This window comes from Eschrichtius robustus, chromosome 3 (genome assembly GCF_028021215.1).
Source record: "Eschrichtius robustus isolate mEscRob2 chromosome 3, mEscRob2.pri, whole genome shotgun sequence".
Classification (NCBI taxonomy): Eukaryota; Metazoa; Chordata; class Mammalia; order Artiodactyla; family Eschrichtiidae; genus Eschrichtius; species Eschrichtius robustus.
Window position 1 is genome coordinate 74,480,704 of NC_090826.1, and position 144,179 is coordinate 74,624,882.

General features: G+C 40.1%; 1 protein-coding gene and 2 pseudogenes across 11 annotated transcripts; 2 read left to right on the forward strand and 1 right to left on the reverse strand.

Moving 5' to 3' along the window:
* The first annotated feature begins 15,528 nt into the window (after nt 1–15,528).
* LOC137762368 (transmembrane protein 258 pseudogene) lies at nt 15,529–18,160 on the forward strand (annotated as a pseudogene).
* A 30,253-nt stretch (nt 18,161–48,413) lies between these two features.
* Nucleotides 48,414–87,761, reverse strand: SSX2IP (SSX family member 2 interacting protein). 11 transcript variants are annotated; one of them, XM_068540202.1, is made up of 15 exons: nt 87,667–87,761; nt 80,746–80,791; nt 69,930–70,061; nt 69,168–69,337; nt 68,489–68,701; nt 67,474–67,584; nt 65,423–65,558; nt 63,008–63,083; nt 62,749–62,938; nt 59,528–59,678; nt 57,469–57,605; nt 56,944–57,117; nt 53,397–53,511; nt 52,753–52,918; nt 48,414–48,982 (listed from the first exon to the last, which is right to left on the reverse strand). In XM_068540202.1, exons 3-15 carry the CDS (start codon nt 69,970–69,972, stop codon nt 48,805–48,807), a joined length of 1,860 nt encoding a protein of 619 aa, XP_068396303.1. In that variant the 5' UTR covers nt 69,973–70,061; nt 80,746–80,791; nt 87,667–87,761; the 3' UTR covers nt 48,414–48,804. The 11 variants fall into 11 exon arrangements, with proteins under 11 accessions (XP_068396303.1, XP_068396304.1, XP_068396309.1 ...); XM_068540203.1 differs by lacking the exon at nt 80,746–80,791 and having other exon boundaries at nt 69,930–70,058; XM_068540208.1 differs by lacking the exon at nt 80,746–80,791 and having other exon boundaries at nt 62,749–62,926; nt 69,942–70,061.
* A 9,036-nt stretch (nt 87,762–96,797) lies between these two features.
* LOC137761138 (large ribosomal subunit protein uL11-like) lies at nt 96,798–97,369 on the forward strand (annotated as a pseudogene).
* The last annotated feature ends 46,810 nt before the right edge of the window (nt 97,370–144,179 follow it).

Here is a 144,179-nt window from a genome sequence, read left to right on the forward strand (position 1 = left end):
CCTAAATGTTTGATAAAACTCACCTGTGAAGCCACCTGGTCCTAGACTTTTGTTTGTTGGAAGATTTTTAATCACAGTTTCAATTTCATTACGTGTGATTTGTCTGTTCATATTTTCTATTTCTTCCTGGTTCAGTCTTGGAAGGCTATATCTTTCTAAGAATTTGTCCATTTCTTCCAGGTTGTTCATTTTATTGGGATAGAGTTGCTTGTAGTAGTCTCTTATGATGCTTTGTATTTCTGCGGTGTCCGTTTTAACTTCTCCTTTTTCAATTTCTAATTTTATTGATTTGAGTCCTCTCTCTCTTCTTCTTGATGAGTCTGGCTAAAGGTTTATAAAATTTGTTTATCTTCTCAAAGAACGAGCTTGTTAGTTTTATTGATCTTTGCTATTCCTTACTTTGTTTCTATTTCATTTATTTCTGCTCTGACTTTTATGATTTCTTTCCTTCTACTAACTTTGGGCTTTGTTTGTTATTCTTTCTCTAGTTCCTTTAGGTGTAGGGTTAGATTGTTTATTTGAGATTTTTCTTGTTTCTTGAGGTAGGATTGTATTGCTATAAACTTCCCTCTTAGGACAGCTTTTGCTGCATCCCATAGGTTTTGGATTGTCGTGTTTTCATTGTCATTTGTCTCCAGGTATTTTTTTATTTCCTCTTTTACTTCTTCAGTGATGCCCTGGTTATTTAGTTACAGGTTGTTTAGCCTCCATGTGTTTGTGTTTTTTATGTTTTTTTCCCTGCAATTGATTTCTAATCTCATAGTGGAAAAGAGATTTTCTAATCTCATGTTGTCGGAAAAGATGCTTGATATGATTTCAATTTTCTTAAATTTACTGAGGCTTGATTTGTAACCCAAGATGTGATCTATCCTGGAGAATGTTCCATGTGCATTTGAGAAGAAAGTGTATTCTTTTGTTTTTGGATGGAATGTCCTATAAATATCAATTAAATCTACCTGGTCTAATGTGTCATTTAAAGCTTGTGTTTCCTTATTAATTTTCTGTCTGGATGATCTGTCCATTAGTGTAAGTGAGGTGTTAAAGTCCCCCACTATTATTGTGTTACTGTCAATTTCCTCTTTTATAGCTGTTAGCAGTTGCCTTTTGTATTGAGGTGCTCCTATGTTGGGTGCATATATATTTATAATTGTTATATCTTCTTCTTGGTTTGATCCCTTAATCATTATGTAGTGTCCTCCCTGTCTCTTGTAATATTCTTTATTTTCAAATCTATTTTGTCTGATATGAGTGTTGCTACTCCAGCTTTCTTTTGATTTCCATTTGCATGGAATATCTTTTTCATCCCCTCACTTTCAGTCTGTATGTGTCCCAGGTCTGAAGTGGGTCTCTTGTAGACAGCATATATATGGGTCTTGTTTTTGTATCCATTCAGTGAGCCTGTGTCTTTTGGTTGGAGCATTTACTCTATTCACATTTAAAGTAATTATCGATATGTATGTTCCTATTACCATTTTCTTAGTTGTTTTGGGTTTGTTTTTGTAGGTCCTTTTCTTCTCTTGTGTTTCCCACTTAGAGAAGTTCCTTTAGCATTTGTTGTAGAGTTGGTTTGGTGGTGCTGAATTCCCTTAACTTTTGCTTGCCTGTAAAGCTTTTGATTTCTCCATCGAATCTGAATGAGATCCTTACCAGGTAGAGTAATCTTGGTTGTAGGTTCTTCCCTTTCATCACTTTAAGTATATCATGCCACTCCCTTCTGGCTTGTTGAGTTTCTGCTGAGAAATCAGCTGTTAACCTTATGGGAGTTCCCTTGTATATTACTTGTCATTTTTCCCTTGCTGCTTTCAATAATTTTTCTTTGTCTTTAATTTTGCCAATTTGATTACTATGTGTCTCGGCGTGTTTCTCCTTGGGTTTATCCTGTATGGGACTCTCTATGCTTCCTGGTCTTGGGTGGCTATTTCCTTTTCCATGTTAGGGAAGTTTTCGGCTATAATCTCTTCAAATATTTTCTCTGTTCCTTTCTCTCTCTCTTCTCCTTCTGGGGCCTCTATAATGCGAATGTTGTTGCATTTAATGTTGTCCCAGAGGTCTCTTAGGCTGGCTTCATTTCTTTTCATTCTTTTTTATTTATTCTGTTCCGCAGCAGTGAATTCCACCATTCTGTCTTCCAGGTCACTTATCCGTTCTTCTGCCTCAGTTATTCTGCTATTGATTCCTTCTAGTGTAGTTTTCATTTCAGTTATTGTATTGCTCATCTCTGTTTGTTTGTTCTTTAATTTTTCTAGGTCTTTGTTAAACATTTCTTGCATCTTCTCGATCTTTGCCTCCATTCTTTTTTCAAGGTCCTGGATCATCTTCACTTTCATTATTCTGAATTCTTTTTCTGGAAGGTTGCCTATCTCCACTTTATTTAGTTGTTTTTCTGGGGTTTTATGTTGTTCCTTCATCTGGTACATAGTCCTCTGCCTTTTCATCTTGTCTATCTTTCTGTGAATGTGGTTTTCGTTCCAAAGGCTGCAGGGTTGTAGTTCTTCTTGCTTCTGCTGTCTGCCCTCTGGTGGATGAGGCTACCTAAGAGGCTTGTGAAAGTTTCCTGATGGGAGGGAGTGGTAGTGGGTAGAGCTGACTTTTGCTCTTGTGGGCAGAGCTCAGTAAAACTTTAATCTGCTTGACTGCTGATGGGTGGGGCTGGGCTCATGCAACTCAATATCAAAAAAACAAACAACCCAATCCAAAAATGGTCAGAAGACCTAAATAGACATTTCTCCAAAGAATACATACAGATGGCCAAGAAGTACATGAAAAGCTGCTCAACATCACTAATTATTAGAGAAATGCAAATCAAAACTACAATGAGGTATCACCTCACACCAGTTAGAATGGGCATCATCAGAAAATCTACAGACAACAAATGCTGGAGAGGGTGTGGAGAAAAGGGAACCCTCTTGCACTGTTGGTGGGAATGTAAATTGATACAGCCACTATGGAGAACAGTATGGAGGTTCCTTAAAAAGCTAAAAATAGAATTACCATATGATCCAGCAATCCCACTACTGGGCATATACCCAGAGAAAACCATAATTCAAAAAGACACATGCACCGCAATGTTCATTGCAGCACTATTTACAATAGCCAGGACATGGAAGCACCTAAATGCCCATCGACAGATGAATGGATAGAGAAGATGTGGTACATATATACAATGGAATGTTACTCAGCCATAAAACGGAACGAACTTGGGTCATTTGTTGAGACGTGGATGGATCTAGAGACTGTCATACAGAGTGAAGTAAGTCAGAACGAGAAAAACAAATATATTAACGCATATATGTGGAACCTAGAAAAATGGTACAGATGAACCGGTTTGCAGGGCAGAAATTGAGACACAGATGTAGAGAACAAACGTATGGACACTAAGTGGCGGGAGTTGGGGGTGGTGGTGTGATGATTTGGGAGACTGGGATTGACATGTATACACTGATGTGTATAAAATTGATGAGCAATAAAAAAAAAAAGAAATCTGTTTTAAAGGTCATTCATATAGACTATAATGATGGTGACGTTAATGGTGATGGTGACCATGGTGGGGATGGTAATTGTGGTGACAATTTTACTAAGAACAATTGCATTTCAGTACTGTGCATGAAATAGTATAATGGTGGCACCAAAAAACTGTCATGCTTCAACATGCTCCACATGTTTCTTCAATGGAAACATATATTCCCATAAGTCAGGGCCAGATAAACAACACTTTGTTTTGTAAGGAGCTAATGTGTCCTTCTGACTACAATTCTGGTCCTTAGCATATTGAACCTGATCATCACTATGATGCCATTGGTGTCAGTGCTGGCCTTTCAGCACTTTTGATTTTGGACAGCATCAAAAGCCCTGACTTCTACCCCCAGGCCTATGTCTTTACCAGTTATGTAGCCCTAGAGGCTTCACTTATCTTCACTGGTTAGTGGAAGGTGGACAAAGAGAAAGAAAGTGGCATTTTAGATTATTCCTCAGTCATTCCTAGATATGGTTTGCAGGAGTCAATCCCTTTGAAGCTGTTAACTTGGGGTAACTGAGGAAGCCAAGCTGAGGCATCAGCAAGGCCAAGGCCAGGCCTGGGGCAGTAGCCACTCGCCTGCCCACTCTGCCTCTGCCCGAGAAGAAGCAGGACGTCCTTGCTGATACTGACCCCAAGTCTCCAGGGAGATTTTTAAAGATCACAAGACTTGATGCAGCCTACTGCACCCATCTCACCACAAGGATGCTCACTCTCTCTCAGTGTGTGTTTTCTGTAAACTGGTGGTGCCCCTTTTTCAACTGACTTATGCTGGAGACATCCTATCAGCATGTGAGACAAGTTGCATAAGTTCATAGTGATAAACTAGTAAAGGACCCTGTTATATTAGCTAAACTAATGTTACTCAGGAAAGTTAATTTGCTCTTAATATAAAAGTAGATTTGGGGAATATTGGCAACTCAAGGCTGAGGAAAGAGGTACATTTCCCTTCATACCTAAATTACAGGACTACCTGCTAACATTCATGACTGAGCAGAGCTCCCTGAATCTTTAGCTATTGGGCATTTGGAATGTAATTTTTTTTTCAGCCTCAGAGTTTCCACAAACCATGGATTTTTTTCCAGTAATCCAAAAAGAAAGTTGATCTTTGTTTTTAATAAAGGACAACAGGAAAGAATATGATTCTGTATTTTTAATAAGCAATTGTAATAATGATAAGATTTAATCATAATGGTAACGGTAATAGACTTGGCATGTTTTTCCACAATGAAAAAGCTCAATGACATAATCATGGGCTGTTAGTGTGAGACCATTTTTCACAGGCTCAACCAGTACATTAGGCTCTATAATGAAGAAGAAAAATAGTTCAAGTAGAAAATTTGGATTGTAATATTCCCTATTATGTCTTTATTATGTTAAGAAATATTAGATATTAAAAAATGCTTTCAGTGCTTTTGAAATCTGTAGGGCAACTGGGCATCCTGTTAACCTTGACAAACCACCTTTTACTTTTAAAATACATTTGACATGTTACATTTTATAAATTTAATGTGTGATCATGTTATTTTGGTACATATATATTGTAATATGATTGCCATTGAGGCAGTATTTATCACATTACATCATAACAGTACAATATTGTTGTCTATATCCATTATCCTCTCCATTAGATCTCTGTGACTTATTTACTACTTGTTACAAGTTTGTACCCTTATGTTGGTGGGAATGTAAATTTGACAAACCACCTTTCTAACTCTTGGTTTTGTTCGGTGGTCTTGTACTCAAATGCTACCTCCCTACCTTTGTTGGACAAAGCTACAGCCTGAGCTCCCCACAACTTTGCCGCCCCTGAAGAATGGGCTTTCGCTGTTGCTGAGGCTTGGCTGCTACTGTGGCGGCCTCCTGTGTCTGACTGCGGGGTCGGGATGTTGTCGGCATGGCCGCTGCTGCTCGTGTCAGAGCTTGCGGCGTCCCTGTGGCTACTGATGCTTCAGCTCCTGTTGCAACTACTGCTTTTGCCAGTCTCCTTGCTTTCCAGAGCTTTAATTTTTGAATCCTGAAGCAAGCAGAATAAATTTCAAGAAGAAAATAGGACACAAAATCTTTTCATAGAATTTACAGAAATGCCTCTAATGATCTGCAAATATGTCCCTGACACAGTTTATGTGTACATGTGGGGAGGTGGTTGCTTTTAAAGTTTTGAGTGTGTTTTCCCTAATTTTGAATGAAGACACACTCCTTGAAAATAATTGGGCTTTTACCTGGTGTAAGATCCAACCTTAAGAAAACACCTTATAATTTATGGTTGGCCTTTACTAGGTGATAAAAATATTTTATAATGTTATATCATACTGGTTTTGTTTCAAAACCAATTTTAAAGTTATTTTTAGTACTTGAAAATTCGGAATAAAGTAAGTTACCCAGGGAAAGGCTTCAAGAAGGCGGAACAGTAAGACGTGGAGATCACCTTCCTCCCCACAAATACATCAGAAATACATCTACACGTGGAACAACTCCTACAGAACACCTACTGAACGCTGGCAGAAGACCTCAGACCTCCCAAAAGGCAAGCAACTCCCCACGTACCTGGGTAGGGCAAAAGAAAAAAGAAAGAGCAGAGACAAAATAGGGACGGGACCTGCACCAGTGGGAGGGAGCTGTGAAGGAGGAAAGGTTTCCACACACTAGGAAGCCCCTTCACGGGCGGAGACTGCGGGTGTCGGAGGGGGAGCTTCGGAGCCACGGAGGAGAGCGCAGCAACAGGGGTGCGGAGGGCAAAGCGGAGAGATTCCCGCACAGAGGCTCGGCGCCGAGCAGCGCTCACCAGCCCGAGAGGCTTGTCTGCTCACCCTCCGGGGCGGGCGGGGCTGGGAGCGGAGGCTCGGGCTTCGGTCGGATCGCAGGGAGAGGACTGGGGTTGGCGGCGTGAACACAGCCTGAAGGGGTTAGTGCGCCACAGCTGGCCGGGAGGGAGTCCGGGAAAAAGTCTGCAGCTGCCGAAGAGGCAAGAGACTATGTCTTGCCTCTTTGTTTCGCGGTGCGCAAGGAGAGGGGATTCAGAGCGCTGCCTAAACGAACTCCAGAGACGGGCGCGAGCCGCGGCCATCAGCGCGGACCCCAGAGACAGGCATGGAACGCTAAGGCTGCTGCTGCCGCCACCAAGAAGCCTGTGTGCGAGCACAGGTCACTCTCCACACCTCCCCTCCTGGGAGCCTGTGCAGCCCGCCACTGCCAGGGTCTCGTGATCCAGGGACAACTTCCCCGGGAGAACGCACGGTGCGCCTCAGGCTGGTGCAACGTCACGCTGGCCTCTGCCGCCGCAGGCTCGCCCCGCATCCTTACCCCTCCCTCCCCCCTCCCCCCCCCCCCCCCGCCTGAGTGAGCCAGAGCCCCGAATCAGCTGCTCCTTTAACCCCATCCTGTCTGAGCGAAGAACAGACGCCCTCAGGCGACCTACACGCAGAAACTATCAAACTCTTAGAGGAAAATATAGGCAGAACACTCTATGACATACATCACAGCAAGATCCTTTTTGACCCTCCTCCTAGAGAAATGGAAATAAAAACAAAAATAAACAAATGCGACCTAATGAAACTTAAAAGCTTTTTCACAGCAAAGGAAACCATAAACAAGAGGAAAAGACAACCCTCAGAATGGGAGAAAATATTTTCAAATGAAGCAACTGACAAAGAATTAATCTCCAAAATTTACAAGCAGCTCATGCAGCTCAATATCAAAAAAACAAACAACCCAATCCAAAAATGGGCAGAAGACCTAAACAGATATTTCTCCAAAGAAGATATACAGATTGCCAACAAACACATGAAAGAATGCTCAACATCACTAATTATTAGAGCAATGCAAATCAAAACTACAATGAGGTGTCACCTCACACCAGTTAGAATGGGCAGCATCAGAAAATCTACAAACAACAAATGCTGGAGAGGGTGTGGAGAAAAGGGAACACTCTTGCACTGTTGGTGGGAATGTAAATTGATACAGCCACTATGGAGAACAGTATGGAGGTTCCTTAAAAAAGTAAAAATAGAACTACCATATGACCCAGCAATCCCACTACTGGGCATATACCCTGAGAAAACCGTAATTCAAAAAGAGTCCTGTACCACAATGTTCATTGCAGCTGTATTTGCAATAGCCAGGACATGGAAGCAACATAAGTGTCCATCGACAGATGAATGGATAAAGAAGATGTGGCACATATATACAATGGAATATTACTCAGCCATAAAAAGAAATGAAATTGAGTTATTTGTAGTGGGGTGAATGGACCTAGAGTCTGTCATACAGAGTGAAGTAAGTCAGAAAGAGAAAAACAAATACCATATGCTAACACATATATATGGAATCTAAAAAAAAAAAAAAATGGTCATGAAGAACCTAGGGGCAACACGGGAATAAAGATGCAGACCTACTAGAGAATGGACTTGGGGAGGAGGAAGGGTAAGCTGGGACAAAGTGAGAGAGTAGCATGGACATATATACACTACCAAATGTAAAATAGATAGCTAGTGGGAAGCAGCCGCATAGCACAGGGAGATCAGCTGGATGCTTTGTGACCACCTAGAGGGGTAGGATAGGGAGGGTGGGAGGGAGGGAGACGCAAGAGGGAAGAGATATGGAGATATATGTATATGTATAACTGATTCACTTTATTATAAAGCAGAAAGTAACACACCGTTGTAAAGCAATTATACTCCAATAAAGATGTTTTAAAAAAAAGTAATTTATCCAATCCTGGCTTATAGCTGGGTTTTTTTCTCCCTCGTGTTTGTTTCCAGTGCAAGAAAAAAATTACCATAAGTTGTTCTGGCATGAACAAGAACTAGACAGCAATGGCATTAATTTACTTCCCTTAAATCCCATCTCTATTGCCTAGGTGATCCTAGCCAGAGCTTGCTTTCTTCATCAATGAAAGATGTGTTCCTTTCAGAATTAGAATTCACTGGAGGAATAAGACCTGTCTTATATTTGGGGGACAATGTGAATTTAAATTGGTAGGTTTCTGGTAGAATCTTTGAACTAAGGCAAATAAACTAATAAGTATAATATCTTTGGATAAAAGAGAACTCTACACTGCTGTAATTTTAAGTGGGGAAACAGAGCCCAAGACATCACAAATCAAGTAAAATTTAAAAATAGTCTCTAGTTAATAATCAAGTGAAGCTTCATTAAATGCCATCTAACAAAAACTAAAATAGGATGTAAAGGGAAGCAATTAAAATGATCATTTGAAGAATTCTGAAAGCAGGCAGACTCATTTTGGAAAGCATTGGAATGGGGCAAAACAAAGTAATGGGATCATATACAGAATGATTAGCCTCATTTAGCCCAGATTTATTTGATAAAGTTCCATTGGTCATCTTCATAAGGTTTACCTTGCCAAATGGTGATTATTAACAGAATTATAGGGTAGGAAACAGGTCCCATTTAAATTACCTAGAAAGTGAATAATAGCCAAATGACCAAAAGCCTCTTTAGTATGGATTTTTTAAAATGACACTTTTAATTATTAATAATATTATTTGTGATCATTTTGATATTAATGATATAATGATCATTAATAGCAATAATATAAATAATTATTTTTAATTGCATGTTGCTGTTTACAAAACGCTTTAATATAAGTAGATTATATATACTATATTTATAATATATTTGTATATTATCTCATTAAAACATGTCTAGTGAATAATTACAGAATCAGATCATAGTATCTATCTAGTATATTCCAAATAGATTTTGGAAGCCCAGTCCTTAAACCTGGTGGCATGATTACTACCAACTGTAATCCCTTGCCTTTGTGAAGATGCCAGAGAATTCCCTTTTTCTCCTCACTCTCACTGCTGCCAAGGATGCTTTTGCTTAATTGGCTCTGTGCTTAGTGCTGCTGAGGCTGCATTTGCCCCCTTGACTGCATCGCTGCTGTTGCTGCTCTTGCTTCCACTTACTGCTCATTTTGCCCAAAATAATTTCTTTGTTGGGCTTTGCTTTCTTTCTGTTTAATTCCAAGAGTGTTCTTCGTCTTGCTGCCGCCGAGGAGATGCCGAGGCTGCCACGGCTGTGACTTTGCTGCTGAGGGTCTTCTCGTGGGAAAGCTGAACCCTGGTCCTCCCTGGGGCACTGCCTATGCTGCCCCTGTGCTGTGTTTGCTCTTTGTTTGGAGGTCCTTGTCCCAGTTTTTGTCTTGCTCTTTCCAGAAGATGTCACAGAAAATGTTAACATTTTCGATAGAGACTTGGATGGGATTTTCCTCCAGCCTCAATTGAATTTCAGTCATTGTCATGTTTTCCTTTGGAGATGCATGCTTATGTCAGCCAAACTTGGTTTTAGTTTTATGCTGTAAGTAAAATTGAGATTTATGATGATGATGTTGTTGATTAATAAACAGGCCACAGAGCAGAGTAAGAGCTCAAGTTCTGTAATAATAGACAGCTGAGTTCAAGTCTCAGTTCTGCCCAATTCTAATCATTTGACCATGAGATTCTTATTTAACTCTCTGAATTTTTTTTTCTCCTCTGTGAAACAGACAACAATAGCATTATTCTCCTAGGGCGCTATGAGAATCCCATGAAAGAAAGGAAGTGCATGTAAAACACTTTGTATACTACTTGACACATAGTAATATTAATTTCCATTACTGGAGTATTATATTCTACACACAGCTAATAGTGTGTTTTTGTACATACAAATATTACATAAGTTTTGGTTTCATAATTAAATGAATAAATTAATATTATTAATATATGGGCCCTGCAAACCATGCAGTGGGTTGACATCTTGGGACAGCTGCTCCTGGTGGAAGGCATTGTCATCTCTGCTATCTTCCATGCAGGGCCCTCCTCCCTGTTGGTGGTAACAGGTGTCACTTGCTCAACTCTCAGTAACTCTAAGCTAATTATCTCCAATTTCAAAGTGCTACTCTTTTTTAAATTTATTTTATTCAAGTATAGTTGATTTACAATGTTGTGTTAATTTCTGCTGTACAGCAAAGTGACTCAGTTACATATACACACACACACATATGTATTCTTTTTCATATTTTTCTCCATTATGGTTTATCACAGGATACTGAATACAGTTCCCTGTGCTATACAGTAGCACCTTGTTGTTTTATCCATTCTCTATATAATAGCTTGCATCTGCCAATCCCAAACTCCCAATCCATCCATCCTCCCACCCCTTCTTCCCCTTGGCCACCACAAGTCTGTTCTCTATGTCTGTGAGTCTGTTTGTTTCATAGATAAGTTCATTTGTGTCATATTTTAGATTCCACATATAGGTGATATCATATGGTATTTGTCTTTCTCTTTCTGACTTACTTCACTAAGTATGATAATCTCTAGTTGCATCCATGTCACTGCAAATGACATTATTTCATTCTTTTTTTATGGCTGAGTAGTATCATTGTTTATATGTACCTCAAAGTGCTACTCTTAAGCATTATTCCATGTTTTCTCCCCACCCTTCTTCTAAATACAGTTGCTTCTCCTTATTTGTGGTAGTTGTTTTATAAAGTCACCACAAATACTGAATTAGCAAATAGTAAATCATTGCTCTTAGAGGAAATATAGGGTTAAGTTCCTGCAAGCCTCTGGTCACAACATTTTCTTCAATAAATCAATATATAACCTTGTTTTATGTGTTTCTGTTTAAAGACTCCTTTTTTAATATATAGTTGATTTGTTAACATTAAAATCATAGCCAATATCATTATACCTCAGGCCAGAATGAAGTTTATCTACACACATATTTTCTCTGTAAGGCACTTCACAGCCTTCTTGTGTTCAGGAACATTAGATGACACTTCAGCACTATGATTTGGTCCATTTTAAATAGCAAAATCAACAACATAAAGCACAAAAGTGCAAAAAAAGTGGCATGAAATAGCCCATGGAAAGGATACAGTGTGAGAAATGATACAGGATAGGAGAGCATCACCTTGTTTGACCTCAGCTGGGAATGTGCACATCAGGCAACTCAAATTTTTCACACATGTTTGTGAATGACTGTGAAAGCACTGGGCGTGCTGATTTTGGTGTAACAAACACGTTTTAGTGTGTATGTGAATTCACAAATACAGAATTCGCAAGTAGTAAGGATCAACTGACTGTAAATGCTTCTTAACCACTTCAGATTTACAGATTTCTTTAAGAATTTGATAAAAGTTTCTAACTAGAAAAATGCACTGTGCACATATATACACAAATCTTACATGAAATTCACTTGTGAATTCCAAAGAACCCCAGGTTAAAACTCCTGTCCTCGTGCATTTTGTCTGATTCATCTTCATGGAATTTCTTTGAAGTTGGTAGAGATAGAACATAGAGTGATGAGCTCATTTGCCCAGGTTACATCATTGGCAGCAATTACATAATTGCCCAGGATTACATAAATAACATCCCCAGGCAGCCAGAGAGACTGTTACTGAACCAAATTGGTCTGCTTACCCAACACACAGCAAAGCCAATCTACTGACATCAGGTTGTGGTGAAGGAAAATACAGCATTTATTACAGGGCACCAAGCGAGGAATACAGGTAACTAATGCCCAAAAGACCCGAACTCCCTGATGACTTTTAAGAATAGGTTTTTAAAGACAAAATGAGGGGAGTGACATTTGTGGGGAAAGTAATCAGCTCATGCACAATTTTCTGATTAGTGGGTGGTGAGGTAACCAGGTGAGGCCACAGCGGTTAATATTATCAATCTTCAGGCTCCAGCTGGTCTGGGGGGTATATGTGCTCAGGGTCACGACTCTTCATCTGGTTAGGATCTGGTTTCTGCAAAACAACTGAGGAATGTGTATTAGACTTTGCCTTCACCTGAGACAGAACTGGGAGTCCTTGGGGGATGATTTGTTTAAGCTATGGTTATTTCTCTGCCTGACTGTGCTATCTTTGTCTCTGTACTACTTAGCTGCACCAGGAAGGCCTCGACATAGGTCTCCTCTGTTTCAAGACCACTCCTGGAAATTGAAGTGCTATTTTCAGGGAACTTGCCTTTATTATGAGGTGGTCTCTTAAACATCTCTACTTTGGGACTCATCGTCATCATTCTTGTGTTCAGTGGTCTCACCCTTGCAAGTGGACAACTGGATAAGTTTTAAAGTGGCCTGATATCCAACTTTTATGTCAAATTCAGTCTTTTCAATTTTGTAATCTGTAAGAACTGCACACCCAACACAGGCTTTAGCAAATAATCACTCTCTGAACTTTCTTATGTTTCTGCTGATGGAGGGTGGGGTGATGCAGAGGAGACTAACAAAAAAAAAATTTACTCTATTTTTGCAGTCCATTTTAAAAGCTGGTTTCCTTTCCTAATTTTTTCTTGCCCATGTGAATAGTTTGATGGATTTCTATTCCCTGGAAATAAACCATGCCAGTGGAACCAAGTCATCTCATCCTTAAAATAAGGGACTAAGTTTAGAGTTTCCAGTGTCTCTTTTGTTCTAACATCCCATGGTTGTCTGATTCTATCTCAGAAGGGTTCTGGAAGGCAGAAAGAGGCCAACCAACCAAGATTAAACATGTTCTTCAGACTGTTTGCACTTTAGCAATTAAATATGAAAAAATTCTGTTCTCAATCTCTTACCAAGTTTCACAACAACAGTGAGAGAAATGATTTCCAAAAATGTTGTAGAAAAGTAGAGATTTAAGAAATGAAATACTAAGGTTTTATATAATGATGCATATTTCATGCAAAAAATGAAATATTTTGAAACAAAATATCCATGTGAATGACTTTCTAAGAGCAAAGTAAAAAATAACCTCTTTGCCAGAATCAGAACCTTTGGGGGGCATCACTATAGCAGACACACATTGCTGCACTGAATATATTTTGAAGATGACAATGTTATAAGCATCTTGAGAGATAACGTGTGACTTTTTAAAAACAGTAGCAATATAGAGTACAATATACGATCAAGCTTCTTTTCTCTAGAAGTTAATTCTACTGATTAAAAAGGATCATACAGAATATAATTTTGAATGCTGTCAGGAACAATAGGAGTTTTCTCTAAATCCCATTCCTGAAGACAGCATATACTGTACAACTGTGCATTCAGGGAGGAGGGGGAGAATCTCATTCACTCACATAGTACCAGATATATTTGTTAATTCTATGTTCTACGACTCGCTTCTATGTCACTTTGTAGCAGTAAACAAATCATACTTAAGAATGGTAAAATCTTAGCAATGGGATAATGAAGTCATCTGGAGCCTTGGCTGAACAGCTTGCAAGATTTCATTAGAGCTGTTTTAGAGATAACCTCCCTCAACCGGCACCACCCCTCTCCTCCCAGTGTAAGATAAGGATCTTGAAAAAATAGGGAGAAGAGTTCGAGAAGGATAAGTGTTAGCTCTTTGGAAGACCTAAATAGACATTTCTCCAAAGAAGATATACAGATTGCCAACAAACACATGAAAGGATGTGCAACATTACTAATCATTAGAGAAATGCAAATCAAAACTACAATGAGGTATCACCTCACACTGGTCAGAATGGCCATCACCAAAAAATCTACAAACAATAAATGCTGGAGAGGGTGTGGAGAAAAGGGAACCCTCTTGCACTATTGGTGGGAATGTAAATTGATACAGCCACTATGGAGAACAGTATGGAGGTTCCTTAAAAAAGTAAAAATAGAACTACCATATGACCCAGCAATCCCACTACTGGGCATATACACAGAGAAAACCATAATTCAAAAAGAGTCCTGTACCACAATGTTCATTGCAGCTCTATTTACAATAGCCAGGACATGGAAGCAACCCAAGTGTCCATCAACAGATGAATGGATAAAGAAGATGTGGCACATATATACAATGGAATATTACTCAGCCATGAAGAGGAACGAAATTGAGTTATTTGTAGTGGGGTGGATAGACCTAGATTCTGTCATACAGAGTGAAGTAAGTCAGAAAGAGAAAAACAAATACCGTATGCTAACACATATATATGGAATCTAAAAAAAAAGGTTCTGATGAACCTAGGGGCAGGACAGGAATAAAGACTCAGACATAGACAATGGACTTGAGGACATGGGGAGAGGGGGAAGGGTAAGCTGGGACGAACTGAGAGAGTAGCATTGACATACATACACTACCAAATGTAAAACAGCTAGTGGGAAGCAGCTGCATAGCACAGGGAGATCAGCTCAATGCTTTGTGACCACCTAGATGGGTGGGATAGGGAGGGTGGGAGGGAGGCACAAGAGGGAGGGGGATATGGGGATATATGTATATGTATAGCTGATTCACTTTGCTATACAGCAGAAACTAACACACCCTTGTAAAGCAATTATACTCCAATAAAGATGTTAAAAATAATAATAATAAATAAAATAAAATAAAAATTGGGAGAGAGCCCCTGAGATTACAAGTGTTCTTGTAATGCTGGAGAAAGTCACCAGTTGGCACAGTGTAGAAGTCCCCACACCCACATGATAATGGGATTGTCTATGGAAACATCGGAAGACCCTAACTGAAACTTTCTCCACTTTGGTTAGTCCAAACAAAGAACACCCTTTCTGTCAGCACAAATAAGAGTCTAGACATCCTCAGAAAATATAGTTTCTTTAGCTATCACCAAATCTTCCCCTCTACCTGTTTCTTATAACCATTTCTTGACATCCACGTGGACCTTCTTAATTCCTCATTCAAGTTGGTAGTACATAACAGATTCAATGATCTATCAGGTTATTATTTAACAAACACATATTGAGAGTCTTCCACTTTCCAGGCACTCTGCTAGGCAGGGATGTAACAGTAAACAAAGCCAGTCCGTCTATTATGGAGGTTGATCCAACAAGGGCTGGAAAGGGAGCCAGTACAACAGAGTCAGGGAGGTACCACAGGAGAAGCACAGCAGGCTGGGCACACAGAAGAACACCTAATTCAGTCTTAGGTGGTCAGTGAAGGAAAAGAATATTAATAAACATCTCTTAAATAGTGTTCACTGTATGCCAGACATCATTCCAAGTGCTTTATACCACTGTTTAATTCATTTAAGGATTCCAATGATGCTAAGTGAAGAGCCAATTTGTGAAGTGAGGAGAGAGGTCACTGGAGCATTCCAGGCAAAAAGAACAGCAGGTGCAAAGGCCCAGAGGTAAGAGAGCATGAAAGAGAAATAGATATAGTGGTGCCCCGGAAGCAGCTCATGCCAGCTCACCAGATCTAACTGTTAAGTATTCAGGAATTTTGTAAGCTAGTAACTGTTGGTAGCTCAAAAGTGGCCACAACAGAAGTATTTATATTATGAAAGTCGGCAAATATTACAATTCAATCAGCATTGTTTTCGTGTTTTGTTTTATGTATTTTTTGAGAACCATTTATCAGTGCGTCACTGATCCTGAGGTACAGGAAATAATAACTTGAAATTCTTTGTTTGCATGTTTATCTTGGCATCAAATTCTATGGACAAAGTTATTTGCATTTTTTAATGGAGTTCAAGGTCATTTTGTTGACAGACATGATTACAATGGTGTGCCAATGTCATCTTCAAAAGAGAAAAAAGATGGCATGTTAAAATATCATATGAACATCATTTATATTTCACTGGCATTTTGACCCAATTTAAACTGAACAACTAGATCCCTACGTCGTATCTCAAATATACATAATATCTTCTATCTCAGTAGCTTAAGCTACTCTAGCCCTCTCAAATTATAAAACCCCTCTTGTTGTCATGATGCATAGATAATAGCAATTTTTACATCCAGATTAGATGTAGAGTCTATGCATAAAGCACAATGATCTTAAAACTCTTAGGAAATCATTTAGGACAAGGAGGAAAATGCCTCCAATTCTCCTCACCATGAAGTAACATTAAAATGCACATCCAAGGCAGATGCAAGCAGCCCTGAGAGGAAGAAGCTTTCGCTGATCAAGAGCAATGTTTTAAGTTTAACTGAGGGAAAAAAACACTGTCTAAAAATGGCAACATTCAGTAACAAAGAAATGCTGTGTTTCTCGTGAATATCTCTGTTCACCCGTTGCTGAGACCTAGAATATGACAAGGGGGTGTAAGCTTTGCTGCAGGGGAAACCCTGAAACGTAGAAATCATATCGTCGAGCATGAAGAATGGCTGGGTCCAGAGCAAGGAGAAGCTTCTACTGAGAAGGGAGATCACTTTTTTCTGCTTTTCTGTGGCTTCCATGCTTTTCCCTGGGTCTGCAGCAAGATCATACACCAGGTTACTTATGTGTTCATATATTTATCCAGACTTTTAAAAATTGCTGTGCAAATCCTCCGCTCAAAGTTCCCAGAAATATGTTTATGGATTTTAAAAACAACTCACTGAAAGACAACATTTTTTGGCGGTATAGTTGATTTACAACATTATATTAGTTTTAGGTATACAACATAGTAATTCAGCATTTTTATAGATTATACTTCATTTATAATTATTATAAAATATTGGCTGTATTTCCTGTGCTATACATTATCCTTGTAGTTTATTTATTTTATACGTATTAGCTGTACCTCTTAACCCCCTACACCTATCTTGCCCCTTCCCCTTGCCCCTCCCCCTTGCCTCTTCTCACTAGTAACCACTAGTGAGTTACTAGTTATAAGTCTGTCTGACTTATTTCACTTAGCATAATACCCTCCAGGTCCATCCATGTTGTTACAAATGGCAAAATTTCATTCTTTTATATGGCTGAGTAGTATTCCATTTTGTGTGTGTGTGTGTGTGTGTGTGTGTGTGTATACCATAACTTCTTTATCCATTCATCTGTTGATGGACACTTGGATTGCTTTGATATCTTGGCTATCGTAAATAGTGCTGCTGTGAACATTGGGGTGCATATACCTTTTGGAATTAGTGTTTTTGTTTTCTTCAGATATATACCCAAGAGTGGAATTGCTGGATCATATGGTAGGTCTATATTTAGTTTTTTGAGGAACTTCCATACTGTTTTCCATAGTGGCTGTACCAATTTACATTCCCTCCAACAATGTACAAGGGTTCCCTTTTCTTTACCTCCTTGCCGACATTTGTTATTTGTGGTCTTTTTGATGATGGCCATTCTGACAGGTGTGAGGTGATATCATCATTTTGATTTGCATTTCTCTGATGATTAGTGATGTTCAGCATCTTTTCACGTGCCTGTTGGCCATCTGTATGCTGAAAGACAACTTTTGTCTTGTCTACCATCTTTCCCATTCAGAGCTCACTTTTTTTTTTTTTATAGGATCATTCTGGGCAGTCTTCCTGATGCCATCACAACCTCTGCCTGAACCCCAACAGGAAGGTCCAAAGCAGCAGATGCAAACCCAGACGGGGCAAACTGGTGGATTACTCTGTGCCCAGAAAAATGGAGCTCAAGGCCACGAACAGATACACCATCCCAGGGAACCTGGCTGTCTTCCCCTATCTGACCATGGGGCTGTTGGCTATTGTCTGGTTCTTCACTCGCTGGTACTTTGTTTATGAAGCCACCTCCACCAAGCACACTCATGATATGTACAAAAAGCTTCTCATCTCCTTGGTGACCTTGCTATTCATTGACTTTGGAGTTCTCTTCCTGTTGCTCTGGGTTGGCATCTACATATGAGCTCCTAAGGGATCCAACCAGGTGGATTCATTGAATCTTGGTTTTTGTAAATTAATTTTTTTAAACTATTGCTGGAAGTGTCCCACCTGCTGCTCACAGTAAAGGCAGATGTGGAAAGGAAAGAAAAAGAAAGAAAGAAAGAAAGAAAGAAAGAAAGAAAGAAAGAAAGAAAGAAAGAAAGAAAGAAAGAAAGAAAGAAAGAAAGAAAGAAGAAAGGAAGGAAGGAAGGAAGGAAGGAAAGAATGAAGGAAGGAAGGAAGGAAGAAGAAAGGGAGGGAGGGAAAGAAAGAAAGAAAGAAAGAAAGAAAGAAAGAAAGAAAGAAAGAAAGAAAGAAAGAAAGAAAGAAAGAAAGAAAGAGAAAGAAAGAAAGAAAGAAAGAAAGAAAGAGAGAAAGAAAGAAAGAGAGAAAGAAACAAAGAAGGAAGGAAAGAAAGAAAGAAAAGAGGAGGGAGGGAGGGAAGGAGGAAGGAAGGAAGGAAAGAAGGAAGGAAGGAAGAAGGAAGGAAAGAAAGAAATCCTGAATAGGAACTTCAGAATAAGTTTGATGCTGGTAAGCTGCCCAGCATTGCCCCTGACCTTCAGAACTAGGACCATGTCATCCTCATAGCATTTACAGCCACAGCTGCAAAGTCATGGAAACCTGCAAAGCAAGCCCATCATCAGGCAATAAAAATCATAATAGGGGCTTCCCTGGTGGCGCAGTGGTTGAGAGTCTGCTTGCCAATGCAGGGGACAAGGGTTCGAGCCCTGGTCTGGGAAGATCCCACATGTCGCGGAGCAACTAGGCCCGTGAGCCACAACTACTGAGCCTGCGCGTCTGGAGCCTGTGCTCCGCAGCAAGAGAGGCCGCGATAGTGAGAGGCCCGCGCACCGCGATGAAGAGTGGCCCCCACTTGCCGCAACTAGAGAAAGCCCTCGCATAGAAACGAAGACCCAACACAGCCAAAAAAAAAAAAAAGAAAAAATCATAATAGCACTTACTATGTGCCAGGCACTGTTGATTTAGTCATTAAAAAAAAAACAAAAACAAAAGCAAAACTACCTTTTGTGGTAATGCTATTATTATCCCCCATTAGAATTCTCTAAAAAAGCCCCCCAAATACCCATAAGTAATACATGGATCAGAGTTTATCCAAAGTAAATGTCATAAGCTTCCGGCTAGCCCTAATCTGCACTCCATTAAATACGGCTTTGCCTGTGCTGATGACACTAGTTGTTAGTTAATTCTAAGGGAAGGAAACCAAGTCAGTGTTTAGGGTGTGAACTGACAGATGGATTAGCAATTCAAATCTTTCTCAAGTCAGGGGTTTTTATTTTATCTCCACAGCCACAGCCAAGGTACAGCACCCCACCTCTCACTCCCCCATTTCTAGAGCTCTTCTGTGGCTTAATTTTGAATGACTTGTCTTGGATCATCTGTCTTGAGTAGTATTGGTATAGTATCAGCATCTACCAGCAGGTGTCTCTAGGTCTCTGAAGAAGCTTGATTAGATTTTGGAGAAGGAAAGAATAAAAAGGGTATTTGGGACACAACGAGGCATGAAGCAAATACCAAGTGATGCCCTACTCCAGGACCAACCCCAAACCTCCAGGTGACAATTATAAGTGAGTGAGTGAGTGTGTGTGTGTGTGTGTGTACGCACATACATCCACCCTTCTCCTTCAATGCACATATAAGAAAAAAATATAACTTGGAACATTAGGAAACATTTAGAGCAGCCATAGAACAAATTGCAGAAATATGGATAGATGCAATACAAGTCATCTTAAAGCCTTCAAATGCCCTGCTTTTGTTTGATGTCTGTAGAAATTTGCATTTATAAACAAGAGAGTCTTTGAATGAGTATGTTAGGCTAAACCCTGCTTTCTCTGATCTTCTTGGCATGGACAGCTAAAGATAGACTCCAAAATTAGTTAAAAATCAGGGACTGTGCCTTGGCTACGCTGGGTGAGCACTGTACAGATTTGGTAGGACTGAGATCATTCTGTGAGCTTCCAGTTTCTGGAAACTCAGAGTAAAGACCCTAGAGATGAAGCAAGTTCTGGACACTACATCTGGATTTCCAAAGACTCATAACCACTTTTAAAAATCTATGATTGATATCTGAATGATACCAATCACCCAAAGAATAGTGTTAGGACAGGACGAAGTCACCTTACAATGCTTGAACACAGAGGGTCCATATCCTAGAAGAGCCAATGTGTGAAATAGAGTCTTTCCAAATTCGTGGGGTAGTCGTCAATTCCCACCAAAGAGAGAGCGGGGCGGTTGAAAAAAGGGCCTTGAGTGGCTCACTCATGGTCACCCTTAACTAGATAACACAGATAATTTGATTGAAACACTAGCTTTTCCGACCAATACTTAACAATGATGGCTATGAACTGATACTATTTTATTGTTTCATGGTAGTAAGCAATGTACAGTCAGAACCAGAAGGACTCGGGTGAATTGCAGATGGCTCATTTGGTAAAGCACGAGTGACAAGAAGGTGGATCTGAGAAGACAACTGAATGGATGTGTTTCTAAGGAAATTCACTGGTACATCCATCAGGAAGGCTTCACACCGAACTTCAGGTGGAGGGAAAGAAAGCTGGACACGCAGGTACAGTGGTGGAGGTGATATGACAGAGGTCAAGGGCCAAACAATTGACCCAGGTTTCTGAACAGAGGCGGTGTAGTGTAAAGGCTCACCTTATAGGATCCAGCGCCAGATTGCCTGGGTTCAAATATTTGCTTTATTTATTATTGATACCTGTGTGCCTTTGGGCAAGTTTTATATACTATGTGCTTCATACACTACGTGACTCATCTATAAAATGGGGACAATAATAGTACCTAGTTCACAGGGTTAAATATGTTAATAGTGTATTACGCTTTTAGAACAGTACTCGGCTTATATTAAGAACTCAATATGCGCTAAGCTATTGTTAGTAATCTTATGTAAAGGATGACGAACCACTGTTGGTGAGCTTTTAAGAAATCACGGGAGCATAAGCTGTGCCAGAGGCAGCAAATATCACAAATATTTTTAAGTCATAAAAGATAGAGTTTGGGAGATTTAACAGATCAATGAAAAATTAATAACAGTCAATCTAAAACACAAATGGAAAATTTTATTCACATCAACCTGAGGATTATAACCAAGGAGACAATCTTTCAGAAAGCTCTTGAGGACTGTTCCAAAGGCGTAAAGGGGGAGGCCAGTATATATGTGATTTCAGAGAAGGGGTATGTACGATCAAGCACACATCTTGGTAGAAGGTTACTGCTACTCGCAAGGAACAGATATCTTCTTTAAAGGTTTTAGTGCTTTTCTAAGTATGGGAAGATGCAAGAAACTGGATTCATAAGATTTTCTCCTGAATATATCTATGTGAGGGCCAGTTCTTCCATTCTTCCCAGAACACAAATTGCCTCATCCTGATCTTCGCTCTGAATTCTTTCAGGGTGTGCTGTAGGTCAGTGACTACAGTGGCTAATGACTTGATTCTTGTAGAACTGGATGGTGGGCAATAGTCTTTATTTTACAGTTTCTTCCTTTTCGGTCTTTATTTCAATCAAGGTTTGGGAAACATTTTATGACAGGTTTGTCCCACAGTGCTAAGAATGCTCATTCCCAGGTCAGGCAAGGATTTCATTGATAGGTCATTCAATGTGCTCTTACTGGACTAGGCCCTATTAACAGTAACTAAAAGCCCCTGGACAGCCTTTTTTCCTAGCCTGTTTTGGTCTAGGAAATGTTTCCCTCTTGTTGCTTCTTCCCATAACTAGAGGTACACTGTTAAAATCATTGATCTTATAGAACTCTATATTTGGTCAATCATTTCAAGTCCTCTAGTCATTATTTTTTTTATCGGTGGTTCAGTCACAAGCTGATAATGCAAGGAGCAATAATCTTGCAAAATAGGCAGAATACAAGTAATATAGCTAGTGACATCCATAAGGTCATAAGTAAGTATTTAAGCTAAGACCATCCAAAAGATGTGGCCCCGTGTCTCCCCAGGTCATCTCACCCGTCTGTTCTGCACCAATCACTATCTTTAAGGGAAGTGAGATGTTGGCATTGTACATAAAGTTCACCAAAGAGTTTGCACGCACAAGGTGAGTGGTGGGTCATCATGACCCCTTACAGGATTGAGAAAGGAATGTTATCTTCTAAGGAGTTACATGGCTGGCGAAAGGAGAAAATTGATCTTTGTGGCAGAGCAGGTATTTCTGCCATTGGGGAAGTCTGGTTAATGAATAATGCAGATGAACAATGCACACTGTAGGGAAGGGAGGAGGCCCAAATGGGCAGAGAAAAAAATTTTCTGTTTAGATTTCTCTTGTCTTGTTTTAAAATATGAATTTTATTTCATCAAGCACAACATCCATCCCTCACAAAAAATCTGGGGTAGATTTTGAAGCTGATGGTTTCAGAGCATTTCAGAGATAATCACTCAAAACCAGCAAGGGTCCACTGGCTGCAGTTCATAGGCGGTCTGCTCATTTCCACTTCTGATGGGGTTTCTAGGTCAGGAGGATGAAGCAGATAGGGTGCATCTGGCTCTCAGCAAGGCACTTGACAGTCTTTTATATTCACAGGGGCAATTTGGAAAGACGTTAGCACAATTAGGTAAATGTGTCAGAGAAAGGTTGGTCTGAACAGCTCTGTAGCTGTCCCCTCTCCCTAGTTCTTCTTAAAATTTTTCAAACAATAATCTTCTCCCAACATTGCAACCTCAATACCTCCAAAATTCAAAGCACAGCATAACTTATCCTCATACGGATGTAGTGTCCTTTGGAATAGAGCATGATTTTAAAGAGTTAGCTAGAAAACATATTTTGTCCACTTGGCTTTGAACTCTCATTTAAAAACCATTTCAAAACTAAAAGAACTATTGGTTTCCCTGTTAGCCTATACTTTTTTGAAAAGGTGCCTAATGAGGATTTATCCACTGTGGCCACTTGTAGCAGTTGATCCTCAGCCTTGACAAGATTGTAGGTCATGGAGAAGAGCAAACTTGTTTCCATGTTGTTAAGTTCACCACCATGTAGCTTAACTTTCAAAGCTTTGAATGGGTCCCAAATTCCTGCTATTAGCTGTGCACTCAGCTGTCAATGCCTCCACATCTGTAGAATTCTGTTAATTTGTCTCATCATGGTCCATTACAAGAATCCCTGATCAAGTGATATAACCCTAATCTAGTTTTACCTGTATTGAATCTTATCGCCAAATTGCTTCTAAATATTATCTAAGGTCTCCCAGGTAGATCTGTGAGTGAGAAGAACCAATTCTAGGTAATTATGTACAACACCTTTATGAATTCCATGGTGGTTATTCTCATCTAAATGTTGTAAGGTTTCCACCATCTATTTTTTTAAATGAAGAACAGTAATTAAATTTCTTTATTGCTGTGGTATCACATGATAACTTTCCATCATCAAAGTAGTCACTCAAAGATCTTATGTATCCCAAACTTGTACAGTATTTCAGTATATTTGTTAGTTACATTGGCATCTGGCCAAGTTCTGTATGGACAGAAATCTGAAGGGTAGGCCTCCTACCCTCTTTATGGAAATCAGATGTGATTGGTCCATCAATTATTTCCATCAGATTAAGTGATTTCCTGGCAGGAAAAGAGGGTCAAAGAGAATAAGATCTACTGTTTACATGAAGGGGAAGAGAATAAAGTGAATATTTGTTGATCCTACCTATGTGATAAACAATTTACCCATCTTCTTTCATTATATATTCACCATACACTGCAAAAAAATGTGGATTTAGGCTCATTTTACAGTTGACGTCAAGTAACTTGTGCAGGATCACACATCATTCATTTAGTCATTTATCCATTCAGCAACATGCATTGAGTGCTTACTATAAGCTAGGTGTTTGGTAAACAACAGGTGTTGATTTGGGTAAACAACAGCAGAAAGACATGGTTGACTTCAGGTTCTTTTCAGTTTTCCTACAGTGAGTCACAGGAATGGAAACTCAGTCCCAAATGTTTCAATTTGGAAATGAAGTTCAGAGAAGGCAGTGCCTCTTCAATTGAATGAGCATGTGTTAAGTGCCTATAGGAAGCAGAGTCCCATGTTAGAACTATTAGAACCCTAATCTTTGGCCTCGTGAGCTATCACTGTTGTTTGAAGAATGGAGCATTACCTTCCCATAAAAGAGTAGAAACTTAACATACAAAATCAATTAAAAAACAAAAAGTAGGGCTGTTCAATTTAGAAAAGGGAATACTTGAATTGTTGCTCACACACCGTCCCTCACCATGGTTCCTGGGCAGAACATCTCAGATTGTGTAGGACAGAGTTTGAAAACCACTGATCAAATCAGTACAACATTGATTAAAGAGAGTGGGCACTGAGTGTCATGCCCCCTGGGGTGCTGGTCCAGGGAAGGTGCTGGGAAGCTCTCGTCCGGGGACCCCCGGAGTGTAGAATGAGAAGCCATTCATGTTCCAGTCCCACTGGTCTTCACAACCTTCTGTTGGCAAGGGCTGAGGTCCTGTCATCTGATCATCTCCATCTGACAGCTGTGAGGAAGGTCAGCAAGTACAGGGTAGCATTCACACCCACCTCTGCAGTTCATAGACTATCTTCTTGGTGGTCACATGCAGCAGGTAGAGAGCACTGAGAATATTATAGTGTTCGACATATTTTCAGGGGCATAAATATTTCCAACCTTCCCACTGGTGTGCTCAAAGTTAACAGGGGCAGAGAGATGGGATGCCATCATAGCAGTCAGCTTTGATGGTATGAAGGCATATGAAGCTTTGATGGTGTGAAGCTTTGATGGTATGAAGGGGTCTTTGGGCCAGTAACCGTCATGTTCATCAACTTGGGGAGAATGAATCTGGAAACAAGATGGGGGAAATGGCTAAGACATTTTTCAAATCAAAACATTTGAAAGAAAATATAAAGAACATCCCTAGTATTTATGTTTAGTTCATTCTAGCAGTGTGTCTATTCATTCATCCTATAAGTATTTATCCAGTATCTGTCTGGTACCAGGCCCTAATGTGCTAACTTTGGGATAGCTCTCAGAGAACTGGAGAACATTTCCATGTTATACCTGAGGACATTCAGGTCATTTTAGGTCTTCACTTACCATAGTTTCCTCGCCAATTCCCTACCACTGCAGTTCTGAAAAGCTATGAGCTTCAGGAACCACCAGGCCCCGGGCAGCAGCCTAATTGCTCTTTGGGATCATCCCCGTGGCCCCATAGTCACCCTTGCTTTCAGCCAGCCTCCCGACCTGCACTAGGAGGACAGATCTGGTGTGGACATGGGGCAGGGTTTTATCATCTGTAGGCAGAAATCCGACTGGGTTCCTCTCAGATGAGAAAGAGAGAACTAATTTCTCTTGGACCGCATTCACAAGGTCACAAGAGGACAGACCTCGGTGACCATGGGGAGACTGCAGTGAAGGAAGAAGATGGAGTTTAGGATGACGCCGAGGTTTTGGCTCGAGCAGTTTGGTAAATGACAGCGCAGCTGACCAAAGTAAAGAAAGGAGTACAGCAAGTGAGGGAGGGTGCTGCTGGTGGGGAGAATGCAGTCCATTTGATTGGGGATCTGCTGAGTTTAAGACGCCTGTTGGATGGGAGACAAAAAGAGAAGCCAATTTCAAGTTGGCAGGAACCAGTGTTAAGGAGAAAATATTCCAGTGGTTTTTAAATGACCACTAAAGATTTTGCACTTGAGAAAGCAACGAAACCGGTAAGATAAAGGCCGGGATTTCACTGAAATCCTCAAGTGTAAAAATAACACAGCCAATTTTCTCTTTTGGCTTGGGGATGATCGCTGGAGTTGGGGGCACAGAGAGGCCTCCTCCTCTCCTTTTCCTGCCCCTCCCCCAGCTCCATCTCACTGGGCATCTTGGGCTCCTTCAGGATTGTGGCACAGGCTCGGCTCTACCTGCACACTGGGGGTTAGTCTCCGGGGGGTCCAGGGGAAGGGGAGCATGGGAGCTAAGATCACAGGCTTTCTGCTCTGTGCCCCTAATCAAATCAAGTAAATGGACCTGGAACTATGTCTAAAAGAAGAAGTTGTTTGCTTTAAAAAGAGAGAAGCCCTTAACCTCAGAAGATTCTGATAATCATGGAAGAATTGGTGGTGTTCCCACTCATTAGAAAAATAAAGTTAGTTTCGCTCTCAGGGAAGTTGAGAAAGCTATGTATTTTTGCAAAGTCACAGCAGGAATAAAGTGGAGAAAAAACTTTTAAAAAGGAGCAAACTTATTGATAGGAAATGGGCCTCTGTTTGTTTCTAGAATTTCCTAGCTCTTCTGACTAGTGACATTATAAAAGGCATTCTGCCTGAGTTAGAAATTGATTTTGGAGATATTTCAATTCCTTCACTTTTGGAAGGTACCTGTGAAAAGACTATTTGACATCAAGGATTTGCAGCAGGTATATAAATGGTACCATATAAATGGTACAGAAGTGTGAGATCTCTGGCTCTAAGTAACACTCAGAAAACTGCCTGTTCAGGAAGTAAACCAATCCCTGTTGTACATCCAAGGGCTTGAACTGGGTTCAATGGATGTTCCATGTTTGTTTACAACATTTGAATAAAGAACCTTTATGAGTAGGCTTTGCTTATGCTCCCAATACCCAACAGGCCCCATTTTAATCTCAAATCTTTATTATTTTTTCTTTCTTTCTTTTTTTTTGGCCGTGCCCTGGTATGGAACCCGTGCCCCCTGCAGTGGAAGTGCAGAGTCCTAACCACTGGACCTCCAGGGAATTCCCCTATCTCAAGCCTTTAAAAAATTTAAAATGTAGAAACAAGTGATGGATAATTCATGGACACTTCTTACAGTAATTAATACAAAGGTGGATAAATCCTGTTTCTAAGGAACATAGCTCTAGACAGACCAGGAAAGCTTAAGACATACGTCTCTATGGAATTATACTTTACATAAGTCTCAAATTTTTTTTGACTCCATCAGTTTAGACAAATTGGATTATGTTCTTCCTAACAGGAAAATAATAATATATTCTATCACATAGATTTCCTATAAGCTGTCTTGAAATAGAAAGGTTAATAAAGTCTTGGAGGCTTAAAAATTCAGTTCTGTTTTGGCATTTTCAACATTTATTAACTATGTTTACTGGAGCTCTTGATGTAGGGTTCTCTTAAGACTTTTTGGTAGAAGCAAGGCTGATGCAAGTAAAGTAAATCAGAAAAGCAAGGTGCTATCTCATTGCTTAGGCTGGTGCAGAATGAGACTCAGAGGGTAGGAACCGAGTGTGAGGAAATGGGGCAGGTGATGATCATTCACTGAGATGATTTTGGTTTAAATGTATTAATAGTAGCAGCCAAAAGGAGCTGGGTAGTGTGATTCCTGGAGTGCTATATGTTTGAAGGTTTGGCTTAAACTATGCCCAACAGGAAGGGGTGTGCAGAAAAAAAGGCTGAAGATATTTGGAAGAGGATGAGTCCAGAGGAGATGGTGATGGGATGGAAGGCAGGAGCAGAAGCCCTAACCCTGGAGATGAGAGAAGCACCTCTTCCTCTGCTTCCACAGCTCACCTGGATTCTACTCCTCGCGAGTCTTCCCTTCTGAAGTCGTAGGCCCTTAACATCCACTCGGGCCACATAGATCTGATTGTGTACTCTTCTCTTTAAGTATTGTTGTCATTGTTTATAAAATCTAAACGCCTGAGCTAGCTAGTGAAGCCCAGCTCTCCTTTTCACTATTCCCTGCTCCCCACTCCCCCATCATGCTCTGGCCCCCCAGTGCTCTCAGAGTGTGGTCCTGGACCAGCAACATGAATACCACCTGGGAACTTGTTAGACGTGCAAGACCTCAGGCCCAACCCCAGATTTAGTGAAGCAGAAACTCTGGGAGAGGGGCCCAGCAATCTGCATATTATCCAGGCTTCCTGGGGATTCCGATGGAAGCTCAAGTGTGAGAACCACTGGTCTAGTTTTACTGGTAGTCCTCTAAGCCACACTGTGTGTTGGACATCTCCCTGCCTTTACACATGCTCTTCTCTCTGCCCAGAAGTCTCCTCTTCCTCCCGCACCTCTTCTAAAAGCCATCGCAAGAATCACCACCCCCCTCTGTAAATCGTTTCCTGACCAGTCCTCCCCCCACCCCAAGCCCCTATCCACATCGGCGACTGCCTCTCTCCCCTGCGCTTCCATGGAAACTGGTGAAAACTCCTATCATTCAAGTGCCATGCTTTGCTGGGGCTCATGGTTTGCGTCTGCCTCCCTAAAAGCCAGCAAGCTCCCCAAGGCTGTGTTTGTCCTGGCACAGTGCTGCGGCTCAGAAAGTGTTCGTTGTGTCGAAATGTTACTCATAAGCAAAGTACAGAGAGAGGAGAAAAAAAGGGAAAGTGAAGAGCATGCAAGAGAGCGACACACACAGAATGACACCAGCTGATGTCGGAGTTCCATCTGTGCGCTGGGTGCTGTACCACATGCTGCCCAGGCGCCGGCGTTTAATCCTCCCAACAACCCTGCGGGTGTTATTGAACTCATGTCACAGAGAAGGAAACTAACGCACAGAGATGTCACATAGGATGCCCGGGATGCCCCAGCTGGGACCCGGCAGAGCCGAGATTCACACACAGCTGGTTCTACTCTGGAGTCCACTTTTTTTTTTTTTTAACTTATTATTTTATATTGGAGTATAGCTGATTAACAATGTTGTGATAGTTTCAGGTACACAGCAAAGCTACTCAGCCATACATATACATGTTCTGGAATCTACTCTGAACCCTGCAGTCTGAGGGAGGAGGTAGCTTAGTTTGGAGCCATTGTCAGTGTTCACTAGTTCAACAAACATTTCCTCAGTGCCTCTGCCAGACTGGGATAGAAGTAGGAGGCAGAAGAGGGCACAGATGCGACAGTCGCTTATCATTCGGTCCTTGAGAAGCTCACCTTTTAGTGGAGAAGAGGGATCTGTGAGCCAATAATATATTTCACTTAAGGACAGTGAGTGGATTATTCCAAGTGCTGCACAGATCCCACAGCAGGTAGGATGGGTTTGCTCTGCCAGGGGTTGAGAGATAAGCATAAACTCACCGGCAGAGGAGTGAGGGAGGGGGAAAGGCAAGATTCAAGGCAGAAGGAATTGCAGAAATGATGTAAAGAAGGCAAGCACGTCCTGGCAAGTCTGCTGAAGGAGAGCTGCCGTGTGGGGCTGGATTGAGCAGCATGTGCAGAATGAACAGTCTGGACTGATGCACTGCACATGCCTTCCCAGTGTGCTGCCTGTTCTGCAGAACTGCAAATAAAGCCATATTTCCAGAATGCCTTGAAGGTATGGTTCTGGATGTGATTCTGCCAATCAGATGCACTTGCAAAACCTACCAGTGTGCGGTATGCAGCGGCAGAACAGTTACGCAAATTATCATTGTGGTCACCTGGGGAAAAAAGTATCTATGGAAACCAGAATGTTGGAAGGCCAAGTGGCTATGGTAATAAACCTTTATGGTGAGAGTGAAGAATTTAAACACTGGGGGTTGGCTGGCTCCTTGAGTCCCTCTGGAGCATAAAGAAAGAAAAAGATAAGCATGAGGTTATCTGCAGCATCCCCTATCCGGTACCAGATTCTAGGTCCGCTAGGATTAGGTTCAGCAGCAAGGGACAGAGACTCAAAATGACAATGGCTTAACCACGTTAGAAGTTTATTTCTGGCAGAAAATTCCAGAGGTTGGTAGTCAGGGCTCTGGCAGTCCTGCTCCTTGGCACCATCCAGCTTGCTGCTCTTCCTCCCCTGGGGTGTGTCCCTCATCTTCATGGTCCAGGATGGAATCCATCACATCTGAGTTCCAGGCTGTAGGGTGGAGAAGGGAGCAAAAGAAATGGAGCCAAAGATGCTCACCAGCGCCCTCTGAAAAAGTTTTGGAAATTCTCTCATGATACTTTTGCTAACATTCCACTATCCAGAACTTGTCACTCGGCCACATCAAACCTCACAAACCTTTCAAGTCCACATCAAAGGACTTGAAAATATAATTAACAATTATTATTTTAATCAGGAAGGAGGGGAGAATGTAAATCAGAGGATTATCTATAGTCTCTCCCGCAGGATGCCTGGTGGAGAAGGTCCCAGGAGGACACTAGGGTGGATGGGAGTCAGATGGGAAGGACCTGATCTGACATGGCAAGTATTAACCTTTGGACTTTATCCTACTGACAATGAGGAACTATCAGGTAGGTTTAAGCAGGAGAGAGATGGAGACAGAACTGTGTTTTACAGAGATCTTCCTGACATCTATGTAGACAGGTTCTGGTGGGGTGATACTGTGACCCAGAAACCAGTTAGAAAGCAGTTGCCCCGGTCCGGGTGAGAGGGGCTGAGGGCCTAGACAGGGGAATGGAGCAAATAGGATGGAAGAGCGAGGCGCAGTAGGGCAGGAGAGGACCGACCTCGGTGACCATGGGGAGACTGCAGTGAAGGAAGAAGATGGAGCTTAGGATGACGCCGAGGTTTTGGCTTGAGCAGTTTGGTAAATGACAGCGCAGCTGACCAAAGTAAAGAAAGGAGTACAGCAAGTGAGGGAGGGTGCTGCTGGTGGGGAGAATGCGGTCCATTTGATTGGGGATCTGCTGAGTTTAAGACGCCTGTTGGATGGGAGACAAAAATATGTGTCTGGAGCTCTGGAGAGAAGTCAGGGGCTGTAGAGTGTGTGTCTAAGTGACAGCTGCAGACACAGATCTGGGATAACTTGACCAGAAAAGAATCGGGGAACCAAGTCAAGAATGAAGCTTGGGGAAGTGCCAAGGTTGTATGAATTCTCTGCAAAGTCCATTCTGATGGAAGGTTCTTTGGGAATTGCAGCTCAAGAAATTTGAGGCTGCAAATGAATTCCTTTCCCAGACATCCAGGACCTGGGTCAAATCTCTGGGTTTCAAGACAAGGTAAAACCGCTAACGGCTTTTCATTTTCCTGGCTGACATACTTTAACTTTTCAGTTTGAAAAAAAAAAAAGTCATATTCAAGGTTGAGGTTTCCATTACTACTCTGTAATACAGGACAGCCTGTGCCCAGAAAACCTCCTGCCCCCTCATTATCCAGGGAGCTGCCTTGTAGTTATTCCACCAGGCCTGGGGCTGGACAATGTTCAGCAGGTTGAGATATATGTCATAAACACTGACAGATCAGGGAATCTTCTCTGACAAACCGCTTCCAACTTCTGGGTGATTTAATGCCTTTCTGATTGCTTTCAAGAAATAGGAGGTTGATTCTTGGTCCCAGGATCTGCTGCAATTCTAGGACAGTTTAAAAAAATCTGTTTGTATACAGCACCCCTTTCATCTCAATTGATTTTTGTTGTCCTTCCCCTTCTCCTCTGCCTCCATCCCTTTTTTCTTTCCTTGCCCTCCCCATCTCCCTCCCTCCCATCGTCTCCTCCTCCCCCATTTCATTTTAAGGCGTTGGCTAGTATAACCCATCTTTGGAGCATTGGTTTCTTGAAATTCAACAATTATAATTTGGAAAATACTTTAGGCCAAAGAATATGATATCAAAGTGCTCAGTTCTTTGGGTGGTCACTAGCAGAGAGTCTTCAACTGACAAGAATCCAAGTAAAAGGACCTTCAATTATCTAGAAAGTATATAAATCCAAACTCAACACAAACAACAAAAACAATCTAAAATTAAAATAAATGGTGGTATGCTTACCCAAATTGGAAAGTTTGGGTGCAGGATTAGTATAGGACCCTATGATTAGTATAAATTCAGGATTAGTATAAATTCAGGATAACTATAAATTCGGCCAAATAGCTAATATTTCTCACCTCAGTGTACTATATTGTTCACTAATAGTCATCATGATGGCCCTAGAACAGTGTAAGAATAACCCCCATCAAACAAAGGTTAAATTACCGTCCTTGTGCTCTTGGAACTAAGACAGGAAAATGGGCAAAAAATGAAAAGTTAAGGAAAATATGGTAAAATATTTTATTATGCAAAATTAATTTTTAAAAGACACTCCTTTATTCTGAGATCATGTCCTTTTTCTTGTTGTCAAGGGGTCCTTTCTTTTATAAAAAACAGTAGTGCCAGTAGATGACAGATTCTTTTTGAATGACCTTACTTGGCAAAATTAAAAGTTGGCATGCTTCACCATCCCTAAATTTATTTTGGAATTTTATTTGTCTGTGCGATGTAAAAGTCTAGGAATCCCTGGAGTAATGCATTTCCCACAAGCTTGGAAACACACTGGGATTTCTGTCAATTCGCTGAGGGTTGGGTGGGTCTGCTTTCCTATCCTCTCTTTCCCTGCCCAGATCATATTGGCTGGTGGTGAAGCAGGTGCTTATTCAATAATAATTTATTGGAAATGGTTGAGGCACAGGGAATCAAAGGCTCAAACAGGGCTCTTACTTGTTTCCTCCATTTATTACCAAAATGTTAAACATTTTGATTTACTTTTAAAATTGTGATTTTTAATACATGTATTTTTAATAAATCTATTATACATACAGAAGTCAAACTACCCCTGCGTGGCAACATTGCAGGGGACCCTCTCAGGCTTTGTATGTCTGCCCCTCACAAACATCCCAGAAATGGATATTGGGTGCCATGTGTTCAGGTTAGAGCACCAAACCCCTTTCTGCTTTTCAAACACTGGGAAGGAAAGGAGGAGCCTTGTAATGGCTAAGCTACATAACTCCCAAAGACAGTAAAGATTCAGGATTGGTTAGAACAAGCTTTTAAATAAGAACTTGGGTTCTCTGGCCTCCAAAAATCAAAGAAAATTTTCAAAATCACTTTTCAAGAATCACAAAGAAAAACATACCCCTTCGTATAAGTTCTTAATCCACAGATAACACTATCATCGTGATTCTATTGCTATTTCCCAGAAGCCAGCAGCGAACATCTTCCGATTAATCTGCTCTTGAAACTGGTAAAATCGTAGGCAGTAGCCAAGTCCATCATAGTCATTAATCACCGAGACACAAACCTTCAGGTCTGTTACTAGGAGACCAGAGCGCTGCTTGGTGAAGCTGGGAGATGGTGATGATGATGATCTCTCCAGTAAGATGAGGAGACTCAGAGATGCCCCTGAGAGTTAGTTCATTTATTGTAGAGGTGAGGACAACCTTAAGAGAGAAAATGGATTTAAAAATAGTAACAACTCCCCCTGCACCCGTATTTTCATTGTAGAACATTCAGGAAATAAGAATCGTTTTAATTCTACCACCTAAAAATTACCACCGTTAACATTTTGATTAATATTCTTCCAGGGGTGGATGGATGCATGCATTAAAGTATGGATGGATGGACTGATGGTCGGATGGACAAACACACTAATATCCGCAACAGTATACTTATTGTATGTATATGAATGCATTTAAGAACCTATCGCTAGTAGCTCTTTACGGAGAAGGGAGTTGGTAAGACGGTGGTGAAGGGAGACTGATTTTTTAAAATACACACATGGGTTATTTGGATTTTTCACAACTACATATTACTATGTGTGTATTACTTCCCTTTTTGTTAAAGTTTGTTTTTGTTTTTGTTTTAGTGTGAAAAACAATGCAATCACTCTTGGGGGAAGTGGCATCTTGTCATGCTCTCCCCTGGGTGTGCCCTGGTGCGCAGAGGTGACCCAGGGTGGCCTCTGGGCGAGGCTGGAGCGCCCGGGAGGGGAATCGGGCGCAGGAGCCTGGCGGGGACGGGTAGGAGGCAGCCCGGGCCGGGATCTGCCCCGAGGGCCACCCGCAGCTGTGGGCATCGCACCCATGCCGGGCGAGGCTGCCCGCTGCGCTCTCTGCGGGGAGACGGCGGGGCCGTGCACGCGCCGGGCTGGACGGTGCAGAGCCGCGGTGCTCGGCGGGTGAGGCGCGGGTGCGCTGTGCTGCATCCCGATCCCGCGTCACTGTGCCCTGGCGCTTCCTGTTCGCCCGCGGCCCGGGACCTCTCTCTCCTCACCCAGCGGAGAAGCACCCAGGGAAACGCGAAGGGCGAGGACGCGGCGGGCGGGCCCCGGGGCGCCCTCTGGCGGGGCCGAGGGGCGGGGCGCGCGGGCGCGGGGCGAGGCGGCGGAGGGGCCTCAGACTCCCCAAGCGGGGAGCGAGTCAGAGTGGGCCCGCCCTGGTTTTCTGAGACCAGTTTTTGGTTTGGGTTTTGATTTTCATTTCCCACCTTCTTGCCTCTCCATCCATATTTCCCTCCACTTGTGTTGTTTTGTTTTTTGTGTTTTGCAATACCACTTATTTTTTTCTCCTCTCCAAAGTCATGCTTATTCATTGTAAACAATTTTGGAAAACATTTAAATATCGTAAAGATGAAAATAAATAAAACATCTTTAATCCCATCATTTTAGAAATAAGCTCATGATTAAAGTACTTCTTTTCTTCTAGTGTCTTTTTCTATACACGGTATTATGTATAAGATAAGCCAAGAGGCAGCCAGGCCTGGTTTCTAAGGGCTGGAGGCCCTTACTCTGCCGTTTGGCCTTTCTGTCTTCTCTTTCACGAGCCCGTTTCAACATCAAGGCTGACTCCTCAAATAGCATTACCCAGTTTGTTGAAACTACCTGACCTCAGTTTGTTCATCTCCGGTAAGGAAGAGTAATATTTGCTTGGAGGTTAGGCTTCCGTGATTGCTGTGGGACTCAAATGAATCTCCAAGCTGCATCTGCAAATTTTCTAACCTTGGAAACGCTATACCTCCTTATGTTTGATCCCCCTCCATCGGTGTTGAAGCCTCCCCCGCTAGCAGGATGGGGAGCTTGATGGGGGACATGACTCGGCATTGCACTAGTGTGTGGCTGACCAGTTTGTCAGCTCCGTCTCAGGCCCCCAGTCCTACCCCCTCCCTGAGCACTAAACTTTAGCCTAGTCACAAGGATTGTGCCCAAGCCAGATGAGTTCACTATCAACTTTTACCCGCACCTTCATCTCATATGAAAACTGGAAGAATGCCTTTTGCTAACACAGATGGTTAATGGTCATGAGACTCCCGGAGGGAGGAAAGGATATTATTCAATATCTTCGCCTCCCAACAGCTAGACAATCCCTCCACCATGTAGTGGCAGAGGCTTGGAGAGACCGAACAACTGGCGCAAAGGCACACAGCTTGACCGTGACAGGACTGGACTGCAGCCCATAGGCTTCTAACCCACCTGTCCGTGTATCATCTCCAATAGAAGAAGAGAGGGAAGAAGTGTCTCCTTGGAATTGTTCCAGGGCATGCCTCTCCCCATGCAGGAGACACGGAGAAAGGGATAGAGGTTCTCAGACTCTGCTCTAAATGTTCAGGAGTGGGAGGATGAGCTCCTTATTCTTTACGCATTTAGAATCTTTTTCTTTTTAATAATGCTCTTCATGATCCATAACAGAGCTGAACATGCATCCTAAATGGCTTCTAAAGCCCTTTGAAAATTTTATATACTGGAATTTCAAAATAGACAATTTAATAGTTTGCTTTGATGTTAAATGAGTCACTCGAAGTTAACACTCAATTTTTCAGAACTGGTGGGATGATTATCTCTGTCAGGGAGTGTTTGTGGAGATGCTCTGACCTGAACCATCATAAATATTGAATGGCCAGTTTGACGCTAAATACTTTCCAGTCTATAGACTGCAGCTTTCTTGATCAGTTTCAGAGACTAAGCCCTGAGCTGGGTTAGGACATGGAAGCAATCTGTAAGACCTGAATATTTACACTTGATCCCACAGAAGAGATCATCTAATTTTGACCTGCCTGAGCAACCAGTAAGAATTTTTCTATTAAGCCACATAATTTATGCCTTGCCTCATTCTTATTTATGTATATCGTGGCTGTTCCTACAGTACACACTCAAACATACGGGAATCCCATCCCTCCTGTTAGCATGATTGATCGTGTTATCCTAAAGGGCAGTCTGACTGGACCACCAGGACACCTGTAATCTTCCACCTTCCCCCACACCCACGTTTCTCCTGGGGTGCACATGGACCGGGGAAGACAGGCCTTCCAAACTTGAAAACAAGAACCGGAAACGTTTTGAGATGACCGTTGGGGAACAGAATAAGGTGAAAATGCAATGCCCTGGGAGCAAAAATAGACATGAGAGTTCTTTTGTAATCCTGTTGGGGATTTTATTTTTGCCTGTCTATTTCATTAACTCACCTCAAGTGAGAGTTTTCACCTTAGGAGTCATGTCTGTGAAACAGAAACTGTAAGTTCGTTCCCAGGTGCAGGGGAGGATAAACGGCTTTCTTATTCCCCTGTCAAGGGCTCCATTGTGTTCAGGGGTGCATCGTGCAGGCCGTGGCTCCTGTCTGATGACCACAGGTTCAAGGACCAGTTGGGACACCCAGCCACTGGAAATGGAGCTCAAGCCACCCTGCAGGGTCCCTGGGGGCAGCCCTTCTGCTGCTGGCTTCTGGGAGCAGCCCCTCTCCTGAGCTCCTTCCCTAGCTGTGGTCGGTGACAGTTGGGAGGGAGAACTCTGCCCGCACAAAGACATCATGGAGTACACGACCCACCAAACTGAGCCAATACTACTTCCCCCTATTTCCCCAGATATTAAATGGAGCCAATTACATAACACAGTAATTCATCTTCTGAAAATTCACTTAGCTTTGGGGAGGTGGAGACATGATTTCTGCGCAGGAGATTGAGGAGACAGCCCTCCTCTCCCCTCTGCACGTAGGCAGAGCAAAAGGTAGAGTTTGAAGGCAGAAGTGCCAAGGCTGCTTCTGTCACTCTTGGCATCAGTATTATCGCCCCTATTCTTGTCACTTTACTTTGCCACAGTGCATTAGGAAAGGTCTCCCAGGAGGGCGACACGCACAGGCAGCTTCCAGAAAGTAAATCCCAATATATCCTGGCTTTGGGGACCTCATTTCTGACCCCTTTCCAGGGTCAGGCAGCAATGGATCAGGCAGAACATTTTCTGAGGAACTCTAGGAGAAAATGCAGGCAGAAGAAGAGCTTTGGATAACTCCTTCCAAACCTCAGTGGAAAGGATATTTTGTAACCTAGAGGCAGAAGTGATAAACTTCAACCTATCCGCTGAGAACCATCGAGTTCTGGAGCAAACCTGACCAATACCGGCAGCCCATTGGTAGCCTGAGATCAAGGGCTTTTGGGGGTTAGAGTTTCTTGCATCTCCGTCACCACAGTCTCTGCAGCGGTGGGCTCTGGGCTCCCACGGGATGGATTACCGCAGTGGGTCTCCTCTTGAAAGACATCTTGCTGCCCAGCAGGAATGGTGACATCCACATACACAGCACACACCCTTTGTGCTAGCAGTTAGCCTACACCCTTCTATTGCTCTCAAGGAACCTAAGGAAATGCAAGTACATGGGAATGATAGTAAAGATAAGCTTAAATTTGCTCCAAATAACATTTTTAAAAGGAATTCATTTGCAAGCATTTATACTCTATTGTAACTAATTTCTTGCCACATAGCTGTGGATGAGAACCACTGACCTGTCCCTGAGATTGGGTTTCTGCTCAGATGCCTTGGGGACTGGAGTCTGCCCATAGGCCTGGGGTCCTGACCACATCCATAGGCCTTGCCAACTCCTTCTCCCTGCGGGGTGGACCCCTTGCTCTGTATTTCCAACTACAGGTTGGCATCTTGTTCTGTTGGGGCACATTGCTAACACTTTTTCAACGCTTACATGAGTTGCCAAATTGTTTTGCCTAAGTCACTTCCAGTTGGGTTTCCATCATTTATAGACAGGATCAGACATGACTTTGCCATGATGGAACTGCTGGTGACACCCCTTGAGGACCAGTCTAGCAGCTGGGATGGTGACTCCAAACCTGGTCAAGCCCACTACTGTCTCCCCGAAAAGAATATTTTGAGGCATGTAAAAATTAAATGAAATTCAATTTCAGTGACCATAACCTAAGTTTTATACTAACACCACCATTTTTATTCATTTATCCACCATCTATGACTGCTCCCATGCTAACATGGCAGAGTCAAGGAGATGTGATGGGCCGTATGTGATGCCCTCGTCTCTTTGCATGGCTGCTCAGTCATAACTGTGCGCAGCAGACTGCAGTCACACCTTGTCCACATTTCAAGCGGCACAGGTTACACCATACAGTGACATTTAAAAATTCTTTGTATTACCTGTGTACACTCATCATGACAAATTGAGACAAGAGGAGTGAACTTTGAATGTTGTATTCTTAACAGAATTTTGCTATCAAATTAGATATCAAAGCATGGTTTTAGACTCGTAGACATAGAAAACAGACTTGTGGTTGCCAAGGGGGAGGGGGGATGGAGGATGGATGGATTGGGAGCTTGGGATTAGCAGATGCAAACTGTTATATATAGAATGGATAAACAACAAGGTCCTACTGTATAGCACAGGGAACTATATTCAATATGCTGTGATAAACCATCATGGAAAAGAATATAAAAAATAACGCATATATGTGTATTACTGAGTCACTTAGCTGTACAGCAGAAATTAACACAACACTGTAAATCAACTATACTTCAATTTTCAAAAATATTTTTTAAAAAAGCATGGTTTTATTATGCAAGGATATGAGCTGTGCTGAAGGAATACAATGTATGTTAACATTATTAGATAAACGTTCATCACAGGAAAGCAGCGGTCAGAAATTATTTTAAGTTTAAAATGGAATCTCTTATTATAGCAGGATTTCTTCACAAAAATAAAAAATGAAAACGAGTCTGCAAGCAAACTAAGTTTCCAAGGAGTTCATTTGTTATCCAAGCAAGAACTGTTTACCAATGATGAGTTAATCAGATAGTATTTGATTACTGCAGCTGAAGACATGTGTCCAGACAAAATGAATTTGTTTAAGATTATTCGGTTTTGGCAAGAAGTTACTTAAAGAACTGAGGACATTATGAGAAACATCGACAGTAAATTTTAAAAACCAAGGCAAGTGATTTTCCTTGGCTCTTGATGAGTCAACAGATGTTACCAATACTGCCCAGTTGTTATTTGAGGGATCAACAGCAAGTTTGAAGTGATGGAAGAATTAGCCTCTGAATAGTTGGCCTGGAACAATTACCGGTGAGGACATTTTCAAAGACATTGAGAAAACACGAATTCAGTACAATTCGAAGTGGAATCTGCTAAGACAAGTGATGGTAATGTGTGAAGCAGCAGGTACTTTGCAGAAAGATGTAAATCTATTTGAATTTATTACGCAGTGACACAAGAGCTGTTTGTTATAGAACCGGTGGTCCCAGTGGTAAATTTCCTTCATTCACATGGACTTAACCATTGTCAATTCTGTGAATTTTTATCGGCAATAGGAACTGACTATCCCAACTTTCTTGGCCACACAGCAGTTTGGTGGCTTAGCAGGGATAAGTTTCGTTGTGATTATTTGAGCACAGGACCAAGACTGAAACTTTTCAAAGCAGGAGGAACCACCTTCATCCACTGGTATTGAATACTGAATGGCTTTGTAAATTCACTTTTGCTGAAGACCTGATATTTCTCAATGAATTCAACCTCTTTGCCTGAACTTCCTTAAAATTCTCTCCTTCCTAGGGATGGTTGATAACCAAACTCCTGGTTCTTCTGCTTACACACGTGCCTTTTAGATGCCAGTGATATCCAAGTCTCTACCTTCTGCCTTTCATTCTTTCTCCTTTTTGACCTCGTCTGTGACTATATGTTTTCTCAGAACTCAGTATCTAGCCCAGATCTCTTTGTTGATTTCCAAACCCATATTTCCAGTTGCCTACTGGACACATGAACTTGGATGCTTCAGACACCTTAAATTCAGCATGCCCAGAACAATTCATTATCCCTGCGTCAGGGATCCCCAAGACCACTCTTAGGCTTGATGATTCACTAGGACTCACAAGTTGAGAAAAGCTGTTACACTCATGGCTATGATTTATTACAGCAAAAGGGTACAGATTAAAATCAGCAGAGGGAAAAGGCACATGGGCAAAATCCAAAGGCACAGGAGAAATCAAGCACAAGCTTCCAGGTATCCTCTCCCAGTGGAGTCACATTGATGTGTGACAACACCTGTGAAGTGTTGTCGACCAGGGAAGCTCACCCAGGCTTTGGCATCCAGGGGTTTTATTGCGAGTCAGTCACATAGGCATGGAGCACCCATGTGAATGACCTCAGCTACTCAGATGCCAGCCCCATGGGGCAAAAGCAGGCATTCACCATGAGTCACATTGTGAGAATGAACTTATGTGGTCACACCGTACAGCACGGCCCAAGGCTTCAGGCATATAAAAACATTCTTATCGGGCAGATTATTCCAAGGCCTCAGAGGTTATTTCCCAGGAGCCAGCCAAGGGCCAACCCTAAAGACAGAACTTTCTTGGGAGTAATGTACAGGTAGCCCAGGGCTACTGAGTTAACTCTTTCCCACATGACCTCCCAAGGCTGTTCTCCCTTACACTCTATCATCTGCCATTACCTGAGTGGGAAATCAGCCCAGAGTGCTTTGTTTAACTCCAACATCCAATCAGATCTACCTGTAAATCCATCCCCTTTCTCAATCACTTCTCGCTTGGGTTACTGCAAACTGGCTTCATCTCCACTTTGCTTTCCTTCCAGCAATTCTCCATATTGCTTCCATCTGGAAATTAAGATCGTGATAAATTCTATGATGGAGGTATGCACAATCAAGGCATTTGTAATAAATGCTATAATAAAGGAATTCTCATGGCGCTGTGACAAGGAGAGAGGAGGAACAGTCTGCTTGTGTCACGTTCCTGCTTGATTTATTCAATAGCATCACCAAGCCTTTAGGATAAATTCAGAATCCCTTGTATCCAAGACCCTCTTAACCTGGCCCCTGCCTACTCTCCCACTGGTCTCCTATACCCTTTACTCTGTGCAAACAGAACCACTTGTAGTTTCAATAAAGGTTCTGTGGTTTCACACCCTTGACCTTAACTGTTCTGTTTCCTTTACCTGGAATGTCTACTCTTCAATATTTAGCTCAAACAGCCTCTCTGATCTCCTACCTCCCAGTCAAAGACGCTGCCCCCCTTGTCTGATTTTCTGAGCGCTCTGACACCTCTATTTTAGTGCTTGTCCCACTGCCTTCAATAGTTCACTCACTTGTTTCCCCTGGTAGATTGTTAGTTTCTGACAACAATGACCAAGTCACCTTCAATGTTACAGCCCCAGCACCTAGCACTGCAATCCTACTAGGAACTCAATAAACATTTGCTGAGAGAATAAAAGAAAGTTCAACTCTGAAAGCAGAGAGGTGACTGCCTGCTTATAGAATCAGGGAAAAAGCTTTATAGACATAACATTTAAGTTACTATTAAAGGAAAATAGATGTTATCAGATTGAGAGAAAATGCCATAAAATAATTTTAATATGATTCCTATGCTCAACTGTAGCTCCACCATATATTAGCTGTGTGGCATTGGGCAAATTGCTCTCTCCTTGCTTCAGTTTCCTCATCTGTCAAGTGGGTATAATTATAGCTCCTACCTATAAAGTTGTTGGGAGAAATAAAAGAAATTACTTATTATGGCTTTAGTGTGGTGTCTGGAACACAGCAAGAGCTGTTTGAAATGTGGTAAGTGTCTACCCACAAAAAGCAGTTTGATTGTGTCACGGATGTGTAGGTTGAGGGAAGTTGGCATGGAATTTTGAGAGGCTCTCCAGCAGCCTGAGTTATAAATGAGTCGACAGAAGGCTGCTCTTTTCTATCAGCTCTGCTCTCACACAACAAATGCACTCCTAAGACCATCATGTGCAAAATCACACAGTAAATAACACAGGGTGTTTGGAGAAAATAGGACTATGGGCACAACACTCAAAACCTTCATCAGTGACTCAAAAAAAAAAAAATCCTAATACAACCAGCAGCAGAGTTTTATACATGTTAAATGGTTAAGAAACACATAAACACCACAACGAATACGGCACTTGACCTTGGAAAAGACTGGAAGTTTGTTTATGGAAGGAGTGTTGGAAGGTTGTAGCTTGTGAGTTATTGTAAAGTGGCGGCAGGAAGTTGTCTGAAATGGAAGGGGAAGTTGTAATGCCAGATAGCGGTGGGTGTTGCTTGTAACACACGTGGTAAACTGAAGTTGCTGGTGGATATTTGAGGTGTCTATGCGTTTTATGTGTCCCTACCCAGCTCAGTTCAGCTGGGGGTCGTTTTCCGTATCCACCTGGTGTTTCTCACAGACAGAATCACGCATTAGCAAACGCGAATTTTGCACTATGCTTAAACCGTCCCCTAACGTATCAATCACACTGGGACAAATTTGATTTTTTGCGTTGCACTTCTAAACCAAGTGTTTTAGGAGAACTGACTGTACATTAAGATAGACTACAACTTGACTCCATCTTTTATTGATAGAAACCATACCTGAGGCATGAATTAAAGGGAGTAGTTCTGAAGGGATTAGGGTTCAACAGTCGAAACTCAAGTCAGAGCTCTGGTTGCTTGGAGGAGCCTTCAGCCACAAGTAAGGTGACCGTTCATCCCACTTTACACCTCTGGTATGGGCCTCATTACGAACAGCTCCCCTTTCACTACTGAAAACTTCTCAGTTTGGACAATAATTTCTAGATTTTAAATTAAAAGCATGAATTGAATTTGTCATTTCCTCAGATCTTTGCCTTTGATAAAAATGAGCAATCCTGTGTCAGAAATAAAGGATCAAAGCTGAATTTTCTAATTCGAGTTAAAATTTTCCATGGTTTCTTTAAGATCAAAATAGTTTCTTAGAACTAACATAGGACGTGGTTTTGTATGGCATGTTGTTGACAGATTTCTATTTTTCTTTAGGGCGTTAAGCCTAGAAGAAATAACTGGGAAAGTTTGATTTCACATACTCTATAGAGATTTTCACTATTTAATTCCTTTTGCTTAAAAAGGAATGAAACCACCAAAAATAATCTATCAATTAGTTACTTTTCAAGGTAAAAGCAACTGATAAAGAAAAAGGCTAAAAGAGTTTAATTGATCCTCCATAAAAGCATTGCACTCCTGGGCAACTCTTTCAGAACTGTTTCATTGAACCTTTTCACTGATATAAAATCAGGAAAAAAGGTTATTCTGAAAGAGTTAGAGTTACAGGTATTCGGGGTAAATTAATTATGATGTTGTAATCAAGTAACGACCACACTTAGGGGCTGGAGAGGAATAGGTGCAGACACTTGTTAGGGTTGAGAACCAGCAGTGTCTGACCCCATCCCTAGCTGGACACCAGGTATTTTAGAGAACTGGGTCCAGAGAACCGGAATGGAGGGCAGGTTCTAGGGTCTCAGTCTGAGGGCTTTAGGGAACGTGCAGAAGTCTGCTTTTTTCTAATCAGTACACTGGGCTGCGGCGTGGTTTGCTTTAACGGAGCACTGTAACCAGGCAACTGTCTTGACAGACCAGAAACAAGAAAACTAAATATCTAAATGCAGACACAGCAGGGAAACTAGAAAATCTCCAGCTGCCCTGCAAGCAGCTGTTCTTTCTAAATTGAGTAAAAATATTCATACACGTTACTTAATTCTACTACTTTAACATTCATTTTTCATGGTGATATCTGCCAAAGATTACTGGACCATTGGACAAAACAATGTTTTTGGTCACCGTGACTGTAGTCACAGAGGGACATGGTGGACACAGTGCGAGAGAACCAAAGACATGGCAGAAAAAGCAGGCTGTCTAGGTATATCTTGGCATTACTCAGTGGCCTTTCGTTAAGAGTATTATTTGCTATTAAATTAGCTATCTCAATTAGATCCTTAATGCCCTAAACTTGAAAAGGTAGAGAGATTCAGTTCTGAATAGGACTGCCACGGTCACCATTAACAAAAACAAGGGTGAGCCTCGTATGCGGATCAAACGATCAATACCTTTGGTGTAGAAGGTGACAGGGTGACAGATTATGGGTTAAGAATTGAACAATTTCACTTAGAAAGCCATACCAAAAGGCACTATAGCAGGCTGGAATAAGTTGAAATTTAGGGATGAGAAGATCTGGGTTTTTCAGTTCTGATTTTGTCACTTATAGTTATGTGAGCTCGCATTTGTCCCTTGACATCTGAGTCTGTTACCAACTCTCTAAAAATAGGAAGGTTAATATTCTTTTTGGCAGGGTTGTTGAATAAAAAGAAAATGTGTGTTCAGTATACTATATTTTAGTAAACATGTAAAATTACCATTTAAACATTAAAAAACTTCATATTATGAAAAGGTTAGAGAAGGCAAGAGAAGTCTTAAAATACATTCCTTCCAAAAATTAAGATGATTTGAAGCTTTAATAATCAGTAATAAATCCCTTGCACAGAGTAATATGTTTTGCTGGTTATTTTTTTTTAAAGTAAGTAACACATCAAGCACGTTATGTAGCAGAGCTATCAGTGCTCACCAAATAGCCTCATTTTCTGCATCTCCCAGTCTTGTTTGTTGTTAGGTTGAGGCTGTAGGTCTAGGTTGTGGACAAAACAATGTGCGTGTCTCTTTCAGATCTGGTTCTTACTATCCACCACCACCTGCCAGTCTGCTCTTTCCCCGATCTGACAACATTGCGGGCCATGGAGCAGACCGCCCAATCCACATTGGTCATGTCATGAGCAAGAATTCAATTTTTGTATTGAACCACACAAGTTTGGTGTTTTTCATTGTAGAATGGCCTACTCTATTCCAATTCTCTGTGCGAGGAACCAAGCTAGATAGGGCTGGAAATCAACCAAAAAAAAAAGGCTCCTAACCCTCCTGAGAAAGAAGAGTTTCAGGACTTTGACCTGAAATTTAGTCCATTCATGCCAATGAAGTGATGTGCTACTTGTTTCATTAGTATGTCATCTCTCTCATTAATAAATGTTATGTGCTCACTATGGGTTAAGCATCATATGAGGTATAAGTATTTCTGAATCTAAAATATAAGAGGATCTCTACCAGGATCTTTATGTATCACTGGCATTACAGTACCTCCTAAGACCTCTGAAATCAGGTATTTGTAAATGTTAAAAAAAAAACAAAAAACGTGAAGTATTTTTATATAAATCAAATAATTTAATCAGTCCATTCCACTTTAATCTACATCCAACCTGAAGAAAACATATTTAGAGAAATGACTAGAATAACCTATCTCATTATCCTTATCTACATGGCCCGAATCTTTGTAAATTCTTTTCCTATTAGATAATAATACATGTTCTTGTGGGCAGAAATTCTTTTTTTAAATTATTTATTTATTTATTTATTTATGGCTGCGTTGGGTCTTCGTTTCTGTGCGAGGGCTTTCTCTAGTTGCGGCAAGTGGGGGCCACTCTTCATCGTGGTGCGCGGGCCTCTCACTATCGTGGCCTCTCTTGTTGCGGAGCACAGGCTCCAGACGCGCAGGCTCAGTAATTGTGGCTCACGGGCCTAGTTGCTCCGCGGCATGTGGGATCTTCCCAGATCAGGGCTCGAACCCGTGTCCCCTGCATTGGCAGGCAGATTCTCAACCACTGCGCCACCAGGGAAGCCCTGTGGGCAGAAATTCTTAATGCTGCTTTGCAGGTATTTTGATTGTAGAAAACAAAAACAAAACCCAACACCCAACAAAAACAAAACAGTAATATATTAATTACATAGTTCTTCCCATAGGAAATAATGCAAAGACTCTTTAACTAGAAGCTTGCCACGTCACTGTTAGGAGATGGATATGTGGTCCTGGAGCAGAACAATGAGTCCAAGTTTTATCACCAGACCGAATGTCTGAACAGCATCTCCCATTGTTTATGACTATTTAGGTTTATATAGCTGGTCTTCCACTCAACCCAGAGATTCTCAGCGGCAAGGAGCATGCTTAGTTGTCTTTCTCTCCCCAGTAACTAGAAGGTAGTAATAAGTCCTGACACACAGCAGCTACTTTATATGCTTATGAAAAGAATGAAAAAAATTAAGGACAAACATAGGAAGAAGTATATTTACTAGACTTCCAAGACCCATACTTAATTTAAATCCAATCTAGAAATAAGAACATGATTTACATCAGGCAACAGGTGTTCAAGACTTTTACAACAGGGCAATCACATAAGGGGTTTGCTAGCTCACAGCGTTCTGCGCGTACACACTGCAAAACCTCTCCTGGCATTCTGGGCGTTTTCAAATGCTCCACCAGGGCAGGTCAAAACTGGATTCTAGGGTGCGCTCCTTCTCACCATGCACCATGGAATACGTTTCCCCACAAAAAGTGTTACCACAGGCCTATGAACAAGTCTGGTCAGCAAAGGTACAAAAAATGCAACTCTAAGTAACGACAGTATTTTAATTATACTATGAGGAAAACAATTTGCCGTGGATTGTTCCGTGAATCTAAACATTTAATACATTACTTCTACAAGAAAGTACCTATTTATGAAGTTTAATTTTAATCTTAATTTTCTGGTAGGATTGTTCTTCTATTAAGTTTCTCATCATAAATTGAAGATATAAAAAGAGTAGGAAATAAAATCTCTTAAATTTTCTTTGCCACTTTCATGCTTTGAAAATTCAAAATGGATAAAAACAAATAAGGCACAGAATGTTTCAGATCTGCATCCTGATGAACAAGAAGACACTGAAGATGGTCAGGAGGACTTTCAAGCAAAAGTGAACATGGTGCTCTCACCTCATCGTGGCTAAATGCAAGACTGCAGCACGGCTGTATTACTAGTACACTGCAAACACCTAGAGAGGGAAGGGAAATAAAATCTAGGAGTCTTATGTGTGGAGTCAGGAGTTATCCAGCATGGAAACTGTTTCAACATTCTGGGAAGTTTAGCGTGACTAGGAATCATCATTGGAGCTGGAATGTAAAGCAAACTCTACGCTGTTAAGTAAAACATACAACTACTGGCAGATCTTTTATCAAAAGCACAATGATCCTGGCTTTCATTTTCCTGTTTCTTTCACACCTTAGATTTCACAGTAAGTCTCAAGGGAATTTTTCTTTCCAATATGAGAATTCAACCAACTTTAAAATGAAAAAAACAAAAAACTGATGCTGCTTTGTAGCAATTCATCATTGTGGAATGCCATATTCCTAAAATAAGAGATTACTCTAAAAATTAGAACACTGTTTCTATCCAAGTATATCATGGAAACCCCTGAAAAAAAAACCCCCAATTCTTGACAAATATATCGCTGCCTATTTAGAAAATGTGATTGCTTTTCTTTGATCACGTTATTGCTCAATAGCAAAAGAACGATATCACAGCTGTTTCTTCCTTTGGAGTATGGTACTACTTCTGAAATTCTGCATCATTTCTAATATTTTTAAATGGTAAAGAAGGGGCATGCACCAAGCTGAATGTGGTGACTAATTTGCTTTTGCTCAAGAGCCAGCTTTTTGAGACTATAAATGTGGTACTTTCTCATGAGTACTTTCACTAATGTCTTACAAGATACTCAATAATATGCTATTAACCCTGAAAAAATGGCTGCTGCTACGCAACTCCAAAGAGTTATATATATAGTGAGTGGATGACAAAAGTACTTTTTAACATAACAAATTTAAATTGAACAGCCACAACCAGGCGAGTGAATACAAATGGTTAAACTGCTAGAAAATGGGAAGGCAGATGGGCCTAAACTACAATACCTATAGCAAGGACTGGATATGTGTAGGCTTCTACATGCAGAGACAAATTGAGTTTGGTACTTAAAGCTTTCTGATGAAAATTCTAAGAAAGTGCTTGGGCGCACACTTACATTATTCTTACTATCAATAATAATAACAATAACAACCATGAAGAAACATGCAGTCAGTCCTGAAAATGAAATGGCAAGTTTGTCCAGAGTATCATATCTGGACTATAAAATCTGATGCTTTTATGCTATCAGATTTCCTTATCAGTAAATATCTCATTGAAAAATTATTAATGAATTATTGGCAACTATACAAAGCCTTTGCTGGTATAGGTGTTACGGTATGGGTACCCATCTGGTAGAGAAAATATCACCATCCAAACATCTTAAATACCTTAATATCTTCTATCATCCAAATATCCTAAGCCAATATTCTTAAATTGTTTCATCCAAAGGTACTCTTGTCTTACCTCTATTACACTAAAATCAATAATCCTTTGAAAAATTGTAATATCCTACATATTAAAAAAACCTAATGCTGTAGAAATCTCCAAAATGTAACATTAGTAATGTTAATGATCTAAAGAACTTGGCTTCATGGAATAGCTTTTCAGTATTTATTGCTCAGATGGGTTCAAAAAATTCTTAAACATAATGTGGCAATGGCTCTAATACATCTGTAAACAGAATATCACTAATAAAAATTTTATTGGCATGAAATACTATAATTATGGATGTGTAAAATCTTTAAATCTTAAAGCCTCTTAACATAATCATGTATATCTATGTACAAAACATACATAAATTTTACTTTATTTAAAACATATGAAAGAGGGTATTTCAAATCACACTAAACATAATAAATATATAACTTGCTTTGTTAAAAAGCTACAGTATACATTCAAGGAAAGGCTAAACTTCCAATGCCAACTCTATATGAGACAAAATTAAACATTTACAATAATCAGTTTCCTAAAAGTGCTATTTTTAATACCTATAAGAGGAAACTCATTCTAGTGCTTTGTTTCCATCCAAACGTTCATACATTCCTTTATTCACAGAACCAGGTGCTTCTGTTACTAAAAATACATATCCAAAGCTTTTATATCCTTTTAAATAGATTTAACATTTTAGCTCTTTGGGGGAGGAACAGGGAAGTCCAAACAAACAACACAGACCATTTTAAATTATTAGAGATGATTGACTTTATAACACACCCTGTTTCAACTCAGATGTGAAATTTGATGAACATGTTAATGAAAAAAAAAAATCCCAGTTCACATGTCTAAGGTAAGTCATCCTTCTCTACATGAGAATTTGCGTAGGTTGAGGAGCGTCCACTATAGCCACCTTCCTGTGAATCAGGCCTTGATGCCACGCTCCACTTCTGATTTGTACATTCTCTTCCAACCTGATTTGGCTTAGATTCTTCAGGGGTTGTATTTAGTACACTGATGGAACTGCTGGGGAAAGAAAAGGGAGATCTTCATCACCATCTCCTCCTCCTTTCATACCTTAGATATGCCTGAATGTTAAAATCTGATTACTCCCTTGTCTCATGCTAAGTAAATTTTGAGGACACACTGGTCAAGAACACGAAAGTGTTTCAACATGGTCACTTTTATCTATCCATCTATTTATTTTATTTATCTGTTCAGTCTACTGTGAAGGATGCTACCCAACTAGAGCCTAAGGTAGATAGAGAACACGTGAGTTTTGAAAGCTAATGTTCCCCACACCCCTGTCTTTCCGTCCCTAGTTTCTAATCTCTTCATAGTTTCTTTCTTCACTCATCCATCTGTTCATGCATGCTTTCATCCTCCATCCGTTCACTCAGGCAGATATTTAATGAGTGCCTACAAAGTGGTTAGGAGTCCAGACCCTGAACAGATGGTTTATGCTCATATCCCAGCTGGACCACTTACAACGTCACTTCGGGCAAGTTAGCCCTCCCTGTTCTTCAGTTTCCTCAGTTGTAAAATGGAAATAATAATAGAACCTACACCTCACAGGGTTGGGGTGGGAACTAAATGAGTTAACACACACTAAGCACTTAACGATGATGCTCAATTAACTTCAAGTGTCGGACAATAACAATCGAAGTGTCTGAACACAGACACAGTCCCTAGCTTCAGAGATACAGTCTGAGGTATGCTTTGCAACCACCCTCAAAACGAGGAAATTTAGTTAAATGATTACTTGCAAATCATGGGATTGAACCAATGAACAATACATTTTTATCAACTGAATATCTTACGTAATTTTTTTCACAAAACTTCTTTTGCCTAAATGTTCATTTTTTGGTGTGACTTTGGTTAACTAACTCAACCTTATAATGTGGCAATCCTAAAAAAAATTGAGTTGCTTTAATTCTAAAACGCTAAACCAAAAACATAATTGACAATTTTACTTACACTTACTTGCTTAAAAAAAAAAAGGAACTTGCTTATAATTCAGATTCAGAATCCCTGCCATCTCAGATGAGATGAGATCAATGATGAACTAAGTTCTCTACGTAACTTAGTACAAGAGGTACTCTGCAGGGAATGCAGGCACAGCCCGTAACATTCCACTCTACAGTGAAGGAGCAATGAGGATGTTGCTGTAGAAATTAGCTACAAATATTCCTCATTATTTTGTCATAATCTTATTACGAACCCAGATCCAAGGTGCTTTAGGAGCAGGAATCCAAATATACCAAATAATTTAAAATTTCAAGAACGATGTCAAGCTGCACAGCTTCTCTCCTGATAACTAGTTACATGACTCTTTTGTTTTACCCTCAGTGGCCAGTATCTGTGAACAGCTTAATGAAATTTCTTTAAGATCCAAAATTCTGTTTCTATGCCACTGACATTGTTCAGTATAGCTCTTGAACACAAAAAACAGAAAAGCATTTTTATAATCCACTTATGTTTACATATATTTTTATTTTTATAGCCTGTTATTGAAGGTTTACAATGGACCAAGTACTGTTTTAAGTGCTTTACATATATTGGTACCGAATCTCACAGTACCCTATGGTGTAGGTACTAAATGTTGGACTTTTTATTAAACACAAAACAAAGTCTTCAAGGAATATTTATGTTAAATACTTTACAACTAAAAATAATTATGTAACAAAGTAAAAATTTTAAATACATAAAAATAATTGAGCCAACTAAGCTATGTTCTCTTTTAGGTACAGAATGCATTACAAGCATACTTCGTTTTATGGCATTTCAACTTATTGCACTTTGCAGATACTGTATTTTTTTTACAAACAGAGGGTTATGGCAACCCTGGGTTGTCAGACGAATTAGCATTTTTTAGTGATAAAGTATTTTTTAATTAAGGTACGCACATTGTTTTTTTAGACATAATGCTATTGCACACTTCACAGACTACAGTACAGTGCACACATAACTTTTATATGCACTGGGAAACCAACAAGTTTGAGTATCTCGCTTTGTTGTGATACTCGCTTTATTGCAGTGGTCTGGAACTGAATCTGCAACATCTCTGAGGGCTGCCTGTATTTGTAAATGGTGAGCAGAATGTCTGTCTAAATCTATACACAGAGTTCTGATTGGTCAAATTTGGGGGCTTCAATAACATTCTATGTAAGAAAATACTCTGAGCTTATATTATCTTTTGATTGTAAATTAAACAAACTTTAACTTCCCATATTTCACACATCAACCTATTGGCTCTAACTGCAAAACACAGCCTAAATCCAAGCACAGTTCTGTCTTCATGTAATGACCCTAGGGTGCAAATTACCACATCTCTCACCTCAACTCCACTGATGTTTCTTAACTGGCTCTCCTGGCTTGTGCTCCTACAATCTGTTTCTCATATAATAAAATGAAGTAATCTTTTTAAAACTTGGATTTTAAAAAAATCATTATCTCACTTAAAAGGTCTCCAATGCTTTTCCATTGCCCTTAGAACAATATCCGACTTGCAAGTACAGACTAACATAGTTGACAAATGAAATCGCAAGTGCGTGTGGGAGCACAAGCAGAGCGGGCTGGGTATAAACAATATCAGTCATGAGTTGATAACTGCTGAACCTGGGTGACGGGTACGCAGCGTCCCTGACCTCATTCCCTCTACCTGTGTATACATGTGAACTTTTACATAATGCTACCTCCCACCCTCACACCTCCGGGTCGTGCTCACTAACTACACTCGCCATCCACAAACACGCCCGTGTCCCGCCTCAGGGTTCCTACACTTGCCTGGAGGACTCTTCCCCCAGCTCCTTTTTTGCCCCCCAGTGTTTACTTAGAGTCCTAATCCTTTTAAAGGCCAACTACAAATGAGAGTGCCTTGTCCTTTTTTAAAACTTCATATTTTTGTTTAAAAATTTATCTATTTAACAATTCTTGGTCCAAGGGCTAGCTGGCGTCTTCAGCACTTAGCTGCACGCCTGTCTCTCTCTCACTACAACAGGCCAACTGTGCTGCAGCCCTGGCTCCCGCTTTCTAAGGCACCTGGGAAGGCCCTCGTGCCACTGTCTCCTACGTTAATGAAGAGGAGAGCGGTCACCACCACACTTGGTGACATGTCCCTTTGCTCTTTGTTACTCCTCTCTATCTCCCTAGGAATGTTCTATCTGCTTAGTTCAAAATTAATCTTGGAATAGGCTCTGAGGTAGAGTACTGATATTATACCTTAGAAAACGATGTAACAACTTAAGACAGAGGAAAATACCACAATGCATCAGTCAAAAGCAGTATCTGGCTCTCCTGGGGGTGGGGAGCAACTTTGTCTACCCTGTCATCCTTGGGCACAGATCCTCTTCACCAGTCAAGGGGAGGGGGCTTTTCTCGGGTCTTTGTCCTTCCACACCAATAAAATGGGCATACCACAAGAAACTCTAAAATAGGTACTCTACAGAAACTATCAAAACAATATCCTTCTATTCAATACAATTAAATTATTAAGTAACTCCTGAAATAAGATTGTATTTTAAATTGTATTTTACATGTGAAGTAAAAAGAATCACATTATATGACTTGGCTCCCAGAAGATAGGGACCAGAGCTACCTTGTTCACTGCTGTATTCCCAGCACCTAACAGGTGTCTATAGGATACCCAATAAATATTTGTACAATGAATGAGTCAATCTACTCAGTTCCTCTCCAGAGTCTCTACTGGTGCTCGTCCTAGACACGCCAACTTTTCCTTTGCAACGCAACTCTAGCACTTTAACAAACATGTGAGAAGATCACCTATAGACCAGTACCTATGTTCAGATACACAGGAACGCGTCTGGCAAAAGTCTGAAGTAGAAGGAGAAGCAGGAAGAGACTTAGTAAGTTTAGACATGCAAACTGGAGACCCACTAGGCGCACCGTGAGGCTTCTTCTGCCGTGGCCTCGAGTGCACTGTAGGGTTGTCCCGATCAGAACCTGTTTAAAAAAGAAAAAAAGAAAAAAAAAAGAAGGAAAAAAGGCACTACATCTGGAAAAGCATTAAATATAGTGAAGGTAATTAACTAGGGTCCTAGACTAGATTCATTTGCAGTTCTAAGTGAGGTGTGAGAGAACAAATTAATCTAAATATCCACTGTGGCCCTATGAGTCTAGTCTAGCTAATCCGGTGATCTTTGTTATGCACTGTCCACAAACATTTAGAAGGATCTAGATTAAAAAATATTTCTAGATTGTGAATTTTCAAAACTTGACATTATTACACTCACAACATAAGTTGCTCTGGGTATGCAAAGTCCTCCTGTCATTTCTATTTTGACTACAGTAAATAAAATATCAAAGTTAATTTTTAGTTCCAATTAGAGAGTTCTTACTGGTGACTGCTAAAGTTATATATTAATAATTATCTACTTTATTTACATGCGTTTTCAGATTAAAGAGTTTATGAAGTACTCACTTCCTGAGAAGGCACTGAGAAGTTTCACATTTTCTGAGTTCTGGTGGTCAAAGGTAGTCATATTTAGAAACTGTTGCTTTAACCAACTGGCTCTTTCTTCTTCAAATGCCTTTCTCTACCATAACAAGCAAACCAAAGAAATACCGATCAATACTTCAACATTCACACAATTGCCATTTCACATGATTTCTCTAGCTATTTGTGTCTGCTCTCTGATTATCTCTATATATTTAGTCAAAGGAATTAACCCTAGAAAACAAAGAAAAATTTCATTTAAGAAAATTATGTTTAAAAAATAAAAATTCACCTGTTTCTCCTGACAAGCCAACTACTATTTTCACATCAATTCTGAATAAATTCAAGTGTATAACACAAGATAATAAGCATGTTAGCATAACTTTAAACATATGGAATATGAGCACAACTTCTGAACACACAAAACATGGTAAATATAAGATTACAAACAACAGAAAAACTGACATTTACCCCATTGTAAACTAATCACTTGAAAAAAAAAAAAGGAGATATGACTTCATCAAGCACTGCTCTCATCCTCCAACCATCTCCCAGTACTAGCAGCCGTCACCACTAGACCACAGAGGGCCTATGTCAAACCTCCTCCTTCTGAATAGCTAATTAGCAATCCTAAATTCTCCCTGTCCCCTCGGGTCTCTTGTACTTCCTTCCCATCCTTCACTGGCCCCACTGTCCTCAGTGACCAGAGGCAGATAGAGTCTCAGGCAGAGAATGGGGAGTGGTATGCAAAGCAGCAAGAGTATCTCTTGGAGTAGCGTCAGGGGTGGTGGGGGGATACGGGCTCAGAAACACAGGTGATCCCATAAGACAGGAGGAAATGCTGGTGCAAACTGTTTTTGCTCCTGAGGAAGATAGCTATTGATGACATAGACTTTCATAATTACAGAGGAAGGTCATGTCAGCTACTTAAGATAGCATATAGTCTTTCATTCATAAATATTAATACAAAATCATGGATCACCAGACATTTGAAGAAAACTAACAGCATAAAAGAAAAACGGCCAGGATAAATAAAGAGAACTGGCCAAGGGAAACAATTCAAGATAAACATTTTTTTTCAAATAACACAAATTATCAGACAGATTTATGAATATTTGTAAAATATAATGGTATACCAAAAAAAGCAAACAATAAGGACATTAGAAAACTTAAAAGATAAATTCTGAAATAAAAACTCAGTGGATGAAGTGAATAATAAAACTGACCTTTGCTGAATACCAGGTTGGTGATGCCCAAGATAAGAGTGAGAAAATATTCCTGAATCCAGAACATAAAGTCAATCTATAGATGTAGTCAGAAGGCAAAACATTTTGTCTAACAGAATTTCCAGAATGCAAGAGAAGAAGGAAAAAATACAGAATTGAAGAAAGTATCCCTAAACTGAAGAAATATAGTGTCTTCAGGCTGAAAGGAGCTACCCAGACGTATCCTGGTAAAATTGCAGAACTCTTAAGAACATAAAATTCCAAAAGCTTCCAGAGAGGGGGAAAAACAAAACACAGGTATCTACAAAGTAATACAGGTTATATTACAGCCAGGCTTCTCATGAGCAAAACAAAACACTGGAAGAAATGGAATAACTCAAAAGTTTTGAGGGGAAAAGTTAGAAAACTAAATTCTATATCCAGCCAAACCAATCAACTAAGAATGTATTTTTTACATATTCCAGAATTCAGAATATTTTTCACTCACACACTACTTATGAAAAACTTACTCAAGAAAGTAATACAGCAAATTGGAAAAGGAACTGAAGAAAGAGAATAACATGAGATATAAGTTGAATCTGATTCAGGAAATCATAAAGGAAGCTACAAAGAAAGTCAAAGTATTTACTACACAGTGATACATGGAAGATTTTCTTCCATGTGGCAAAATCTTAATAACAATATTTTTTATGTGTCCAAAAAAATTACTTGGCTACAGAATGAATAACATTTACATAATCACTATGTTACCAACGTTCTTTCTGGTTTTTAATTCTTAAGTCTCAATCTTAGACAAAGTACTTACACCTGAATTGTATTAAAAGACAGAATATAAACGTGATAATACTTGACAATGAAAACTAATATCACAGACAAAAACTGGGGAGTCGAAGGGTAAGAGCAGTGCAACAAGGGTAACTACAAGGATGTCCTCATCTTTTGTCTCAGGGATAAACCTATACTGTCTGAAGTTGAGCAAACCTGAAATGGAAGCATTAAACAAATTTACTTAAAGCAAAAAAGTCAACCAGGAGAATTAATTCTTTAAAAAGTAGCTTAAAAAAGTAAAAATATTATGAAGAATCATATGTAAATGAGAAACAGTGTAGATGGGAGGTATGCTAAAGATAAGAAACTCCTTATCTTTCATAGTGGGGGATCGATAGGCTTATATCAAGAAAAAAGGTTGGACTTTATTTCAAGTTAAAATAGTACTTCCCAGAAGAATCACAAACTTTTAACAGTGGTTACTTCTGAGGAATGAAACTGGCAATAAGAATGGAGAATACTGTCTTACCTTGTAGCTTTTTGTATGGATTGAGTTTCTTTTTTTAAACCATTTTCAGACATTACTTCTCTAATTTTTGAAAAGGAAATATGTAGGTAATACACTGCTAAATAAAAAAGCGACCTGTCGAAGTGTATACACACACAGTTCAAACTGTTAATGCATTCGTCCCTGGGTAAGGGGATGGAGAGAGAGAGGGGGAGAACTTTATTTTTACTGTATTCTACCCCTAACCCCCTTTTTTTAAAACAAAAGACATGTTTTTGGTTGCACTCTCTTCTGACTCTACACCTACTGACAGTGGAGACATGACAGATGCCCAAAAGAAATCTCTTGTGTGAAGCTAAACCCTTAACAGTAGAAAGCCACCCAACGGACTTTCCTGGCAGCGCAGCAGTTAAGAATCCGCCTGCCAATGCAGGGGACACGGGTTCGATCCCCAGTCCAGAAAGATGCCACACGCCGCAGAGCAACTAAGCCCATGTACCACAACTACTGAGCCTGCGCTCTAGAGCCCATGAGCCACAACTACTAAGCCCACACACCTCAACTACTGAAGCCTGTGCCCCTAGAGTCCATGCTCTGCAACAAGAGAAGCCACTGCAATGAGAAGCCCATGCACCGCAATGAAGAGTAGCCCCTGCTCGCCACAACTAGAGGAAGCCGGCATGCAGCAACGAGGACCCAATGCAGCCAAAAAAATAACATAAAACAAAACAAAACAAAACAAAATAAAATAAAATAAAGAAAGCCACCCAAAAGGGATGATAAATGCTTATAGTTTTTTCAATAAAAAAATTTTTTTTCAATACAAAAATGTTTCAATTCCAAATCTGGTAAAGGCAGAATGATATCCTTCTATTATAGCTTCCATTTCAAGCTATTTGTGAAATCACTGGTAAAATACTTGAGAAAAAAAATGGATAGCAAAGAAACAAAAAGCAGAACTTAGATGCATTCTGCTGACCTCTCCAGGACCTTCAAACGCTCTACAAAGAAAGCCAATTGCTTAAAATACCTCCAATCCTAGGCGAATAGCTGCTTCTGTAAAGCTTCGTCTTTCTTTCTCGAAATTCTTCTTTTGCTCTTTAAATAGGGACCATTCTTCTTTGAGGCGTTCCTTTTCTTCCAACAAGTAACAGTCTCGTAGCAGTGAAGTGGTGTCATCATCACACGCAGTAGCAAGCTGCTGCTATTAAATTTTAAAACATAGTAAGTTCCAGAGTGTCCCTGCAACACTCCAGCAAGTTGAAATGAACGCAAGGGAAAAGCAGGTCAAACTTTAGGGGAAGGAGAGAAATGATAAAGAATCAGAAAGTCAACTGAAATGAGGAGTCTCATTTCCCAAATGCTTCTAACTGGCAAAGCCCCTACTAAGGAGTGCTACGTGGTCTATCTCCGGGCAAGCACAGAACTTAGTTTAGACTGAAAAATGTCAAATGCTACAGATCTTATAAAGTAAAGGAGTAAAAATATAGTAAGATTAAGTAAAATTCTGACCCTTCACAGGGGAGAACAGTTTTAAAAGGTGCCTCGCATTTACCTGTAAAAGTTGCTGCTGAGTTTTAATCATTTCTTTACACTGTTGAATTTCTAACTCAAGTTTTTCAGTTTCTTGTTCATGGTCTTGTCGTGAGATTACATCTTCATCATTAAAACCTTCTACGTGTACCTTTGAAACTAACACAAAACCAGTAATTTGACATAAACCTTACAATCATCATTTTAGTTTATGGTGTTTGGGGACATATATTTAAAAATCAAGGCTCTCAGAACTTTTCCCTTTCTGGAATCTTGCAGGTTTTCTAAAAGGTAGGTATTTCCTTTGCCCTTTAAAAATTCCATAAGCTATAATAAAATAAAATAAAATGTATATTATTTTAACACTAAAAAATTTTAAAAAGCACAAAGCAGCTCTAAGGAGTTCATGGCAACTATAAATTCATGCTATTTCTGGACTAAATGATATCCTTACTTACAGAGCTCTACTGCCAACATTTAATCTGTAATTCATATTTATTCACGATTATGTCCTAATTAAAAATGTACAACCTATATTCACAGAAAAATTAACATTCATAACCTATGTTCTTTTGACACTTCCCCAAAGATCAGTGCAGTGCTACAAATCTTGCTGTTATTAAATTCAACAAATATGAAGTCCAAAAATACTTGCTATTTGCTAATAGACAATGATGGCTGAAATCAATAAAATCTCATGTAAAGTAATTTTGATACTATAATTTTGCTGACTGCTCTTTACTTTTGGAGACAGTTAGCACTGAGTGTGTCATTTTTGACCATTTAGAATAAATTTTCTTTAAATAGACTTCATTTACTTAGCAGGAATCTTAATTTTCTTGATTTAAAAGCATGTGAATCTTAACAAATATAAAATAAGGATATATTCATCCACATATATCTATTTATACTATCTATAATGACAAGAAGTGGTATCTAAAATAATAGACTGTTAAGTGAAAAAAGCACAGTGTAGGCAAAAAACATGTAATATTCAATTTTTGGTTTGTATACACTTAAAATAAATATTTTGTGAGCACACAGAGAAAGGTCTAGAAAGGTATGCACCAAACTATTAGGTGTTACACATAGGGAACAGAGACCTGAATATTCTACTTTATATATTGGTTTGGCCAAAAAGTTCGTTCGGTTTTAAAGTAAAAATAAAAAGACATTTTTCATTTCCACCAAGAACAATATATTCATTAACCGAACGAACTTTCTGGCCAACCCAATACCTCCTAATTGATACTTTGCATCAAATGTCTATTATTTTGTTTTTTTTAAAAGAATTTTCTTTTTTTTTTTAATTAGTTATCTATTCTATACATATCAGTGTATACAGTCAATTCCAATCTCCCAATTCATCCCACCACCATCGTCCGCCCCCTGCTTTCCCCCCTTGGTGTCCATATGTTCGTTCTCTACATCTGTGTCTCTATTTCTGCCTTGCAAACCAGTTCATCTATACCATTTTTCTAGATTCCACATATATGCGTTAATAGACAATATTTTTTTTCTCTTTCTGACTTACTTCACTCTGTATGACAGTCTCTAGGTCCATCCACATGTCTACAAGTGACCCAAGAACCTTACTGAACAATGTATTCATTAACCAAATGAACTTTTTGGCCAACCCAACACTTCCTAATTGATACTTTGCAACAAGTGTCTATTATTTTGAAAATAATTTAGAAATGAATTATTAGCAACCTAGGAATAGGCAAGTATCTAGGAATAATAAGCAAAAGGTTCATATTTATACTATATTATGATTAATATGTTCCTGATTTCCATGATACAGTAAGAGACTCAGTTCACTTTATTCAATTGTCTTCTGCACTCAGAGCCGACGGACATATGATGTCCTCTTTTCGGAGAGATTCACTCTGAGAGCAAAGCATTTTTTCTCAGCGAGGTTCAAACTGCATGTCTGGAAGTAGGCAGAGTCTTGCTTTTCAAACCACCAGACTGAGCTAAGGACTTCAGTCTGAGCCCGTAACTTGGCTTTCCAGGTGACTGACTGAAGTCAGCTTACTGAGTGTCACAGCTCAATCCACCTGTGTTCAGGCAGTACTTACCTTGGTTATCAAGTTTTTCTACATGACTTTTCAAAATTCTCCACTGTTTTCTGATGCTGTTGGTAAGCTGCTCTCTCACAGTTTCACAGGAAAGGTCCCACATACTCTCTCTACTCAGTTCCCCAGCATCTTCTTCAATATCAGAGATAACCTACCAGTGGCCAGAGATGAGAGGGAAAGACCAGAATCTTAAAATGGCTTTAGACACTCAGGCAGTAGTCGTCAGACTGATGGTCAGAGACACATATCAAAATCATTTCTGTGCTGTATCTGAAGCATAAATGACCCAGTCCTTAACATAAATGTCTTGAGAAAAAGCAATTAATACTGAAGATAGAAATTCCTCAACTCAGGTCTCTTCAAAGCTGAATTTGAAGCCCAATGTAGTCAGTGACAAAAGGCATGGAACTGTGTGAGGAGGAGGAACCTGTCTCATGCTGTGTTAGGTGCTTTCACACGTTAATTAGTCCTCAAATCATGTTACCACGTGGGGAAACTGAGGCTTAGAGAAGCAGACTAACTTTCCTGATGTCACACAGCTCCAGTCTAACTGGCCTCCAATTTTTGGTTGCTTTGACAAATAAACCTGTGAAATAATCTCCAAAGTAAAAGCAACTGTTAATCCTATTTTTCTCATATATATTTTTTTTTATAAAACTGGAGATATTTTTCTCTGTATTCTACCAAGACATTAAATCACAGGAAAATGTAGCAACCTTTACTGATATGATCAAATAAAGTCAAAGCAGGATAAAGAACATAGGGAAGCAATACTAAATGTATACATGTCATAATAACCTGCATCTACATAAAATGGTCCTAATTTGTTATTAACATCCAGGATAGTAGATACACATACTTAACTAATTTGAACAATATATCTTGCTGGGGGAAAAAAAAAGAAGAAAAGAGACGATGAAAAGAAAGAAGGGCTGATTAGACTGTCCCCACACGTACTGATAGATGCAGCAGGAGTGAGGGAGTGACTGAGTCTGAAGAACTGTATCAATAGTCTGAGGTCAGCAATGGGTTGGTAGAGGTCTAGGTCTCCCAGGGGGCGTAGGTAGGGAAAACCCAGGGTGTGGCTCATTGTGACTCTGGTTCTTGCCAATCAACACTCTGGAGCTACCTGACAGTAATTCTTCCAAGGAGAATTCTCTGCTATACACCTTCTCTGCTATACATTTCAAGGCATACCAGAATACTACAAATTCATTATTAAAATTAACTGCTGCACATTAACAATTGCCAGATTGAGTGAAACTCTAAAACCACAAAAAAATTAAAAATTCATTTAACTTGAATTTTGGGTATGTATTTTGGCTACAATTAAGCAAAATAATAAATGAAAATTTGGATGCTACCTAGGCATTCCAAGGTTATGTCTTACTCTTCTTGCTATAATGGGCCAAAATCTTTCCTTACAAGTAAGGAATGGGTGAATTACTTAAATTTTAAGAGAAAACGTATCGAGAAAAAAAGGATCTTTTAAAAAACAGGAAATACACTTAAGATATTATTGTTTCTCCAAACTTCAACATCTGAATTATGAGAAATTATACAGGATACTATCATCTGAAAAAGATCTCCTTGATTTACTACCTACTTTTGCTGACTAAAAGCTGGTAATGAGACATTAGTAAAGGCTGGGTCCAAAACTGAAGTTACAGAAACTATGCTAACTCTGGCAAGGTATTAGTGAGTGTTAAGAACTGACCCAAAGTGATAGACTTTGAGAGAAAAGGTTAGTTAACTGAATATAAGATGTCAAGCAGACTCCAAATTGGAGAGTCTAAAAAGAACATTCAGGTTCTTTTTTTAAAGAAGAAAAAAAAAGGCAAGAGATGAGCTTATCAGTTGGACTGATTTGTGAAACCACAAAATAATCCTCAAATATAGGTTAATAAAACATGTTTGGTGACTTACTGGTAATTACTACTTTTCATCAACATTGTTATTTTCAGATTTTAGTTACTAATGTGAACTTGCTTGAATACAGAATTTAAATTTATATGTAAAGAACTAAGTTTAAAAACCTTTTCACCATTATGTGACTTTTTTTTCTGACCTCTACATGTTATGCCCTCATCAAATGATTTCCCCAGGCTTTCTACCTCAAAAAACACCTACTAAGGGCCAATTCAAACGTGACTTCCTCTGTGATGTCTTTCTTGATTGCCATAATTGTTTTATTTTACACACTGTACCACCCTATTACAGCTGTTAATGTGTATAATAATTACTTCTCTATATGCCTGTCTCTCTCAAAAAAGGCTCTTGTGGGATGCAATGGTCTGAATGTTTGTGTTCTCTCTAAATTCTTATGTTGAAATCCTAACCTCCAATGTGATGGCATTCGGAGGTGGGTGATCTTAGGGAAGTGATTAGGTCATGAGGGTGGAGCCCTCATAAATGGGGCCCCAGTGAGCTCTCTCACTTTTTCCCACCATGTGAGGATGAAAGAAGTCAGCAATCCAACCAGGAAAAGGACCCTCACAGACACCAACCCTGCTGGCATCCTGATTTTAGATTTCCAGCCTCCAGAATTGCGAGAAATAAATGTTTGTTTGTTTATAAGCCAACCAGTCTATGGTACTTTGCTTTAGCAGCCTGAACTAAGGCAAAGGAAACAGTCAAAATCTTCTCAGCTTTTTCTCTCCAGGGACTAGAACACATAATGAACATTCAATAAATTTATGGACTAAGTGATTCTTTGGTTCCCAAAGTTAATAAAAGTTTCACTCTCTGAAAAGTAGAGCCTGCTAAAGTTACTCAACATTTAAGCTACTTAAAGGATGTTTGGCACAGTGGTTAAAAGCATGAGCTCTGGAGTGAGACAGACTTGGATTCAAATCCTAGTTCTGTCATGCGTGATACTGAGATAGCTTTTGTGCCTCAATTTCCTCACCTATAAAATAGGGATAATCATAGTACCCAAAGCATCAATTATTATAAGACTAAAATGAGACGATGCTTATAAAGTGCTTTTCATGGTGCTTGGCACAGATTAAGTCCCCAGAAAATCACCTCCATCATTTCCTAGGGCATGTCTGGAAACTTACAGGGACATTTTTTTGGTTGTCAGAGTGACTGGGGGTAGCACAGCAGTGAGTGTCCTGCACAAGATATCAACAGTGTCCCCATTGAGAATACCTATCTACTGTTTTAATTGTTCTAATCAGCGATCTGAAGACTGTATTAGAGAGGAAAGAGCCACTTACAGTTCCTGTACTATCATCTGCTCTTTCTCTAGGTTTCTGCTTTTGGGGAGAAAGAAGAGAAATCATTTCCTTTTTCATTTGCTGAAGAACCTTCTTAAGTTCAGCATTTTCCATTAGGATTTGTTTCTGACGATATTCATAATCATTCAAGAGAATTTTATACATTTCATCTTCGTTCCTGAGAAAGAAACTGTCAGTATGAAAATGCAGTATAGAAAGGGAAGTCTGATTAAACGTGTCAGTTTCATTCGTGCCTTACCTGGCTTCAGTTTTACCCGTCCTCCAGGAGCCTCTTTTTCCATCAGCTCTCCCCACGTAATTTAAAACTTCCATAGCTACAAACATGAACACACAGAACAAAACCAATTCTTACCATACATTTTTAAGTGTTTAAAACCCTAACGGTCTATATGCATTAGGGACGTAAGTCAACCTGGTACACAAATTAGGATTTAGGATCAAACAGCCCAGATTTTAAGCTCCAGTTCCATCACTCATAAGCCTGAGATCTTGGCAAGTTACTTAACTGCTAAGCCTGTTTCTTCATCAATCGGGAATAATGAAAGTATCTATCAAAGAGTTGTGAAGAGTGAAAGAAATGTTAAAGTACTTAACACAGTAAGCACTTAATAAGTGTTCATTTAATTATCATTATTAATTTTATCATCGGGGTTGGCAAACTATGGCCTGTGGGCAGCTGCCTGATTTTGTAAATAAAGTTTTTTTAGAACATAGCCACACCATTTGTTCATCTCTTTTCTATAGCTACTTTTGCACTACAGTGGCAGAGTGACAAAAGACCACAGAACCCACAAACCTCAAAATATTTACTATTTGGATCACTACAGAAAAAGTCTGCCATGCCCTGTATCATGACCATGACCATCGTCATCATCAAAAGAGACAAGGCTCCTGACAGTATTAATGTCTCTTCTGCCCCACGTAGAGATGAAAGCAGTTGGCATAAGAAGGAAAAAAGATGAGAATAAGTTATTATAATTTTAGAGCTGATAAAAATCATTACAGAACTGTCACTTCCACTTGGGTCTGGACCAGGAAAAGAGCCAGACGACCATAATATGAGGGCTCTGCTATAGGGTTAAATATTTAATAAACTTCTCTAACAAAGTGTTGCATTTTATACTTCTAGCCTTTCATCCTGCTCTTTAATTTTGCTATTCCCTTTATGAATGAACACAAGGTTAACCAATCTTAAAAACCAGTAAGTGTCCAAGTTTAAGATTTATAATCTCAGAATACTTAGATGTCTAACCTTGTCTTAACTGCTAATTATCACAAATTTTTCAATAATTTTAAAATAAAATGTTCAAATAACTGCAACAGCGCTGCCGTACAGAATGACAGTGACACAGTGAACACTGAACTGCTTGCTGGAAACAGGCTTAGCCCACCATGTGACAGCTTGAAACATCTGCTCATCAGCTGTTGTATGCAAGTCCAAGTTCAGAATAATGTATAATGTAGGTTAGATGACAGCCTATAGCCCACTGGGAAACCACTCTTCAATAAATCAATGCACATATTTCCTGTTCCCTGAATCTTGGCAGGCCAGCAAAACTTTATCTGTGTAGCTCTACTTTTGTGTGTGTGTAGTTCTATTTTTTTTTTTATTGAATTGCAGTTAATTTACAGTGTTGTGCTAGATTCCACTGTACAGCTAAATGACTCAGTTATTACACATATATACATTCTTTTTTTATATTCTTTCCCACTATGGTTTATCCCAGGATATTGAATATAGTTCCCTGTGCTATACAGTAGGACCTTGTTGTTAATCCATTTTGTATGTAATAGTTTGCATCTACTAACCCCAAACTCCCAGTCCACCCCTCTTCCTTCCTCCCCTCCCCTGTGGCAACCATAAGTCTGTTCTCTATGTCTGTGAGTCTGTTTCTGTTTTGTAGATAGGTTCATTTGCACCATATTTCAGATTCCACATATAAGTGATATCATATGGTGTTTGTCTTTCTCCTTCTGACTTACTTCACTTAGTATGATAATCTCTAGTTGGATTCATGTTGCTGCAAATGGCATTATTTCGTTCTTTTCTATGGCTGAGTAGTGTAGTTCTACTTTTTAATCTACACTATTTACTTGAAATTATGCACAAACTTGAATGAAATAAGTTGTAAATTAAGTTTCAAAAGAATAATAGAAAAAAGTATACTTTCACAAACAAAACTTTCACAGTCAACTGTACTTCAAAAATGCACAGCTAAACTAATTTAAAAGAACTCAAACTGACATGAATGACTGGGCCTGATGAACCATTTTATGAAGTTAACTCAAAAATCACACTTTTGGTACTCAGAAACTGATCCTGATTTTTAATATAATCAGTTCTTTGCTATGAAAGGTTAGAGTGTCCTCTGGCTTAGCTTTTCTCTGTGGATTAATCCTACATCTGTCATGTTAAAAACATATGTATGCAATTCTTATATGCAACTAATGGAGCAAAGCAAAATTACTATTTTTCAACTAACCAGTTGTCTCAATTTCTAGTTTACATGGATATATACCATCTAAAATCAACTGTATAAAGCATGAAAAGGACACTTCATGAATTATTGAGCTCAGTCCCTCTACATTTATTTCTTAGTGTAATACTAGCTTATTTATTCCCTTTGCTTTATCTTAGCCAGCTGCTCCTTACCTATTTTTTTATCCTTCTTGTTCATAACAAGTTGATGTAGACGTTCCTTTAGTTTATTATATTCACGCTCTTTTCTCTTCATATCATGATTATATTGAGTAGCTCGACTTGCAATAATATTTTGTAATTTCTGCACCTAAAAAAAGCATTTTCTATTAAGTGAGTCTCTTTAGGACTGGTAAACCCAGTTAAAATTTACAAATTCAATAGAGAGAAGAAGTCCTAGAATTCAGCTCCTCATATAATAGTTCAAGAATTCTAGGATTATTCCTCCTTCTCTGTAACCACTGGAAATCACTCTTTAAAATATCATTAAATGAAGCACATAAAGTTTTTATGTTTTAATTATGAAATTTCCAGAGCTGCTAACTCTCTAAATTATTGTCTACACCTTTCACCCTACATACAGATTCTGATCATTTAGAAACCACAAACTCTTATGGAAGTATTAATGTGATTAAAGCTTCATTTGAAGCAAGTAGATTTCATCTGATCATTTGTAATGACTTCCTTTTACTTATGACTTGAATCACTTTATCCTTTATCAATCTGTGACAAGGCCAATAAGTCATGACACGTGGCAGTAGGATAAACAGGTTCATTTTTCTCTGATCAAAAACAGTTCTCAAATTAGAGTGAGACAAACAGCAGAGAGTCCAGACATTTGCTGAGTACATATTATATGCCAAGCACTACTGGTCAATGTTTATATCTACTAAGACTTCTCAGGCAGCCCTGGAAAGGAAGTAAGTTCTATACTGACATTCTTTATCTCTGCTAGAGATGATCATGTTCAACTTAATCCTCACTGAGGAAGAATTATAGTCAAACCATTTCAAGTATAATCAACGGATTAAGTCAAAATTTTCTGTGAAATAACTCAAGGAAAAGTATAAGTAACCTTGTGGTTTAGTTAAGATACTTCTTACCCACTTACTAAATATACTACTAAATAATCAAATATGGTAAAACAAATCTGTCTAAATCACTACAAGGTCCTTAAAGAAATACGCTCCCTTAAAGTCTTTAATTATAGTGAAAGCAACATATACAACACTGAAAATGTTATGGTTTTATAGTTATCACATGATCAGACATCAAACTGCAGAGCAATAAAAACATAATGATTTCTTCTTACATAAACTGAAAGATAATTTCAAATGCATTAACTCTATAGGTCCAAATACTAAGTCATCACTAAAGCAAAAATGAGATTAGAATTATGATGTCTTCAGCCTAAAAATGAGATTTTTAATCTGAATTGCTTTTTTTAAACAGTAACTTGAGTGTCCATTTAGTCAAGTAATTGCCTGACTGGATGAACAATGTTGACATTTAAGACAGTGCAAGAAGAGGCATTCCAGGGGCTTCCCTGGTGGCGCAGTGGTTGGGAGTCTGCCTGCCAATGCAGGGGACACGGGTTCAAGCCCTGGTCTGGGAGGATCCCACATGCCGCGGAGCGGCTGGGCCTGTGAGCCACAATTGCTGAGCTTGCGCGTCTGGAGCCTGTGCTCTGTAACAGGGGAGGCCGTGATATTGAGAGGCCCGCGCACCGCGATGAAGAGTGGCCCCCGCTTGCCACAACTGGAGAAAGCCCTCGCACAGAAACAAAGACCCAGCACAGCCATAAATAAATAAATAAAATTAAAAAAAAAAAAAAAAAGAAGAGGCATTCCAGATATAAGTAAAGGTATAGCAGAGAATAAAAGATCTGCATTTAAAGCGCCCTTGTGTCTGACAAAAAGGTAACAGTGCATGTGAGTCCACGACAGATGGTATAGGACACTGGGATGTCACGAGCTCTGGACTAACCTACTAGGGCAAATGGATGCACTTGGGGGAGAGGGTGGTGGGGAGGGCTCCTGGCCACTCAGTTAAATGCGATACAACACTATACACACAGTTCCTCCAGACCAATGTGACACAGGGTGAACAAATGGCTCTTTCTTGTTTTAAAGTCAAGTGACCATTATGGTCACCTCAAATTCCAAAAAAAAAAAAAAACCCAAAAACATTCACTTAAACTTTATCTGCAATAACTGACAACTCACCTCATCTTTCTCATTTTTCAGTAGCTGATGCAAATTCCTGTTCTTGCATTGTAACTGTCTGTCTCTTTCCTGAAGACCAATCATTTCTCTCCTGGAGGTTTCCAGTTGTTCCTAAAACATTCATATGCAATTTTGACTAAAATTAACATAGGATTCAGAGCAACTGAATCCTTAAAAGATTAGTAAAAACAAGTTACATAAACTAGGGTTTGTTACCTAAAATTGAAGTTTAGCAGCACACAAAATGTTTATTTAAAACAATTACTATAAAGCTTGATACTATAGTGTTACAAAATTTACCTAAATTTGAATATCAAATTTTATTTAATTTAAATACCAATTTTTAATGTATATACAAAAGACCTTCAAAGTGGATCCCTTGAAAGACTCTTCACCTATTCCAGTGATGTTGCCACTGAACATTTTCATAATTTCTTTTCAATACTTTTTAACACTTCTACAGCACACTCTGAGAAAGAGCCAAAAATGATTTGGAGCTAAGTATGAAGAAGACAGGTGACCAAGCAAAGTAGAACACTTCAGGTCAAAAAGGGTGGGACTACAGCATGACACCAGTTCTGCCTCGTAAGCAGTAAACTCTCTCAAGATTCTTCCTAGAGGGCATAGATGCCCTCAAGAATATTCTTGAAATTTACTGATGCAATCTCTCACAGTAAGACTATTTTAAGTTAAGCATCTACTTTATTAAGCAAGACTGGATAGGGTGGGAGAATCCTTATTTTATTTTCCTCAGATATAAGTATTTCCTAATCTAACTTTCTACAGTTTCAGCAAGACACTAAACAGTTCATAAAATCATCACCTTCGATATAGATAGTATTAGGAAGCAGCACAACTGATCTGTACAAATTACATTCAGTTCTACTTTCCAGTTTAAAAAAATCCTAAAACTTAAAAACCCTAAAATTTGTTTGCTAAATAAATCCAATGAAAATTTATAGTTTCAAACTACATAACAATGGCATTGAAATACAGATTGAGATGTAATTTCTACCTTAAGTTTTGCATAGCAGTTCTGCAGATGGTCCATATCGCTTCCCAGTTTCAGATTCTGTGTTTCCACATTTTCCTGAGCTAGAAGGTTCTTCCGCTGAAGTACAAGTAGCTCATTCATACAATTTAAAACAGCAACTATATTTAATTCTCTCTTTGTCTCTTTACCTTTGGATTCTTCATATAATGAAGGAAAACCGAAAGTAGTCAATTCCTAGTAGGAGAAAATGTTTTCCTAAAAGTTGGTTACCGGACAACTTAATAAATAAACAAAAGACAGAAATCTTTTCTGAGAAAGAAAACTATCCTGAGATAGTTAAGAAAGTAGCACCTATGCCAAAGGACAAAGAATTAAGAGAACTGGGCTCTTTTAGCCTCTGCTCTACAATCACCTGTGATCTGGAGAAGGCACTTAGGTTTCTGCATCAGTAAAATAAGGGTAAGACTCCCCGTGGAGGAGCCCCTGGGGTGATGGGGGATCCAACCTGCTCCAGACAAAAACGTTTACCTCGTGTATCTAGACTAGACGGTCACCAAGGTTCTCTGCAAATCTAATATAAGTCCCGGGCCAATATGTAACATACTTGTGCTTGACAAGTTTTTCTCATACCTTTGATATGTTCTATTATATAACATGATTTATGTTATTTATTGCTTCTTACAAAAACAAAACATGTTACCTGATCAAGATATGAAATACTCTGTTCAATATTCTCTTCTGTGCAGAAGGCACTAAAAAAACTGTGCACATTTTTTGATAAAGGTATTGAAGAGCATAGCACTTGCTGTGAGTATAAACTTGATGGAGACATCTTTGTTTCTGAGGTATATTGAGAGATGTATTTGCTTTCTGAAAGAATCAGTAAAAGGCATTTATGCAAATAATTTGTAAAAATGCATGCAAAGCTAACAACATAATCTCCATTACCAAAGATTTTGAATTATAGAAATATTTTTAAGTTTTTTCAAATTAGGACAAAGCTGATTTTTGTATGAAAACTATATAATTTTTTCCAAAAAGATACAACTAATAAAGTGGTGCTCTTAGAAAAGGCATGTTAAGCTACAATATACTATCTTAATTTACAATACTTTAGATTTATAAAACTAACAGATAAAACCCACTTGTCTATGCACTCAAAGTTTATGTGATTAAAGGAATAAACCAGAGAAATGTACTGAAGTAGCCAATGAATTTATTTCAAATGCAGAAAAGTCTCCTCGTCAAGTAATCAACTATTCAGCCAAAGCACTTAACCCCACTGATTAGGCACAATACTTAGCTCTCCCTGATAATTTTACTGAAGATTAAAATTATATATTTTACAACTATTTATGTCTCTCTGTAGTTACATCTTCAATATTTTTGGTAATTACAGTGCCATTGAAAATTAACCTTTATAATTACTGCTTTAGCTTACAACTATTCTAAACTCAGTTACCTGAAGACAGACCTGGATCTGTAACAGTCATCCAATCTCCCATAGCAATCGCCAGAGCCAGGATACCTGAGGAACCAGTTCAGCAGTGAAACTTTCAGCCCAGCTGCTGTCACTCTTCTATGTAGGCATCTCCTTAGAAAACAAATCACAGAATAACAGCATACAATTAAAACTATGAAAGCAAATATAAAGCCAATGTGTAAGAATTAGTTGTATGTACTTCAAAACAGATGGATTCTGCATTATTTACTCTCCTGTACTCTCATACAGAACATGGTACAGCTTAATAATAATAATTGTGTGTGTGTGTGCAAGAATCAAGGTAAATGGCTTCTCGAGTTATACTAAGGTATTCACATTACTTCATACACAAAGTACACGGTACATGATCTGACTCACAATATAAGGTACAGAATTGTACTAAGTAACAAATATTTCCAAACTATACCCTTTAAAGTACAATTTCTACTTACACAGATGAAAAGATGAAAAATTTCTTGGCCAGCATTCCCATTTTTTGTTGTTTTTACTAACTATACTAACAAAACTTTTAATTACAATTCCTAGTGTTGGCATAGACGTAGTGAAATGAATAATCCCATACACTGCTCTCCAGAAAATTTAGATCAATTTATACTACTACCAAGCAATCTGGCAATATGTATCAAAAGTCTTAATAATGAAAATATATTTTGATCCAGAAATTCCACTTTTAAAATTTTATCCTAATAAAATAACAATTTTCACAAAGATTCACCTACATATTGTTCTTTACAATACCAAAAAAAAAAAAACCCCAGAAATAACATATACGTTCTACAGTAGGAGACTGGTTACATAAATAATACATTTATACGCTGGAATACCGTGTAACCTTTAAACACGGCCATGTAGAATTAGGGTGACTAACAGATACACAAAAGGCAAGAAATGCACATGAATAAAGTAGACTAAGAAACACGTAACCGTTTTAGTCTATCACTGATGCCTCTGCTTTTTTACAGAGATAATGGAAGTAGTAACTATTTCTCCACCATAAAAAAAATTCAAATGAAATTATAAACAGCAACTGGAAATTGATTTCAAGGTCAGGGAGAGGAAGAGGAGAGGTGAAGACTGCAGGCAAACTGGAGGACACATGTCAACACTTTGGACAGCTGTTTCCCAGCCACAATAAATTGTGGCCAAAAGAGAAAGCAATTCCTGTGCTGATACATCTTTCCATTTTTTAAGAAATGTTGAAATTCTGGATTTCTATGTGAAATCTCCCAATTTTTAAATATTAGAAGCTAATTAAAAAGAGTAACTACGCAAGTTACCCAGTGGAAGGGGGAGCAGCTGGAAGGGGGAGATCAGAGCTCCACCTATGCTTTGATCTGAGAGGTGGCTACTTCGGCACACACAACAGGACAATTCATGAAGCTGTACACTTAGGACCTGCGCACCTGACTGAACGGCAGTTACACCTCAAACACCACTACTGTTTAATAAGCCAAATAAAATGTGTCTTTAGGCCAGATCTGGACTGTAGATCAAGAGTTTACCACCTCTCTTCTCAATATTTAAGACTGTGGGGAAATAGTCACAATATAATGTTAAAGTGACATGAAATTTTTCATTCATTCAATAAAATTTTAATTGTGCTACTATGTGCCAGGCATGCTTTTCTAGGCATAGGAGAAGCCCTGCTCTCAAGAAGTCCACATTCAGGTAGGGAAGAAACAGGTAAGAAGTAAGCAATAAATTACAGTAACATCACACTCAGAGTGATGAGAATAAAGAAAATAAAACACCGTAATGAGAGTATTAGGGTGGGGGGGTGGTATCTAGATCCGTCAAGGAAGGCTGCGTTGAGATGCTGATATTTGAACTGAGACCTAAATGATACGGAATCAACTACAAGATGGTCAATGACCAGAGGAGTCCAGGTGGAGGAAACAGCATGTACAAAAACCCAAAATGGAAAGAACTTGGTACATATTAAAAATATACAAGTGGCCAGTACGCCTGAAGCACAGTAAGCAAGAATAGATGTATAAAGCTGGATTTTCTCTAAATTGCAATGAAAAGCTCTTAAAGCAGTTTAGGCAGGAAAGCAACAGGATCTCTTTTTAGGCTTTAAAAAAAATTATGGCCACTCTATCTACCCTGTGAGATTACAGGTGGGCAATAGCGGGCGCTGACGAAATCAGGCTACTGCAACAGTTCGGGCAAGAAGACCAGTGTTGCACTACGTCTCCGACAGTGGAAGCAGAGACACGTGGATAAATTAGGGATGTGTCCTGGAGAGAGAATCTTCAGGACTTGCAGATGGATTGAAACAAGGACAAAAGAGAGATGACAAATGATTCCTAGATAACATAGCAACATAAAATATATATTCGTGCAAATGACTTTATGTGTCATATAATACATTATGATGTCACACACACATACACACAGAAGGTTATCTAGTTTGGCACTGATCTTTTGCTATTTTGCTACTCATGTGCCTTGAGAAGAGCACCTTGAACTCTTTGGCACTTCCCAGTGACCTTAAATGGGAACCTTCAGCAACAGGAAGAGCAGGATGAAGGTTGAATCTGCATTCAGAAAGACAAATGATCTTACTTTTGGTTTTCAGAGATATTAGCTATAAGCAAAACAGGACCCAAGGGACAATAAATCCAACTATTCTAACCCGGCTCTGCTTTGGGTGAGTTACTTAACCTCTCTAAGCTCTAGTTTCCTCACTGGTAAATTGCCATTATCCCCTAAGGATTAAGTGAGCTAATGCACGTGAAGTATTTAGCACACTGCCCGGCATATGGGACACATGTAATTAATATCAGTTGTTATCGTCATCACCTAGACACAGATCTGACTGTTTGGTATAAATGACAGGATTCTAAAACCTGTAACAAAATGCACTGTTGCTCTTAATAAGGGTTGAACATAAATCCTTAGAAGACCTGAGACAGACATCACTAGAAAATACAACAGTGTGCCTAAGTGCCTTTTCTCCTCATACAAAAAGATTATTAAACACCAATATGTGTCTACTACATATCCATACTTTAAAACTGTAATTTAAGTCAGTTACTCTTAGTCTGTGAATTTAGTTCTCCAGCGTCTACAGGTTTCACCAGTAAGTTGTTCCCTGTCCTGTAAAAAACAAAAACAAAAAAACCTTGCAAAATATTCAGGACTAGTTAAATGTTCAAAGTGAAAACCAAAACTCCATTCTGAAGTGCTATGAAACAAAACTTAGGAAGAGTATATGATTTCACACCATTTAAAAAGTTTCTGTGTATCCTCTTCTGTTCAGTGAGGCACCAAATTACACACAATGAGGCTTGTAATAAAAGAAAAGTTACCCAACCAGTCTTTCCAAGAACAGAGACTTAAGACTCATCAATATGCATCCCAAAACCAAGAGACTAATTTAAGCAAAGTATTCTATTCTAGCTCAATCATAGCTAAAATTTCATTGATGAAGGTTACAAACTATTATTATGTTATATTAAAATAAGTCAATATTAATTTCAAAAGCAAAATAAGAAAGATAACAGAGGTATCTCTGCTTTGCATAAATCTAATACCATCACAAGTCCCTTTCAACTTGAAAGCTTTAAAAGCAGCCATGGAGGACTCCATTAAAGCTTGGTGCTGGAACACAGAATTAAGTTCCATATTTTATATAAAAATTATTATTATTACATATTAATCATGTCATAGCAAACCATTATATAGTGGACATGATTATCCATGACAAGTCATGTAAAAAACAAGGTTGGTTATGCTAGCACTGTTACTATAGGTTCATCACAGAAGAAAGGAAAACAGTTAACAGTTAATTGTGCTTTGGTTCAAGTAATCTGTAATCCCCAGTTCTCTCTATATACCATTAATCAGAGTAGCTGCCCAAATTCCCAAAATCATGAGTGAACTTTATGAGCAAAACCTGAAGATTAAAGAATTTAAACAACTTGTAAAAGTCATTTCATTCCTCCAAGATTGAAGGCGAACAATCTTGAAATAAATTAAAGAAAAAAAATCTACAAAGTAATCCATAAGTAAGAATTTTATCTCCTATTCGACACATCAGAAAGACATAGTTTTGTTCCCTCCTAGTGGATAACACATATATAAGTATATAATAAACTTCCCTGTTCCAAGTATTTCTCTCCAGTACATTCCAGTAAATCTTCATAACAGAAAATCGTACTAATTTCAGTAAAATTGCAATTACTTCAGTAAAAATGTTATCTTACTATTTCTGAAGAACTACTTTGGCATGCCTCTATGTTGCTATAGGCCCCAAGTACAACGTCACATACTTGAGTGTAAAATAAGCAAGGGTACTCTCGTCTTTTCTGAGTAAAATGATTATGCTGAACTTAAGAATTACCGAGTAGCATTTTCTAGGTTAGGATCCTGACAGAAAATTGGGAAGCAGTGTGACGTCTGAACATAATTATACTGTTTCTGAAAGAAAATGAAGATTTTAGTAAGTTTCAAAAAAAAAAAAAAATCTATCACTCTTCATGTCAAAGTATTTTCTTTCATATGTATTTATCTATATTACAGACAGGAAACCTGAGCTCAGGGAAGTCAACAGGATTGCCTGAGGTCACACTTCTAATTGGTTGTGAAGCCTGGACACAAATCTCAGTCTTCAAAACCGTGCTTCTTTTCTCTCTACCATTCAACCTTTCAACACCGTACACACAATCAATTAATCTATCTATGTTAAAAGTAGAATATAATAAAAGATTTCCAACAAGGTTCTTTAAAAGACTGAGTTCCTATAATTCATTCTAAATGATTCCACTCAGAACACGCAATTCTTAAAGGACCTTACCTACTACTTAAATTGAGGTACACTTGTAAACTTCTCTGCTATGCCACAAACAATAGTTTTTTTTCTCATTTATGAATACTTTGCTTTAAAAAGGCATAAAAACAACTCCCAGAAATGAGATCACTTCCACAGGAAGTTTAATGAGGGTGGAATTAACTCACTTTACCATTTATTCCTAGAATAAATATTAAGACAACATCAAAACTAAGTTTACGGATCTTTAGCAAGAACATTTGTGATTCAGGTTAATTATATATGTTTTTTTCCAACAGAAAAGTTCCTTGCCTGGTTCTTCTTCTTCCTTCTACCCCAAAGACTCAGGGTTGCTCAATATATATTAACCGCTTATAGAATTTTGGGGCAAGCAGCCTTTAGGATGGCCCCCACTTATTCCTGTACGCACCTTTAGGTTATTCTGCTCTTTGAGTGTGGGCTGCATTTCGTGACCAGCTTCTAACAAACAGAATAAAGCAGAAGGGACTGGATTTCACTTCCAAATTAGGTTATAAAAAGGGCATGCCTTGCATTTGGGGTCATTTCTCACTCGCTGTATCTTAGATCCCTCCTTCCAGGGAAAGCAAGCTGTCAGAGCTGTCATGTTGTGAGCAGCCCCATGAAAGGCTGATGTGGCAAGGAACCAATGTCTCCAGCCAACAGCCAGTGAGGACCTGAGGCCGGCCAGAAGCCAGGCGAGTGAGTCTGGAAGTAGATCCTCCCCAGTCAAGCCCTGAGATGCCTGCAGTCTTGGTCAACACCTACAGGCAGCCTAGTGAGAGACCCTGAGCCACAGGCACCCAGCTAAGTGGCACCCAGATTCCCAATGGACAGAAATTGAGAGATAAAGGCCAGTTGTTTTAAGCTGCTAAACTCTGGAGTAATTTGTTATGCAGCAATAGATAACATAAGTTTTTATATATATATACATATATATATTACATTTCTGAGTCCCTTCCATAATTACATGTTTCTTGCTGAAACATAACTAAAGTGATACCATGCACTACAAAAGCAACTCATCAGGTATATGACAATGATGTCATGTAGTATTACAACAAATCACTCCATATTATTATAGCTGGATGTCTCCCAAACTAGTTTATGAACTTCGACAGGGTGGGGAACGTATTCATCTTTGTGTTCAACAGTTCCTGAAACACAGCAGGTGCTCAGCAGATGTTTATAAAATGAACTGAGTCCCACATACGGCACACTCACTCCAGCCTGTGTGCTCCACATGTGCTTTCTTCTTTCACCTGCCCCTAAACGAACTCTTCTTCAAAGCACAGCTCACCCACCATCATCCCCTCCACACAGGCCATTAAACTCTATTCTCTAGGTCCTCCTAGTTTATTTCATCTTTCCTAGTTAGACTCTTCAGTCACATTCTCCATTTCTATACCCGTCACCCATCTTAATAGACAGAATAATCAACAAATACCCAAGTAAATAACTGATGATAAATTAGCATATTCATTCCAGCAAGCAAAAGTGGATAAATGAAACAGCAATGGAAGAGATGCACAAGATGCGAGTCCTTTAGAGAAAAGTACTACTCTTCATCATCCCCCAAATCTCTCCTAATACTTCTACCCACGGAAAGAGAGATTGGCAGAAACTAAGTGATGTATTGATTACAAGATTTCCTTCATACAGTACACTATTTTAAGCGTTCTTTTCAAGTTCGCTTGAAGTTCAAACTTGAGAAGGCACAATTGCCTACCTAACCAGAATTCTAAAACAAACTTCAATCAAGTATCAGAAAATAATAGTTTTTTCATTATACAGGAAGGTAGTAACATGATACCATCTGGACTTCTAAATATTACACAGGATTTTTCACAAATAACCAACTAAAGTCTTTGCTAAAATCTCACAAAGTTAGAGTTACCCAACTGTTGGGTTAAGAAAATAAAATTGTTAAAACTAAGCCTTTAAACATTAGTCCTTACAAATTCAGTCATAAAACTTAAGAATTTAGTTATCTGCATACTTTAATAGATGTTATTATTCTCAAAAACCAAATACATTATGATTACTTTAAAAATTACCACCTTCTACTATAATTTTGTTCCAAAGGAGACTATAGCTTTCAATTCCACTACAAACACCTCCGCCATCTAATACAAAACTATTCGTCTATGCATATCAGTACAGATAAATACTAAATTCAACCTCTTAGAACCTACTTTTTACAAATTTAAAATCTAAATGATTTCATCTGAGTGGCAAAATAGTATAGATTTTTTTCCACAGAAATAAATTCTTCTTCATAAATTAAATTTTAATATATATCTGAATGGCTGAAACTGAAAATCTGGTATCCCTTTAATCATCTGCCCCCTTGCTGAGTTTGTGGCTCTGAGGAGGATTTACAGTTGGGGAGCGCAGTGCAAACCATGTGAACCGCCCAGGCCTGGGTCAGACAGGTCATATCCTGACCGAGCTGGTCATATCCTCTCCGAGCTGGTTTCCTCACCTGGAAAACAGGGTGATGCTATCTACTCTGTAGGGTGGTTATGGGTATTTAATGGGGTAAGGGGTGAAAAACTAAGTACAGAATACCTAGGGGGCTGATCTAACAAACACGTGCCAGGTGCTGTTCTAAATGCTTTACGTACTTCATGAAGGCAACCTTCACAACAACCCTACGTGTTATCACATTATTTCCTTTTCAGAGGTAAGGGAACTGAGGCACAGAAAGGTTAGGTAATTTGCCCAAGGTCACGCAGCTGGCAAGTGGCAGAGCCAGGGGATGTTCCCCACCCCACACTCCAGAGTCCATTCTCTTAACTATCATGTGTTGCTGCTTCATGGACGAGAGGCCCAGGAACAGTATCTCCTACCACCACTCATGAGATCGTATCTCCCAACTGGGCAAAGACTGCACAAAATAGTGTGAAGACACAAATTGCGGCAAAATATTTCATGTGTTTCCCTTTGGGCTGAGGGATACAATCTCAGTGAAGTAGACCTGCATGTATAGCATGAAAAAAAAAAGTTATGAAAAACAAGAATAGTTTGATCACCACTTTTTGCTAAATCAAACTATCTAAATATGTTTAGGAGAAAGGTGTGGAAAGGTTACAAACTGTTCCCAAGGACATTCCTGGGGAATGGGACGGTTCGGCGTAGTGAGAGGTGGGCCAGGGTTTTCACTTCTCCTACAGCACACCTTTATACCGCTGGAATGTTCTAGGGCATTTATTATTTTGTAAAACTTTTAGAGGCAGTGGATTCAGGCACAGTTACTAAGACAACGGGTATGGATGCACTGCCACCTCCATCCCAGACAGTAGCACCCTGCCCTTTAGTGGAAATATCAGCGAAGACAAATAATAAATGCCCCCCCCCCATCGATCAATTACACTTCTAGCACCTAGCCCGCCCCCGCCCTGTGTTCACACATACAAGTGGGCAAGGGTGCTGCAGCCTTCACACTGACCCCGGCCATGTCAGAGCATGTCTGTGGGGAGCCAGCCCATCAGGGAGGCTTCCCCCCCACTGCTGCGAACAGTGAAGACACAGAGTACTGGCTGGCCTGGCAAAGGTGGACTCTTCCTCCAGCTCAGTTACAATCTAAACGCAGTGGGAAGAAAGAAGAGGGAGGCTGACTTTGACTTATAACTATTAAGACTCTTTTCAAAAAAGAATGCTCTCAATCTAGCAACCTTCTGTGACTCAAGCAACTACTAAAGTGTGTTTCTCTGCTTCAAGAGAGCAGCTGGTGAAGTGAGACAGTATGTTCTTAGAGCCTACGCCACCCCGTCCGGCATTTCATTACACAGTGACTTCTTACTGCTCATGTTTTCATCTGTTCTGGTCTTGGCTCTCCAATTAAACTCATTTTTTCAGGGCACTGCCACCTCAGAGAAGCTGCACAAGGCTCTGAAAGAGCCCCAGACAAGAGCCAGGGACCACGGTTCCCACAGCCACTTCCATCATACGCTGAGCAACCTTGAGCAGGCCCTGATTTCTCTGGTTTTCAGTTTCCACATCTGTAAAATCAGGAGGTCGAGCTACATGATCTTTACAGAATCTTCAGTTCTATTAACTACGATTTTTACGTTTCTCATGGGACCTAATATGAGAATTGAATACAGCTATTTATATTAAAATTTTCTTCACATTTTTATAGCAGAATGTACACACACTGTCTTCACAACCACGTTTATCAAGTGAGAGTCTACCTAATTTTAAGAATTATTAAGCATAAAAGATTTACTTGAAACAAGAAAATTTAAAGCATTTTACATGTATTAACTGATTCAATATCACAATAACTCAAATAATCATTTCCCCGCACTACAGATGACGAAACTGAGGTCCAGAGAGCTTTCTTGCCCAAGGTCACATAGCTAGAATATGACAAAGTCAAGAATCAAACCATAAGAGTCCAGCACATTTAACTACACACCCTACTATCTTTACTGTAGGAGAGGAAGGAATACACAATACGTAAGCTGCTTTTTCAAACCCAACACACACACAGGTTCTTGCTTCTCTACCACCTCGCCTTGAGACTAAAGTATAATCCAATAGTATTATTCCAATTGAGTAACTGGAATGTGAACTGTATTAAAGCAGACAAAATATTAAATGTTACAGAAATTCAAAAAATTTTTTGAAAAATCTAGTCAATATATACAGCCCAAATTGCCAGGCTTTCCCCAAACTGCCATCCCTTCTCTTTGTGCTTCCAGAACACTTTGCATTAACTCTGTAGTACAGATCTAACTGTAATGAAACTTCTCTCCCACCACCTAAGCTGCGTTCCTGGTCAGCAAGCCTGTCAGCATATTGTTTGTACCCTGCTTTGGTGTGAGGTATCATAACTGACCCACTGTCAGTATGGAACCCAATAAAGTTTGCTGAATGAATGTTAACTAAGTTCAATGATGTATTGGTGTGAGGTATTCTACTGTAATATTATGACAGACAAGAATCAACACTTTAGCCATGCTGTGACTTAGAAAGGCTTTCAAATGAGTCTTGAGTGATGCCAGCTTAGAGAAGCAGGAAGGCAATTAGATGTATGAATCAAGAGCATGATAATTTAGAGACAGTATACCAACTTCAAATTCTTCCAGGGCAGAGGTAGGAACAGCAGCAATCATTCTTAAAAGAGGATTAAGAAAAAAAAACAAAAAAGGACATTAATCTAACTTTGTAAAGTTGACAGTCAGCTAAGACGTCCAAATAAAATTTAAAAAACAACTGTCATTTATTGGTATTTAATTCTCCAAATTAGGTAAAAGGTAATGACATTTACTAAAGGCAATGGAAATAACAAAGAAACTAAACATAATTCATGAATCTGTTCTGTGATAATATAATCATGTATCTGTAACAGTTTTTTCAATGATTTAGCCCAAATTCAATCACTGGTTATAGGCCTCAACAATAGCACCTGAGAACTTGTTAAAAATGCAAATTTTCAAGTCCCATTTCAGACCTACAGATTCAGAAACTTGGGGTGGGACCAAGAAATCACACACACACACACACACACACACACACACACACACACACACACACACACACACACACAGTTCCTTAAATATTTCAAGCAATTCTAAATTCTACCCAGTCTGGCTGTGAGGCATCAAGAGCCCTGGGGTTCTAGGCCTGACTACAGCCAACCCAGAGGTTAAGCTGTTTTGGGTCACAGAATTCAAAGCCTCTGAGCCACCCACTTAAAAGTACAAAAACAGGCAGTTTTGGCCACAGTTTCAGAGGATCTGTGAAGCCATCCACAGATTTGCCAAGGATCAAGGACAGGGAATTAAGAACTTCTGTTCTAGCTAATTATGTGAAGCTGGTAGGAGAGAAGAACTGCTGCTCTGAGCCTTTACTACCTGCCAGATGTATTCACCAGCCACGTCACTCACCCTTACAACAGCCCTAGGAAGGAGTAGATATAACACTACTTTATTGATGGAAAAATATGAAGCTCAGGGAGGTTAGATACCTTACCCAGTTGCAAACCTGGAAGATAGAAAGGAAAACCCAGCTGTTTTACCTGCAAGGTAAGAATAAAGATTAGTTACAGCCATATCTTGGAGATACTGTGATTTGGTTCCAGATCACCGCAATAGAGCAAGTCACACAAATTTTTTGGTTTCCCACTGCATATAAAAGTTATGTTTACATTACACTGTAGTTTATTACATGTACAATAACATTATGTCTGAAAAAACAATGTACATGCCTTACTTAAAAAATACTTCACTGCTAAAAAATGTTAACCATCATCTCACAACACAGGGTTGCCCAAAACCTTCTATTTATAAAAAACAGAATAAAGTGAAGCATAATAAAAAGAGGTATGTCTGTATTTGATTCCAAAGCCTAACAAGCCCTGGCTTCCTCTTGATACTCAAAACGTGCCTGGAGGGACTTCCCTGGTGGCACAGTGGTTAAGAATCCGCCTGCCAATGCAGGGGACACGGGTTGATCCCTGGTCCAGGAAGATCCCACGTGCCGCAGAGCAACTAAGCCCGCGTGCCACAACTGCTGAGCCTGTGCTCTAGAGCCCCCAAGTCACAACTACTGACCCTGCGAGCCACAACTACTGAGCCCACATGCCACAACTACTGAAGCCCACGTGCCTAGAGCTTGAGCTCCGCAACAAGAGAAGCCACCACAATTAGAAGCCCGCTCACCACAATAAAGAGTAGCCCCCGCTTGCCGCAACTAGAGAAACTACAGAAAGCCCACGTGCAGCAATGAAGACCCAACGCAGCCAGAAATAAATAAATAAGTAAATAAATAAATAAAAATTTTTAAAAGTGCCTGGAGCAAATGATATAAATTCTCTGAGCCCATCTCCTCATTATAAAATAACACAGCTGATGACAGACTGTATTTACTGATGATTTCTAAAATGTCTTCTTGGTTTTACACGCTAGATCCTACATAGGAGGAGATTTCTAAAACTTGGATACAGAATACAAGCATACCACATTTTACTGTACTTTGCTTTACTGTGCTTTGCAGATATTGTGTTTACAAATTGAAGGTTTGTGGCAACTCTGCAACAAAAAAGTCTATCTGCACCATTTTTCACAACAGTGTTTGCTCACTTCATGTCTCTGTCCACATTCTGGTAATTCCTACAATATGTCAAACTTTTTCATTATTATTGTATTTGTTATGGTGAACTGCAGTCAGTGATCCTTGATGTTACTACTGCAAAAAGTTAAGGATTCGCCGAAGACTCAGATAATAGTTAGCATTTTTTAGCAATAAACTTTTTTTTTTAATTAATTTATATTTATTTTTGGCTGTGTTGGGTCTTCGTTTCTGTGCGAGGGCTTTCTCTAGTTGCGGCGAGCGGGGGCCACTCCTCATCGCGGTGCGCGGGCCTCTCACTATCGCAGCCCCTCTTGTTGCGGAGCACAGGCTCCAGGAGCGCAGGCTCAGTCGTTGTGGCTCACGGGCCCAGTTGCTCCGCGGCACGTGGGATCTTCCCAGACCAGGGCTCGAACCCGTGTCCCCTGCACTGGCAGGCGGATTCTCAACTGCTGCACCACCAGGGAAGCCAATAAACTATTTTTTAATTAAGGTATATACATTGTTTTTTAGCCATAATGCTACTGCATACTTAACAGACTATAATATAGTGTAAACATAACTTATATATGCACTGGGAAACCAAAAAATTCATGTGACTCACTTCATTGCAATATTCATAAAACTGTGGTGGTCTGGAACCAAGCCCACTATTTCTCCGAGGGCACCTGTAGAAAGAATCATGCTGAAGGTGCCATCTTTTAGACAGGAAGCACAAACAACCAGATTAAAATCAACTGGCAAAAGACTGACAAACTCAAGACTGTGTCCTTTATAACCTAAACTACTTTATAACCTAAACAATACTAACTCTCAGGTAAAAAGTACAGTCATCCCTCAGTTTCCAAAACGGATTGGTTCCAGGAGCCCCCGTGAATACCAAAATCTGAGGAGGCTCAAGTCCCTTATATAAAATGACAGTACAGTACAATGAATACAGTCAGCCCTCCTTATCCACAGGTTTCACAGCCAAGGATTCAACCAATCTGGGTTCAATTCAATTGACTGAATTCAATCCACGATTGGTTGAATCCGTGGATATGGAGGGCTGAGTGTATATGCAATGGCGGGTTACAAATATCTACTAGCCACTTATTAAACTCAATTCTTTTAGAACAATATTATTCTAGAAATCTCCCACATTATGTTTCCAAAATAGGTCCCATTTTCAGCAGGTCTGGCACAAAAATATTATGGCACAGAGCAATTAATGGTCAGGGGTTGGCTGGCTAACTTAGCCAGTGACAATGAGGACAATGAAGGACAGATATGAAATACTTCAGAAGTTGGCCTGACAAACATGGTGACAAATATACAAAAGGGAGGCATTTACTCTCTCATGTAAAAATCTGTCTTTGGTACTAGACAGATAACAGTGTCACACAGGTAAAGAGAACAGAGGACTAAGGCTACCAGTGGGTTTGGTTAAGTGAGTGGAGATATAAACTTCCATGTAGAACTCACTGGGCTTATATATGCCCTTATGAGACATTCAAATGGAGATAAACTCTAGGGCCTGGAGATCAAGACATCAGGGCAGATTTAGGAGTCATCAGCATACATGTGATAGCTGAATCTATACAGAAAAAAAGGGGCAGCAGAAAGAACCCTAAAGAACATCAACATGTAACAGGTGAGTGCAGGTGACCTAGATGTAGGAGATAAAAATCCAGGGGTGGGGGGAGTTTGAGGAAAGCCAAGGAAAATAGTTTTAAAGAGGAGGAAGTGATGAACAGCAACAAATGCCATAAAAAGGGCAAGAGCTAAATAGAATATTACATTGGATTTGGTAATTAGTGACTTTATGACAAAGCTGAGGGGTAAAAATGGAAATCGGATTTCAGAAACGTGATCAGCAAATAAGAAAAGGAGATAATAAACAAAGGTCACTTGTTCGAGAAGCTGAATTTAACAGAATATATTTAGCTTCTCTGAATGTAGAGGCTTTACCTGACACTCAGGGATAGATCCATGAGTGACTCTTAAAAAAAAAAAAAAGAAAATCCTGTCTTTAAATTAGTTCTTATTCAATTACAGCATTTTTATGTCAAATAGAAATATTAAGCGCTCAAAAGATATAAAGTGTTTTTCCACGCACCGTTCTGGATATTAACATGTTTTCTTATTTAATCCTTGCAAACCTATGAAGTAGGTATTACTATTCCTAATTTACAAATGAGACAACTAAGGCACAGAGAAGATACGGTACTTGCTGAGGTCTCATAGCTAGCAGTATGGTAGTCAAGCCCAAAATTTCACACAAAAGAGTAAGAGGGAGGGTGGACAATGTGTGAAGTGAGGGTTAATAGATGAGAACTGTAAATGTTATAGTTAAGACTGTACTGACTGTTTAACCAGCCAAAGTTTAATATCTATTCAAGAACTTATTTTCAATTTGAAAGAATTTGTGTCTTCTCTCATCTCAGAATCCTACATTGCTAAGACCTGACATTTTTATGCCTCTTATGACACTCAGATTCAGCACTGCATTACAACTGTGTCATTTCTCCTACTGAACTGCAAGTTACTTGAAAATGGGAGTGTATCTTATTTGTCTTTGTATCTCTATACCCTCAATCTTAAAAGTAGAAGATACTAGACTTACTGTAGTAACCATTTCTCAGTATACACAAATATCAAATTGTGTTGTACACCTGAAACTAATACACCGTTACATGTCAATTATACCACAATTAAAAAAAGAAAGATTCTCAGTAAAGGTTGGTTGTATGAATAATCATTTTTACTTTTCTGAAGTTTCTGGGGGCTTCCATAATATATTTTTAAAGTCTTTAATCGCTGTGTAGGACTGTTCTGCCTCAGATATTACTTGGATTGTCTATGGACCACGCAATTTACTGATTTTGGTGGAAATACCCTTCTGAAGTAAAAATCAAATATAATTCCCCTGGATAAAACCTTTTAAAGATTCCTATCACCTACTAGTCAAAGGTCATAGCCCTGTTCTCCAACCTTAACCCTAACCCACTCTCCCTGGTTCCAACTACCAAACCACCTATACTTCTTCAATGGTCCATTGCAACATATGTGTTCACCGGGTGAACGTCTCCTCCTCCATCAAGACAACTGAAATTCTTTTTTTTAATCATTACTTTTTTAAAAACTAAATTTATTTATTTGTTTTGGCTGTGTCGGGTCTTCATTGCTGCGCGTGGGTTTTCTCTAGTTGCAGTGAGCAGCGGCTACTCTTCGTCGCGGTGCGCGGGCTTCTTATTGCGATGGCCTCTCTTGTTGCGGAGCACGGGCTCTAGGCACATGGGCTTCAGTAGCTGTGGCACACGGGCTCAGTAGTTGTGGCGCATGGGCTTAGTTGCTCCGTGGCATGTGGGATCCTCCCGGACCAGGGCTCAAACCCGTGTCCCCTGCATTGGCATGCGGATTCTTAACCACTGCGCCACCAGGGAAGTCCTGAAATTCTTTTTTAAAGCCTTCTCATATTTGCAATTTTCATTTTCGCTCTCTCCCTTACTATACTGTAAATTTCGTAAAAACAAACTCCACAAGGCAACACTGATCTTTTTCATTCTCAGATCTGGCAAGTAGAGGCTCAGTAAGTGTTTAATAAATGTTTGTTAAAAGAGTAAATCATTGAAGCATAATTCAGTAAATCTGCAGGAACTATATAATACTGATCCATTATCAAAAGTAAAGATTTTAGGTGGCTTTCCACTACTGATAATGAATGGTGCACTTTTCTATTCTGTCTCATCCCCACAACTCGTGAATTCAGGATAACTTGTACCTTCATCACCAGCTAATCATGAGCACCATCACCAAACACACAAAAGAGACCCAAGGACTACCAAAACCTCTTTATGACCCAGTCGAACCCATAAGGCATGTTTACAACTATTGGTAAAAGATATGAAAAAACATCACTTGAAAGGCTTTGGAAGTGCTCCAATTTAAGTGTGTGAAATGAATTAAAATGACACAATTCGGGGTCAGCATCTTTTTATCTCTAGGTGCATACCAAATTGAAGGCACTCAAATATATACTTTTAAAAAACCTGAGTCACAGCTAGCTTGGTCAAAGAGAAGCTATGTCAGGTTTCCAGACAGCCCAAGAATATAATGTGTCAGCCTTGAGGCCTTAGGCAAATCATCTTAACTGTTAACATCTTCTTTTTCTCATACACTGCCTCAGCACGTTTGGAACGCAATGTGCTTTAACAAGTCCTGTCACAAGGCGCAATGTGTTGGGAGGAGATCTTCACATTTCATCCCAGAATAACTAAGTCTTCACAGTTATCTTCAAGCTGCTTCACCCATGTTACTTAATCCTGGGCCTTTATTATCTTCATTGTACAGATGGGGGAAGGAAGGATATAAAATGACTTGGCTGAAGAGGTCCAGCAAGTCACCAAAAGAGCCTTCATTTTAACTATCAGTCCCTCATCCTCTCTTCACAGAACCATTTTGTTTGAGAAACTTTCACTGACAGCAGGCAGAAGAGAGCGTCAAACTAGTTACTAGCTCTTGTTTAATTTGAATGAATAACCTAAGCTCCCTAGACCTGTAGGTTATGATAGCTCTAGGACAGGAGATTTGATGGATTAAGTTTTGCTGACTGAATCCAAATTCGTAAATCTACCTCAAACTTCTAAATTTCGACATAGCTTGACCTAAACTTTAAAGGCATTATTTTTTCTCTGTCCAGATCTCTAATTTTTCCAAATTTTGGTCAGTCTCCTAAATGTGTCAAGTCATACCTACCTTTTCAGTTCAGGATCAAGGCTACCAGAATTTTCTCCTACTTAAACAGTAAACCAATCCCTCCTGAGCCATGAAGGATTGATTCCAAGGCACCCATCAATCACAGCCAACTCTAGATCTAGACTCTAATCTGAACTGTTAGGGGAGCCCAGCAATTTCGAATTCCAGGCAGTCCCTCTTACACCTCCGAACCACCCTTGGGAGGAGTGCCTCTTCTAATCGCCGCCCCATTATGGGGTCCAGAAAAGGGATATGTCAATAGTCTCAGATTCAACAAAAACTATTATCCCCGTTGCAAGTAATGGTAACTTGGCAATCACAACTACGGACCTTGAAATAGGGTAATAACTTAAAGATCCCCACATTATACGTGCTGAGAACAAATTATTTAGCAGATTCCATTTCCTGGGCCCAAGTGACTTGCATAACTGGGCGATCAGCATAGGCTCGAAAGAGCAGGGAGCTCACAATTCAGTTTACTGTACTTTACCACAAAATTCTACACCAAAATATTCTCACACATGCCTGCCTGTAGATGATGTAAATTCTTCAGCTCGTCTTTTAACTAGACCGCTGGCGGGGTTCTCTTCCTCTGCAGTGGCCACGGACCACCAGCAACTACTTCTAACGGCTGTCCCCTGCGGCTCGAGCTAACAATCCTCCAAGCCCGCGAGTCCCACAGCCTCTGCTAAACGGACACCTCAGCCCCAAACTGGCCATCCCCTCCTCCCCCACGTCCCCGCGTCGCTCGTCATCCCACGCCAGGCGCCACCCTCTCTCCATCCCCGATAGGATTTGGGGCTTAGCGCTGCGACCGCCAGCGGGAGCGGTCCCCGAGCTGGCACCTACCTCCCACCTCCTCCTCCAGGCGCGGCCGGGGGTCACCGCTCGCCTACCCCAACGGCCGCGCCGAGCCTCCCGCAAAGAAGCGGGGCGCCGCGCCAGGTGCCGGTGCTCACCTCCGCGCCCTCCCCCCGCCCGCCCCCCGCCCACCTGCCCCAGGCCCCAGGCCCCAGGCCCCGCCGGCGCCGTCGCCCCTCCCCGGGCAAGCGCGTCACAATCCCCGGCGCGGGCCAAGGCTCTCACCGTCACGGCCCCCGGGTGCGGCAGAGACGCACCGCTCAGCGTCCTAAACCTGCTCGCGCAGCCCCGAGGGCCCGCACAGGCGCGGCGGCACGCAGCGGCCGGGCCGGCGGCCCCGCCTCCACCTCCAGCTCCCGCCTTCCCCGCCTCCGGCCGGGCTCCGCCTCTCGCCTCGCTGCAGGCTCCCGGGCTCTGCAGGTTTGCAAGGTTCCCACCCCGCCCCCGCGCCACTGGCGCCGCAGGCCAGCCTCCTCCCATTGGCTCCGCCAGTTGCTAGGCGATGAACAACAGCGGCCTGCATTGGTCCGGTGGGGGCCCCTGAGTCTCCTCCCTACCTCCAAAAAAACCCGGAGAAAAAGAAAACCTTATCCCTAGAGCCTGAGCGGGATGCTGGCGCAGCTGCGGCTGCGGCACCTGTTACGCCCTGTGATTCACCCTGCCGGGCCCTGCTCCCTACCCCCTCCTCACGACCGCGGAGCTCGGGGCCCAAAGCTTCGTGGGGCTGGGGGCGGGGGGAGGGGGGTCGTGGCTGCTTTAAAGCACGTGTTCCGAGCCCCGGTGAACCCCAACACCCGCCCTAGGAGCAAAGGTGAAGCGCCCAGAAAAGCCACGTGCGCTTGCAAAAGTGGGGAAATAAACCAAACAACAGCCGGCACCCAGAATTAGGTCAGGCCTAGGGGAAGAGAGATTCAAGCGCCGGGAGTCGAGAATGCCAAGGAGAAAGTTCATGTAAAATTAGGGCAAGAAATGGACCTAGGCGGAAGACAGCGGAAAGACTAAGAAAAGGCACTTGTGAACTAGACGTTTATGCAAAAAAGTCCCACACTCACTGATCAAAATATGCGCAAAGAAAACGTATGCCTGCTACACCCGTAGCCGGGGTCATGCAGGCTCCTCCCCTGTTCCACGGCAGCCTAAAATTCTCCAGGGAAGATGAGAGGCCAGAGAAAGGAAAGAGATCAGATGGAGAAATCGCAGGCATATGAGTTTAGTTATAAACACAAGATGTACTTGGATAGATTTTTTTTTAAGTGAAGCCAAGAAATTCACTCAAGAAAGGAAAAACAGGTTTGGTATTTTAAGGAGGCTCCTGAGAGCACTTTGAAACCAAAATAGTATGAGAGAAGGACAAGAAATATTAACGCTGAAGAGCAAGGGAGAGAGGAGTGCCCCCTTCCAATTTACACACACATATCCCCATTCCTGAATGAAAGATCAAGGCGAGAAAATGAACATGCCATGGCGGCAACTTCAGAAACCAAGGTAATCCTCCTGTTTGCCTTTGGCCTAAGCGATCAGGAGGCCTGGATTGATGCTGTTAAGCATAGGTGAATGACAGCCGAATCGCCAGTTAGGGCCCTCATTGTAAGGACACTATTAGCGCAGGCTGGTAGGGAGGAAAGCCAGTTATTACCAATAATTACGTTAATCGCTAACCCAGACAACTGATGGGAGTAAAGGGGGTTACCCCTGCTCCCGAGAGGGGTTTTGAAATTTCAACTGTCCACCCCCCAAAATCCCACACCCCTTCCCATCTTAAGAAGCAACTTAGTGTGACAGTTTGAAGTAACACTTCCAGGTTCATTTTGACCGTTTTAACCTCCTCACAGTCAAAAAGCGAGAGCTCACTCTCGGATTAGCTAGAAGCTTTGAGAGCGGTTGATTCGATACGCAGCGCCTGGCACTCCCTGTTGTGACCTAACCACTTACGGTGCAGGATTTTAAGAAGGCTTGGGTCAGGCAGAGGTGAGCTCCGGGAAGTTCGGCTCCGCCCCCAGCCGCAAGGATGAATCAGAGCTGTCTGATTAAACCGGTGCTTTAGAATCTTTTGCTCTACTCCTAAAAATTTTTGAGGGCCCCAAAGAGCTTTTGTTTATGTGGGTTATACCTATTGATATTTACTATACTAGAAATTAAAACTGAGAAATTTAAAAATATTTATTTTAGAATAATAATAATTACATCTTATCATAAATAGCAAATTTTTATGGAAAATAACTATATTTCTCCCTAACATAGTAAAAAGAATCATAGTACTTTAAAAATTTGCAAATATCTTTAGTGTCTGGCTTAATGGAAGGCAACTGGATCTTCAAATCTGCTGCATTTAATCTATTGCACTATTTCAGGTAGCCTTTGGAAAACTCCGCTGTACACTCAGAATGGGAGAAAAAAAGGCAAATAACATTTTAGTATTATAACAATAGTTTTGACCTTGCAAACTCCCTGAAAGGGTCTTGGGGATCACCTCCTAAAATCCCCGTGCCCCCCCGCCCCTTTCTCCAATTAATACTTTGAGAGCCACTGGTCCAGATGGGTCTTGATACTTTGTCCCCCTTTATCAATGACTGGTTTAGGAGCTAAGCATGTGACCTAATTCTGGTGAATACATGATGGGAAGTAGGGGGAAGGGGACTTCAGGGGAAGGGTTTTATCCCTGAGAGCCCCTAAGAAGTCTTTTCCTTACTTCTTGCCTTTGCCATCCTCCAGTAAGCAAGACATGTTTGGAGCTGTGGTGACACATCCCCCAACAATGAGCAAGAAAAATACAGGCAAGGTAACCCAGAACCTAGAAGTCACTAAGTGGCTAAGTTAACCTACCCTGGCTCTGCATACCTCCAGACTGCTCACATATGAGATAGCAAGTGGCCTATCACCTAAGCCATTTGGGGTCAGGTATTTGGTTACTTGCAGCCAAGAAGATCCTGACTAATGTACAGGACAAGATAAAGAATTTGGCTACAGCCTGAAAATAGTCTAAGGATGCTTTTTGGCCCAGAGGTAAAAGAATTGGGCTTAATAGAACTTTGCTATGGTAAAGGAAATAAAGGGGAAAGACACAATCTAGAATGTTTTTTAATGCTTAACTGTGCCTACTTTCCCCCCCTTCTACCAAAATTAAGGGGATGTGACTATTAAGTGTTGCTGTTTTCCAAAACACATCAAAACTTCCATCCTTGCTCCTCTGTAGTCTATATCACAGTGGTCAGAGTAATTCTTTAAAAATATAATTCATATCATAACGACTTTCTGTTTTGGTCCCCCTCAGCCAGTGTTAAAGCCAAATTCCTTTCCGTGGCTACAAGTTTCTTATGACCTGCCCTCCATCTCCTTACCTATCTGACCTCATGTCCTACAACTCTCTCCATTAGCCACTGCTCTTCGTTCTTGCCAGGCACTTTCCTGCCTCAGGACCTTTGCACTATTCCCTCTGTTTGAATGTTCTTCCCCTTAAAGTCTATATTACTTATCTCTCCCCTTTCAAATCTAACCAAAGTCACCCTCTTGTGAGGCCCAACCTAACAACATTATTTAAAACTGGAACCCCCTCCAGCTTCCTAAATATCTCTTACCTTGCTCTTATGTAATCTTCAACCATAGTACAGCATTTACTTTTTTTCATTTGTTATTTGTTTAGTCCATTTCCCTTTACTAGAATGTAAGCCCAGCAGGGACAGAGATTTTGTCTGATTGTTCACTGATGTATGCCCAGTGCCTAAAACAGTGCCTGGTACTTAGTGATTGGTGCTCAATAATTATTTGTGAATAAATGAATATAACTTCAAATGGATGTTTTTCATTTCAAATAAATCACTTTGGCAGGCTATATACATGTTCCAATGATGCTGCTCAAAAGTATCACATTAGGAGACACTGAATTTTTGAAAAGAATTCTCTCTTTGATAAAAAATCTGATTTTTGGAATGATCCAAAAGTTATTCAGAGCCAAATCTGATGAACACATTCTGGAGTCATGTTAAAATGCCAAAACCTGTGTTTTCCAACTAAGTTACTGCATTTGGGTGGATAGGGAAAGGTCAAAAAACAAGATGTGTTTGATTTTCTAAGACAGTAAAATGACTGTGAACATAATTTCAAAGAGGAATTCTAAAAATACACACTAATAACAAGTTGAAGGAAAAGTATACATGTATTTTAAACTCTACATGTTTGTGTGTATGTGTGAATGAATCTCTTCCAACCTGTCTGCAGGCTTCCATTCTTGCCCCTACTTTTTTTCAAAAATGAAGATCAGATCCTCTCTGCTGCCCTCCCCCCCCCATCTTCAATTAAGAATCTTTCATGGCCTCTCATTGTATTTAGCATGAAATTGAACTTCCTACCCAGTCATGCATGCATGATCTGGCCCCTATACCCCTCTTAGAACTCTTACTTTGGTTATGCAAAGTGCCAGCCGTGGTGGCCCCCTTTTTTCTCCTCTGGTCCTTTGAACCTGCCATTCACTCTGCTGCAAGGCTCTTCCAAGAAGGTTTCAAGACTCTGTTTCTTTTTCGTCATTCAGATCCCACTTCCATATGTAAAGCAACCTTCCCACGTCTGGTTTATTTGTCTACTTGTTTGCTTGCTTATGGCCTGTCTCCTCCCACTAGAATGTAAGCCCCATGAAGGCAGGGACCTTGTTGGTCATGTTTGCCTCTGTAGTCTCAGCCCCTTCATGCCTTCCCTGGAGGGTTGCTAACCATACTGTTAATAGTAAGATTGCTTTACATTTTATTAACTTCAGTGACATATGAATTTTTATAAGTATGTACTATTATAATTTTTAAATATTTTAATTTTGCTGAAATAAATAGGCTCTGATTTTAATACATGTAGTAAGTTCATAATCCACCCCCTATTTACTCATATGTGTTCCTCAAAAACCAGTGTTTCAAATACCCCAGCAAACATTCAGGTCACCCTGCTTCTAATACCATGTATATTCAAATCTGGATAATAATGGGCCACCTTATAAAGGCTTTCTGCTGTAATTCATACCATCTGGATTATTTCAATAGCAGCAACAATTTCTGGATCTAGTGAAGACCATTGCTTTTCAGGGCCTCTATGCTCTAACAGATGAGAAGAGGGGCTGGGTCACCTCTTCTTAATGGCCTCACTTTCATTAATTCTGTGTTCTGGCCAGGATTGTCTTTCCAGGGGTGGCAGGGTGGAGAAACAAAGTCTTGCTGGATTCTGTACTAGGAACTTTCATATCCGTAGCCTCATTTTATTCACAAGATCAATTTAAGCCTGTTTGTAATTAACTACAAAATGGTATAGGACAAACTCCAAGGGCCATGAGACTTTAGAGTCCTCGCTGAGGGCTGGAGTGGTCAGGGAGTACTCAGTGGAGGAGAGGGAACTGGAGTAGGGCCTTGGGGCAATCTTGACTCTGCAAGCCTAGCAGTAAGCAGAGACCAGACCACTAGGTCTGCTTCTGGGTCTAAAAGGTGGCCTTACACTTAGCTGGGCTTGGCTCCTCTAGCTATCTGAGTGAATCTCTGCATCATGCTGCATTTCCAAAGATGATTTCATTTCTGGCCAGTCCCTTTGGATTTGGTCCAGTAGTGGTTCAGCTTGAAACAACAGTCCTGTGCCATTTATAACGTGTTGGCTGAGTCTGCAGAAAAAGCAGACCACTGTGGTTCCCCCTTCCTCCCACCTCCACCCAGGTGAAGAGTCTCAGAAAAGAAAACTATCCTTCCTCATTACCCGCCCTGCTGCCCTGCCCTACCCCACCTCCCATGCCCCACCACCATAAACAAACACACAGAACAGCGGCCAAAATGCTTGATCATCTTCTAGGTGGTTCGCTCTTAGTGCTTTAGATTTTGTCTGGTCTGCTGAATGTTTTGCTCTACGATTTCTTTAGAAAGTGTTTTTTGTTTGTTTGGTTGGTTGTTTTGGGGGTTTTTGTTTTTGTTTTTTCTGAACCTGATGACTTTTACCAAGCTAACTCTTTGGTTTCCAACTCTCCATTTGTCCCAAAATTGATTTATTAATTTAAAAATATTTCATATAAAACTTGATTATGCATAAGTCACTCCAACAGTTAATAAGGTGCTATCATAGAAAAGTGATCAGGTACCAACCAGAGTAGTTCTCAAACCCTGTATTTCCAAAGGAGAAGCATACCTCCTTTAGGAAATGCAATGAACGTTCATGCAAAACATACACACATGCACACACGCACACACACAGAAACACTGCACAAAGCTTACCTTGAGGACTACAGTGGCCTCTAAACCTTTCTCATACGGAACATTTTGGCTCAGTCTACTCTTCTAAGCTTGCAAATTTAAACCCCAAGCATTGAGCGGACAGCAAAAGACCCTCCAAGGAAGTAGGGGGACTATAAATGACTCAAAATATTTTTTAGTTATACTGAAATCTATGTAAAAACCACAGAGCACAAAGATCCAGCATTAACTTGAAGAGTTGTGATATAATTCTGCACCAAAGCACCCTTTTATTTCACGTAGTCTTAGTTTCCCTGCTCTTATTTGAAAATTTCCCTAACAGTTTAATGAATATTTATTGAATGATTACTGTGTGAGAGATTGAGAGGTTTTAAGCCCCTGCTCACAACGGGAACTCAGAGTTTCCCAGAAACACAGAATAATCCATTGACACTTGAGTCTGACTGCCTGGGCTGAAATACTGGCTGGGCCACCTGGGTCCATGTTGACATCACTGAACTCCCAAACCCACCTTTCCTCCTCTGGGCATTCTGTTTAGTAAACAATAAATGCTTCATGGTCTAAGTGACTTCTAGTTAGGTTGTTTGACAATTGCAGCCAAAAGCATCCTGATAATACATTGAAAAAAGAATTTTCATGAAGTGACCTGATGGTATGATATTTCATTTTATTGGCACAAATATATTCAAGTGCCACATGTGGAAACAGTCAAGTGAGCAAAAAAGTCGGGGAAAAATGAAGTATAGGAGTTATTTACAGAGGACTGAATGGAATAATTAAATGAGAAGCAGGGAAAATGCGGGACTGTGTCTATGCTTTGAATTATAAATATGTATCTTAGATATTAACATTTTTCTAAATTATATTTTCTTTCTTTACTAATTTAACTAGGCCAGAAAAATTAAGACACATTGATAAATATGACTTTGCACAAAATGATTTGCTCTTTTGAAAATTTCAGACCACAGCACTATGTTTTCTGGCTAGTACTTGCTTTATGTTATAGGTATATTCCAGCAAAAGTCATGTGTAAATAATGCGTTTAGAAATCAAGTCATAATCTGAATGTACTAGTGAAACTAGATGTTTAAAATTACGATAAATCTATTTGCATGATGAATGATGCCTTCGTAGAACAAATAATCTCATTATTTGTCCATTCTATAAGATTATATTTTAATATGTTGGATTTTCTTAAAAGGGTTTCACCTTTCCTTATTTAAAACCCAGACTTTTGGGTAACTATTTAATGAAGAGTTTTCTGTAATATGAATCTCAATAGAGATGGCTGATGTGTTGCAATCAACAAAACAGTTCTTATCCTTTTATTCTGCAACTGGCAATTCAATTTTATCTTAGTAATAAATTTCCATTTGATTTCATTATTTCTATTTCACTAGGCAAAGTTTCTCTTTCTGCATTCTCAGGGAAGAAGAAATCTGAAGGCTTGATTTCTGGTGGATTTTATGTCCTGCTTTGTAAACCTCTATCAATGATGTCATCAAATAATTGTTCAACTTGAAATATAGTGGAATACAATCCTCTATATACTGGGTAAAACACCCACATAAAAATTCAGAGTTGAAAAACTTAGATATCAATTAAAATACGGTATTGATTTAAAGTAACTGCTTAAGACTTAACAATTGTGTGTGAATCTGCCTGTCCCTTTAAAAAGAAAAGCAATTGCGTTCTGGTTGCTGAGCTCTCTTGGATTTATTTTATCTTAGCAGCTGTTCCTAAAGTCGATGTTATTCAAATGAGGGTTTTCAAGCTCTTTGTTGTGTTTTTCACAACTTATAGTATATGCTATCAAACATAAAACTCAAATTTAGAATGGGGTAGGGGTGGGGACAATTAGAAATACTGGAGAAATAAAATAATATTGAAAAAAACCTCTAATTTTCATTTAACAAAGATAGGACTGTTGAACATGATCTGCCTGAAGCCCCAGACAGTAGCAAGGCAAAACCCCTGAACCTCTAAGCACCAAAAGTGGTTGATATATTTAGTAATTAGTGTATGTGTAGGGGGAGGGAATGTCTTAAATGGAAGTAATGGCACTTTCTGTGATTACAGAAGATGAGGAAAGAACACATCAAACATTTTTCTTGCCACTCCAAAGTAAGCATATTATAAATTTTGCCTAACATAGGCTACCCTTTGACCTAGAAAGAATAACTACAACTCATACACCTTCTGTTCCATTTATTTTTGTTGCTTTTTTCTTTTTTCTTTTTTTTTTCAAGAGGCAGCATAGCTTGATCATTAAGCATGCAAGCTCTGGGCAAGGATCTTGGCTCTGCCCCATACTTGCTATGGGTACTTATATTTTTCATTTAATTTACAAATTAAATGGGTTAGCTTTGCTAACAGCAAAGTATATACGGAATGTTAACTTATTTAGGAGTTAGCCATATATAACATTTTTAGTCATATGTAATCATTTCCTAGTATTAATGTTAATAATTTATTGAGTGATAATTATTTGTCCACCAGTGTTCTAAGTGCTTTACATATTAATTCATTTAATCCTCACAACAACCCTATGAGGTAGGTATCATTATTGCTTTTATTTCTAGACTAGGAATTAAGAAGGCAGAGGTTATTTTGCCCAAAAATACCCAGCTAGTAAATTGCAGAGTTAGGGTTTACAGAGCTCTTCTCTTAACCACCAGGTCATTCCCAGTCTATTTAGGACTGCCTTAATCTTTCTTGCTCTCCAATCATTTTTGTTCAAATGCCTGCCGATTAGTGAACAGAAATCTTCAAACCGGGATAACCACATGTAACCATGTACATGAAGACTCTGTAGTGCTACACAGCATGGATAGTTTTAAGGGGATCAATTCCACATTCTCAACTTTCATTTCTACACTTTCCTAAAACTTATCTGCCTGAGAACATGCTTGCAGCCTCTTTTCCATCCCTTTTTAACAATCGCCATTTTTCCGCTTAAAAAAAGAAAGTCATTCTTCTCACAAATTCCACATCGTAGCATGGTGCATTCACCCCAGGTGCACAAAACATGGAAAATGAGAAGCCTGTGTTAGTGTTGAGAAAGGGAATGACTATGATGACTGGAGAACAAAAGTGTCACCTGCTAGCGCACTAAAAAATTTTTTAAATGGCTTTCATTCAGATTCGGCTTGAAGGAGGCCAAGGTGCAATTTTCTTCGGTCCTCTGAAACCCGGGTTTATCTGACACCAGCCACCTCACCATGTTGCCTAAGTTTGAGCCCAAGGGGATCAAATTTGTATACCTGAGGTGCACCAGTGGGGAAGTCTGTGCCACGTCTGCCCTGGCCCCCAAGATTGGCCCCCTGGGTCTGTCTCCAAAAGCAGTTGGTGATAACATTTCAAAGGCAACTGGGGATTGGAAGGGTCTGAGGACTACAGTGAAACTGACCATTCAGAACACACAGGCCCAGATTGAGGTGGTACCTTGTGTCTCAGTCCTGATCATTGAAGCCTTCAAGGAACAACCAAAAGACAGAAAGAAGCAGAAAAACATTAAGCACAGTGGAACATCACTTTTGATGAGATCGTCAACATTGCCCAGCAGATGAGACACCAGTCTTTAGCTAGAGCATACTCTGGGACCATTAAAGAGATCCTGGGGACTGCCAGGTCTGTGGTCTCCGATGTGGATTGCCGTCATCCTCGTGACATCATAGATGAATGACAACAACAGTGGTGCGGTGGGATGCCCAGCTAGTTAAGAACTGCAAAGGAACATAATTCAATAAAGGGTCATTTGACAACCAATGGGAAGAAAAAATAGTTTAAATGAGAGGTCATCACATGGTTTTTGGCATATAATTGAAAGGAGTTAAAGGAATTGAGTAACATGGCTACAGCAAAAACCTTACATTCCCATCTACTTATTTTGTGAACAAAATGCTTCAGCATTTATAAGAAACTTGTCAAACGCACGAATAGAATTGGGGTGGAACTCAATCTCACTCTATAATATTCATCCACAAATCCACTGGAAAAGAAAAAGTCCCCTCCATTTTGTTAACAGATGCATTTCCAATAAAATCTTATTTTTATGTTTAAAAATGGTTGTCAATTTGTAATACAGCCACTGTTTGATCAAGAGTGTACTACTAATAATTTTAGTAATAACTCCATCCAGAGACATAACTCCTAGGACCTTAGAGTTACCGGAAAGTAAAATTAGGTAAGTATGTAGTTGAAAAAATGATGTAATGATCAACACAAATTTTTCAGGCATGAAAATATGCAATAAGATAGCATTCTGGAGCTTCCCTGGTGGCGCAGTGGTTGAGAGTCTGCCTGCCAATACAGGGCACACGGGTTCGAGCCTTGGTCTGGGAAGATCCCGCATGCCGCGGAGCGCCTGGGCCCGTGAGCCACAATTGCTGAGCCTGCGCGTCTGGAGCCTGTGCTCCGCAGCAGGAGAGGCTGCGATGGTGGGGGGCCCGCGCACCGCGATGAAGAGTGGCCCCCGCTTGCCACAGCTGGAGAGAGCCCTCGCACAGAAGCGAGGACCCAACACAGCCATAAATTAAAAAAAAAAAAAAAAAAAAATTAGAAAAAAAAAAAAGATAGCATTCTGTGGGAGAAATGGAAATATGGAAATGAAATGGAAATGAAAATATGAGTTCAAGAAGAAGAAGGAACAATGTAACTTTTCTGGCTGTTAAAGAAGAGCTAGGTCACGTATATTTAAAATTAACAATGTTGGGTAAAACAGTACTGTGGGATTTAGATTCCTTGGGGTAACTTTTAAAAAGTGAGCTAACAGCTTTATTTTAAAATATCATGAATTGCATTCAGTACTCTGGAAATGATACTCTTTGCAAACTTATGTTGAAAAATTATAGGTGGCAACATAAAAATACGGGAAGGATGCAAGTTTTTCAGAATTCTTTCAGGGAGTTATGTGAGCAAAAAGTTTGAAGACCACTGATCTTGAAGCCCACAGAAGACCTCCCCAGGGTACTTAAAATCTGGCTCAAGTAATCGTTAACACTACCACTTTACACATTAAAAACACGGCTGCTGTGTAAAATAAAATGCCCTTGGTCACTGCCGTGTGCCCTGGATATTCAGCAAATGCTAACAAATGAGAACTGAATACATCACTTTGAGTTGACACAGGCACTTTTCCCTGTGCTATTCTAGCATCTCTACAGAGAGCTACTGTATGTAGCTATGTCCGCACTGCATGTGTTTCAGGAAAACAATAAAACAAAACACAGCTCTTAAGATAAACAAATGTGCCACAAGATTTTCCTGTGATTTCTCTGCAATATAAGCCTAGTCTATGAGGTCCTTAGAATACATGTTTTCCAAACCCAAATTTAGGACCCATGATCTGATATGTGAAAGTATCCTTTGGAGGTTAACTGGGCAGCTTTCTGGAATTCAGAAATTTCTTGAATATCCAGAAACTCAGGTCAAAATAAGTAAGTATAATCCACACCACATCTGCTGTCTCAACGTGAAAGTTTTATAACTTATTCTAATGCCAAACTTGGACTCTAGAAAGCTTGGATTCTCATTTTATTCTGCTACCAATCCTTAATAAATCACCTCTCTGGGCCTCATTTTCTTCATCTGTAAAAGAAGAGGAATTGCTTACCTATCTTTCGTTTCCCTTCTGTGCAGAAGATTTTTTTTCGTTCATTAATTCAACAAGCCTTTACTGAGCACCTGCCATGTACTAGATTCAAAGGTGAATGAGGCAAAGTAAGTCCCTTCCCTCAAGGTGCTTCCAGGCTATGAGGACATTAAGACTGTTAACTTGTTCACAGATAATTACAACGTAGACTGATAAATGCTGTAATAGAGTAATGTGGAAGGCATGATGATGCCTCAGTGGATGGAAGCATCAAGTTAGTGAAGACTTCATGGAGGATGAAACACTGAAATGTATCTCTTTTTTTGGTCCATTTGATGCTTTAAAATTTTTTTAATTTTCATTACTTTTAAAGATGTGGCAATACATCCATATAATATAAAATTCAAAATCTATAAAAGGGCATGCTCTGAAAAGTTTCCCTTTATGCTCCCCTTGCCAGGCCTGGTCTTCTTCTCAGAACAATCAGGACTACCAATTTCTTGTATATTCTTCCAAAGATTTGTATTATAGCTTAAAAGAATGAGTGCAAGATAATCAAGTGAAAAAGAGATGGAGCCCTGAGACAAAGGGAACAGCAAGAGCTTGTGGCGGAGTCGGGGCCCTTGAGGCTGATGGGCAGGACAGGCTCTTTGAGGGCCCTTCCCATGCTAAGGAGTTTGGATTTGATCATGAAGCATTAGGACAGCCATCAGTGGTTTTAGAGCAGAGACGGTGCCTGATTAAATGAACGATTTAAAAAGAGCACTCTAGCAGAAACGTGGAGGACGGATTGGAGAGAGGTGAGAGGATGAGAGAGACCAGTTAGGAGGCAATCGTAATAATCCAGGGAAGAACTGATGAGAAACTAAGGCAGGACAGAATCAGTAAGGATTGGAAAGGAGACCAACACAAGTTACTAAGGAAAAAGGATGAACAGCATTGTTGGATCAGTTGAATTCCAATGGATTTAATTCCTGTTCTCACCTAAGAATTGCCTGAGTCAAGTTCTAAGAATAATTAGAATTAATTATTCCCTCCACTGAAGCAGCCACCAGGGTACCCCATCTTGTCTTAGATGTTGATCTCAGTGACCTCAAGATATCCGTGCTTCCCAGGTCAAATTTCATCACTCAAATCCTTATCCCCAGACTGGTCTGTCATCAGAAAAATCCCCTGTATCCACACTCTTCTCTGAACAGTCCCTTCACTTTCTAGTTCTGAGAGAAACGTGACTTTCCCTGAGGACACTGAATTCCCTGCAGCCCTCATGAGTGGTGGCCAGTTCTCTCTCACCCATCACGCACCACTGGGTCAGAAGGTGATCCAGGTGTTCGCCTTGCTCCTCACTGCCACTTCCAAGCCATTGTCTCTTTCTTGCCCTCCCCCATCCACTGCTTTGAAGCTCATGCTATCAGACTGCACCTCCAGACCTTCTTGCTGCGTCTCCTCCTGTCTTCCCTGTCACTCCCACACATTCCTTGGAGATTTCAACACCAGGTTTACTGTGTTTCCTCCATTCTCCTGTCATTATTCTTGGTGATTTCAATATCTACATGGCTGGTCCATCCAATCTCATGGCCTCTCTAGTCCTCAATCCCTTTGCTTCCAGTGATCTTTTCTTCTGCCACTTCGGCCACCAACCCCCACTGTTATCCTTAGTTCCTGTCATTTATAATAACTGCATCCCCTCAATTATCTCAGTGTCAAGCATTTTACTTCTACATCCAGCTCATGCCCTAAGCTCAAAAAATTCTTCTACTCCACCAGGCACTTTGTTCATCTGACCCTACTGCCTTTTCACTGTTTATTTCCATCCCCCAGGCCCTCATTCCCTCCTTACCTAACTTAGATTCCATGGTCCTGCATTATAATTACTCCTTTAAATCTGCTCTTACCTCTTTTGACCCTTTATTGCTTCCATTATATTATCCTAAAAAGAAAAAAATCCCAACTCTGGGAATAGTCCTGTCCCTCCCTGCTCTGTTCCTGCCCTTAAGAATCTAAATATACCTCAAGAAAAAAATGATTATGCTGACATCAGACCTTAAGTTGCCCCTTACTGCTGACTGACGATTCTTCTGCATATTCCTGGTCAATTTATTTGACCCTCCCAGGGCTATTTCATTCCTCAGAACTCCATCACCTTCCTCCTATTTCATCGACCATTCCTCTCAGACACACGTAAGCAGCAGCAGAAACTCTCACCATCAAATCCTCCTGTTTCCCGCATCTGTCCCTTTATACCCTCTTTTCCTGCTGTTGCAATGGATGAGTGGCTCAGCCTCCTGCCTACCATCCCCTTCACTGGTGCACTGGATTCCAACCCCTCCTACTCCCATGGTTGCCTCCCTGCTTTCCTAGATGTTCACATTTTTTTCTCTCTATTGAGTCATTCTCATTAACGGACAAACAACACTTTCAAAACAAATTCCCTCCTTGACTTCATATCTCCACCAACTACCACCTCATTCTTCTGCTTCCCTTTACAGAAAAACTCCTTAAAAGAATTGTCTGTGCTCAGTGTCTCCACATCTTTACCTCCCTTGCCTTTGTGAATCGGCCTCTAATCAGGCTTACATTCAGTCACTGAACCCTTTGCCAAGGTCACGTTACCACATCAGATAGTCATTTGTTCATCCTCGTCTTCTTATCTTTCTCAGCCTCTGGACAGCATATAACACAGTTGAAACAACTTCTTCACGTGATTTCCCTACTCCAACAATCTCCTTTTTCCCCCTCTTTCCTCTTCTCACTTGCCATTCTTCTTGGTTTGCCTTGCTTATCCTTCTTTTTCTGACCTTTAAATCATGGAGTATATAGTAGACACACTCTGAGATGCGCCCCCAGAGAGTCACGCCTTGTATAACACACTCCCCTTGGGTGTGGGTGGAACCTGTGTCTAGTTTTTAGCCAATAAACTATGCAACAGTGATAGCACTTTGTAGACATAATTAAGGTCCCAAATCAGTTGATTTTGAGTTGTCTAAAAGGGAGATTATCCTGACTGGGGCCTGGTTTAATCAGATGGAGGCCCTTAGAAGGTCAGAGATTCTCTTTGCTTCTGACCTTGAAGAAGCAAGTCACTATGAGCTCACAGAAATAAATTCTGCAAACAAGTTTAGGAAACATGAAAGACCTTTCCCCAGGTGAGCCTCTAATGAGAACACAGCCCAGCTGACACCCAGATTGCAGCCTGTGGCCCCCATTTAGCCACGCCTGGACTCCTGACCCATAGGAAGTATGAGTTAGTAAACATGTGTCTTTGTAAGTCTCTAAGTTTGAGGTAATTTGTTATAGTAGCAATATAAAATGAATACAGTGTGTTTCAGGATTTAGTCCCCAGGCACTCTTCTTTTGAACTTGATATTGACAAATGGTTTCCATCTTCTCTTCCTACCTCATTCTAGTGAGGGTCCTGACTGCAGAGACCTAAAGAAAACACATTACCCAAACCTCTCTTGCAGGTAAATCTTGGATGCAAATTAAAATCCACTAATTAGATATACTAGTGTGAGATTTGAAAGGAAAAATGAGGCACAGGTAATTCTTGTTACTGCTTTGACTACTTGCAAACATGGTTTGAGGATGACGGTGTTGAGTCTCTAGTTTGTGGATATCGTGAGGTAGTTGCAGTGGTAGCGCTGACTGGCCTCAGCTTCCCAATATCTAAGCACCAGTTTCCAGTAGTTAAGAGGAAGTTATGGTGACTGCAGAGACCAGAATCCACATCCCACTCTCTAGCCAATTGTGCAGTGATGGCAGCAACTCCTGATCCCAATTTCCTGGTCCTTAACCTGCAGCTATGACCGTGTATTTTTCATCCATTCAACAAATACTATTGAGTTCCTACTAATGTGCCAGGTACTATTCTAGATGCTGAGAACACATCAGTAAACAAACGGACCAAATCACTTCCTCGATAGAGCTTACACTCTAGTGACTTCAATAGTTTCAATGGAAGCTTCCTGATTCTCCACTTTCTTAATTGTGATAAGTTCAGGTCTTTGGGTGACTAGCAACCCACTGCTGATTTCTGGACTTGAGCTGCATGCAGGGGTCCCTGTGTCATCTGTTGCCCATCCAAGTTTCAACCACAGTGATGCTTTCAGGCTACAGCACTTAGCTGTGGGGTAGTGGTGGCAGGCATCCTTTACCCTGTGTGCCTGCACCACTGGCACCCAGGGCAGTCACCCCATCTCCTCTTCAGGTTCCATACCATGTGTCATGCAGGGCTCTGTGGGTGGCCATGCCTCTCATCTGAGGGCTTTGAGATCTTTGCTCTGCAAAGCCACTGGAGCCTTTTGATCACGTCGTCTCTTATTTTCAATTGATATGGTGATGTTGTGCTCTTCTAAGTCAATCTTAAGCCATGCTACACAAGGGACATACACTCTTTGTGAAGATGGGACCACTATTACCTTCCCTCCCATGGGCCCACTGCCTATCCTTCCGGTGGAGGTATATGGATGTAGGGATATGGTCAATATGGAAAGAGATCACATGCTTTGAGTGGATTGATTGTGAGTGATTGTGGCCTAAAGAATTAAATAAACGATGTGGTTGGAAGATATACTGTTTTGTGTTAATGCTATAACATTACAAATGGTAACTTTAATCGGAACAGAAAACAAATGATCCATCACTGCACACTCTGGATAAGGCTTGCGTTGTGGTCATCACCAGTGAAACACAGTAACCACCTCTAAGAGAATCATTGGAAGCCAGTATTCATGAATGGCACCATGGATGGTGCATCTTCATGAGTAATGGTGAAACCAGCATTAAATAAATGATATTACAGAATTTGCAAGAATATCTGTATTCTTTCAATACAAATGAGATTCTAAAGAGCCATGGCAGTATGAGCAATAAGAATGTTGCTACATTTTTACGAATGTTTATGATATTAGTGAGGAACAGTGCATTTGACAATAAAGTTGAAGAGGAGATTCTTGAACAGAAGAGATGGTGTCTGGATACTACAAAGACTCTTCATGTAAACTGGTTGGACAATAAACAAATATGAAAGTGCCTCTTCCTATCCAGTATTCTATTTTATTTTTATTTTTTTTAAAGTTTTATTGAAGTATAGTTGATTTACAATGTTGTGTTAATTTCTCCTGTACATCAAAGTGACTCAGTTATACACATATGTGTATATGTATATATCCTTTTTCATATTCTTTTCCATTATGGTTTGTCACAAGATACTGAATATAGTTCCCTGTGCTATACTGTAGGACATCGTTTTTTATCCATCCTATATATAATAGTTTGCCTCTGCTAATCCCAAACTCCCAATCCTTCCCTCCCCTACACCCCACCCCTTGGCAACCACAAGTCTGTTCTCTATATCTGTGAGTCTGTTTTTGTTTCATAGACATGTTGATTTGTGTCGTATTTTAGATTCCACATATAAGTGATATCATATGGTATTTATCTTTTTCTTACTTTGCTTAGTACGATAATCTCTAGGTCCATCCATGTTGCTGCAAATGGCATTATTTCATTCTTTTTGATGGTGAGTAATATTCCATTGTATATATGTACCACATCTTTATCTGTTCATTTGTCAATGGACATTTAAGTTGTTTCCATGTGTCTTGACTATTGTAAATAGTGCTGCTATGAACATAGGGGGTTTTTTTTGTTGTTGTTGTTTAAATTTTATTGAAGTATCATTGATTTACAATGTTGTGTTAATTTCTTCTGTACAGCAAGGTGACTCGGTTATACATATGTATATATATATTCTTTTTCATATTCTTTTCCATTATGTTTTGTCACAGGATATTGAATATAGCTCCCTGTGCTATACAGTAGGAACTTGTTGTTTATCCATCTACCCAGTATTCTAAATATTCAGCAATAAATACTATACCTTGAATGGGCCCAAGAATTTTGTAATACATTTTTGGATCAAATTGTTTATATAGACAGGGGTCTTATAAAAAATCTTTTTCTTTACTCTCTGCACTTACTTTTGCCTCCTTCAGTATATTTGGCCTCATTCTATCCTACTGAGGACAAGATTTCTTCATGAGGTAGGGAACATGAATGCAGGCAACTCTTGGGTTACCTACTATTGCTTTTTTTTTTAATATATTTTTTAAATTAATTACTTAATTTATTTCTTTTTGGCTGTGTTGGGTCTTCATTGCTGCGTGCAGGCTTTCTCTAGTTGCGGCGAGCGGGGGCTACTCTTCATTGAGGTGTGCGGGCTTCTCATTGCGGTGGCTTCTCTTGTTGCGGAGCAAGGGCTCTAGGGTGAATGGTCTTCAGTAGTTGTTTCACGTGGGCTCAGTAGTTGTGGCTCACAAGCTCTAGAGTGCAGGCTCAGTAGTTGTGGCCCTCGGGCTTAGTTGCTCCGCAGCATGTGGGATCTTCCCGGACCAGGGCTCGAACCTGTGTCCCCTACATTGGCAGGCAGATTCTTAACTGCTGCGCCACCAGGGAAGCCCATTTTTTTTTTATTTTTTTAAATTAATTAATTAATTTATTTTTGGCTGCGTTGGGTCTTCACCTACTATTGCTTTTTACCAGAGAGAGATGAAAATGGTATCTATTCCAGAAAATTCTGGGAGGAGACTTTGTTTCAGCTTGGGTGATGTGCCCGCTCCTTGAACCAATCACTGTGTCCTGAGAAATGTGGTCAAATAGCTTAGCCTGGATCACCTACTAACATCCTCTGCCAAAGGCAGCGTGACCATGATTGGCAGTTCCACTGGAGCCACACAGGGTAAAGGCGGAGCAGTTAAGGAGCTGGTGCTCTTACCAAAGAAAAAGGGATGCAGGATAAATGTAAACAACAGATACCCTAATAAAGTTCCTAACATGGAACAGGAACCTGGAAAAGTGGGTGGCAGACAAATCCTAGAAAGCATGATTGCAGTATAATTTAGATTACAGTTCATTCCATAATCAAAATGGAGTCGGTGAAATAAATTTCAATGCCTTGTCAGATCACCTATAAAATATAAATAATAAAAAAAAATAATATTTTTATAAAATAATATTAAGCAAAGGCCCTATAAAGTAAAACTTAGGAAAAGACAAACGGAATCTTATATGTGGCAAATTGGCAACACATGAGACACACCCAAATCAGAGCAAGACAATTAATATCCTTTACTTATCATTTTCATAAGAAATAAAGTTTTAAATTTAGAGCACTTTAAATTTAACACACTTTTTGCGAATCTAGAATGGGAAATAAAAAACATGAACACATTTTAAGATATTCAAACAAAAATAGCCTTAAGAAACAAAAATAAGCATTGGAAGTTTTATCTGTACAGAAAGCTTTGCTATCTCATTTGTTTAGTGTAAGGATAATTTTGATAAAATTTCCACTTTCCTCAACTATACAAAACAAAGCCAAACAAACAAACAGAATAAAACAGGAAAAAAACCCTGCTGGAGGTTTTGAGACACTAAAGTTCTCAGAACTGCTGTTTGCATTTATGAAATATGAACTATTTATAATCCCAACATTTGCAGAATTCGACATATTTAAATGTTGCTACCTGATTTTACAAGCCAAGAGATTTAAAGCTAGAACTGCAAGCAATATGGATAGAATAGTCAAACCCAGACCAGATGGCTCTTTAATGCTTTTGAAGTAGGCTGGTGGCAACATGGTGTTATCTGAGGACCCAAAAAAAGCACTTCAAAAATATCTCCCTTATCTAAGAGATTTGGTGCCTGAAACTCCACCTTTAGCAATTGGAGAAGGTAGAGGACCTATGATGCTTTTGCCTGACAGAACCGAGTCCTCCTTCTGGTAACAACATCCTGATTTCCTTAGAAAAGCACCTCTTCCCAGCTCTCCTTGAGGCATTGAAGCGGCATTGATTCCGACCCCAAATTTGAAGGTGGGCATGAGACCTTGCCTTGACCAAGCAGAGTACTGCATCCCTTTGGCCACAGTAGTTGGTAAGGGACAGACATATAATTCAATGAGATTCATTCGTGGGATTTTGGGTGGAGAGACTGAGAAAGAGACAGTGTTCCTTCCCCTGGGGTGCTGGCAGTGAGAGTGTTATATGCCTGGTGTGCTGAGGGCCATTCCCCCTTCTCTTCTCCACCTCCCCTGCCCTCTCACTTCAACCAACCACCATGGTGCTGGGATCGGGCAATGCCTTTGCAGGCTCCTGGCCAGGCCCTCAGAGCCGACCAGCACTGCTCCCCGTTGACATTTTCTAGCTCTTTGAGATACCCCAAGGTGATTCATTGACATCTAGAAAGAACTTATTTCCATGTTTCCCACATAAATCACAGAAGACATGTTAACCTATGTAAATGCGTGGTATTAATATTACTGCTAATCCTCATGGGAGGGGGAAAAAGGGGCAGATCTCCATTTGTAAGGAATCACTTGAATTTTCTTCTTTGGATCTGGCCTCTTGGAAAGGAGCTGGATGAACATTCAAGTTTTCTAATTTAAAAAATAGAATATAAATATTGAGTTTACTATATATACAGTAAAGATGTCCTAGATATTGTAAAGGTCTTAGCGTGTGACAGTCAACAATGACCTCTGAAATGGCTCCGTTCTCTTCTGCTCCTGGAAGTCTTCCATGGTGACTAGCAGAGTGCCAACAATGAGGGGAAAGACATGGTAAGATTATTCCTCTGAATATATTTCACTTCTCTCTCATTTCCAAATCTGGCAAGGTTCCAGAAGAAACCATCCACAGAGTGAGGGGACGTGGCTTAGCAATAGGACTGTCCCAGAAAATGTTTAGGGGTAGACTGACCTGAGTCTGTACATGTGTTCTGCTACTTTCGTTCCCAACCTTCCTCCAAAATCACTTACTGTCTGCCTACAGGGAGACAGAGGGACATTGTTTCAGAGAGACAATGTTCTAGACATCAGGGATAAGGCACCAAAAAGGACAGATGAGACCCTTCTCCCATGGAGCTTATCCTTGCTGTTGGGTGAGACAAAAAGAAAACAAATTAATCAACAAGGTAACTTCAGATGGTGTTAATAAAATAAAGAAAAGAAAATATGTGACAGAGAGTTATGGGCAGGTGGGCTGCCTCAGATGGGGTATTATTCTAAAATCTCAGGGCAGAGCACTCCAGGCAGAGGGAAAAAGTACAAAGGTCCTGAAGCCAGAACAAGCCTGGTGCATTTGAGACACAGGAGTTGGGTGATAGAGAATGTACTAGTTACCTATTGCTGCTGTAACAAATTACCAGAAACTTAGGGATGTAAAACAACACGCATTTATTATTTTGCAGTTCTGGAGGTCAGAAATCCAACATAGGTTTCCCTGGGCTGAAATCGAGGTGTCAACAGCACCACACCCCCTCCATAGACTTCAGTGAGAATTTGTTTCCTTGCCATTTCCAGCTTCTAGAGGCTGCCTGCATTCCTTGGCACATGGCTCCTTCTTCCATCTCCAAAGCCAGCAAGCAGCCTAGCACCTTCAAATCTCTCTGTCACCACCACCTGCCCCCTGCCCCACTGCCTCCTTTGCCTCCTTCCTTTCCTTATAAGGACCCTTGTGACTGTATCGGGCCCACTAAGATCATCCAGGATAATCACCCAAAAGGCCACTCCCCGCCTCAAGTTCCTTAACTTCACCACGTCTGTAAAGGCCCTTTTGCCCTGTAAGGCAACAGTTTCACAGGTTCCAGGGATTAGAACATGGATGTCTTTGGGGGGCCATTATTCTGACTATAATGGAGTATGAAGGAGGAAAGTGGTGAGGAGTGTGAGCTTTGGTCATCTAGGTGGGATGGGAAGCCATCAGGCAGCAACCTATTCTGATATAAGTTTTAACAAGATTACTCTGCATGTTGTGTGGAAAGTGCAAGTGGTAATGCCAAAGCAGAGGCAAGAAGACCAATTAAGATGTTACTGCAGTGGTTCAGGAGAAGAATGATGGCGGTGCCTGGGCTTTGGGAGAGTGGCTTAGCTTCTCTGTGGCTCAGAGGCTCACCATAAAATAAAGTTAATATTGCAGGGCTGTACTGAGTTAGCAACCACACATGCAGAAGATTCAGTACAGTTCTTAATTCCAAATAGTGCTCAAGAAATAGTAGCTATCATTTTCATTATGCTTTAAAGTTCAAGTTTTTTTTTTTTTTAATACATTTATTTATTTATTTATTTTTGGCTGCGTTGGGTCTTTGTTGCTGGGTGTGGGCTTTCTCTAGTTGCGGCGAGTGGGGCTACTCTTCATAGAGGTGCACGGGCTTCTCATTGCAGTGGCTTCTCTTGTTGCAGAGCACGGGCTCTAGGTGCACAGGCTTTGGGAGGTGTGGCACGCGGGCTTCAGTAGTTGTGGCGCACGGGCTCTAGAGTGCAGGCTCAGTAGTTGTGGCGCATGGGCTTAGTTGCTCTGCGGCATGTGGGATCTTCCCGGACCAGGGCTCGAACCCGTGTCCCCTGCTATGGCAGGTGGATTCTTAACCACTGCGCCACCAGGGAAGTCCAAGTTCAAGTTTTAATTTAAAAAAAAAAGAGCATTTAAGAAGTAGAAGAAATGTTAAGGATTAAGAAAATAAAGCCCAATGAGGAGAAGCAGCTATCCCCAGGACACGCTGTTAGTTAGTTAGCAGATAGTTATCAAGCGGTACAACAAAGGAAGTGAGGAGAAAGAACCACTTCCAGTGGGTATCCTTACAGTAACCAGATCAGGCAGCTCAGAGCCCAACGGGAAGGCAGGGGAGGGAAAAGCTCATGCTGGCAAGCAGGTAGGCTCTGTGGTGGGGTCTGGTGAGGGGACTTGCAGAGGGGATCCAAAGACCTGTTTTCAAATCCTATTACTTACTCACTATGTGATTTTGGACAAGTCATTTAATCTCCTTTTACCCCGTTTATTTCTGTTAAAAAGGGGCATAATATCCCATTCCACAAGGGTGTCATGAAGTTAAAATGAGAAAATGTAAGTTTTCTTGTAAATTGCCAAGTCTATAAAGTTAGGTATTATTATGCCCCTCGTCCCAAGCAGCCTACTTTCCATTCTTCTCCAATCTTTAAAGGCATGGAACGTGCTGATTTGCAGTTGTAGAGCAAATCTCATCTTTTCACAGGGTTTTAGACTGAGTGACAACCTTCTGATGTCCCTGTGTAGATAGTGGGTCGAGCAATATTCACCAATTTCTACTTCTGAGTACATCAATATTTTCCTTCAAAAGCTGACATTCAAACACAAAATGTGCTCCAGTTATATGGTTCTGGGCTTTTATTTCTCCAGGCTTTTTTCTGCTTGCAAATTTATTTGTTAGAAACTGGAACTCAGATGCAATAAAAATAACTGTACTCTCCAAAAAGATAAAATAGATCTGAAGCTATATGCAACTGGGAATTATTTATAACAAAGTCTGTTTATTGGAATTATTTATAACAAAGAAAGTTAAGGCTGTATTTAGCTGAGTAACACACATATGCCTTATGTAACAGAGTTTGGAGAGGCTTTAAAGTTCATTAGAGAGTTTTGAGGCCAAATGAATGGTATAAGTCAATGCTACTATCACCCAAAAGGCCAAAGCTAAAATAATCATCCTAGCATTCAACGTTCACACACAGGAGCTACAATATGTCAGCTTGTGGATGGCTTATCTGATTAGTAAACTCCAACTACCTGCTCTGAATACAACACAACACTCTCCCTCCCTCCCTCTTTGTTTTCAAGGGTTCTCAGCTGTGAGTTTATCAAATGCTGTCTAGAATCAGGCCCACCTTCTCCCAGGGGAGAGTCCACTGTCTGTCTTTTCTACAGAGGCCTGAATAGAAATAAATCAGCCATTCAATATGCCTACTCAGATGAAAGCCTATTCCCTGAGGGCTGACCTCAATCCCACAGTGCATGGGGAACAGATTAGCATATCACAGAATCCCAGAGCACCAGGCATAGTCTGGTAAACAAAAAGAAATTAGGAACACAAGAGTAGGACACAAAAGCCAAGACAAATTAATGCTTTATATGTGTTAATGTTTATCTTTGCTTAAATAAAGAGTTTTGAGACATGTGGTGAGTCATCTGTAAATAAATGTCTAGTTAGACGATGGGGTGGAGGCGGGATGTTCATTTAATAGAATAGGAGAGATTTAGATTTCTCAGGTGAGAACTTTAGAATCACTAAAAATAAAGATGACTTCCTCTTACTATTAAACTTTTATTATCTATTGGTTTTGTTTTTAGTCAGGGCTCTATTATAGTGTAGGTATATGTATAGCTGAAAGGATAAACAGACAAAAAATGAGACTAAAGATTAGCAAGAACTGCAGGAATCAACAGTGGTCAGGGGAACAAGCTAAATGATTAGATGAAGGTCAGCAAAGCCCAGAACGTGGAAAAACCTATAGGACATATGACATGGATTTTTGAATAAATAGAATAGAAGAAAAAAAATAAAAAGAGGAAAGGGAAATCTGTAGAATAAAAGAGACAGGAGGCATATCGACCAAATGCAACTTGTGGAACTTGTTTGGATCTTGCCTTAAATAAATAAATGTTTAAAAGAACTTATGAGACAATTGGGGATATTTGAACACTGGACATTTGATGAAATAAAGCCGTATTTGTTGAGATATATACCGAATAGATAGATAGATAGATAGATAGATAGATAGATAGACAGATAGATAGATATAGATAGATAAAATGACATGTCTAGGATTTGGTTCAAAATATGCAATGTTATTGATTGTCCATGGTTAATAATTATTAAGGTTGGGAGATGGGTACATGGAGATTCTTTATATTATCCTCTCCCCTTTTGTTTATGTTTGAAATTATCCATAATAAAACTTTTTTTTTTTAATGAGCAGGATCTGAATAATAAAACAAAAATTATTCTTGTTAGAAATACACTATAGTACTTCTACACATTCTTATTATATAAGGACACTGTAAAAGTCCAGTCAAAGCTCATGAACATAGAAGCTCTTTTCTGAATGAATAGGCATAAAGCACTTAAAATGATGCTGTATACACTACATGATAAGCATTCAATATTTTTCTTAAATGTAGCAGGTCTAAATCTTAGCCTGTGATTGCAAGCATATAAGAAACAGCATTATTTTTCTACAGCAGAACATAATCTCTTTTTAAATCCCACTTTCTACTAGGGTGGTAGAAAAAAAATCTCACTCAATTCTAAGATCCTCCCAAATTTTCACCTGTATTTTACCTAAATAGCAGAGGCATCTATAGAATCAAGTTTTGGAGTTGTGGGCACAGGGTTCGGGGGGTAGTCTATCTGAACCTTAATGTGTTCTATTCACACTTATCATCTTCTGAGACATCCACCATCCCATGTCACCCACTCACCTTTGTGTTCCCTTTTCTCTGTCCTTGGGTTGGGTGGATCTCTAATCTACTTCCAGGCCATTCTATGTCCTTGGAACTCATACTGCTGCTCCCACTACAGTGGGCCATCCCTGAGACTCTCTAAGGCCATTCTTCTCTAGGGTTTTCCTACTTTCTGAGGCTACCTGGGAGACAAGACACTAATGTCTTCTTTTGAACCTCACAAACCTAGTTGGGGTCTTGCCCAGCTTCATCCCCCTCCACCATTCCCCAGTCCAGACTGAGCCCAGGGAGCTGTTGCAGGGCCCCCTTTATTCAAGACCCACCCAAACAATTTCCCTATCATTTCCCTTTGACACAGCCTTCTCCTGCAGCCTGGGATGCCCTTGCTCTTACTCAGTTGTATTCCCTTATATAATTTTTTGTGCCCTTTTAAAGCTCAAGTGCTGGAAAAGGTGTGTTTTTCTCTGCTTTCTCCTATCATCTTCCCTCTCTGAGGCAATGCTTAGAGACAGAGTAACTGACTAAACGGAGGAAGGAAATAAATAATGGGGGAATATGTCCATAAGTATGTCAGTTATTTTTCCTTCCATTCCAACAATGCATGAATGGAAAAAGTACACAGCTGAGTTACTTAACCTTTTCAAAGTCCCATAATGAGTTAGGACAGCCTTGGCTATATTTCAGAACATACGGAATGAGGATCGTACTGAGTGGCCACCCTTGACTCAGCCCCCAGAAGAACAGATGAACTCTCCAATGTGGGCTTACAGGTTCAAAAGAGATTTCTCCCTTCAGTATTTTCCAAAAAGACATAAAATCTATCCCAAGAGAACTAGTAAAAGCTAACAAGCTCAAACCCAGAAAAATTCACCAACTGCTGCGCTTCAAATTTGAGATGAAGTTTCAAGTTTTCAGGAAAGCCTTTTTTTGAAAACAAAACAGAAGCTAGTAAAAGTAAAATTTGTGCTTTTAGTTCTGAGTCATCCCATCCTGCTGTACATTTGGAAATGGTGCCATGCTGGTAGTTTCATTTATTAATCTGTTCGTTCATGCATTCAGTAACATTTGTATCAATGTGCCAGGCCCTGTGCTAGGAACCCAGTTACAACTAAGATTGAGGTTGTTGGAAGATTACATATCTTCAGTATGTGTTGGGTTTTGTTTCCTGATCCAAATTGACCAGTCTGTGAATATGAATTTGAAAAACGATTAAACCAGGGTTCTGGCCAGAAACATCAGTTATTATGGGCTAAGGGATGTGTAGTTAGGAGACGTGTGACTAAGAAAAAAAAACATTAACAGTGGCTTTCAGCTGAACAGGAAGGGACTAGAATGAAAAGGCCCTTTATTAGCACAGTGATGGGAGTGTATTGTGCCATCGGAGTATCAGATTAAATGCCGCTGCGTTATTACTGGTCTAATGAATTTTAAAAGTATCATTCTAACACAAATCCGGTAAGCAACAAAGATAAAGAAATTCTGCTGCCATAGCTGAAAACATTGCCATTAGCAGGGAACTTTATAAACCAGCCTACACTCAGACTGGATTATACTTTGGACCCATTAGAAGCTCCCTCCTCAAAACAAACATCTCTTTGAACCTAAGTTAAGGACCAAGAGAAAAAGAACTAATTGTAATCTAACAGTTAAGGGACCAAAAGGTCATGTATTCACCTTACTTCACAGCCTCACATATTCCCAGAATTTCCAGTTCACTGAAAGAAATTAATTACTTTTTTCTTATATATCATGTACTTTCTCTACCAGTATGATAGGTTGATACTTGCTTTGTTCAGTTTCTATTAATTAGTGATAATTATGGGGCTTATAGCTAGTTGAATTAGGTCATTGGTTAAAAAGAAAGGTCCTCATAGAAATTACTGGGGTTTCTTCTTGCCATGGCATAATGCTATTATTTTTCAAACAGTTACGGGGTCAAAGCTATTTCTGTAGGAAATTTAAACAAAGTGGCTATTCAGGTGAGCTTTCTTCTGGGGTTTGGTGACTTTGAAAATTCAGTATATAAAAGAAAAACAAGAAGTGCCCTTTCTCAAATACTATAGTATAAGGATTACCCCTATTTTATAGACACACTTCTCTTCAAACCTCACTTTTGAGATGAAAACTATGTCTATGCAAATTTACATAGGGAAAGGTATAAATGTAGAAAGAAACATCTTCTTTGATTAGGAGCCATAAAACCCCTCTCTATGGTGTTTGTGAGTATTGGGGACCCGTGTCCCAGGCTGAACCAGTGGAACCACAGATGCCTGATGGAGGACACAGGGTTTGCTGACTCAGGGTCTTCCTCTCTCCACCAAATTAGGCACCTGCCACAGTCCCAGAGCTTAATTGCAGGTCTAACTGGGTAATTTTTAGGTAACTCTATACAGAGTATTAGTAATAAACACTATAATCATAGCCTTCAACCCAGTGACTAAAATGCAATAGATTATTTTGTTTTCCATTTTTCCAGTTAACTCGGATTTATGGCTTTCTTCCACTTTTGCACTTGGCTATTCTTTCCCTGTAAAAGCAGCAAATCTGCCTCCAGCTTCACGCTCTTCATATTTTTCACTAGTAATTATGAACATCTTATGAAAGTGATCTTATAGAGTTTAAATTCGTAAATTGGAAATAGTCTTTTGAATGTTTCCAGGCTTAATTGGAGAGGGATTAGACCTTATGACTTTATTCTTCCTCCTGAATCTATTTGTAGAGTCAGAAAAGGCTTAACATTCCGGTTTTCCAGCATATGCACCAAGTACATCTTTCCCTGTCTTCCAAGTCTTTGTAAACTGATGGAGCAACAAAATCCACATTTATATCACACCTGATGATGAGTATGGCCTTACCTGGTTGTGTCTTCATCACCTGCAGTTCCTAGATCTTCTCAGTGTAGTTGGATGGTAGTTTCCTCATACTGCTTTAGGGTTGGTTATGCACAGGAAGCCAACTTCCATGGCTGGAATAGAAATTCTGGCCACCTGAAGGTTAAAACTAGACTCCTTTCTCATCACCTGTATGGAAGTAATCAGATACCCCTATCTTCCACAAACGCCGGCATGCCGCAGTGTGCCACCTGGTCTCTTTTTTATGAGTCAGTTTGAACAGTGTGGGTTAAGAGAGATTAAGTCAGCCAAGTTGATCCGTTGCTGAGGGTGGTATAATTATGGCTTCTCCCTTCCCCACATCTGTCATTGCATTCGGCCCTGCCAAAGTTCAAATGAATAAAGAAATAAGATACAGGAGACACCAAAATGGCTTTAGATTTGTGGCAAGACAGATTTGCCAATATCCTTCCTTTACTAAAAGATTTATCCGCCAAGTCACGGACATAGATACGCAACCTTAGTCTCTGCAATAGGAACAGGCCCTGCCTGTAACTTATAACATAGAGGAGGACAGATGGACACACATTTTGGAGGTTGGCAGCTCTGAAGAAAAGGGAGAGAAAGACTGAGTGAGGTATGCTCGGTTCCATCACCAAATTCACTGATTAGGTAAATCCTCCTCCTTCCCTGAGGAGGAAGCGAAGGGGCAGAAGTTGATTGTGTTCTTTTCTTCTGGATGGCGGAATGGAAATTCCTTTCTCTCTATGGGCACATGAGCAGTGGGGACAAAGCGTTCACCCCTAGCACAGTCATAAATTCTGGAAGAGTCCAAGGAAAGGAGCAGGCACATTGGTTGTGTTGCTTAGGCCATCCTGCCAAGATAGGTTTGACTGGGCCCCGTGGGTAAGGAGGGGGCAGAGCCACAAATGGATCATCTCTGGTCATTCTCCTGGCCAGTGGTGTCTTGGCAATGACTAAGTGTCTTTCCTTCTCTCTCTTTCTTCCATGCTAGGCTTGTAGAACTCATGAAGGCCTAGGCCAAGATGGCTCTTTCTCAAGGAATAATCTCAAGCTTTCAAGGGCAGTTTTAACCATCTTGGTTCTCACTCTCCCATCCCCATCCCACCCCAATTCAAAGGCCTAGCCAACAATGTCTGGAGGAGACCCTGCATCCCTGAGCAAAACTGATGGATGGGCCATGGCCAAGATGTCAGGCAGAGGCAAGAGGTCTAAACCCCTGTCCTGGCCCTGACCCATCTGGGTGTTGCTAGAAGTAGCCTAAAGTGAAAAAAAATAATAAGCTTCTTAGATTAACCTATAAAGTACTGTACATCTCCTTCTTATCCAAACAGCATTCAAGTTTTCTTGATAGTTTTAGAAGTCAACTATCTTTAGAACAAGGAGTTGTTTCTCTTTCCAAAAAAAAAAGACAAATTGAAAACTGAGAGGAACATATTTTCAGAGAGGTAAATCATGCTTACAATCTCAAGGTTTTTTTTTTTTTAATCTACTTAGTTATAAAGATGGCTATATGCGTATTTGTAGATACATATATAATCTGTGTATATTTATTTGCCTTGAATTAGACAGGGTTCTTAGTAAAAACAACAGAATGCATTCTGGCTAGTTTAAGTAGAAATATCCCTTTAAAAAGGATATTGAAGGATATTGGGTAGTTCATCGGGTACCAGAGGCCATGCAGTCAGGAACAAGACGCAAACCACAATATAGGGGCTTCTCCAGTGAAGATGCCAGAGTTCACACCATTAGAGATGGAGACCAGATGTAAGGAATGCTGCCATGACTGCTGTTTAAATGTGGGATGTTTCTAACACCACCCTCACCAATAGCCCCATTCTTTACTGCATCTGAACTTTATTTTCTTCATTTCTAAATAAGAGGTTTGCATGAATAGGACTGAGTCAGTATCACATGCCCGAACCTTAGCTGCAAGGAAGGCTAGAAGAGTAACTTGAGGAAGAGGGACTTACAATGTGGAAATTCTCCAAGCAAAGAAAGAGTAGTTCAGATGCTATGTGACCACAAACATAAATAGTGTTGACTTCAGTCCACCCCTTGATTGTTCAACAGTTATTACAAACCAGTCCGTTCTAAACCTACAATTCCCAACTCTTCATTTTAAGAGCCAGACATATTCCTCTTCTTCATGCCATACCCTTCCCCTAACAAGAATCAGGATTTGTCCACAACTGACTCCCCAAATCTATACTCAATTATCCTCTCCCCTCAGTCCTTTCCACCACTGAATGACTACATGGCTCCCTGATGTTATGAGTTTGCTAATCCAAAAGACTGTTATTTTTTTCTACTGTTATTACCTTGAGATTTGAGAGGGATGAAATTAATTCTGGTATTCAATAACATCTTATATATATGAAAAAATAAAAAATAGGAGACTCTTAAGTGTAGGAGGATAATAAATTCAGAGGGAAGATTAGCACACAAAATATTATGCACATATTTTTATATATTTGCTAGAGATGGGCCACAAATTTGGCTCTAATATTTCTAGTGGTCAAAAGAAAGTGAGAAATCCAATCAGTTACAAGACTTAGAATACTCCATGAGATAAAGTAAAAGGAAAACTAAATGTTCCACAGAAGAATAGTTTCCTTGATTTTGAGACTCCTACAGCCATAAAATATCTTCATAATATTCCTATTGAAATATGTACATTTATGATTTTCACACCACTGTTTATGATAGGTTGTCTTAAAATACTAATTCTGAAAAAAAATCTACAAAAAGGCAAAATAACCCAGTATCAGTATGTTGCTCTCTGTAGCTTAATCTAAGGACAAAATTTGAACTCTAAATGGAGGTGTTTGAATTAGGTATCCTGGAAACTCTTGAATTCCAGGGAGATGCTTCCAGGGCTAACCTGGTTGGGGAAGCAGGGCTGAGTCTGAGGGATCCAGGATTTTATCATAATTTATTATCTTTTAATGTATGCTTGGATTTAATTTGCTACTTTTGTTGAGGATTTTTGCATCTATGTTTATGAGGGATATTGGTCTATAGTTTTCTTTGCTTGTAGTGTCTTCTTCTGAATGCTGCTGGCCTTATTAAATGAGTTGGGATGTACTCCCTCCTCTTCTATTTTCTGGTAGACATTGTGTAGAATTAGTATTATTTCTTCCTTAAATATTTGATGGAATTCACTGTTGTCATTGCCTCATATTTCTCACTTCTATGTCCAAGCCTCACCTGGGTAAGGTTGACAGATAAAATACAGAATTCCAGGTTAAATTTGAATTTTAGATAAATGACAAATAGTTTTTAAATATGTTTGTCCCATGCAATATTTGAGTTAAAATTGTATTAAAATATTATTCATTGTTTATCTGAAATTCAAACTTAACTTACTCAAGAGAATTGAAAGCATGTGTTCACACAAAAACTTGCACGTGAATGTTCATAGTAGCATTATTCTTAATAGCCAAACCATGGAAACAACCCAGATGTCTATCAACTGATGAATGGTAAACAAAATGTGATATATCCATATAATGCAATATTATCAGCCATAAAAAGTAAGGAAGGGGGCTTCCCTGGTGGCACAGTGGTTAAGAATCTGCCTGCCAATGCAAGGGACATGGGTTTGAGCCCTGGTCCAGGAATATCCCACATGCCATGGAGCAACTAAGCCAGTATGCCACAACTACTGAGCCCGCATGCCACAACTACTGAAGCCTGTGCGCCTAGAGCCCATGCTCTGCAACGAGAGAAGCCACCACAATGAGAAGCCCACGCACTGCAATGAAGAGTAGCCCCCACTCCCCGCAACTAGAGGAAGCCTGCACACAGCAACAAAGACCCAACACAACCAAAAATTTTAAAAAAGAAGAAAAAAAAGTAAGGAAGTACTGATTCATGCTATAACATAAATGAACTTTAAAAACATTATACTAAGGTAAAAGAAATCAGATGCAAAAGGCTGCATATTGTATGATTTATAGGAAATGTCCAGAATAGGGAAACCCATGAAGACAGAAAAACAAATTAGTTTTGCTGGGGACCAGAGAAAAAGGAGAATGGAGAGTGATTGCTAGTGGGTATGAGGTTTCTTTGAGGCGGTGATGAAAATATTCTAGAATTAAATAGTAATGATGGTCACACTTTGTAAATATACTGAAAACTACTGCATTGCACACTTTAAAAAGCTGAATTTTATCTCAATAAAAAATATACAATAAAAGTCTTAACTGGGCATCATCCTTATTATTTGTTAAATCAGGGTGCATCAGATGAGTGAAACTTAAGTTATATACCTCTGCATTCTAGCTGCAAGGGAATCTGGGAAATGTTGCTTTGGGGCTCACAATGTGAAAAACTATCAAAATGTAGAGAGGGTGTTTGAAAAATGTTGAAGAGTCTCAAATGGCAGATGTTTACTACAGATGCTGAAGTAAAACTGCCTGGGTTTGAATGTCATGTCTGCCACTTACCAGCTGTGAGACTAGAGGTTACATAACCAACTTTGTCAGTTTTCTCCTGCATACAATTTGTCAATACCAGCATTGAAGTTGTTTTCTAACCCTGTTTACCACAGTGTTCTCCCCTGCAGTCTTTGTTTAGGAGAACAACCAGAGGGATCATTTTAAAACATGTTAGATTGTGTCACTTCTTTGCTCAAAACTCTTCAAGGGTTTCCCAGGTTACCGGGAGTAAAAGGACAGGGACTCATAGGAGGAGGAACTTTTGGGAGTGGAATCAAAGCTGAGAAGAACAAGGACAATAGAGGTAAAGGAAAGAGAAGTACAGATAAAAGTGGTGGAGGGAACAGAACCAGGAGATCTCAGAAAACAAACCATCATATTTTCTAAACTCTATATGAAAAATAGTAAACAAGCAGAAGAGGGAGATCTGTGATGTTAGAAAAGCTATTTCAAACTAATTTTAAATAAAAATGAGCCACAGAAAGGATTTGAGATCAAATCCTAAGCAAAGTTATTCCAAGTACAAAGAGACTTAAGGAGCAGAAAAAATCTTGCAGTCAAAATATTTAGTGACTTTAAAATAAATTAAAACTGTAACCTATTTTTTCAAAACAGGCTAAAATACATTAAGAACAGAATATAATACATGAAAGAACAACATAAATTAGAAGTAGCAAAACACAAAAATGAGATGACAGAACTCAATATGAGGAATAAAAGAAAAAACTTTTAGACATGAAGTCTAAACTGGAAAGAACACAGAAGCATATGAACACAATAAATAATGTCTTAAAAGAAGTTGAAGGTGAAAAAAGAAAAAGGTTAAAAATCAAAACGATATGAAGAAGAGAAAGTACAAATACTTGAAACAGGCAAAAAAGATCTATACAGATCGTAGGAGCAACTAAAGAAAAAAAATCAATGCAAGAGAAGAAATACTAAAAGCTGTAATTCAAGAAAAATATTATTGGAATTAAAAAAATGATTTGAAAGTATATAAAGAAAGAGCACACCGTTGAGACTATCAACCCAACCCAATACCCACAGCTGCACGGGTCCTGAGGGAGTGGGAGGGAGGGAAGGGGGAGCAAACCTAAAGGCTGGACCTCCGGGATGACACCCCTGAGGGGTGGTTGGGGAAGGGAAGGAGTTCCTACACCCAGCAGGATCCACCCACGGTTAGGGGTCCAGCAGCGATGGGGGAGACCCTGGGGGAGATGGTGGGGGAGGGGCACGAAGGAACGGAAGGGAATGTTGCCACTGCTTTCCCTGTCCACTTAGGCACAGGGAAGCTTGTTGGGTTCCCAGGCCTAATCCTCTGCCCTCGGAGCCTCCCTCCTGCTGCACAGAGCCCAAGCCCCGCCCTTACACCCCCACCCAGGGCGCTACCTCTACACTAGGAGACCCCTTTGAGATCCCCTCCAATGCTCTGGGCCTAAACCCCACCCACAAACCCTCATTCAGGGCCCTACCTCCAAACTCCTGAACTCCGCAGTCCAGAGGCCCTCCTTTCCACAGGCTGCCTCTCCCCTTCTGCGTAGGTCCTAAGCAGAGGGCCCGCCCCCAGGGACTTTTCCGGCTAGGTGGGTCCTGAGCCTAGGTCCCCCCCCTACCCTAAACCCCACCCCTGCCTAAGTTCCACCCCTGGCCTAAACTCTGCCCCCATAGCCAAAGCTTTTTTTTTTTCTTTTCTTTTCTCCTTTTTTAGATTGGAGTTCTGTTTTACCTTGTTGATTCATTATTGTTGATTCTTTTATATTTTTATTTCTCCTAACAAATTTTTTATTTTCCTTATTTCATTTTATTCTTTATAATTTGTTATTGTTTTCTCCTTTCGGCTTGCTCTCGCCACCCTTTTTTTTTTTTTTCTTTTTTCTGTTGTGGTTTTATTTTACCTTGTGGCAGTTGTTTCAATTATACTTTTATTTTTCCTAATATATTTTTTATCTTTCTAATTTTATTTTTTTCTTTATTCTTTGATATTGTACTGCTCCGTTTTTTCTTTCTTCCTTTTTTTTTTTTTTTTTTTTAAACCGTGCCACGAAGCTTGCGGGATCTTGGTTCCCAGGCTGGAGGTCAGGCCCGAGCTCCTGTGGTGAGAGCTCTGAGTCCAAACCGCTGGGTGAACAGAGAACCTCAGACCCCAGGGAATATCAATTTGAGTGAGGCCTCCCAGAGGTCCTCATCTCAGCACCAAGACCCAGCTCTATCAAACTGCCTGCAAACTCCAGTGCTGGAAGTCTCAGGCCAAACAAGCAGTAAGACAGGAATACAGCACCACCCATCAAAAAAAAAATGAAAAGACAAAAAAGTATGTTACAGATGAAGGAGCAAGGTAAAAACCTTCAAGACCAAATAAATGAGGGTGAAATAGGCAACCTACCTGAAAAAGAATTCAGAGTAATGATAGTAAAAATGATCCAAAATCTCGGAAACAGAATGGAGAAAATACAAGAAACATTTAACAAGGATCTAGAAGAACTAAAGAGCAAACAAACAGGGATGAACAACACAATTACTGAAATTTAAAACGCTCTAGAAGGAATCAATATCAGAATAACTGAGGCAGAAGAACGGATAAGTGAGCTGGAAGATAAAATGGTGGAAATAACTACCAGGGGGCAGAATAAAGATAAAGGAATGAAAAGAATTGAGGACAGTCTCAGAGACCTCTGGGACAACATTAAATGCACCAACATTCGAATTATAGGGGTCCCAGAAGAAGAAGAGAAAAAAAAAGGGCTGAGAAAATAATTGAAGAGTTATAGTCGAAAACTTCCCTAATATGGGAAAGGAAATAGTCGATCAAGTCCAGGAAGCACAGAGAGTACCATACAGGATAAACCCAAAGAGACACACGCCAAGACAAATATTAATCAAACTATCAAAAATTAAATACAAAGAAAAAATACTAAAGGCAGCAAGGGAAAAGCAACAACTATCATACAAGGGAATCCCTGTAAGGTTAACAGCTGATCTTTCAGCAGAAATTCTGCAAGCCAGAAGGGAGTGGCAGGACATATTTAAAACGATGAAGGGGAAAAATCTACAACCAAGATTACTCTACCCAGCAAGGATCTCATTCAGATTTGACAGAGAAATTAAAACCTTTACAGACAAGCAAAAGCTAAGAGAATTCAGCACCACCAAACCAGATTTACAACAAATGCTACAGGAACTTCTCTAGGCAGGAAACAAAAGAGAAGGAAAAGACCTACAAAAACAAACCCAAAACAATTAAGAAAATGTTAATAGGAACATACATATCACTAATTACCTTAAATGTAAATGGATTAAATGCTCCAACCAAAAAACATAGACTTGCTGAATGGATACAAAAACAACACCTGTACATATGCTGTCTACAAGACACCCATTTCAGACCTAGGGACACATACAGACTGAAGTGAGGGGATGGAAAAAGACATTCCATGAAAATGGAAATCAAAAGGAAGCTGGAGTAGCAATTCTCATATCAGACAAAATAGACTTTAAAATAAAGAATTCTACAAAAGACAAGGAAGGGCACTACATAATGATCAAGGGATCAATCCAAGAAGAAGATATAACAACTGTAAATATTTATGCACCCAACATAGGAGCACCTCAATACATAAGGCAAATGCTAACAGTCTTATAAAAGGGGAAATCCACAGTAGCACAATAATAGTAGGGGACTTTAACACCTCACTTTCACCAGTGGACAGATCATCCAAAATGAAAATAAATAAGGAAACACAAACTTTAAATGACACATTAAACAAGATGGACTTAATTGATATTTATAGGACATTCCATCCTAAAACAACAGAATACACTTTCTTCTCAAGTGCTCATGGAATATTCTGCAAGATAAACCATATCTTGGGTCACAAATCAAGACTTGGTAAATTTAAGAAAATTGAAATTGTATCAAGCAAATTTTCCGACAACAATGCTATGACAGTAGATATCAATTACAGGAAAAAAAACTGTAAAAAACACAAACACATGGAGGCTAAACAATATGCTACTAAATAACCAAGATATCACTGAAGAAATCAAAGAGGAAATCAAAAAACACCTAGAGACAAATGACAGTGAAAACACGATGACACAAAACCTATGGGATGCAGCAAAAGCAGTTCTAAGAGGGAAGTTTATAGCAATACAACCTGCCTGAAGAAAAAAGAAAAATCTCAAATTAACAACCTAACCTTATACCTAAAGCAATTAGAGAAAGAAGAACAAAAAAACCCCAAAGTTAGCAGAAGGAAAGAAATCATAAAGATCAGATCAGAAATAAATGAAAAAGAAATGAAGGAAACAATAGCAAAGATCAATAAAACTAAATGCTGGTTCTTTGAGAAGATAAACAAAATTGATAAACCATTAGCCAGACTCACCAAGAAAAAAAGGGAGAAGACTCAAATCAACAGAATTAGAAAGGAAAAAGGAGAAGTAACAACTGACACTGCAGAAATACAAAAGATCATGAGAGATTACTGCAAGCAACTATATGCCAATAAAATGGACAACCTGGAAGAAATGGACAAATTCTTAGAAAAGCACAACCTTCCAAGACTGAACCAGGAAGAAATAGAAAATATAAACAGACCAATCACAAGCACTGAAATTGAGACTGTGATTAAAAATCTTCCAACAAACAAAAGCCCAGGACCAGATGGCTTCACAGGCGACTTCTATCAAACATTTAGAGAAGAGTTAACATCTATCCTTCTCAAACTCTTCCAAAATATAGCAGAGGAAGAAACACTCTCAAACTCATTCTACAAGGCCACCATCACCCTGATACCAAAACCAAAGATGTCACAAAAAAGAAAACTACAGGCTAATATCTCTGATGAACATAGATGCAAAAATCCTCAACAAAATACTAGCAAAAAGAATCCAACAGCATATTAAAAGGATCATACACCATGATCAAGTGGGATTTATACCAGGAATGCAAGGATTCTTCAATATATGCAAATCAATCAATGTGATACACCATATTAACAAATTGAAGGATAAAAACCATATGATAATCTCAATAGATGTAGAAAAAGCTTTTGACAAAATTCAACACCCATTTATGATAAAAACCCTCCAGAAAGTAGGCAGAGGGAACTTACCTCAACAAAATAAATGCCATATATGACAAACCAACAGCCAACATCGTTCTCAATGGTGAAAAACTGAAACCATTTCCACTAAGATCAGGAACAAGACAAGGTTGCCCACGCTCACCACTATTATTCAACATAGTTTTGGAAGTTCTAGCCATGGCAATCAGAGAAGAAAAAGAAATTAAAGGAATACAAATCAGAAAAAAAGAAGTAAAGCTGTCACTGTTTGCAGATGACATGATACTATATGTAGAGAATCCTAAAGATGCTACCAGAAAACTACTAGAGCTAATCAATGAATTTGGTAGAGTAGCAGGATACAAAATTAATGCACAGAAATCTCTTTCATTCCTATACACTAATGATGAAAAATCTGAAAGAGAAATTAAGGAAACACTCCTATTTACCACTGCAACAAAAAGAATAAAGTACCTAGGAATAAATCTACCTAAGGAGACAGAAGACCTGTATGTAGAAAACTATAAGACACTGATGAAAGAAATTAAAGATGATACAAACAGATCGAGATATATACCATGTTCTTGGATTGGAAGAATCAACATTGTGAAAATGACTATATTACCCAAACCAATCTACAGATTCAGTGCAATCTGTATCAAACTACTAATGGCATTTTTTACAGAACTGGAACAAAAAATTTCACAATTTATATGAAAACACAAAAGACCCCGAATAGCCAAAGCAATCTTGAGAACAAAAAACGGAGCTGGAGGAATCAGGCTCCTGGACTTCAGACTATACTACAAAGATACAGTAATCAGGACAGTATGGTACTGGCACAAAAACAGAAATATAGATCAATGGAACAGGATACAAAGCCCAGAGATAAACCCATGCATATATGGTCACCTTATCTTTGATAAAGGAGGCAAGAGTATACAGTGGAGAAAAGACAGCCTCTTCAATAAGTGGTGCTGGGAAAACTGGACTGCTACATGTAAAAGAATGAAATTAGAACACTTCCTAACACCATACACAAAAATAAACTCAAAATGGATTAAAGACCTAAGTGTAAGGCCAGACACTATAAAACTCTTAGAGGAAAACATAGGCAGAACACTCTATGACATAAATCACAGCAAAATCCTTTTTGACCCACCTCCTAGAGAAATGGAAATAAAAACAAAAATAAACAAATGAGACCTAATGAAACTTAAAAGCTTTTGCACAGCAAAGGAAGCCATAAAAAAGATGAAAAGACAACCCTCAGAATGGGAGAAAATATTTGCAAACAAAGCAACTGACAAAGGATTAATCTCCAAAATATACAAGCAGCTCATGCAGCTCAATATCAAAAAAACAAACAACCCAATCCAAAAATGGGCAGAAGAACTAAATAGACATTTCTCCAAAGAAGATATACAGATTGCCAACAAACACATGAAAGAATGCTCAACATCATTAATCATTAGAGAAATGCAAATCAAAACTACAATGAGATATCATCTCACACCGGTCAGAATGGCCATCATCAAAAAATCTACAAACAATAAATGCTGGAGAGGGTGTGGAGAAAAGGGAACCCTCTTGCACTGTTGGTGGGAATGTAAATTGATACAGCCACTATGGAGAACAGTACGGACGTTCCTTTAAAAACTAAAAATAGAACTACCATACAACCCTGCAATCCCACTACTGGGCATATACCCTGAGAAAACCATAACTCAAAAAGTGTCATGTACCACAATGTTCATTGCAACACTATATTTACAATAGCCAGGACATGGAATCAACCTAAGTCCATCAACAGATGAATGGATAAAGAAGATGTGGTACATATGTATAATGGAATATTATTCAGCCATAAGAAGAAATGAAATTGAGTTATTTGTAGTGAGGTGGATGGACCTAGAGTCTGTCATACAGAGTGAAGTAAGTCAGAAAGAGAAAAACAAATACCGTATGCTAACACATATATATGGAATCTAAAAAAAAAAAAAAAAAATGGTTCTGATGGACCTACAGCCAGGACAGGAATACAGATACAGACATAGAGAATGGACTTGAGGACATGGGGAGGGGGAAGTGTGAGCTGGGACGAAGTGAGAGAGTAGCATTGACATATGTACACTACCAAATGTAAAGTAGATAGCTAGTGGGAAGCAGCTGCATAGCACAGGGAGATCAGCTCAGTGCTTTGCAACCACCTAGAGCGGTGGGAGGGAGATGAAAGAGGGAGGGGATATGGGGATATACGTATGCATATAGCTGATTCACTTTGTTATACAGCAGAAACTAACACAACACTGTAAAGCAATTATACTACAAAAAATATGTTTTAAAAATTAATTAATTAATTTTTAAAAAAGAAATTTGAGTAACACATTTAAGATACTCAGAGAAAGGAAATGTGAGTCAAGAATTTTATATCCAGCTAATGACTTTAGAGTATCAAAGTCACAGCCTGTTTTCAAATACAAGAACCCAGAGGATACTGTTCCTCTGAGCCCTTCCTGAGACAGCCAAACTGATTCGAGACATATCGACATATGGACCAATGGTGAGCACTGAAGATGCAGTTGCCTATAGAATTCAAACTTAAGGAGGGATAAGAAGGAAAGAGCATCATATGTCAGGGTTGTACGCTCTGACACTACAGATATAAAACAACTATATTTTTTTAAAAGCAAAGGGAGTGGGGATAACATTTGCAAAAAAATGTTTAACTGTTTTCAGTAATCATAGTAGTTCGTGATAGTGTCAGCATTGTTATCCTGAGACTGTAATGTGGGATAAATCAAGTGAATACTTATGAGACAGTCTAATCCTATCATCCACTGTGTTCTTGAGACTCAGAATTCTTACATGAAAGAAAGGAGACTTGAAATTTGTAGTTTTCATATTTGAATGGAAAATGTCAGTATGAACACATAAAACATTTTAAAAACAAATGTGTGTATCTATATCTATCCACTGAAAAGCTCTAGAAACACTGATGAACCCAGGCACCTCTGAATACCCCTAGTGCTCAGACTGTGGTCTTGAAATACTATTTCAAGAAACCGGGGCTTGTTACTTGTAGAACAGGCTGATTTCAGGTGTGACGTAGGAAATGTACAAAAAGAGCCTGGACAATCTTTTCATTACAGATAACAAGGAAGCTCTCAAAGACTACAGGGTCATGTCAAAAATACTCGGAGCCAACTTGAAGTGGTTCCTACTGGCCAAAGATGGAATGATTTGAGCTTAAGTAATGATAATAACGACCATGAATTGCAACACATAAAATACATATGAACTGTAAAACAGTATGGAAGTTTCCTAAAAAACTAAAAATGGAACTACCATATGACACAGCAATTCTACCTGGGTGTATATCCATAAAACACAAATTTGAAAAGATACATGCACCCCAATGTTCATAGCAACATTATTTACCATTGCCAAGATATGCAAGCAACCTAAGTGTCCATCAGCAGATGAAGTGATTAAGATGTGGTGAATATATATATATATATACACACACACACACACACAATGGAACACTACTCAGTCATAAAAAAAGAATGAAATTTTGTCATTTGCAACAACAGGAATGGACTTGGAGGGCATTATGTTAAGTGAAATATGTCAGACAGAGAAAGATGATAGACAAATACGGTATGATATCACTGATATGTGGAATCTGAAAAATACAACAAACTAGTGAATATAACAAAAACGAAGCAGATTCACAGATATAGAGAACAAACTAGTGGTTACCAGTAGGGAGTGGGAAGGGAGAGTGGTAATTTAGGGATAGGGAATTAAGAGGTACAAAGTACGATGCATAAAATAAATTACAAGGATATATTGTACAACACAGGGAATATAGTCAATATTTTATAATAACTATACATGGAGTATAACCTTTAAAAATTGTTAATCACTGTTCTGTACACCTGTAACTTATACAATATTGTACATTAACTATACTTCAATAAAAAATAAATTTAAAAAAATTTAAAAATATATATTAGAATTGGTGAGTTCATAATGATATTTTTTAAATGTAAAAATAATTGATCATCTTTGGAGGATAATAGGGAAGCAATATATTACTATCTTGAATGCTGTAAATAAATGGAAAGGATCAAACATTTATCCTTCCTTTCCTATATGAACTTTACCATTGTGTAACCAAATAGTAGAAAAGGAAAGCATCTCTTTACAAAATTATTCCAGCTAATAAATGAAAATTAAATTATAACATTTGAATATCACTAATTTGCAACCACCAATGAATAATGAACCTAAGAAATGTGCACCAATGGCTGCTAACATCATAAAAACGAGCCATCCAGATATTATGTGCCTCCCAGTGAAAGAACATACAACCTATATTCTTGCCAAAGGAATAGAAACTGAGTCTGGTCAAGTCCCTAGATCCAGCACCAATCTGCAAGAAACACAGAGGACAGTGGAACATATTGAATGCACCATAAGGATGCAATCAGCAAAATCATAATTGTGAAAATTTTCACAGGTCAGTGATTCTTAAAGTGTGGTCCCAGACCAGCCACACTTATATTACCTGGGAACTTGCTAGACATGCACATTTTCAGGCCCCATTCTGACCTCCTGAATAAGAAACTCTTGAAGTGGGGTCCAGCAATCTGTATTTTGATGAACTCTCCAGGTGATTGTGATGTAAGCTTATGTTTGAGAACCACTGCTCTAGGTCAAATGTCCAGGGTTCTTCAATAGAAGTGTAAGCAAAAGACAGAATGGAAGAAAAACCTATGGATTAAAAGAAATATATCGAAAAAATTTTAAATCAACCACAGTGTCTGAAGACCTGCACTTGGGTGAAGAACCATGAAGATATTACTAGTACACAGTCAACACTGAGTGGTTATTTTTGGAGAAACGTGGGAGGTTATGACTTTGCTAATGTCAGAGCACGTGCATGGAAGGCTCTCTGGAGTGCTGGCAAAGTTCTGTGTCTTCACCTGGGTGGCGATTACAAGGGTCTTTGAATGGTCATACTTCACTAAGCTATATATTTGTTTTGTGTGGTTTTCTGTATTTTTGTTTTATTTCACAATAAAAAGTTATAAAACATTACTGCTGATTCAGTGACATTATGTAAGCCTCTTGGGCCTTAGCTTCTTTGCCTGAGCTGTGAAGCTATAGCTTCATGCTCACTCTGGAATTTTACTTTACAACCCAAATAATGTTGACCTTATAGTAGTTCTTTGTCATGGTTATGGGAAATGACTGCATGCGTTACAATCCTCTAAGCCAGTGCTTAATCATATTTGGGGAATGGAGGGAGTAAAGAGGACTGGCTTAATCCTGACAGTAATTTCCTCTACACTCCCATTTTCTCTTTACCTCTGCCTGAGAAACACACTCTCTCACCAGGAGCCCATCAAGGAAGGGAGGAAAGCCATAAAGCTGGGATCCTCTGAGGCAGTAAAACCTCCTGTTCTTTCTTTCTCTCAGGAGGATGTGTATTTATAATCACTAACCTGCTTGAGACTGGAATGGTCACACAGACCAGATCTGCTGAGAACTGTCATGGGATTCAAGGTTTGACAAGTTCTCTCAGCCCAAATAAAGGGGAGCCCTGGTGAGGAGGTTTGAGTGACTTCTACATCACAAGGTCCAGTCCCATGGATAGCTGAGGCAAAGACTGAGTTACTGATGTGGAGAGCTCAGCGGAAGGGCTAACCCAGGGCGGGAGGGGCAAAGGCCTTAATGGACTGGCTCTCCCGGTGACTGACAATGGTCCAGCCGTACCTCTGTGACCGCCAGGCCAGGGGAGCCTGTGGCCATGGTAACGTAAGTCTGAGCCGGCATGAAACCACTCCCTTGGTTTGGGAACATTTACATTCCTTAGTTCTCTTTCTTCCTCTTTTAAATGAATATTTATTCCTCTTGTAAATTTTGATGTCTTTGTTTTCTATTTAATTTTTATATTAGTTGATTTTTATTGTATTTCTCAAAAATCTGTCTATGACTGATTGGAAATTAAAAACCAAAAAACCAAAATAAATACATAAATAAAAGCGCCACAGATAGTTTGAGAAGCACTGAAATAGACTACACTAAAATCGAGAAATTCTGTTCATTGAAAGACACCGTAAAGAGTGAAGAAACAAGCCACAGAATGGGAGAAAATATGTGTAAAACACATAAAACAAAGAACTGTATCTAAAATACACAAAGACTGCATTCTAATTCGTTAGGAAAATGAGCAAAAAACTTGAATAGTCACTTGACATAAGAGGAAACGCTGACGGCCAATAAGCTTATGAAAAGGGATCAATTCATTTGGGAAATGAACATTAAAACCACAGTGAAAAGCACATGTTCACCAGATTGGCAAAACTTTAAGTCTCCCAATTCTGAATGTTGGCGGAAGGTACAGAGTCCCTCATACATTGGTCAGGAAAGTATAAAATCGGTGAAATCACTTTAGAAAACTCTGACTGTATGAATCTACCAAAGCTTATTGTATATGTGCCCTGAGCCAGCAACTCCACTCCCAGACACACCACAGATATTCGACAGGAGTAAGTCAAACAGCAGGTGCAAAGATTCTCAGAGCAGCATTATATGTAACAACCCCAAATTGAAACAACTCAAAGGTACCTCCATCATCTGAAGAATGGATGCATTCTGGTACATTCACACCGTGGAACACTAAACAGGAATGAAAACGAACAATCCACAGCTTCATACAACAACACGAATGAATCTCTCAGACATACACAGCTGTCATAGGGTTTCACCATGGTTCCCCCAAGAGACACAGGATGTTTAAACGGATGAACTGGTCTGTAAATTTACTCATATCCTGGTGCTGGAACATTCTCCAATAGAAAGTCAGCTCCACTTTGGAGCTGAGGGGTCATACAGGAGGTAGATGTTGAAGTCACTAATGGAGTCTGGGTCCAGGAGAATTTTCAGATTTTGACTTCTACTCTCCAGCATGAAAGCCAGAAGCTATGACTAGAACGGAGGCTACCAGATCCCCTGCTTGGAGTCCTTGTGCTGGGGACTCACCGGGCTGGAGGTGGATGGAGACAGAAATACTCCCATTGTTTGAATTCCCAAGGGACTAGACAGAGGGGAGCTGCAGGAACCTAAGATGCTGGGAAAATAGGACTGGCAGAGACAGAGGTTCCAAATAATGCATCCGGATTCCCTAGCTCCATGTTCCTGGCTGGGTCTTCCTGGTGATTGCTGTTGCTGCTTCTGATGCTATCTGGCCCAGTGGTTTGAACCACACCTGTATTTTGTGCTTGTGTTTGTTAGGTCCTACCCTTCTTTGTAGGCTGGATGCCTTGTTCTCTCAAAGTGGTGCCACACCCTGCTGCAGGCAGAGCGTGCCTAGACTGCTTCCTTGTGGGGCCCATGAGCTCCTGAGGTTCTTCCACCCTTCACTTCAGCTCAGTTCCCTCTCTGGGTGCTTAGGACTACTTTTGTTTACTGTACTGCTTTTTGGTATCTTTGCTGGAGTCAAAGGATTGAGAAAAAGAAAATACTTTCTTCCATTCATTGTCAATCAATAACCCTGAGTCCTTGACCCCAAACTCTCCCCACCTTTTCCATGATGTAGTTATATCTGTCATCTTGTTCTCTGTCCCCTGCAATTTCGATCTCTCCCTTTCCACTGGCTCCTTTTCCTGCCGAATGGCATTGCCCCCCTGCTTCGCAGCTCCTTTCTACTCATCCGTGAAGACCCAACTCAACAGCCACACCCCCAGGGTAATGCCTTTCCCATGCCACCCCGGGCCCGGATTAAGTACTGTGTGTTCACATCACCAGGTACATCTCTCCATCACTGCTCCAACCACAACGCTGGCAGGCACACAGTGAGTATTTTCCAGATGGATGAATGAATGAATAACCGATCATCGTGGAATGAAGGTGATACTCATTCTCTATATAAAAGGTTGCTGCTTTCCTGACCATCATGAGCAGTGCTCTCCTGATTCCTATATATCTTACTGGAAAAGGCATGCAACACCCTCACATTCCCACTGAAGGGCTCTCCGGGTGGTCCCTGCTACATAAACAAAAATTTCCAATTTTGCTTAGAAACAAAGGTTTATATTTGCCACCCGTATGAAACAAAATGGAAAATGTTATCCTTAATTACAGGAGTGAGAATTAATTTTGAGTTGTCTCCCCTGTGTTTCTTGGGGTCTGTAGATTGCAGCTTTTTGGAGCCCATGTTTCTGAGAGACTCACTGTTGAGAAAAAACATCTCTTTCTCAAGAACAGAATGAAGATTAATAGTCTGCTGTAAATTCTGTCGGTTCACAGTTTGGAAGCTTGTTTTGCACAAATGTTCATACTGATGTGTGGCTTTAAAACACCTCTTCCATTACGCCAATGTCCTGTTCCAACATCCCCCATGGAGGGTTTCTGTCTATTGTACTACTCAACTCCCTTAACACCAATCCTCACCTGACAGCAAGAAACACAGACCACCTTCTCATGTGCCAGAGCATAGGGGGAGGGCAACTTCCCTTTTGAGTTAGAAAAAGAGGACTATATTTGTAAGGGGGAAATCTATACATCAATACTTATAAATGATAGATTTTTTACACTGTATCTATTAATTATATCCATCAAAATGTATTAAGGATGTGGAGATTCTATACTAGAATGCTGGGGACATGACATTCAATAAGATATGGTCTCCAACCTTAAGTTCTGACAATCTAGTGAGGGTTAGTACTTGACTACCATGGAGGGATGTGACTTACAGTTTTTAACTTATCTTTAAATATTCCACATTTTTACTTAGATTCGTCACGCATCAGTCTCTTCTTTTTGATTATGAGAAGGGAAAGCATCAACATAAGTTTCTGTTCTTTTGCCCCAGCCGGTGATAATTCCTGACACATATTCCTGAGATCTCTTCATCTAAAGAAGAAATGAAGACACATCAGTATTAACATCTGTGCAAAACAAACGTGGCACTGATATGGCTGGTGGCACCATGTCTGTGGACAAATCAGCATGTCATCACGGGATCAAGTTGTAAATCCTTACAACCATCATCATACTCTAAGGAGGGTAGCACTTGTTAAGTGAAAGCTGTTTTGTTTGTTTGTTTGCTTGTTTGTTTTTCAGCTCAGCCCTTCCATGGGAGCTGAGTTTGGAATCCAGGGCTAGAGAAAGTTTCATTGTTTTGCATAACAGGGTGAGAAGAATTGGGAGTTCTCACTGCCAATCCATGGATTGCGGCGGGGTGGGAAGGGGAGAAAGTGGAGAGCTGAAGGTGGGAGGAGTAGAATGAAGCTAGGGTGCCATGTGGGGTGGAAGGGCCAGGGAAGCCCCCTCGGTGGTGGGATGGCCAAAAGCATGACTCCTGAGAGTCAACTGGAAGTAGCCTCTGTGGCTGCAGTGAAACATCCCTCCACCCCTGCGATCTTCTCCATCCCTCATGTGAACAGATATTGGGTGTGTGGTGGGCAGAGTAATGGCCCCCAAAGTTGTCCTAATCCCTGGAACCTGTGATTATATTAGATGACTCTACAGATGTGATTAAATTCAGGATATGGAAGAGGGGAGATTATCCTGGACTTTCTGGGTGAGCCCGCTGTAATCACAAAGATCCTTAAAAGTGGAAGAGGGAGGCAGAAGACGCCAGTCAGTGGAATATGGAACTACAGAAGAAAGGCACAGAGAGAAACAACATTGCTGGCTTTGAAGAGGGAGGAAGAGGGTCGACTCTAGGAGCTGGAAAAGGTCAGGAAACAGATTGTCCCCTGGAGCCTCCAGAGGGGAAAGCAGCCCTTGTCAACACCTACATTTTAGCCCCACGAGACCTGCACTGGATTTCTGACCTCGAGAACTGTAAGATACTAAATTTACATTTTTAAGCCACTAAGTTTATGATAATTTGTTACAGCAGCAGTAGGAAACTAATATAGGGCATAAATCAGGGGGAGGAGTTGAGTGCAAAGACAGGAAAATGTTAAGTATGATTTAGGGACAGTCATTAGACCCGAGGGTTGCTGTAGCCAAGTAGAATAGACTTTAAAGTCAGAAGGTCACTTTGAGTCAGACTGTGGGACCCCTTAAAGGAGAGATTAATGAATTTAGACAGGATCTCTGGGCCATTGGAAAGCCACTGACAGGTTCCAGCACAGAGACGTAATGAGCAGAATTTCACAGGTGGCGATGCGACAGCACTGAACTCCTCTTGCACCAAACTCTGTGAAGATGCAGGGGCCACTTCGGGGCTTAGCTAAGCTGTGGTAGCTGAACAGGCCCTGGGACTCCTACCCCCACTTCTGCAGAGCACTTTGCCTTGTCCCCCATTTCCCGTCCTGGGCTTCCACTTCAGAGCTCATTTGAACACGGGATTTGTATCTAAAATAATAAAAAGGAAACGGGGAGTGAGCAGAATTTGCTGCACAGAGAGGTTAGGTGTCCTGTCCCAGGTCATCCAGCTGGAAGGTGGGAGGGCAGCAACTTAATCTCTAGGAATCCCAGCTCCCAATCCTGGGCTCAGCTGGTGGCAGACAGGAGAGACTGGAAAGGGAAGCAGGTGAGGCCATCTGTTGGGTGATCGATCCCGAGTCATGGACTGTGGACGCTTTGAGTATGAAAGGAATGGTCTGGTCATAAAAGACAAGTCCCAAGAATCAACGTGTCTGGGGGACTCAGTGGACCCAGAGGCAGCAGATGCCAGTGAGAAACACTGCACTGACCCCTTCCCAAGTCCAGGAGTCCATGGGCAGGAGGAACTGGATATTTAAAGCTCCAGAGTGAAGGAGAGTCACACTGGCAGACCACAAAGAGGACACACGAGGGATGCAGGTATGGTTTCACAGGGAGGGTCCAGCCTTGGGTTAACAAAGCAAAAAAACGAATGAAATGATAGAGCAGGAAGCAGAGACCTGGACTCCGGCTTCTGCCAAAGATCCCAGATGAATTACAGCCTAGTCTATTAACCTCCGCATGACCCCGCTTCCAGGAAACTTGTAAAATCATAAACCAAACAGCTCTGCGAGGGCTCAAAATGAATGTTTAGGGCTTTGCGGTTCTCTAAGCATGCCTTTCAATTGTCAGGGTGTTATTACTTAAACAGGAACATTGTAATTACTTTCCCGTTATTACAATACAAAAGTGATTTAAGCAGTAAAAAGGCTTTGATGAATTAGTAGGTCTTTTCATTCCTACAGTTTTGTGGCTCACGTTCAAAGACGTCTTTCAAAAGTTTTCAGAGCCATGGAAAAGCTGCTCTAGCTCTTACCCAGACTTTCTTTTTTCTGACTCCAAACCTGTATAGCTTTCTGCTTTCTGGGCACTCCACCCAGAAGTCCCAACCTCATCTCCAGCTCAGCTGTTCAAAATTAAAACTCATCTCCGTTCACTCCGGGCTCGCTCCGCCTCCTCCATTTTCTGTCTGGGAGAATGGCCCCTCCATCCATTTGGTTGTCCAAGTCCAAACTTTTGGGAGTCATCTTTATTCTCTTTTTTGTTCCGTCTCCCGCCATCACCCTTTACATTCAAATAACATCAGCCACCAGCCTAACAATAACAGTGGCTGCCATTTTTGAGTGTCTATTATACTTCAGGCACCTTGGACACATTATTGCTAGTCCTTACAAATTCTACAAAATTTCTATTGTAGTCCTCATTTAATAGTCAAAGATCCTCAGGTTCAGAGACATTGTTTCAGCAAAGGCATTATTTCAATAACTGCTACTAGGGGGCAAGATTTGAACACACATCCATCTGATTCTAAAAGATGTGCATTTTCCACTACTCAGGGCTGCATTCAATAGATCACCAGTAGTTCTGCTAAATTTTCCTGTTAAGTATTGCTAAAATCTGCCCACTTGGCTCCATCTGCAGGGCTGTTCCCTACCTCAGTTTACATGTTCATTAGTTCTCACGAGGACTCCACACTGGTCTCCCTACCTCCAGCCTTGCTATATTCTCAATCACCTTCTCTAGTGGTGTATTGGTAACCTGACTGGTCATAAACATTTTCCTGGACCTACTAAATCAGAATCTCCAAGCCTGCAGGTCTCTCTTAGTAGCAAGCACCCCCATGCCCCACCCCAGCACACATTGATACTTAAGATCAGCCAGTACAGCCAGAGAGATGTCTAAGAGAGAAACCCTTTGCTTAAAACCTTCAGTGACTCTTGGTCCCCTATGGGATAAGATGAATAATCTTTAACCTGACACATAAGGGCCTTTTATCATTTGGCTCCAACTTACCCTTTCTAATCATGCTGGCCCATAGAAGTCACTCGGTAAATTGATGCATGGTGTGGTAGGCAGAATAATAAACCCCCAAAGACGTGCACACCCTAATCCACAGAACTTGTGAATATGTTACCTTACACGGCAAAGGAAACTTTGCAAGTGTGATTGAGGTTATGGACCTTGAGATAGGAAGATTATCCTCAATTATTCAGGTGAGCCTAACCTAATCACATGAGTCATTAAACCCAGAGAACCTTTTTTCAGCAGCAGTCAGAGAGAGATACGATGATGGGAGAAGGGTCAGAGAGATGTAATGTAAGAAGGACTTGACCTACCATTGCAGATGAAGGAGGGGACCATGAGCTGAAGAATATGGCAGTGTCTAGAAGCTGAAAAAAGCAGAGAAACAGATTCTACCCTTCGGCTTCCAGAAAGGGATGCACACACCTTGATTTTAGCACATGTTGGACTTCTAAACTCCAGCACTATAAAATAATCAGCCTGTTATGTTTTATGCTGCTAAGCTTATGGTAATTTTTTATAGCAGGAATAGGAAAAAAATGCACATAGTTTTCCAAAGGTGATCTGCTCATCCACACTCTTTTTAAATATATATATATATATATATATTTTTTTTATTTATTTATTTATTTATTTATTTGGTTCCACCAGGTCTTAGTTACGGCAGGTGGGCTCCTTAGTTGCAGCTCTCAGGCTCTTTAGTTGTGGCTCCAGGGCTCCTTAGTTGTGGCATGCATGTGGGATCTAGTTTCCTGACCAGGGATCGAACCCAGGCCCCCTGCATTGGGAGCGTGGAGTCTCATCCACTGCACCACCAGGGAAGTCTCCTCATCCACACTTCTTGCACGTACCACTTTCTCTGTCTAGAGTGCCCTGTTAGGTGTACTTGGAAGACTCCTACTCATCCTTCAAAACCCAGCTCAAATTAACTGATTCACACAGGCATTCACAAATAGTTCCTTCAACTTCAGTAGCATCCAATATTTTATTCATGATAAGTGCTAACATCACCTTGCTTTGTATATATTTACAGTCCCCATTCTCCCCATTCTACTTAGGACTGAGATCTAGTCATGCTCAGTTTGTACTCCTAGCCTGGCACAGTGCCTGGCATTTAGTCAGTGCTCAAAAGTATTTGCTGGGCAGTAGCCATGGAGATATTGAAGGAACCGTATTATAGAAGCACCTCACGTAAGCTAATCAATGTTGGATTCTGTGAATTCTTAATAGAATATCAGGGTTTTAAATGTCAAAGGTAATGATTCCAAAGATGAGTCTCTTTGGGATTGACAGTTTATGTTTACCACTTACACTTACTTTTGAAATCAGATTATTTTTATTTTCCTTATACGGAAAGCATTGATCCCTGATGTTTTACTCCAGGCAGGCAAGGCAGAAGAAAAAAATTGCTTTGGTTAAAAGCAAGTTCTGCATCCCAATGTCATTATTAAAACTGAGTTTATACATCTTCCCAGGAACTTGATTCTCACTGGTCCCTTTGTTCTACAGCCACATGAAGAAGTTAGGAGCCTGGCCACGTTTCCTCCATAATGTGAGAAAGCCCTTGGTAGCTGGGAAAGCCTTACTCAGACCACAGGGAAGAAACCAGATGCTCCCAGAAGGAATCCTGTGGCTTTGTCCTGCCACCCCTGGCTTGTCCCCACTTTGTGTCACAAGGAGCCCAGGGCTCTGTCCCACACCTGCCTCAGGGCCCGGGGGAGGAACCAGGACAGGGAGTGGGAGTGTCACCCAGGCTTGCTCCCCTAAGGTACCTGGAAAACTCTGTTTGTTGTCATGAATTGCTTGGTTTTCAACCCTGGCTGCAAATTTGAATCACCTGGAGAGCTATTGTCAAATTCCTGTGGAATTTTTATCAATTGGTCTGTGGTAGGACCTGGGTACCAGTATTTTTCAAAGCTCCTCAGATGATTTTGAGTTGCAGCCAGGTTTGGGTTCCCATCAGACAATGGTTTTCAGATTTCCGTTGGAATAAGAATCAATTGTGAGGCGTCTTAGGCACAAGAGTGCGGGCCCCCAGGGCCAGCAGGTCTGGGTGGAGCCTGGGAATCTGCTGGCTTGACCTGCAGCTCCAAAGAGTCTGAGGCAACCCCGCAGCCCCTCTGGGGGTGTGGACACTGTCAGCAGCTGCCATCTGGAGGTGCCCGGCCCACCCATTGCCCGAACCAGGACACTGTCCTAAGAAGCAGAAACCCTGGGAACGTCCAGGGTCCCTAAAGCAAAGGCTGCAGTTATTCACAAGCACCAGTTTGTCTATACAAAGCTGACGCCACAAAGGGGAGAGGAAAAAGTATGGTGTAGGTTGATGGCGTATACAGATCACACCTCTCCTTTCCCACCAAGTGATAAAGCGAATCAGGCCTTTATGAGTTCCCCCTTTCCACAGTCACTTCCCGAGATAACATATTAACCCATTAACATCTGGCGAATTTCAAAGAAGAGTTCAGTGCAAGGAGTTTGGGATTGACATGCACACACTGCTATATTTAAAATGGATGACCAACAAGGACCTGCTGTATATAGCACAGAGAACTCTGCTCAATATTCTGTAATAACCTATAAGGGAAAAGAATTTGAAAAAGAATAGATACGTGTATATGTATAACTGAATCACTTTGTTGTACACCTGAAACTAACACAACATTGTTAATCCACTATACTTCAATATAGAATAAAAAGTTTAAGAAAAAAGAGTTCAGTGTAAATCCACACATGAACTCTCATGACACACTGCAGACATCCGGTTGTTTTAGATCCATCCAGCCTCTGTTTATCCAGTTTTTATTCACTCAGCTTAAACTTTGTAACAAAAAAGTTTTGTCTTTACTGACATAAGTATAATGGAATATGTGAGTTTGTCATGGTCAGGGACAAAGCTGTCAGGCAGGTCAGCTCTGCTCAGTTATCTGTGGCTTTGGTCCAAATATTTACACAGATGATCCTACTCATCAGGAAAGCGCAAACATTTCCTTTCGGGAGGTGGGAGAACACAGGCTTCCTCAGTGCTCACGTTCACCCTCCCCAGCTTCTTGGATGCAAGATAGTGTAGAATGAATGAGTCAGGTCACCTTATCTGCCGAGACCAGGGGGCATATAACACACCACGTGGACGGATCCAGATGGGGACTTGAGGCAATGACACAGGAGTGGTCATCTCTAGGTCAGCTCTGCCCTTGAGAGCTTTGGGAATGTTGAGCAGACAGCAGTTGGGCTGCACACACTTGCCAGAGGCTTGCCTGAATCCCAAATTCTCCTATGGAGTTTCACGTATAATATACTTTAATATAATGTACATTTCATATAAGGTACTTTTGCTTGTTAACTCTTGAGGTTGGTTTGGATCTTATACACAAGAGGGGCAACCACTTTAAAATGACCACATGATATCACCTGCACTGCTGAGTGTAGTGAAGAGCAACCCAATCATTCAGATGCCTTCATTTGTTTAGGAAGGGACGAGGTTCATTCTTTGTTCCAAATGTATTATTATTCACTGTAATTCCATCCGGAAAAGGAAAAGCATCACAGTGACTTGCTGAATTCTCTGTGTGACTTGAGCTCACTGATGGCAGTGACCATGCCTGTCTCTCATGGGTTCACCAAAGTGCTTTGCCCTCACTGGGCCCTTGTAACTGTTCACTGAATCAAAGAATTAATTAACTAATGACAAGCTATGCATTACTCAGTTCTATCCAAATTTAATTGTGCTTCCATGGTTTCACAACTTGCATTGGAAGGCTTCTATGAGACAATAATGAAGTAGAAAACAGTAGTTTATGGAATCTGAAAAAAATCTGTGGCAGAAATCACATATTTGCAAACAATTCTGACAAAATGGAGGTATGTTAAGACGCTCCACAGCGAGATTGGTTCAAGATGGTGGAGTAGAAGGACGTGCTCTCACTCCCTCTTGTGAGAACACCAGAATCACAACTAATTGCTGAACAGTCATCGACAGGAAGATACTGAAACTCATCAAAAAAGATACCCCACATCCAAAGACAAAGGAGAAGCCACAATGAGATGGTAGGAGGGGCACAATCACAGTAAAGTCAAATCCCATAACTGCTGGGTGGGTGACTCACAAACTGGAGAACACTTATACCACAGAAGTCCACCCACTGGAGTGAAGATTATGAGCCCCACATCAGGCTTCCCAACCTGGGGGTCCGGCAACAGGAGGAGGAATTCCTAGAGAATCAGACTTTGAAGGCTAGCGGGATTTGATTGCAGGACTTCGACAGGACTGGGGGAAACAGAGACTCCACTCGTGGAGGGCACACACAAAGTAGTGTGCACATCAGGACCCAGGGGGAAGGGGCAGTGACCCCATAGGAGACTGAACCAGATCTACCTGCTTGTGTAGGAGGGTCTCCTGCAGAGGCAGGGGGTAGCTGTGTCTCACCGTGAGGAAAAGGACACTGGCAGCAGAAGTTCTGGGAAGTACTCCTTGCTGTGAGCCCTCCCAGAGTCCGCTGTTAGCCCCACCAAAGAGCCTGAGTAGGCTCCAGTGTTGGGTTGCCTCAGGCAAAACAACCAACAGGGAGGGAACCCAGCCTCACCCATCACCAGTCAAGTGGATTAAACTTTCACTGAGCTCTGCCCACCAGAGAAACACCCAGCTCTACCCATCATCAGTCCCTCCTATGAGGAAACTTGCACAAGCCTCTGAGATAGCCTCATCCACCAGAGGGCAGACAGCAGAAGCAAGAAGAACTACAATCCTGCAGCCTTTGGAACAAAAACCACATTTGCAGAAAGATAGACAAGATGAAAAGGCAGAGGGCTATGTACCAGATGAAGGAACAAGATAAAACCCCAGAAAAACAACTAAATGAAGTGGAGATGGGCAACCTTCCAGAAAAAGACTTCAGAATAATGATAGTGAAGATGATCCAGGACCTCGGAAAAAGAATGGAGGCAAAGATCGAGAAGGTGCAAGAAATGTTTAACAAAGACCTAGAAGAATTAAAGAACAAACACCTTGAAGAATTAAAGAACAAACAAACAAAGATGAACAATACAATAACTGAAATGAAAAATACACTAGAAGGAATCACTAGCAGAATAACTGAGGCAGAAAAACAGATAAGTCACCTGGAAGACAAAATGGTGGAATTCACTATTGCGGAACAGAATAAAGAAAAAACAATGAAAAGAAATGAAGACGGCCTAAGAGACCTTTGGGACAACATTAAATGCACCAACATTCGCATTATAGGGGTCCCAGAAGGAGAAGAGAGAGAGAAAGGACCTGAGAAAATATTTGAAGAGATTATAGTCGAAAACTTCCCTAACATGGGAAAGGAAATGGCACCCAAGTCCAGGAAGTGCAGAGAGTCCCATACAGGATAAACCCAAGGAGAAACATGCCGAGACACATAGTAATCACATTGGCAAAAAAAAAGACAAAGAAAAATTATTGAAAGCAACAAGGGAAAAAAGACAAAAAACATACAAGGGAACTCCCATAAGGTTAACAGCTGATTTCTCAGCAGAATCTCTACAAACCAGAAGGGAGTGGCATGGCATATTTAAAGTGATGAAAGGGAAGAACCTACAACCAAGATTACTCTACCCAGCAAGGATATCATTCAGATTTGACAGAGAAATCAAAAGCTTCATAGACAAGCAAAAGCTAAGAGAATTCAGCACCACCAAATCAGCTCTACAGCAAATGCTAAAGGAACTTCTCTAAGTGGGAAACACAAGAGAAGAAAAGGACCTACAAAAACAAACCCATAACAATTAAGATAATGGTAATAGGAACATACATATTGATAATTACCTTAAACGTGAATGGATTAAATGCTCCAACCAAAAGACATAGACTGGCTGAATGAATACAAAAACAAGACCCATATATATGCTGTCTACAAGAGACCCACTTGAGACCTAGGGACACATACAGACTGAAAGTAAGGGGATGGAAAAAGATATTCCATGAAAATGGAAATCAAAAGAAAGCTGGAGTAGCAATACTCATATCAGACAAAATAGATTTGAAAATAAAGAATATTACAAGAGACAGGAAGGGCACTACATAATGATCAAGGGATCAAACCAAGAAGAAGATATAACAATTATAAATATATATGCACCCAACATAGGAGCACCTCAACACATAAGGAAACTGCTAACACCTATAAAAGAGGAAATCGACAGTAACACAATAATAGTGGGGGATTTTAACACCTCACTTACACCAATGGACAGATCATCCAAACAGAAAATTAATAAGGAAACACAAGCTTTAAATGACACAATAGACCAGATAGATTTAATTGATATTTATGGGACATTCCATCCAAAAACAGCAGATTACATGTTCTTCTCGAGTGCACATGGAACATTCTCCAGGAGAGATCACATCTTGGGTCACAAATCAAGCCTCAGTAAATTTAAGAAAATTGAAATCATATCAAGCATCTTCTCTGACCACAATGCTATGTGATTAGAAATCAATTACAGGGAAAAAAACGTAAAAAACCCAGACACATGGAGGCTAAACAATACGTTACAAAATAACCAAGAGATCACTGAAGAAATCAAAGAGGAAATCAAGAAATACCTAGAGACAAATGACAATGAAAACACGACAACTCAAAACCTATGGGATGCAGCAAAATCAGTTCTAAGAGGGAAGTTTATAACAATACAAGCCTACCTCAAGAAACAAGAAAAATCTCAAATAAACAATCTAACCTTACACCTAAAGGAACTAGAGAAAGAAGAACAAACAAAACCCAAAGTTAGTACAAGGAAAGAAATCATAAAAATCAGAGCAGAAATAAATGAAATAGAAACAAAGAAAACAACAGCAAAGATCAGTAAAACTAAAAGCTGGTTCTTTGAGAAGATAAACAAAATTGATAAACCATTACCAGACTCATCAAGAAAAAGAGGGAGGGACTCAAATCAATAAAATTAGAAATGGAAAAGGAGAAGTTACAACAGACACCGCAGAAATACAAAGCATCCTAAGAGACTACTACAAGCAACTCTATGCCAATAAAATGGACAACATGGAAG

Coding starts and splice junctions, on each gene's coding strand:
- SSX2IP (XM_068540203.1), bottom strand. CDS start 69,972: ATGGGAGATTGGATGACTGTTACAGATCCAGGTCTGTCTTCAG. Junction 59,679..62,748: donor CAGATGATAGTACAGGAACT/GTAAGTGGCTCT, acceptor GGCCACTGGTAG/GTTATCTCTGATATTGAAGA. Junction 52,919..53,396: donor TCTCAGTGCCTTCTCAGGAA/GTGAGTACTTCA, acceptor TTTTTTAAACAG/GTTCTGATCGGGACAACCCT.